The following is a 144,179-nucleotide window of genomic DNA, read 5'->3' as shown; positions in this document are numbered from 1 at the left end:
GTCTAGTCATCAGCGCCGTCAGGTTTGCAAAGCGTTCTAGTAGCCATTTGCCTAACGCGTTCATCCGCGCAGCCGAGTTGATTAATTTGCCAGCCGTCAGGTTGCCGTTATCAGCGTAATCTTAATTACACAGAATTACTGCTCGCACGGACTTTTATATTAAATGCTTAATTGTAGATTGTATTTAGCTAGGCACATACATATGTACATATGCACAGATACACATGCAGTCAAAGTACATGGAAGAAGAGATTTTCCTTATTTTCGAGATTTAATAATTCTTCAAAAGGTTAAATAGCTGCATGCGATGCATGGAGACATGGATACAAGTACATCGACAAGAAAACAATTATAGATAGAATCAATAAGAACTGAATCGTTTTTGTTTCTGGCTCATTATTGCAAGCCAGTTGTTTACTCAGGCGTTGACTGATTAAACTGGATTTCAGACTGACATTGACATTACTCAGCGTACTATTTTTAATGACTCATAAAATAATTATTGCTTGCAAACTTTTTCAATTCAATTGTAGGCATATTTGAAGTTTGATTTGGGTAAAAACGAAATCTGCGCACTTTTTTACATAAATATTGTACTATTTAAACTGCTTCCTGCAACCGCCTTGAAAATCTTCAAAAGAAATATCAGCTAGGCTTTCAACACTTGCGCCGCCATATCAGCTCTATTATTTATAAATACATACTTACCTTGTCATTTCACTTGTCTGAAGGGCATCCGCCATTCACATTCAGTAATCCTCGGCATACCGCCTTAGCTCATCGTTCGGCGCTTAAGCGTTTTGAATGCGTTGACCTCGTGCGCGCATCTGTCCCTAATCTGCAGGCAATAAATTTGATTTTTTCTCGTTTTCTAGTTCTTTTTTTTATTTATTTAAGTTTGATGGTTTTCCTCTCAACCTTCAATTGAACTTTCACTGCCTAGTGATTTGTGAATCAGAGGTGCTTTGGCTTAGGTGTCTGTTTGTGTGCCATGCATGCTCTATTTACGTTTGAAAATATTAGAGAACAAAATTGAAAGTTCATATTTAACATATTCCAGTAGCATCAAATATTCATCAAGAAGTCGTAAAGTTGTTTGATAGAAATGATGCTGGAGTGCAGCTTGAGCGCTTGAACTAACTGCCTTGGAAAGAAATTGAAGAGTCGATTAAAATAACAGCACTAGATAATAAGGTGACGTCGCAAGCTTCTCAGAAATTATAGAAAAATGCATTAAAATTTCTTCAAAAGTAAAACCATTTTCAATTTTTTGCGCTATGAAGTTGCCTGCTACAGACGCCAGGACATTTTGTATAACCATCACGTCATGTTAACTGTCACTTATGCCAGAGCGTCAGCCCAGTGCTTCCGATCATCAAAGGTCGCTCAGTAAATACGATTTTTCTAAATATCTCGATTCAAGCGTCGCCTAACGTGAAATGCTTAGAAGAAATTTGCTTTTCTATGTAAGTAAAATATGTGTACGTATGCATTTTGAATATAAAATAAATCGGGCCAGACATACGGTTTTGATAAATATTTCGATCCGAGCACCATCTAATAGGCCAACTTTAGTTTTTGGGTTTGAATATGGATCTAGTCCGACCATAAGTAGGATATTCGACGCCAGCGCATTTGGTCGAGGAAATTCCCCTATCAGTAAAAGTCTCTTTGAATTTGGCTGATCTGTTCCTTATTTTTTGCACCGAGTATGCCAATGACATACTCAGCTAAATTGTTAGCGCTTCTAAGGGAATCCACGTATTTTTATGAGCCTTTTTTTATGTGCCTATATCAGTTCCTTCTATCTTTGGGACCATTCACCGCTCGAAAAACATGTCCTTTAATGATGTCATCAGTGAATACTTTTAGGAGTTCACAGTTATTGTCTTCGAATGGTGAGGAAAAATCAACACCATAATTTCCTCGAGTTCCAGTGTGGAACATAGGGCCACAACGAATTTCTTCCATTCGGGTCTGTTTTGCGCCAATCTCTTAACTTCATTCCAGCTAAACTGCATGGCGCGGGTTTCTGACTCCAGCAATCGTCTCCAGGTATTCGCTGGTCTTCCAACATCTGCGGCTTCCTTGGGGGTTCCAGTCAATGGCCATTTTCTCTTTCGGATTTCTAATAGTATTGGCTTCTGCTGGGTTCTGGCCCATTAGCATCACACCTATTCAATACCAGTAGCTTGAGAGTGACCGTAAGGGCAGAGCGCCTTTGTTGATTCTTACGCCTCGAGGCGTTTTCGTTCTAAGTTGGGGTAATCAAGCTGGTTGAGAGCCACTGGCCGTCGGGTCGGGTGTAAAATACCGAAAGGCATCGACTTTACTCAGTGAAGGTCTCTCAATTCAGTAGCATTCCCCAAAAGTTCATGTGAGGACTTCCCAACAATTGTTGTTACAAAAACATTAACACAGATGAAAATGTATTTGTGCTGAAACTGGTTTTCACTTTTAAGGTACTTGACCACCTTGGAAAGCTAAAAAGTACAACATATTCAATAATTTTTTTTCATGTTCTGTATAATAATTATATTAAAATAAATTTTTTTTTTAATTTTTATTTAGAGCTTATATAATACAAAAAAAAATTGATTTATTAAAATTTCTTTTTTTAACATATATCCAGGAGGCGCCAAAGTCGAGGCCTGAAGAAAATCATGTCTTGCGGCGGACAGTTAATCTTAAAAATGGTAATTCTAAAACAAAAGAGAGAAACAAAATTTTCAAAAGGAAGGTTTCTTGCGTGAGAATTTACCACAAACTGACAAAAAAAAAAATAATAAAAAAATGGCGGATGTTTGAAAAAAAGTTAAGAAAACACCCCTGTTTTTCACAATGTTATGCTTAAAAAGCAATACTTTATTAACTTTTTTTTTCCAAAATGTGGTAAATTGGCATACAAAACATCTTAACAAATAAAACAAGACCAAAATCATTAAAATCGGCTAAGCAGTTTCGGAGATAAAGTGTCCGCCATTCGAAAAAAAGTAATTTCTGGAAAAACGCGTTTAAAGTTAAAACTTGCTATTTTCTTTCAGCTGAGTCAGCAAGTAATGAGTGCAGGATGCGCCTGCACATTTTCACTGATTTCACTTTGTTAGAATTCGAATTTAAAAAAACAGTTTCAGGTGATGATTTTTAAAAGCATAAGGATTGAAAAAATGTAAAAAAAAAAAATTTAATTTTTTGAAACTTATAAGGTGGTCAAGTACCTTAATGCGTGAGCATGCGAGTATTTATTCAAAAATGTATTCAAGTCTTTTTGCACAAAATTTTAATTAAATTAATTTCGTTTTGAATCCAATTTATTTTGTTATAAGCATCCATGGCTGCACAGAAATTCACGTAATATTTGGCAAAAGGTTTTTCACATTTCTAATTCTATCTAACATGAATATTTACTTACCATCCTCTTTGGCTTCCGTTGCCTCAGCTCCCCGCGCCATGCGCTGCCCAACCACTTAACCTTTTGCACTGCCTTTTGCATATTCATTCAAATAGAAGCTATCACTCAAATTCACTCAGCTTGCGACTGTGGAAAAAAATGTCCTTTGCCTCTTTAAACATTCATTAGCTCACAAAAGTAAAATGTAAATTCTTTGCACTCCAAACCAACGCAAATACATATGCACGGGGCATCACTGGCATGTCTATTTATTTATAATCTGCATAATTGGAAACGGAATGGAAAAAAGAGGCCAGCCATCAACGGTGACACAGAAAATCCTTTGCGGCAGCAAGAATAATAAAGAAATTGCAATAATGTGGAAGAGGCCAGATAAAAAGTGGACTAAGAGTGATGCATTATGTGCACAAGTAGATCCATATGTGCACAAGGATGGGTGTGTGTGTGTGTTTCGATATGCCTACATCAGTATGTGCGGCCGAATTATGCCACATGTCACATACGTCCATATGCCCATATGTCTGTGGCTGCCACAGAGGCGCATCTTCAATTCGAGGCTCATCATCGCCACTGCGACCAGCTGAGATGACGGCCAAAGGCGTATGTGTTCGTGTGTATTATCTTGCTGCCACCGAGTGTCGGATATCAGTCTGATGGCAGTGGTGCAAATTCTATACTACTGGTTTTCAACACTGTCGCAACAACTGCCATGCAATAACAACAACAACAAGAACTATAACACCTTACACATCACTGCCATAGCCGAGCTTGCACAGCCAAGTGCATCAGGCAATTGTGCTCGTCCGACCAAACTCAATGCAACACATCTTTATGACACTGCAACTGCAACAACAAGTACCGCATGCAGATTGACGTTGACGTCAGTGCATTGCAGCTATGGATTTGTGCAATTGCAAATGGGAACTTGCAAATTGAAAATGAAATAAGATGGAAGTGCTGAATAAGCAGCTGCTTAGTTACTTTGTTGTTTATTTAGCTGGGGCTTTGTCGCAGGCGCAACGTGAGTGGGAGGTGTGAAACCTTGAGAAAACATTAAACAAACTTTAATTAAATTAGACGACAGCAGCGTGGCAACAAAGAAAATATTGCGGTCCGGAGGTTCTACACTGGAGCCATCCACACACATACACCAGATATGTAGTGGTGAAAAGGCCTAGCATGTTGCCCAATGAAAAGAGCCTAGGAAATCACTTTCGCTTGCGTACGAGATTGATTTTCTCACAACAAAACATTAGTACTAGCAATAACAATAACAAATCTGGCAATGTAGCCGGTAGGCGAAACAATGCGGCGCGTCGGAATTCAATTTATTTTCATTTTTAAATGAAGGTCCAAGCGACTGCCTCCCCACCACGCAGCCAGATTGCAAGTTTTTGTAGGTGTTGCTTTTTAGTCACATGCGTGCAACTGCAACTGCCCCAACTTGTGGTGGTTCGAGATATTTTATTGTTGTGTTTTTTGTTTCTGTTGTTGTTCGCCATTAAAATGCGCTTTTGTCTGACTTTCGACCACGGCCACCGGAGATTGGGCCGAACGATTGACCAGTAGTTCCAAGTACCGTGTGTTGTTACCATTAAGTAAACTTACATATTTTTTAACTTTCTTAATTTATATTTTAGTTGATTTTATTTTTTTTATATTTTTTTCAGTTGATTTTTTTTAGTTGTTTTTTAGTTGATTTTATTTATTTTTATTTCGGTGAAAATTTATTTTTCTATTTTTTTATTTACAATATATAAAAATGTAAAAAAAAAAAATAAATTGTTTAGTGTTTAATTTATATCACACGACATGTGTGTCATAAAAAAGTGTCTCATAAAAAACAGTTCTAATTCGGAGTCGGCTTAAAAGGATAGGCCCTGCGGAATGACTTGTCCATCCCTCCATTTATAAGACAACATTAAGACGCACACCACAAATTGGAGTAGGAACATGACCAAACACATAAAAGATGCATGCGCAATGTTGCAAAAAATAATGTCTTCTGCCTCTTTTTTATGTTAGGTACCTACATATTTTACTTCATGTGTTTTATATTTTTTGATTTGATGATTTTTAATTATAATATTATATTTTATAATAATTATAATTTAATAAATATTTCAATTTAATTCAATTAGAGTTTTATTATGATTTTGTTAGTTAATTCAATGACATGAATGTTTTTCTGCTATTTGGTTTAGTTCAAAATAATATTTTTTTCTGTTATTTTATTTAATATGTTTGGTTCGAATTTTTTCAATTAAGTTGGCTTGTTTTCGCCCTTAAAAAGGAAAATGAATTTTGTTTTTTATTTCTCACATTTTTTTTCACACATTTTTTTTATTTATCATTACAATTTTTTACTTTTCATAAATTAAATTTTTTATTATTTTTTATAATTTTTTCTTATTTTTTGTGAATTTGTTATTTATTTCTCATAATTTTTTGTTTTTATTTTTTCATACAGTTTGTTTGTTATTTTTCATACATTTTTTGGTCATAATTTTGCTTTTTCAAAGTTTTGTTTTTTCTATAATTTATTTTTTATTTTGCATTATTTCGTTTCATAATTTTATTTTTTTTTTCACACACTTTTTTTATTATTTTTCAAAAATTTTTTATATAGTTTTTTTTATATTTCATACATTTTTTTATATATTTTTTATATTTTATACTTTTTTTTTACATAAATTTTTTTTTGTTTTTCATACATTTTGTTTCTTCATAAATTTTTTTTTCCAAAATTTTTTTTATCTCTTAATTTTTTTTTTATTTTTATAAATTTTTTTTTTTCATTAATATTTTTTTAATATTCATAATTTTCATGCATTAATATATTATTTATTATTATTATTATATGTCATACTTTTTTTTCATACATTTTTCTGTTTTTATTATTATTTTTTTTTTAATATTTTATTAATTTTTTGTAACAATTTTTATTCATTTTATTTTCATACATTTTTTTATTTTTCCTTGAATATACCGAAATAGATCACTGTGCCTGCAGCCAATTTTTCTTCCGGTTGTGCTCTATTTTTTCCGATTATTTTACTTTATTTTTATTTTGTTAGGCGTCATTTTTGCCAACATCAATTGCCACTAATATTTTGCACTTTCCACTCGTCTACCAACTGGTGGCTGGCTGACTGACTGAGCAGCTGGTATTGTGCATGCGACGACGGGTTTTAAGGTTCAGTTGTATTTGGCAATTTCGTGCGGTTTGTTGGTTCTGCATGTTGCCGCCACCAGCAACACGACACGGCTACCAAATTTTTCCACTGCAACTGCCGCCAGTTTTTGTGACTACAGCAGTGTAATTCATTTTGCATCAAAATTCGCACTTTATTCAGTTCCTCGGTTTGCACAGTACGCGTCGCGTCGCGCCACATCCTTTTATGTGTTTTTTTATTGTTTTTTGCTTTTTATTTGAACCATGAATTGGGCTATTTCCAATTTGACGGGTGGTAATCGTGTAAGCCGCGCCATACTCGTACGCTATTCAGCTGTGCCTTTAGCCTCGGACGCAGGCGATTCAGTGCCGCAGACACCATCCTCATCTGGTACGGCAACCGCGAATTCGTCAACCTCAATATTTCCGGGTTCCTCGTTCCTGCATGCGTCGTCCTCGGCGTCGCGTCATCATGTTCCTGGACGTGCTGTGCCACAGCGGGGTGGGGGCGCAGCCACAACGCAGATCTCACTGCCATTGGACGTGGAGGAGACGGTTACCTGTTTTTGTAGGTAAATTAAATAGGGTGGAATAGAAAAGGAGAGAAATTATAAAAAAAAAAAATTAACAAAAGCCAATTAAATGCCTCTGAAAAAATGAAAAATTATGTACAATTTACAAAAAAATTGTTTTATAAATAATATAATTTAAGTTATCTGATATAAATATAACTCCAGTAGCGCAGCCTTGGTAAATTTTTGCGAATATTTTTTCAAGCTTTCTAAGCTTATTCACGTCATAGCGTAGTCAATTTTAAATACAAAGAGTTCACGTTAAGCTGAGTGCACTGTAACGAAGTTTCTTAAATTTAATCCTTAACCCTTTCTAGTTATAGCCTTTGTTTACTGCGTCCTTTTGAGAAGTAATACTAATTTGTGCGCATGTTGCGTTTAACAAGTCCTACCTTCCCAACCCCAATTTCCCCATTTTCTTAGCTGGCGGTATATTTCATTTCAACCGTAAAGGTGTGAAACTGCACCGAACTTAAAGGTCTTCTCTTCCATTCTTAAGCCTCTTCAATTTCTAGTGCAATCGATATTTGTTGCCAATTTTGTGGAATTTTGTTGGTAGTTTGCACGCATTGTTTCAACCCCCCCAAGTTGTCTAAATATAAAAATAGCCTCCAGCTGCTGGCCAATTGTCTCATCGTGTGTAGCGAAGCCAAGTGCACACTCACATACATACATATGTACAAATAAATATTGGAAAATACATTTCGGCTCGCAATTTGACTCTGTAATGTTTGAATCTTTTTGTTTTCTAGGCGGCTTTAATTTTTGTGAGTCGATTTAAGGAACATAAATAGTTCAAAATTTGGAAATGAAACGACAAGCAAACGCACCCAAAAAGAAAAAATGAAAAGTATCCATTTATTAGCAAGTCATCATTTGTGCTAATACCAGCGAATAGCCGCATCACTTTTAGTCTTCAAATTAATTATAAGATTTAATAATAATAACAAAAGTAATAATACGTTTGCTTATAATTGTTTCGTCTGTCGGAAATTTTATAAATGAGTGACCTTACACATTCTATTAAAGTGTGTTTTCTGTTTTTTACAAAACCTACAGAGCATCCACTAACTCACTATCACTCGACCTGTTTGCGCATTGGCCGACCCATCGCCCTAATTACTGTTTTGCATGTAAAATTGTTTCCACATCGCTGCATTTTTTTCGCGCAGTGTACATAAAACCGTTAAACAAATGTAAGCGAGTAAATGGGCATGCATATGTACAAACAATTATATCTCTGCGTTTATGAACCACTCACCATAATTCTCATTAAGCTCAATTTAGGTAAAAATATAGTGCATTATGATGGGTTAAACCGACCAGCTAAGCTACACCGGACGTGGTTTGTTGTGTGATTGTAATAGATTTAATTTTGAAATGAAGAGAATGCATTGTGTGCAATAGGAACACAGTTCCGGTTTAATATTTGTGAAAAAAAGAGTTTACTAGGTCAATATAATATTAGATGGCTGTCCTTGAAAAAGAGTTCACTTGTTTGGCACATATATCCATTTCGAGTTCTTAAAATATTTAATTTTCTTGGTGTTTCTAATAAACTTTGAAGGGAGATTCTCCAACTCCTCTTCAAAATGGTTTCCCAGAAATCTGAAAGGCATTACCCGAATTGCTAGGAATTCGCACAGGAAAAGCTGGTTCACAGAGATTTTTAAGGAAGGCTGTGGTAGTAGTTCAGTTCAGTAACCGCATGCTGGTTTTCGAAAGTCGCAGTAAGGATTGTGTTCTTTGCTTAACGAGTGTTGGCCAAAATGTTGTTGTTGTTGTTGTTAAGGTGGTTGAACATTTCCACTGAAATACTCGTAATTAGTTTACACCGTTTTACTACCACTATCTCGTGTGATGATGTATTTGTTTTTTTTTTGTTTCCAAGTCAGATCCATTTAGTGAGGTCCAAGTATAACAGCAAATCCTTTATCTCGATGTCTGAGATTTCCTTAATTTGCTGTAGGAAAGGCTTACCGAAGGAGCGGAGTCGTGCCCTGGCTAGTCCCGGACATTCACATAAATATTGGAAAAGACTTTCCTTCGCCCCTTCCGCTTGACAGCTCCTGCAGCTCCTACTTTCCAATGACCTGTAAGGGTTGCAGTGATGCGTGAAATGTTTGGCCATGTAGGTATTTGCTTCCATCTTCTTTCGGCTAAAGCATGATAGTGTGAAGCAATGGATGCTTTTAATGTGTTCAGTGGGGTGGAGACTGTCCCCGCCTCTGCTATGTCTAGTGTCGAACCTTTCCTTGCTAGCTCGTCCGCTATCTCATTGCCCCGTATGTTCCTATGACCGGGAACCCATATCAGAGTAATTTCAAGCCAATGGCTGAGCAGTTCCAGCAGTAAGACCTGTTTGGATGAAATGTAGTTGGAGTCTAAGGCCTTAATAGCTGCTTGACTGTCTGAGAAGATAGCTACTCTTGCACCAACTTCCTTATAGAGCTCTAGGGATTCGCATGCTTCTCTGATCGCTAAAAGTTCTGCCTGGAACACGGTGGCATAATCAGGAAGACGAATTGACTGAGATAGGTTGAGTGGCTCCGAATGGAAGCCAGCTCCAACACCACAGTTCATCTTAGAACCATCAGTATAAATTTCGATATCGTGTCTACCAATCACCTCTCCTTTGCTCCAATCGGCTCTCGGTGGAAAACGTACCGTAAAGCCTTTCTTGAAGTTGAGGTCGGGGACTGTGTAGTCTGATCCGTTTTTGAGCAGCGAGGGTCCCTGTAGGAGGATCATACTGTGACCGTACGACCTTGTTGCCCAGCTTCCTATGTCTCTGATAGATGTGTTAGTACATTGAGTTAGTACATTGAGCGCTTCAGTAGGACTGGTGCTAAGCGCTCCTGTAGTTAAGTATCTTGTATCTTTGTATCTTGTTCAGCTTAGTTTTGTTGTATTTCTTTTCTGTTGCAGGCCACCAAACTAGTGCCGCATATGCTAGTATTGGCCTTACAATGGCTGTATAGGACCAATTGGATAGTTTTGGTTGGATACCCCATTTTTTTCCCAACATTCTCTTACACGTGTAATGTGCTATATTCGCTTTCTTTACCCTGTACTCTACGTTGGACTTCCAGCTGAGTTTGGGGTCCAGGATAATACCTAGGTATTTTGCCTGTTTGGTTAGCGTGAGGCTGACGCCGTTTAGTTTTGGAAGATTAAAGTTTGGCACCTTGGTTTACGCGTTACACATTTTTTACCCTTTTTCTCCTATTCTCCGTATTAACTCTAGATCAGAATAAGCTATTTGAAAATTGTATGCCTAATCCGAACCTTTTAAATCTTTGTATACCAAAAATTGCACACTTTTGCGGTGTAGGTAGGTAGGTAGGTAAGATGGCAAGAGTACCCCAGGTACACTACAAGTAGCACTTACGTGCCGTTTTGATACCATAATGTGGACCACTACCTGTGATAGGATTTAGGGAGGAGATAAACCGTCTACAGCCATCCAGTGCTGTTGATGTAGCGGAGGAGAGAAAAGGGATCTAGGCTGGAGAATTTCATCAAGTCATCCCCAAAGGGGACGCTGAGGAATCTCAAGCGCCTAGCCGCCAGAGCCGGTCATTTGCAGAGAAATGCGGTGTACAGTATGAAAATTACAAACTCATTTGGCTAGAAGATTCACATAGTCTTATAAAGTTACAAGTCAGACAGCAAAGTTTTGAAAAATTAGCGCAGTTGTGAACAACCTTTACATTTTGTTGTGATAAGTCAGATCCTAAAACGAAATATGCGCAGGAAATTTTTGCATTACGCAGCACAGCAGAACAAAAACGAAGTAAACAGAAATCAGCTGAGCAGTTTAGCGCCTCGTCCATATAGCACTCACAGTTGTATTTTTTAATTCAAGCCTGCGACAAATTTTTTAAATTATTATTCGTTAATTTTGTAGGAAAAAGTTAAAACGAACTCCCAAAAAAGTTAATGTCAGCACAAAAACTATTAGCTGTATTCGCTATTCGGATTCTTTGGCCCGCAGCGCAATTCACTTTAGATCTTAAATCAGACTCATTACAAACTGCTCCGAATTGTTATCATAATATATATAATAAATAAAAATAAAACAATAATAAAATAAATGATAATGGAATATATAATAATAAAATATATACATATATATAAACAATTAGATAAATAAAATCTTGCTAAAGTACTCAGATAGGTATTCGCATTGGCTCACGCACACACCCCCCAGTAACCCTTCTCAATTGGAGTCAAACATCTGTTCGATTGCTCTCTTTCGCTACGTGGAATAAAATTTAATTCCGCTTCGCTGCCTCACCGAGGTGATAATTACGCAGTTGATGTCGACTTCGCTGCCCACGACAAAGTCAACTTCGCTGCTATTGTTAAAGTATGTGTGACAGGTTTCCAGCTGTAGCTCTGCTGCAGTGTTTACCTCCTTTTTCTCTTGATTTGTTATGCACAGCACGTTCTCATAGAAACGCTTAGTTTACTGGTTATACATCTCTGACGTTTCCAACTGTAGCTGGTGGTTGAACTGTTGCCTCCGTTTTTTCTTATAACTACAACTATTCGCTCATGTGTTCGTTTGTGTCTGTTAGTTCGTAATATCTTTCGATGCTCACGAATTTCGCTGTGTCCATCAGTGACTGCTGCGTGATGTTAACGCTGCGTTTGGCGTCGGCTGTGACTGCGAGCTGTCGCCGCATTGAACAGCTGATTTTCGATTTTGCGCAGTGTCTTTGCTCTATTCATACGTATTCATTTGAGCTTGTGTGGGTTGTTGTGTGTATTTGGTTCGATTGCTGATGAACATCTGTTTTACGTGCCCCTACCGCTTTCCTGCTTTCCCTGCGCCTGATCCCTTGATCACAACAACCACTTCATGACCTGTTTGTATGCATCTAATCGGCAGAGTCCCTGCTGGGAATTTTTTACTAATCTACTGAATGAAATTATTCATTTAATTGGATTCTACGTTTCAAAACGGTAACCTCATATTACGTTATTTAACGATATTTGAAGTATTAAGAAATCTGTTTTCAAGCCAGAAAGTCATCGAGATGTTACCTAAGATGCGCATTTTTTCCCTCACTTCGAAATAACGTAACGCCCACCCTTAATATCGCTTACAAAAAAAAAAAACGAATTAGTTGATCTTTCTCTTCATTCGGAAGACGTTTTGGGGGACTTGGCTTCACTTGTAGTTTTTAAATTACACTGGTTAAACGAGGAAGAAATGACAAGTGTACTTTGTCGAGCTCGGCATTTTTTCTCTTTGTTCAGTGCCTTTGAAAAAGAAGGAGGTGAAGTTTAAGGAGCTACTCTATATCGACCGAATAAAGGCTACTGCAAAGAGTATCGAAGATCAGACCAAATATTCCAAGCCAGTGTTAAAGCGGAGTAAATATCCTACAGGGGTCTAATGAATGCTCCCGCTGCCGATATTTTCTTGTTATTTTATTCACATTTGTTGTTGATCGTTTTGTTGTTTTTGAAATTTTCGTTGATGTATGCTCTTGCGAATTTCGCACCTTAAAGAATTTTCCGTTGTAAACACGAGAAGAGGGTTGTCTTATTTTGCTACAAATAGCGGATAATTAAATACATAGACTCAATTAGGCACTTAACGCAATAAACAGTAAACAATATGTAAATTTGAAATTTTGAGAAAAGTTCATATACACATGTAAATATGCATACATTAAAATTTGTATAAGTAGATACGCATGTAGGTATATATATATGCATATACATATGTTAGCCCTACCATTGCTCCCCTTTCCATTACTTGAATGCATTCCCCTATTTTGATTGGTTAAATTTTCTTGGCGTTTATCAGCAGCAAATGGCATTGCACAATACACATAATTATTGCTACGCAATTATAGAACCTCCTAATGGATTGGAGAAATCACCAATATGAGGGGAGCTTTTCTGTAAGTGGATTTAGGCGCACGTGTCATTAGTTGTTGTTGTTGTAGCAGTATACTTAGTGTCATTAGTGGTTCGCTTTAGTGAATTTCAGGAGTTCAACAAGTTTTTTTTTTTGTTTATGCAGCTGGGCACTAAAAGTGATATGTAGGGACAGAAAAATATCAAAATGTGCAGAATGATGAAATGAAGTTGAATTTCGCCACGTCTTTCTATCCATTCAGATTACTCGCAACGACAACGCCGCAGTGAGTTTACTTGAGAGCATATGTTTTGGACTCAAAATCAGTGGCGGTGTATTTTATTCAGCGATGAAACGAAAGTAAATAGAGGTCGTCCAGATGGTAGGAAAGATACATATGCGGCGGCCGAAATGTGCAGCATTCGATCCCAAGTTCGTCTCACCAATCAAAAAGCACGGGGGGCTCAATCATGGCGTGGCGCTGCTTTTCTGGAAACGGTGTCGGACCAATTTAGGGTATTGAAGGTAATATGGATGCGGTCAAGTACGTTCAGATACTTCAAAGTGTAATTGTACTTTGGGCGAATAGAATTTACCGGCGATTTGGAAATTTCAACAAGTGCCGACTTAAATCCACTCAGTATCAGTACGTAAAAAATGCACTCAGTACGCAGAATATTACAAATTCGGATCAGTTATTTGAAAAGGCCAAGGCAGCACGGGAATCCATAACTATTGGACGTTGTAGAGGGTTAATAATGTCACTGCAAAGCCGCTGTGCAGCAGTAAGGAAGTAAAATGGACTTTCCACAAAATATTAATTTATACTTTTTTCTGCATTTTTTATGATTTGACTACTATTCTATGTCTTATATACCTGTGCCCAAGGCAGCTATTCTGTTTTTACATCGTTTTAATTGCACTTCACTTTACTTACCTTACAACCTAAAAACAAATTTTTAAGGACACATTAACTAACCTCTCATAGTGTATCGAGAGTTAGTCAAGCATTTGAGAGATCGAAAATGTGTTCATCGGCAGGATGTGAGTTGCAATATTAGAAGTTGGCTGAGAAAACGGCCGGATATCTTAAGTTCTTTATTGCAAAATCTATTTTTATTATTGATGATGCCATTTTGAGTAGTTCTCAGAATTTTTCAGACTTATTTTTTTATAATTTACTGCTTTTAATTAAAATCATTCACTATGCGGGCTGTCTTCCGTCGTTCCGTTGGTTTATTACTTATTCTTGCCATACTTTCTTTTCATTTTCCAACTTAGTCTTCAATATATTTGTTATTTTTCAACAAAATAAATTATTTGACTTCAGCAGCTTTTGTCTTGAGTTTAATAAATTCAGATTTTTCGTAAAAAATGTTGATATTTATAGTCATGTGAACAAATAATAGTTTTAAATTGCATTATTCTAAACCTTAACGGGCCTAAAGTGCTAAGTCGACTTACGTTGTTTTGCCAAAAGTCCACAGTGTAAGTATGTATTGTATTTCGCTAACTCGTTTTTTGTACTACTCCGTATTATTTTCATTAAGATTTGCTGTTGTTGTACTGCAGTGGTTTATTTTTTATTTTTTATCAGCCTTAATTTCCATATGCCTCGTGATGGTCTTTAAGCAGCCGCGGAAATCAGCAAACCATAGGTGTGCACATGTGTGTGCATGGAACACCCTTTCCCCAGCCCTGACACTTCAAGCACTCAGTTTGCTGCGCTTACCCACCCGTCCATTCATTCGCTTTCGCATTTCTTTATTTGCTCGTTTTGATGCTCCCATTCAGTGTCGTTGGATTAGCGTCGTAAATGGCGAAAACGCATAAATCACAATCACTCTAGATTTTATATATTTTTTTTTTATTTTAAATTGCGTTTTTGTCCGATTGACTGAAGTGGATTTCGATTTCATTTTACCTTTTTCGGGAAGTAGTCCCATTACACGCTATCTTCCGTTGATTTATTTTAATATTCCATTTCTGCCGAATTTCTATTTTCGGTCTACTGCAAAACTCGCGTTTTTTAAATGTATTTTGTTCTCCCCTTTTTCTATGGTCCGTTTTTTTAAATTGTTTTTTCTCCGTGCTTTTATTACTTAGTTATTTTTTTATTTATTTTATTAAGCGCGCTTTTTGTGTTTTTTTGCGCATTTCCATTTTGATTTCCATTTCATTTCATTACATATCCCCCTTCGGAGGCCCAACTCCTGTCTACTGGGCTTGGCGAATTTCGCCAGGCGAGTAAATGTATAACAGCAACGCAGTAGACTCATAAAGGGGACCAGTGAAGTAATTGTGACGTCATTGCCATTTGGCGCATGTACCCAAATACTTTGTTATTGCTGGGGCTGCCACCGGCTTATTGTTGACCCTCTCTGACTGCTGGCAACCCATTGCGTTTTCTGTCCCACTAAATCTCACTCATGCAGAATCGTGGTTATATGTGGGAGCCTGTGCGTGCCTTGTAGGTAAATTCTTAAGCAAAGGTAGAGAGTGAATTCTAATTCGAAAATATGCGCTTCACGCGTCTGTAATATTTTCTTAAAAATATGTTAACACTTAATATTTCTAAGAAGCTTTTAATATTGAAAATTTGAAATTGCATAATGCAAAACTTACATTCGAGCAGCGTTCACAAATTTTCTAAGAGTTGGCGCATGAAAATGACAGCTTTAGTCATAAGTACGTGTCAGTTCGCCGCTGTGTAAATATTTCAATTTTCGAGTTCAATCGTGGCAGCATCCGTGCCAGAATCGCATAGCAGGAAGTCTTGCATTTCTTCTTTAGTTCGAAAAAAGTGTTGCTGAAAGTCATCAAATACTGCCATACTGCCAATACAACCATGCGTGGTCTGGTCTCAGTACTATCCGCATTATATTTTTCCTCACTACTGACTTAGATTTTAGATTTAGATTTATTGGAGGTTTGCACTTCGACCTCATAGTATTTGATCGGTGCAGGTTTACAGCTGTCAAAAATATTCTGCTACCTTATTTTGAAGGCATTGACTCGTCGTAGCCGAATGGCGCGTGATTTCAGTGCAGTAGTGTCCGGGTTCGAAGCTCACTAATGGGAACGAAAGGGTTGGTGTCGAAATTCTGTATGTACAAAATTCTGCTTTTTTTTAAATTCTGCTTTCTAAAATTCTGCTTTCAAAATTCTGTATTACAAAATTCTGTATTAAAATATAATGTTAACAATGTTAAAGAGGGAATGTAAATTTTTAATTTATTATTATTCGAGATATTATATTAAATAAAAAAAAATTTTAATAATAATAATAGTTTTCTTTTCAGTTTCGATAGAATCCACAGTATTTTTGCGTAGAACTTCTTTTCGCTTCAAAAAAATAACCCTCATCAGTCCAACTCCGGCTACGCAATCCACCGTATTTTTGCGTAGAACTCTTCTAAAAAAAACGAACAGCTGCGAAGAATTATTAACAAAAGAAATGAATTAAGTCACACTACATATTTAAAAAGAATTCCAAATAATATTGTAATTGGCTAAACTAAAATATTGTTATCGCTTAAACATCATATGTATATTTATGGAATAAATGTTTATTTTGTTACTTCTTGTATGACGAAAATCACAAAACTTGAATAAAGCAGAATTTTTCGCATTAAACATGCAGAATTTTGAAAAAGCAGAATTTTAGAAAGCAGAATTTAAAAAAGCAGAATTTCAAAAAAGCAGAATTTTTTTGCAATTTACAGAATTTTGTCACCCAGAATTTTGTAATACAGAATAATGACACGCTCCCGGCACGAAATACCAAAATATGAGAGATAGTGAATATATTTTCTTATAGCGATTGCCCCTTGGCAGACAATGGCAAATGTCCGAGTGTATTTTTGCCATGAAATAGCTCTTCCTAAAACCCCAACTAGCATCCAGAGGCGTCGTAAAACTGTAGGTCCCCCCATTTGTCATAGGTTCCGATTCTTCAAATAATCGATACGAAGACACTCGATTCTCAAAATATGCTTTCCATCACTAATACCTTATATCGACTTTAAATGTAGGAAATAGTGTACATTTATTGAAGGTGCAAAACGAAATTAAGTTGGGATGTTTTTTTTTGTTTTATTTTTGAAAATTTTTCTTTTCATTTTTGAATTTTTTTTTTTTTTTGAAATTTTTTTATTAGTAGTTTTTTTGTATATGTATATATTTAAAAAAATGTTTTTTTTTTGTTTTTCATTATTTTTTGTGTGTCTGTAGTGTACACAATGGCTGATACTTCAAAAGATCTTTTGTGTTCTGTAGTATTTGTATTCATTGATAAACAGTAGAATTAAGTCCATATTTTTGAAATAGAAAAATTCTTACATAATGTGTGCTATTTGATGTTCTTGCTCTACAGGAAGAAGTCAAGAACTGTGCAATACTGCAAGCCGAAAACCTAAAAAAGAATTATTTCAAATAATAATCCTATCTTAGCTGTCTAGTTCTTATTGAATGTATGAAGTAGTGAACAATTGGAGACGATTTTGCTGTTTTGTCAGCATCCATAAGTTCGTGCGCTTTTAAAGGCAGTTTTAAAATTAATAAAAAAGATGTTTAAAGTATTTATTAATCAATAATATATTTTCCTTCATTATTTACAAAGTCTTCCCAACGTTTAGGCAAATTTTTAATTCCCTGCTCAAAAATTTGTTTGTCCTTGGAGCCAAAATACGCTTCGATATCCCTTTTTATAGCTTCTTTTGAGGAGTAGTTCTTGTTACTCATATGGGATTGAAGTCCACGGAAAAGGTGATAATCTCAAGGTGCTATATCCAGAGAGTATGGTGGATGCGGCGTTAGCTCCCATCCGAGCTCGTTCAGCTTGCCTAATGTTTGCTTTGCGGTATGAGGTCTTTCGTTGTCGTGGTGAAACAAAACTTTGCGTCTATTCACTAAAGACGGTCGATTTTTGTTAAGTGCTGGTTTGATAGCTGATGGGAATAATAATCAGCAGTTATCGTCTGGTTTTGTTCCAGAAGTTCATAATAAACAATACCGGTCATATCCCACCAAATAGACAGAAGAATCTTCTTGGGGTGAAGACCATCTCTAGGGGTCGGTTCTGGTGTTTCATCTTTATCTAACTATTGGCGTTTGCGAACAGGATTATTGTAAAGGACCCATTTATCATCACCAGTAACGATACGGTTCAAACAACTTTCATTTTCAAGCCGTTGCAGCAGCTGAGAACACACATTCACTCTCTGCTGAAGATTGGCGACGGAAAGTCTATGCGGAACCCATTTTCACAGCTTTGAAACATTTTCCAACTGAACCAGGTGCCTGTGAACTGTTTCATGCGATGAATTTAATCTCTGAGCTATCATATCGACTGTCAAATTTGGCTCAGCTTCCACGAGTTCGAGCAAGGCGTCGGAGTTAAAGACTTCAGGTCGACCAGCGCGCAGGGCATCCTCCATGTCGCAGTTACCACTTCGGAATTTTGAAAACCATTTTTGCGCAGTCCTTACACTCACGGTATTCGCTCCGTGAACAGTGTTTATTTCTGCAGCAGCAGTTGTTGCATATTTACCACTTTTATAAAAAAAATACAAAATATGCCTCTTATACGCGATCGAAGATTCCATTTTATTTTTTAACAACACGTGCTTCTATTCGCGATTAAAATCACTTGTTGAATGCACAATATATCAAAGAAAATATAAATAGTTCCGTTATATTCCGCCCCACTGTCGTGGGCACGATTTTCCTACAGGGTATCATAGTTTTGTGTAGTATGCGCGAATTGAGTTGGGCTGGTTTGAGTGCTCTGCTGTTTTGCGTTGTTACCGCAAACTTTATATTTATGTGTGTTTGTATGCGTGCAGCGCTAAATTACAATTACAACTTCTGCTCTCACCGGTGCTGTGACCAACCGATGCGAGGCCATCGATAAATAAAAACAGAAATATACACACACACATACATTCAAATAAATATATTCACGATGAAACTACGCCACAAGAAAATATTAAAACAGCCGGAAAAAATATGAAACAATAATGACAGATTGTCTGAATATATTTGTTACAGTATTTTTTTTTCTCTTTCTTGTTTTTTGTTATTGCCATAATTCTTATTGGCACTTGAGATGTAGTTGTTTTTTTGCTGTTTTTTCTTTTTATGATTTCATTTGCCGTTTGGTTGGCTGTTATAATTTTATTCTATTGATGCTTGCGTTGTGCGGCAATTGTCGTCGCATTCGAATGAACTAGCACGCAACTGCAATGCTTCTAACACCTCTGTGCGCACATATGTACATACACACATATTAATCATCTGTACATACAAATTTATTTGCTCACCTATTAAGTTGACATTCATTCAGTTTCACAGTAACTTGCAACCGATATACATATGTACATACACCAACAACAACAAGTGTATCTACAAACAATTTTATTTGCCTTAATTTGTGTTGTTGCATCGTGTGTATGTATGCAACAATTGCAGCAAATTGCGCATACAAGCATCTGGGTGACACACATCCGCACGCACACTTGAATCTACTTGCACGAGGTAGCGCCTCCCATGGTCCGCAAAAAACATGCATTCACATACATACGTACGTTTACATATATACATATTTACCTGCGAATGTTCGTGGCAATGTTGGCCAATGCAGTTGATTATTGCAGATACATGCCATATTACCACTCACACACATACATACAAACACAAAAGCGCATTTATTAGGGTTTGGCATGTAGCTGCATGCAAATCGCAAGTAACCAATTTGAATGGAACACGAATTTGTTAGGGCGTACAGTGTTATGTGTAGCCTCAATCGCAGAGTTCTAAAATTAGTAATTTAATGCTATTTCATCTCATATGTTTAATCTCCAATAGGTTGTGGGGAACCAAAGACGCTCATTCACATTTAAGTTATTTTCTTACTCATGTTACACTGTATAACCAAATCCAATGCTATTGTTTTTCAAAAGATTCTAAAAAATAGTTTCTGCCATACTACGTTTTGTAATTTTGCAACTGAGGTCGGTGAGAACAAAAGTTTATCCTTGCTTAGTATGAAACGACATTCGCTATCACAGTTTCCTTCAATCTGAGGTTTAAAATTTGTTTTTTCAGTGCAATTCTGCGAAAAACTATTTTTCCGAGCATATTAACTCCCTACTTGCATAACTTAGGGTGCGAGCAGAGTGAGCGCTGATGCCGAGCGGAGCCGAGCCGAGCTTATTGACGCTTATTTTCATGCGAGAAGAAAATTTGTATATAACACAGTGAATGCGAGAAACAGCGCTGAAATTCTGTTTATTCCATGTGTTTTGCTCTTATGTCATTTAGTTTTGTTGTTCATTTGTGTTTATAAAATTGCTGTACACGGTAATGGATTCATCTGATGAAGAGTATTTTGCTTCTCCTAGTGTGATTAATGCAATTATTAACGCAAAAGAGTTTGGAAAACATCCAATTACACTAAAAAGGAATGAATTTGGTGAATTTCATCATTTATATAATGATTTAAGAAAATATCCAGCTAAATTTCAACAATATACCCGAATGAAAATTGAAACATTTGATTACATTCTGGCCGGGAAAAATTTCACATATTATTTGATCGATATCCATTTATTTTTATTGTTAAACCATAAAAAAACACAACTGCACTCTAAAAAGTAAACATCAACAATGCAAAAAAGCGCGCAAAACGCTTTGAAACTGTTTTCTCGCACTCATCGGCTTTGTCGGCGTTCACTATGTTATACACAAGCTTATTTGTATTGACTTGTATGTAATCAGTTTTATCCCACTGTCAATCTTTATCGCACTGACAATCTCGGCTCGGCTTTCAGCGCTCACTCTATAGAGTGTACTCTCTCTTAAGCGAACACTTAAGGGACTGAAAATTTTTTCCGAATATGAGATTTGTCCGCTTATGAGAAAAGTGTAAAAAAGTTAATATTATAGGAGGGTTAAGGTGTTATGGGAGGGTTTGCCCGCTCAAGAGAAAAAAGTAAAAAAAAATTCTTAAAGATTTATGGTATGTACTGAAAGAAGTGTCCACTAAAGAATGTGCCCGTTGGGAGAAATGCTGAAAAATTGTATCATTTTCTATAAAACGCAATAATAGTAGTCACCCTTTTATGGGCGACTTACAATAGACATCCCTCGATAACGCTTTAAATTTGCCAAGAGAAAAAAAAAATACATGTCCTGCTAAACACCTCCATTTGTATTTGGTCTTAAATGCATAGTTATTTAGATTCATACGGAATTGCATATCTTTAATTAACCCTCGGCACTCCGGCACTCGAAGTGTAACCAACTTCAGATTGCTCGCGCAGCTGATGCCTGTTAGTTAGCTAAATGACAGTACAGAGTATTGTTTACAAGAGCGTGGAAGCATTTTTGCCGAGAGTAAACGCGAAAAAAAGAAAATCAGTAATGGATTTCAAACCTAATAGTGTGATTGCATTATATTTGGCTGGAAAATCACAAGCAGCAATTGCTCTTGAGCTCGAGTACCTTAAAGTAAATAAAGTTTTTGTTTGTTGTGAAGTGAAGTAGCGACTTGAGCGAAACCCCCAACGAAGTGCCAATCAAATGGCGAAAGAACTGAAAATATCTGACCGTAGCATCCGCCGCATACTGAAAAATGATCTCAAAGTCAAGCCTTGCAAGATTCAAAAGCCCATGATCTCACACTAAAGCAGCAACAGGTCAGACTTGAGAGAGCAAAGGAGTTGCGTCGCTTGGCGAAAGCCGCCAATTTCCGCACATTGTGTTTTCTGACAAGAAAATTTTTCAAATTGAGCAATTTATAAACTCCCAAAACGGTAGGATTTCTTTGACCGACCGTTCATACGAGAATTTGAGTCATCGATTGGCAGCACCCGCCACAGATAATTGTTTGGGCCGCTGTAACCGCAGATGGGCGCTCTACAATAGTTTTCATCGAGCCTGGGGTCAAGGAAATTGCGAAATATTATCGGGAAAGTATTCTGGAGGTTGCTTTGAAGCCGTGGGCAGACAAACATTTCGGTGGCAAACGATGGACGTTTCAAAAGGACTCGGCACCGTTTCGCAAAGCTCGAGTGAGCCTAGAATGGCTAAAAACAACATTCCGAACTTCATAACGCCCACACATTGGCTTTCAAATTCACTAGACGCGAATCCGGTGGATTATTCTCTTTGGACCATTTTGGAGAGCAAGATCCGAACTAAAAGATTCACCAGTCTCGAGGCGCTGAAAAAAGGCATTGTCCGCGAGTGGGCCAAAATACCTGCAACTCACATTCGGGCAGCTTGCGATTCGTTTCTGGACCGTCTCAAGGTCATAGTCAAAGGTGGTCGAGCAAAAGTAAATTGATTCTTAATTTTATATTATTTTCACACATTTTTAATTGGTTACACTTCGACTGCCGGAATCTGTATATCATACCTTGATTCCATGCAATATTTAGCGTAAGCCGTTGTCAGGAGCTGTCTTCTTTGAAGTGATCAACGCGCGAATTTGCCTAAATGGAGACCATCCGTATAGGTTTCGTAGTTCTATATGGTATTCATCACCGGAGTATTTCCGATCCTCATCACCAGCATCTTGGATCTTTTAAATCTATGACAAGCCAAGCCATTAGCCCTCGAGCTCCACTGTACGAGTATGCGCGGTCAAATCTAAATAAAATATGCGGAACATCCCATTCATTGATCGACTGCCGTCACATGCACCTTATTTTTTCTGGTTTTCAGCAGCGACAGCGAGAAATAAACAGGTTCATTAAATGCATTCGATGATGTTTATTATTTATGACAATCAACTGAGACTGAGCGCACAACACGGCAACGGCATGAGGCGCGTCGCTGGTGTATAGCCAACCTACGCCATTAGTAGATAGGTAACATTTTCAATAAAAACCAACAACAATAATATGGCGGGTACACGCTAATATGAGAAAAACCTTACAACTACAATATCTGAAATTACATATGTACATACATACGTACATACATCTGAACGTAACAGTCAATTGCAGTTCCTCAGTTCATTAGAAAAATATGCGGCGTAGCAAAGTAAAGAACAGAAATCAACCAATTGGCTAACTGCGTAAATGATATGGGCACAAATAAGTGACTCATAGCTGCTTGCATAATTAGTCTTGCTGGTGGGGCAGATAATAACGGACATCCCAGAGCGTAAAGAGCCGACGAACGCTGTGCTGTTGGTTCTAATCATTTCACAGGCGGCTTCTAATTTTCGTTGATGGTCGTGAAAGGTGTTAAAAGGAAAATGCAGCAAATAAAAGGCAGCGAGTGGGTAACACCAAGCAAGGATTAAGGAAAGGCTGGCTACAGTGCTGCTTGCAGAGTTACGTGACTGCTTGCACTCTCTCATAGCTCAACGAAAATTACGATGCGGCAAATGTGGTTTGAAACTCCTTCGATCGTTTGCTGTTGACTCGCTTTTAACGCGCATTGTGCAAAGTTTGTATAAAGTAGGATGTTTATAAGGAAGAGAAAGAGGCTGTAGGGAAAGGGAGGTGGCAAAAATTAACTGAAACAGCTGCTGGGGGGCTTAAATTTCTTTGCTGCTGCTGATGTTGCAACTCCTGCTGCAGTTTTCTTCGCCCAGGAGCTTACAGATAATTGTTGCTATTTTTGTTTTTGTATGTTATGTACCTATTTTTGGCATTTTAGCCTTGTTGATCGATCGCATTGTGCTGAATTGCTCACTGATGCTGTTGGTTATTTTTAATGGCAGGGCTACTTCGCCTTCGCTGGTGGCCAGCAGCAAAGGCACTTGGCAGCACTCAAATTGCTTTTTTTCTTTCTAATTTTGTTGTTGTTGCTTTGCACGCTGCTCCCATTAAATACATACAATATACTTACATATAGACGACTTTGTGAAAATGACATGAATTTAATGTTTTTGTTTTTCTTCCGGTATAACTTGTTGTATGTTTGTTGCTGTAATTATTATTTTTGTTGTTGTTATAGCAGTTACAGCTGCTGCTGCTGTTGCTAGCCACCTCCAGCTCGGTTACAGCTTCTACTCGTGCGCGCCTATTATCTATGCCTACACTTGCACTCACACACAACCAACTACCTATTTTGCTTCTCGCAAATCCATGTACTTGGTTATTGTTGATGGTGTGCGTGCGTTTGTTATTGTTGATATGCAGTATATTTTCTCGCTATTTCATTAAATAAAATTAAGGTGAAAGAAAATGTGTTATTGTTTTTCGTTCGAATAGTTCCTGTTGCCCCCATTGTGTGTCGTGCTGTTTTAGTATAGACCGACGTTGACATCGTTGAAGTTGTAATAGCAACAGTAACATGACTAACAACAATAGTAATAATACAAAATATTAAGATTAAAACAATAGCAAGTCAGCAACAGCGAGGGCGCGTTAGCTTGAGTGGGGCCCCCAATATATGCACGCATACACACATGCACGCACCCGTACTGGCACAGAGGCTTCCTAGGTTTGTACGCCGCCCCAGAAAACAGCTAAACCCTTCAAACAATACAATTCCATATCAAAGCTTCTTTAACTTTTCAGTGGTTCGCATTGTAATCGTTTCAATAGTTGATCGTCCGGCAAAAAATAAAGTGAAAATGAGGCGAAAATCACTTTTGTTTTAATATGCAACTTAATATTTACACCTCGTATCGCATTTTTGCGATTTGTAATTTATTGTATGTTTTTTGTTTTTCTGATAAATGTGCATTTCGTTTCACAACAAAGTTATTGTGCTTTCTAAAACCAAGTCAGAAAAATAAATTTTTCGGTGCCTTCACAGTCACGGACTAAAATCTGCATACAGCTCATACATTGCGTTAAATAATTATAGCACAGGGATTTATTGGCAAAAAATGTTGGTTTCTTATTTAATTTTAATAATATTTTCATGAAAATATATATTACTTCATGCTCCTAAAAAAACCAATTTTCCAATGTAATATTTATATATACATATATATTGGGTAGTCGAAAAAGACTTTTCGTATTTCTAATCAAACTTCAACTCATTTTTTTTATATTTATAATGAACTTTATTAAACCAAATATGTACCATTTTGGTCGACCACCTTTTGCCATTTTTCTTCTAGAGACATTGATCCGTCAGTGTAAAACTTTTGCGCTTTCTCGGCGAAAAACTGCGACAAGTAATTTTCGCAGGCTTCTCTTGAAGCCAACTTTACTCCATTAAGGGAGTTCTGCATTGACCGAAACAAATGGTAGTCCGATGGTGCAAGGTCAGGGCTATATGGTGGATGCATCAAAACTTCCCAGCCAAGCTCTCCCAGTTTTTGCCGAGTCATCAAAGATGTGTGTGGCCTAGCTTTGTCCTGATGGAAGACGACGCCCTTTCTGCTTATCAGTTCTGGCCGTTTTTTTTCGATTGCTTGCTTCAATCTCATCAGTTGTTGACAGTAAAGTGTAGAAACAATCGTTCGAGCAGGCTGGAGCAGCTCATAGTGGATGATTCCTTTCCAATCCCACCCTTGCACCATGATCTTTTTCGCACATTATTGTCGTATTTGATCCACTTTTCGTCTCCTGTTAGCATTCCTTCATAAATGGTTCGATTTCATTTCGTTTAGCAAAGAATCGCAGATGTTAATTCGGTCCATTAAATTTTTCACAGACAATTCATGTGGTACCCAAACATCGAGCTTCTTTTTGTAACCAGCCTTTTTTAAATGGTTCAAAACCGTTTGATGATGAATGTTTAGTGCCTTGGCGATGTCATGGCAGCTTATGTGACGGTCCTGGTCAATCTTGGTCAATCACTGATACAGCATCGTCTCCGTAAACTTCACAAATTTCATTGGTGGCTTGCGTGGCATTCTTCCCTTTTTTATACAAAAATTTCAAAATATAGCGAGTTTTCTTCATTATTTTCACTCGTTTTTGAACAGCTATAACTTTTTTTCAACTTCTCCGAATTAAATTTTGTTTTGGTTAAATGAAGCTTAAAATGTTACCTTTCTAACACCATATGATATGACACAATGTGATTGGTAGCACTGGAGATAGATGACTCCAACGACATCTATTGACAAAATACGAAAAGACTTTTTCGACTACCCAATATATACATACATATATATCTTTACCAAACTTTCAAACTTTTCAATCAGAAATTATTATAGAAAAATTAGAAAAATTTCGAGTATGCAGTTTTATGTTATAGCCCATTGAATTTCAGCAACCATCCAAAATTCAGCATAAGATTAAAATTACAAAATTCCATCCAGCAAAACTGCACACCGTTCGAACATCTTTAGTAGTAGGGGAAACAAAGTAATTGTAATCAGCAATGATTAGGTATAAAAAGGAAATTTAGGTATCTCAAAATTCGCGCCAATCTACCAATACTGACTTCTGTTTCAGGCTCAAGGGCAAAAAAATTCACTGGAATACATTCGAGTCGCGTTTCGCTCAAAATGTTTTTTTTGTGTGTCTGTGCAATTGAAGCACGCCTCTCGTCTTTGCATCTCTCACCATTTCTATTTATGGAACTCAAGCCTTTTGGTGTTAATTTTGTTTCCCATTTTACTTGTCTTTCACAGAGGTTGAGTCCGCAGGCTTTTTCACTTTCGTCGTAAATTCTCTAACTTCGGTTTTAGTTTGTCAGTTTTACTATTGTACATTTTTAGTTGAGCAAGTGTCAGCTGTCAACCGGTATCATTAATGTGTCTGTCCTTTTCTGCCTTGCTCAGCTTTTTCATCGTACCTAAGCAGATAGGTGAACACATTTGTACCCATGTACAAATGTAGACCAGTAAATAGTCATATGGTCATGTATTTATTATATGTGTATATGTATTTACATATATTTAGCACTATTGTATTAATGGTAATCTTGACTCTTTGGCTCGTTTGCCGTTAATCTCTTTCTTCATATGATTTTTCTTCTTATATAGCTTTTTTTATAGTTGTAACCATTTATATCATCTTTTTACGGGCACATAGTAAACGTTATTTTGATGGTTATCATAAAATGTGTGTTTCTTTTCATTGAGTAGTGAATATTAAAAAAAATTGTATGGGGAAGAAATATGAGAATTGATGATGCAAGAAATGTGTAACAGTTATTTGTATATACTTAAATGTGTATGCATATGTGCGACAAAGTTTTTATGTTCAATAATAAGAGCTTTAAGTTATCTATCTGAAGAATTTTATGTTTAATTTTTGTCATGTTCGTTTTGTAGCATTCCGGGTTTTAAAAGCTGTATTTTCGTTCAAAGTTCCTGCCCAAATTGCGCTCAGGTTTCAGTATTCTGTGGGTGGTTTTTCACTATATACTCGTTTGTATGGAGAGCAAAAATATGTCTGCAAAGAAAAAGTTCGCAATTCTGTAGCGTATTTTGAAATTTTGCTTTATTGCGCTATCACGTGCTTTACGAGTATTGATCGCGCGCTTAAGGCTTTTACAAATCCCCAAGAAAATCATTGCTTCTCAACAACACTGTTTTGCACACACATGTGTAGGTATGTACATATGTATATGTATGAAATCCCTACATAGCTCAGAGAGACAATGGTAAGCAGCAATGCAGTAAACGGTAAAGCTAAACACATCAGCAGCAAGGTAATAATGACTACAATGATACACAACTGCAGTGAAACCATATGACTAGGCCATTTGATGTGGCCAAAGCTGTAATAAAAACAAAACTAAACAAGTGGTCGCTGCCATTTACTGCCTCACAACAATGCATGCACAGCGCTCTTCTGTTCTCCCATAAGTTGATCCAACACAGTTACTTTCAATGCACTCTCTGACTCTCACTCTGTGTATGCGTGTAAGTAGAGTTTTGATTGCAATCAGCTAGCCAGTAAGTGGAGCTGGAATGGATTTCTACTTGTATGCAGAGTTTCTCTGTTTTTCGTTACTGTTTTTGTTTTTTGTGTTTTGTGCTTGTATTTAATATTCCAGTGGCGTTGATTCTCTAGTTGCTGCCCATGACTCGGTTCTTGGTCGCACAGTGGCACCACTTTTCTTCTCTATTTATTTATTCACACTACAACGGCAATGCGTTTTCATTTGTTTTTATAATTTTTATTTGGTTATTTCTGCCGTCTTTGTTAAGTTTTAGAATTCAATTGTTGGGTATTTGCGCTATAAAAGTTTTGCTGTTTATTGTTGCTGTTATGTCTGCAGTTTTCGCCAAGTGTAGTTTTGTAGAATTAGTATGTGAAACGCGTTGCGTTGATGGGTAAAGCTGATAGCGACTGGTAATCAGGAAAGAAGGAAGAGTCCATTGACAAGTTGCTCATACTGGTTTTCTTATTGCTTAGAAGTGGAGAAGCGGCGAATTGGATTTGTGTGAAAGCACACAAATATGGTGGTTTAAAGTACAAAATATTATTTTTTGGAAAACAGAGAGATACGATGGAATCACATACTTTTCGGCAGGGCTCGGAGAAATTTTGGTATTGTATTTTAAGTCAGCGGCCGCCGTATCCGAATGGGTTGGTGCGTGACTACCATTCGGAATTCACAGAGATAACGTAGGTTCGAATCTCGGTGAAACACCAAAATTAAGAAAAAAATTTTCCTAATAGCGGTCGCCCCTCGGCAGGCAATGGCAAACCTCAGAGTGTATTTCTGCCATGAAAAACCTCCTCATAAAAAATATCTGCCGTTCGGAGTCGGTTTGAAACTGTAGGTCCCTCCATTTGTGGAATCACATCAAGACGCGCACCACAAATAGGATGAGGAGCTCGACCAAACACCCAAAAAGGGTGTACGTATCAGTTATAAAGTTATATACATATATGTATAAGTCAGAAATGAAGTGTTTGAAAAACAAAAAGCTAAGCTTCTACAATAATTACGTCTATCTCTACTAGCTTTAACCCGCGGTCCCGCTCGCCTAGGAGTAGTTTTGAGGGATTTAGGATATGTATATAAAAGAATTACAAACAATAATTTTTTATTAATAACCATAATATTACAATACCCGGCATCCGTTGCTATGCCTCGTTCAATAAAATCAAAACAACCAATCAGAAAAATATTAAGCAAAATTAGTTTTATTAATTTTCTATCTCAAACCGTTTTTGAACTTTCCATCATAAAACATGTTTTTAACTTTCATTGGATGAAAATATGAATGTATAAAAATTTTTACGTGATTTGGTGTTGCCGTTTCGTAGTGATGCGCGGACAACGTACAGACATTCACCTTTATATTATAGTAGATTTCGCATACACGCCTTATTATGACTGGCCTATGTCGTGTAATTTTTAGCTGTTTTTAAATAATTTCGATGTATTAAAGTAATTGTATACATTTTGCTTCATTCACTTAGTTATTATTTTTTTGGCGCAATATTTATTAATAGCCATACAGTTATCCCGGTACAAAATATTGATCTAAACACCGAATAAAAATCTCAACTACACCTCGCGTTAAAACTATAGCATCAACATTTTACTAGTTTTATGTTTTTGTTTGTTTGAATGTTAATTTTAGTTTTTTTTTTAACTGTAGTCATAAAAATCCAGGTTTCTTTATCACAATGAACTTAAAACTACATACCAAAAATATTTATTGAAATTTTATTTAAAAACCGTGGAATTGATATTCAAAGTTTTTGAACATCCACAAAAATATGGAATAAAAACTATATCAATAAAAAAAGTAAAAATAGCCCAAACTTATCAAAATATTGATTTGCTATCATTTGTCGTGGGATGTATGTATCTGATAGTGACTATTTTTACGTCTCATCCTTTTAACAACATAATTTCCTCTCAGTATTTAAGTAATCACATTTTCTTTCTATTTTCAGGTACGTAAAGATTCCTTCTATTGATTTAAAAACCGAAGTGGGTAAGATCTAATTTTTGTGATGAAAAAGTCAATATTAAATAAAAGTTAGCCATTTTCCTGGTATTAAATTTATCAGCTCCTCTCCAATAATAAGGAATAAATTACAGCATACGATTACTTTAATAAAATAATAATATAGAAATAGAATATACACTTTGGATAATGGAAAGGGGTTGGGGATTTATACAGAGCTCCCCCTACTTTTCATGCCTGTTCAGCTTTTTAATTATAAGTACATAACATTTTTGCCGAATAAACGAATAAAGTATTCTGCTCACAGAATGAAATAATCTTAACAGAATGAAAATAATCGACTGGCCCTTAAGGGAAGTTGACAGCATAAAATGGAGGAGGAACTTCATAGCAAAAGAAAATCTGTAATAATGGAATAGTACTCGAAAGTGTCTGAAAAAATCATAAATTTTGTACAAAGTTAAACTTTGGGTTATATGGTTTTTGCTGTAGTAAAAAATTAGTAGTTTGTTTATAATTTTGCGGCATAGGTGCACAATTTAATACTTGTTAGGGCAAGTCTCCATTTTCGAGGTGGCATGTACCAAACGGGCATTTTGGTTTTTCGACAAAACTGTCGCCCTACAATCTGTGAGGATCTGAAAATATTTGCTGAAACAAGCATTTTTTGCAGATGAGGAAAGGTTTGTATGATTGGACTGCCCTTGGCTACACTGCTTTTTTGCAACCGAAAAAGGAAAAAAAACTAGGGAGGCATAAGACAAATATTTGAGTATTACTTGCGATATTTTGATTTACCAATCCGCTAAAATCTGGTTCAAGATTAGTCAATATGAAAAATCAAAAAATTATGACACGTTACAGAATAGACAAAATACGAGTTTTTTTTTTGTTTAAGAAGACGAAAACTCGATATTTTTATTTGACAACTCTCAAAGAAGTGGTTTTTAAATATATACTTACTATATACATAGGCAAATAGATTAATTTATAGAGTTCATTGGCAAGAGCGCTTTTTCCATAGTGGTTACCTTTTAAAGCAAATTACAGCCTTTTCCGAAAAATATCAAAAAAGCTTAAATTAATATTCGCTTCATTCAGGTGTACAAAACATAAAAGTTTTAGAAATCTCTAAAAGTTTGAAAATTGCAAAATTATCCACCAAAACATTTATAATTGTCTACCAATCTCTTTATTATTTTGCATCACTGTACGTCAGCGCCCCAACGTCATTAGCAGAGCAGCCGCAGAAGACGTTGCCATAAATAGTGGCGAGTGGCGTCGCCGTCGCCGTCTCAGTCACCGTCACTGCCTTTGTGTTTATGTTTAGACGATGACGGCCATAATGTTGCCGATACCGATGCTAAACCAACACCAACGCAGTACCGAGTGGCTGTCGGATGGTTATTGTGGCTGGCTAGCGGCTGGTTGTGATGATTCCCATAGTGGTTGCCATCGTTGTCGTCGTTGTCGTGGCCGTCGTCGTCAGCACAGTTCAGTTCAGTTGTTCACAGCCAAACAATTTTGTTTGTTTCAGTATGAAAATTTCTTTTGGACGGACTGGATGAATCCGGTAGTAGTGCGTTCGCTTTTTTCAGTTTGGTCGGTCGGTCGTTGAGTCGGTCGGACAGACAGTTGGACGTTCGAACATTACAGGCCTGACCTGTTTCACTGTTGTGGCTTTCGAACGCACAAACGACAATTTACGCTTTGAAAAGCGGTCTGCCGTGCAGAACGTCTATGTGACAAAACAACAGAGTGACGACTTAGTAAAGTGCAATTCGAACGCTTTTTTGTGAAAAGTTCTTCGTGTGATGTGAGAAAAGTGCAAACCAGATGTTGAGTAGTGTGCAAGAATTTGCTGAATCGGAAGAAAATTGTTAAACAGTCACAAAATTTGTGAAATTCGACGACATTTAAAAAGTGAGTGAGTCAACTTAGTGTGTTTTCCAAGGTGTGTTTGAGTATGCCAATATGCAAACAATCCTCGTCATCATCATCGCCATTATCGCCCTCATCTTTCAAGTCATTTGAGAACCTGACTGGAAACGCTGCTTCCTTCTTTGGACAAATATTTAGATTTTAATTTTATTGTCTAAAATTTGTTTGTGTGTATATGTATATATTTTTTTATTTAAATTGTGACCACTACAAGATCTCGAATTTCGAGCTTGCTCTTTGTACGTGTGTGCCTGTGTGTGGAACAGAAGTTGGCGTAATTGTGTCAGCCACAGGCGTTCAAGCGGTTCGCCTAGCTGGATAGCGGGCTGTCAACGGGCCAGTCAGGAAAGCAGGAGCCAGCCAACATACAAAGAAATGCACTTGAAAACTCTCATTCAATCAATAAATACATATGCACTTGTGCATACATTCAAATGCCTGCGTGCACACCCATACATACATACATACATACAAATGTTTAAACGATTGAGCGCCACTCTCGCAGTGGGCAACGGCAATTCAATCCAGTCTGGACTAGACTCGATTGCTGCTACCGCCACTGCCTCGTTGCATGCAATTGTAAGGCACTCGGTCACATACGCCATCCGTCACTCAGCAGCAACCCATTGGAGAAGGCAATGGCGTTGATGGCACAGCAATAATCGTATCCATTTTCGTTCTTGCTATCGTCGTTGTGGACGAGGAAGCTGGCTCTGTGTGGTGGTGTCTGTGGAGTTTACAGGAAATTAGATATTCACCAGTGCGCTAAGAAATGAAAGAAGCACAAATTTACGATTTACGATTTACGTAGCTTTCGTAGGATGCGGCTGGTTTCGGGCACACAGCCCCAGCGGGTGGAAGCGGTTTAAAGCGATAAAATCCAATGGGCTACTCAACTAAGAATCTGCATACAGCTGGTAATGCCGGGTAGTTTTAACAGCAAGTAACAACAGCTTTCCTTTACTTTACATCATTCTTTTGCTGCGGATAGGAAGTGAGGAATAAATATTCGTCGGAAACGCTATGAGTTGTAACTCAACGCCTAACACACACACCTTCAACCACTATTTTGTGTACTTGTGCCCACAATAAGGTTGGTTGCTAGGTTGTGGGTCTACCCACAGGTACATGCATACCGACTTGCCACTTAAAAATTGATTGAATTGCACAGATATTAAATAACGTCGCCTTTGACGTGTTTCCTTCAAATCACCATCCACTTGTTCAAGTCTCATGTACGGAAAGTTGGCGAACTGGCTGTCATTCATGGCAGTGCATGGGGATGGCGTACTGTACTATGTGTGTACGTGCGTCTGTGTGTGTATCGGATTGTTTGTCGAGGAAACGGATTTTTCATTCCTCTACGAAAATGGATTTTTCATTCAAATAAGAATTGTGTTATAGGCGGATGTATTGGCTGAGTTTGGCCGACTGCTGGGGGCGCAGGGGTGGCAAAAATTCGAATGCATGTCAATGGAGTGTCATAAAGTGTGATTGAAGTGAATATTTGAAGGATGAAAAATTGCTATAAAAAATTATGAAATGTGACGTAAAGTGTGGAATGAGAAATAAAGTGATTGGATAAGCATTAAATGGTATTTGTAATTAGGGTAACAGATTTGGGTAGATAAAGATTGGAAAACATTATAAGGTTTTCATGCATACAAGGACAGTTGAATTGGGGGTTGATTAGGGTTGATTAACTGAAACACAGGGACCTATTGACGAGCCGTGACAATTTATTTATTTTTTATTTATTTTAAGCATTTTTTCATGAAAATGTAGTTCGTTTTTCTACAAAATCCTACTTTTAAACTTTGAGCAAATTTAAAAAGACATATAAAAAAAAATGTCGGGCATTTGTTATAAATGTTGAAAAGTATGACTAAAAGTAAGAAAATTTGATGAAAAGTTATTAAATATAAATTAAATTAAGTTGTGTGAAATTAAAATTAATTTTTAAATGTTCACAAAATTTTCAACTTTGTAGGAGAGTGAACTGTATACATTTTGATAAAAAAATATTCAAATTAAATATGAAACAAATAAATTGCCAAAATTGTCAATAAGCCCTTGTAGAGTTTTTTAACGCAGTTGAGATGTTTCTGGCCTTCAAGCAACGTGCCTGCTCAAGACGGTAAAAAATGCTTACTTGTGCTTGCCACCTTTACACTAAACATTTGTCAGGCTTAACACACAGTGTAAAACATATATTCCACAACTGCCTATCGGCAATCAAAAGCAATTTTCTGCAAAAAGCTCCCTAAAATTTCTGTTTTTGACATGAAACTAAGAACGGCCCTGATTTGTGTGAAAACTTCGTTAATTGAAGTTAGATTGACTTTTGGTACCTTGCGAAGAAAAGCACCACGCAAATGTTTTCCATATTATTTTCGTTCTATGCCACCTCCGGGTCGGCAAGTGAACTGTACGAATGACATTCATTCGCATTGACAGCCACACAATCATTAAGGAATAAAAGTGTAGGACCAAAGAACGTTTGCTTTGCTTCGACAACTGTCAAAAACTAATAGAAATGTACTGCAATGAATGAAAGTTGTTCAAATAGCAGCTTTTCTGCACTCGCTTGAAGCCTTTGTCGGCCTTTGACATTCTACTACTAATAGAAATTAATATAATAGAAATACTATAGAAATTTTCAAAATAACGCAGAGTGGAAAAGAGCAAGCCTGTATTGGACCGGAACCTTTACATTACGATATATTTGACGTAGATGAAGTGTTAGAGTTGGCTCGCACACAACTGGCACAACTACGTTCTGAGTATTGCAGCAAATGAAATTCATGTCTATCTAAGGCAAACAGTGCATCACCAAATATGTGTCCAATATGCCAAAAAGTCGCTTCTTCACAAAAATTCGCTTCTTCCCAAAAATACACATCTTCAGATAGTGAACTCATCTATCGTTGCATTACCTCGAAGAAAACCTTTAGTGGAGCACCAATGTATGATAGGCAGGGTTTAGTGATGCTAGAAGAATAGCAACAAACTTGCGGAAACAGTCATGTCACTGTGTGCTGGAACACAAAAGCATAGAAAAGAATACACGCGCTTATGTGTTAGAGAAACCCCGTGCAACGCACTTTTAACTTTCATTGGAATTGGTCTTGGGCTGCTCGAAAGAGCATCCGCTCTTTATTTTTCTGTAATTTTCATTTGTGATCCCTGGTTCAGCTCGCTTTTCGGGATTTGTTATTCTTCACTCAAAAATTATGTCTCTTTTGCTTCTGTTTTTGTTGTTAAAAACTCGCAGTAGCATTCGCCTTGATTGGCGCGATTTTTCTGCATGTGTACCATATTTTCGCAATATATCATATCAATTTTTTGGGGGTATCCATTGAAGATTTCGAAATGATAGATGAAAAATTTCCTGACATTTCTATGAAAAATTACGGCTAAAGTGACTGTTGCCGAGTCATGACTGAAGAATTCGACTAAAAAACAAGCTTGTCTTGGTTTTAAATTAATTTCGAGAATGTGTTTAAGAACCTAATTGACACTAACTAATTAAAAAACTTAAAAGAAAAAACGTTTAGAATAACTTAAGAAAAAGAGCATTGATCTGAGTCTTGGGCTAATATTACCTTCGTGCCTATAATTTAACTATACCGTGGTTTTTATGTAATCATCTTATGTTAAGGGGGAGCACCACTGTGATTTTTCAAAAAAAATCAATTTTTTTTGCCTTTTTTTAAAGAAGATATATTCAAAAATATGCAAAAAAAATTTTAACTTAAAATCTTTTAAATTGACGAAGTTATACCCAATACAATAAGTGCAGGTAGGGAGTTACAACGGCCAATGAAAACTTTGAACTCCAAACGACTTTTCTGAACACGGTTTTTTTTATTTTTTGGTTTTTTTTTATTTTTTGGTTTTTTTTTTTATTTTGATGTACTTGTATTGGCTACAGTACATAGCCGTTTTTAAAAATTCCAAAAATTAATATTTTTTCAAGAAAAGGGTAAAAACACAAACTCATTTGTCAAACCTGCACCATTTCCTAAACAAAAAAAAAAAAAAAAAAAAAACCGCCACGTACGACGATAGCCATTGATGTATAGATTAAGAAGATTTTTGGTTTTTTGCTTTCAGATGATTTTTCGCCGCTGTATGGTGGCCACATTGCATTAATATTAATAACAATTCTAATTTTTAATATTTTTTAATAAAAATTTGTGTCAGTATAGTTGAATATATGTATGTTATATTAAATAAATTATAATTTGTCCGATCCTCAAATAATCATCCCTACTTATAAAAAAAGTTCATGAAAATCACTTAATTTTCACGCGTTCACAGTGCTGTTCCCCCTTAAGCTGCTTGCAACCTCAACCTAGAGGCTCCTTTTGTCAGTAAAGATCATCAACCCTGGGTCTATGTCACTATGTGAACTAACTCATCGATCTATAAAAAGTAGAAATTTGTAATGGTTCTAACAGCTTAGCTTAATAAATAGAATTTTAAGTTTTAACATTTGCGCTGAAAAATATAAAATTCCCACTCAGCATAGTTCATATTAAAGCGCTTTCCGAAAGCGCAGCCAAAAGAATTAAGAGTTCTCCAAAAATCATTTGGCTTTCCGCCTTTTACACCTTTGCGAGCGAGTAAATAAGTCTGAAATTAAAAAGTAGGTGACCCCAAAAACGAATTGTACCGAAAAACGTGCTGTGAATTGAAAAGTCTTGACAGTTGTATTTGGTTTACTGCTGCAGATAAACACTTTGCGTTTAAACAATTTTAAAGTGTAGTTGTGTGGCAACAATTTATCGAATGCAGCAGCGTAAGAAATACTTTATTTCGTATTTAATTTATATTTGGTTTACTGCAGCTCCGTTTTGTTATAATTAACTTGGGCGCTCGAAAGAAGATCTTTTTAATTTTAAAAATTACAAAGAAGCCACTAAAATGGCATAGTTTATATTTTTCATTTTGCCTGTCACATTTACTCAAACAGAAAATTAATTTATGTTTATTATCCACTTTCTTTAGACTCTCCGTAATTATTTTCGCAACTATCTTTTAAGGCACGCGTAAGTGCGTGTGTGTGTATGTACAAATGTTAAAATCGATTTAATTTTTCTCTCTTCAGCCGTCACAAAGAAATGTGTGTTTATTGGAAACTTTCTTTGGGCTCAAAAAAAAAAAAAAAAATTACACGCATAATCGAGATCGTTGGGCGTCTGGTATCGGCACAAAAATGCTATAATAATAATACCGAACAAATATTTAGATATTTACTATCTTTCCTATGCTTTGGTATTTATTGCATATTAAACCCCATTTTAGTTACAATCGCGCTGATTTTTTGCTAACTGATTCATCGCTTGGCTGGCTGGCTTCGCTGGCTGGCTGCATGCCTGCTTCACTGCCTTAATGACTGACTGTTGGCCGCAAGGCAGGGCTGAGATTTTACGCGCTGTGCTTGGCGTTTTCACTGCCTACTCAGCGATTTTCCTCTACCTTTTCGCATACCTACACACATACAAACATACATATTCAACATTTTCCCCATTCTCTTCATTTTGTGTGTGTTGCATTTTGAATTAGTTTTTCGGTTGCTAAGCGGTTTGATATTCAGTTAGTTAACATCGATTTTTTCTCCACAGCTTCTATGCAGTACTACTGCTAATATTACGACTATAATCGTTGTTTCTTGCTAATAATAATTTTCTTATTACTCGTATTAGTTTGCTGCAACTGTTGTTGCTGTGGATTCTGCCGCGCTTGGTTAGCGCTCGGTAGCGTTCCTGTTTCGCTTTTGCGCGACCAAGCAAAACGCTGCGGCCAACCAGCAATCAACCAACTGTTTGACTAACTGGCTCGTCTCGCTAACTGATTGACTGACTTGTTCGCTGGCTGGCTGCCTGCCTGACAATTAGAATTGGAATAATGGCACAACGCAGCTACAACTGCTAAGCTGACTGCCAGCAACGCGATAACAACTAAAGCAACCACAACAAAAGTATTGTTGTTGTAGCTAGCAACAGCAGCAGCAGCTAAAGCAGCAAAATTAGCGCTGCGAGCAACTGCAACAACACTTCGCCTATGAAAATAAACATTTCTGCTTATTTGGCGCTGTTATTTGCTGAGTTGTTCGTGATTTTCCAGTGCGCTTGCTGTAGCTGTTGTAGCGGTTATGCGTGTGTGTGTGGGAGTTTCGCGTTGCATGCTCTTTGATTTGCAGTCATTTACACACGCCAAGCAAACTCATTCTGTCGATCAGTCGATCGATGAGTAGGACAGAGGCGCGAACTGGCGTACTGGTGAACCAGCGCCAAGCAAAGGGCATTGCTTCGATCTTTGAACATTGCGAGTCGACAGCGGGTGGCTAATCGCACCCACCACTCATTCGTTGTTTACCACTATATAGTTTATAATGTCACCCCGTCACTCCGTCCGCCAGTTGTGCAGTCAATCGCTTGTTGCTCCAACCACTCAACTACATAGCCGATTTGTTGCTTTTCCATTACATTCACGCTGACAAGCATTCGATCGTTTACTTTTTATTATTTGTTTGTTTGTTTATTTCTATATCTGTCAGTGTGTTGATTCTTGCGCATACATGTCAGTCAGTTACTCAGTCACACGCTCCAAGCTTATTACGATTCGCTGCTCCTCACTCTGCGCTCGCCCTTGGATTATCGTCGTTCGCTTGCAATCACCGCCTCTATTCATGCGCCGACCGATCATCTGTGTGTTCCACTACCCAGGCCAGCACTACGAGCTGGCACATACCACCTGCCATGTTGCAAGTTTATTCGCTATGCACTCGTATCTCTTTGCTATATCTAACCGCTAGCAACACTCGTTTGCATTGCACTCTGTGTCATTCTACGTGCTCCGGCAACGATTCCGCAGCGCTTTTTTCTTTTGATCTTCCCGTCGGCTCTTTTTTGTAGTGTTTGCTCTCTTTCCATCGCTGTTTCCTTGTTTCTGTTACTTGCGGCACTGTTGTGTCATTAGCGTGATATCTTTTGTGCGAGTATTTTATCTTTCCGCTACCGGGCATAGAAAAGATCAATCAACACTGAAAGTAAATTAAAAGACTCGTTGTTATGTTTGTTTGCTGGATGCAAAGCATTTCTTAAAGCTTAGTTTTTGTTTGAATTCTGCTAGTCGAGATTTGCTGAACAGTCTGAGATTTTTCTGAACGTTTAGTTTTTCTATTCTATTCAAAGTAAATAAGACTTCAAAAGAGCTATTTTTCGTGAGGATGAGTTATTATATCTGACGTGACTGTTGTGGAGCCATGGAAGAAAAAATAATATTGATTTTAAACTAATTTCGAGAATGTGTTTACTAGCCACATTGGAACTAATTTTTTAAAATGCTTCAAATAAATGACTCCACTTATAGAATAGCTTGATAAAAAAACAAAAACAATTTCGTTCCAAATAGTATGGTGGTAAAAAGAAAAAAGTATAAACAACTTATACCAATTGACCTCCAGACAGTTGTTCGAGACTTTCGAAGAGTGGTTTGCCCAGGGTTTACATTTTCTCTTTCCATAAAGCAGGGCATTCACAGAGGAAATGGATAATCGTTTCCTTTTTCTCTGATTGTTTACAAATGTGTGTCTGATGCCCATTTTGGCTGCTTGTTTCCCGACAGACCGGAAGCCAGTTATGACTGCCGCGAGTCTCCAGGCGTCCCATCGTTTCATGTTGATCAATGTTGACGTTTGTATGAGATTGTAGGTGAGCCATAACGATTTGCTAATTTCGCATGTCGTCTCGCTCACCATCTCCGTCTCTCCATCCATCTAACTTGGGAGCTCTTTTTGATGCTTGTTAGTTTGTGTTTGTCTTCCATATTAATATCCACGGATTCGGCACGTGAAATAGCAACATTGCGCCGTGTTTCACTAAGAGGTCCGCCTTTTCGTTGACGCCGTGATCCCTAATGTGCAAGTACTCGGCGCAGGTCTTGGCTCATATAACGCGGAGGACAGTGCGACAATCATCAACCAGCCTTATTGCAATTGTGGATCCTTGGTAGAACTTATTTCGTGTGTCCTGGTCGAACGTCATATTCACAAAAATACTAAGTCTTAAAGTTTTTAATTTACTTTTCCTTCCCAAGTTGTTTGTTAAGATACTTCCACTGACCTCAACAGCAACGGCCTATCACTAGTCTACCTCTTCCACTGTACTAGTCTGCTGTTCGCATCGGTATCATTAATTATTATTATTTTCCACCAATCGTCAAGCAACCAGCTGGTTGGTCACATTTGTACAAAGTATTTCATGTTCTCAACTCAAGTTTGGTGTGTTGCGGTGATTTTCGAGCGGACCTCTGCAACAAACATTGTCGTTGTGTGTATTGTGTGAACAAAACACACACCGACCCATAGGCGCCTAGCAAGTCGAACCTGATCGTGTGATCATATGCACGCGCAACGACACACACACACAAATGCATACAAATGTATAGATATAGAATTAGTGACGTGAAGAGACGGCAATTTGAAGCGCATTGAAAGCAATTTGTGTGAGTGTGAATTTGTTGTTATTACTTTAGCCGCTCCTCAAGATTTGTTGTCTGACCTTTAACGGCCAATAGCAACAAAAACAAGTTTGGAACATACGATCGTGCAGGGAAGTTGTTAGCTGGTTCCTCTTTCTTTGTGCTTTATTTAATCTCAACTTAGTTATACGTTTGATTATTCTTATTAATATTTTATTAGTGCGTAAATGACTAACTAACTGGTTGAATGACGACTTGTTTTGAACATTTCAAGAATTGTTGTTAGTACAGCGAATATGTTAACAATAAATATTGTGTGCGTGTGTGCAAATGCGTTGATGCTGGCAAAAAGTGGCGCGATCGCACTTAGAGATAGGCGCTGTTGTTTTTCTTTTTTTACTTACAAACGTACATACATATTTACCGTAAATCGGTGTTTTTGTTTTTATTAGAGTCTGCGCGGCAATTCAGCTGGTTTTGCTAAAAATTAACAATAATGAAAAGTTAGAAAAACGAAAGAAAAAAAAATCATGCGCTTTAGCAGTTTTTAATTAAAAAATGTTTGAAATGCACGTTAATTTAATGCTTTTATTGAATTTCAATTTCTAAGTCTGTCTAAGTCTTTCCGAAAATCATTAGTTTTCGTGAGAAAGATCGTTAATCAATTTGAACTTTAATTTGATACATTAAAAGCAAACAAATCGCACAAAATTAAAACGAATTACAATTGAAATGCACAAGATTTGGTGGTCAAGAAACTCGGCAGGCCTGCGAATGGCTGATTAGTAGAGTGGATTGGCCTCCGCTTTAATGTTCCTTTCATATATTTTTGTTCATGCGATTTTAGTTTTGATTTTGTTTTCGTCTGCGGCCAATGTGCGCATTTTCGGCTCTTTCCGGCGCAAACGGTGGTTATTGAACTTGCTGAAGGTTACCGCGCAACAGCGCCGTTGGCAAATTACCGCTAAGGGACACGTCAGATTCGTCAATCAAACGGTTTGCCGTTTGACACTGCTCGTACTACCTCAGCTGTCACTCAAAAAGCAAGCAATTGCAAAATTACAAATTTTAATTTTACTTCATGAATTCGAAAATCAATTGATGGAAATGGCAGACATTTTAAATTATTTGAACTAGCGAGCGTACGACTGCAATTCTGGTAAAGTTGTAAAATAAATTGAGGCAAAGTGAATTTAAACGATTTAATTTTGCGCCGTTGGCTGCCCATTTACTCATTCACTCATTCACTCGTTTACTCAATCGACAGCTACTATTAAATAAACTAAAAGTTTCGCGCGAAAATAAATGCTATGCTGCTGCGCATCATAAAAATAGATGGGCTTAAAAGGGAATTATTGCGCATAAAAAAGCGAATAAAATTAGGAGCACGCAGCATTTGAAAAACATCGCAAATGTAATTTTTTATTTCTAATTTTATTTTTTGTCGATTACTTTATACAGTGCATCACAAAAGTTTTCGGATAAATAGTTTTTGGTACAGAAAATACCATCAACGTTTTCCAGTTTGCATTTTTTATTCAAAACCTTAGTCCATTACTTCGTTCTAACTTTTTATTGAAACGTATAAATTAGTTAAACTTTTAAATAAATATATAAGCAAATATCAAATACTTTAATTAATATTCAGAGGCACATGCTTTAAATTTATTAACTTCTCTTAGTACCTTTTACCGCTCTTAGTAGATATTTCTTTCCATTATTTTCCACTTTTCAAACGAATCAAAGTTTTTATATGGATGGAAAAAATGTTTTTGAACCCAAAATGGCAATAATAATTACGTTGTAAAACTCTCTTCTTTATTTGAAAACAAAATTTCTGATTACTTTTGAGGTGCACTGTAGTTATATTGTGTACTGCGTTCATTACAGGGTGGCGCATATGCAAATTTTGTGTTTCTCACTTTGTTTTTACAGTTTAAAGCGTAACTGCAAAAGATACAGACGCTTGTGCTCACAAAATTAAGTCACACAATAATTTTCATGCAACAAAAACTTTTGTAAAAATTTATAAAAATGAACCAAGTTTCTAAATTTAACAGTTTATAATTGGAATTAAACATTTTTTTTGTAATTTTTTTTTTAAATTTTTTTTTAAATTTTTTTTTTTAATTTTTTTTTGTATTTAATTCGTACAAATTTAACAATGTTCAAAATTTTCAACCTTTGAATCAAATTTCAAACGAAAAATTTTTCCTAAAAAAAAACAACAAAAACCATTTGTTTCCTAAAATTTTTTATCAGGATTTCTAAAAAATTTTCATTGTATCACGAAAACCTTATTATCAACCAAAGATTCAAATTTGTACAAAATTTCTAAAAATTTAACAATGTTTAAAATTTTCCACCTTTGAATCAGAATTTCAAAACAAAAATTTTTCCTAAATTTCCAAAAACACAAAACAATTTTTTTTTTTAATTTTTAATCAGGATTTCTAAAACATTTTCAAATTTTTAATTAGAATTTCAAAAAAAGAAAAAAATTCCAAATTTTTTTAAATATAGTTCATTGTATCACAAAAACCTTATAAATCGAAGCTTCAAATTTATACAAATTCAAAAAAATTAAATAATTTTTAAATTTTAACAATTGTAACCAGAATTTCAAAAAAAAAAATTCTAAAATTTTGTATTTCTAAAATTTTTTTTAATATATAGACAAGTATTACAAAAAGCTTATAAATCGAAGTTGCAAACTTTGTACAAAATTCACAAAAATTTCACAAATTTCACAATTTTAAATTTTTAATCAGGGTTTTTAGTAAAATTCTGGATATACAGTTTTATGGCCCAATAGTCTAGTAAAGTGTATGTAAGTGTGAAGTCCCTGGAAAATCGTGATGATTTGTTTTAAGTTTTTTGCGCACAAAGTACAGAATTTTCTTCCATAAAACCACTGGCATTCCGTTATGGAGAAAAAACGTAACACCGCTAGGAAAAATATGATCAAAAATCAACCAGAACTTTGAGGCACTTCAAACTTGTGTTTATTATGCTAAAATTTAATGGGCTATAAAACTGCGAAAAACATTTTTTTATTTTGATAAAAAAAAATTGAATTTTTTATGAAAATTTGTCGAAAGTTTGAAACTTTAGTTTATACGATAATTTAATATAGAATGAACTATATTTCTATTAAAACCGAATGAAAATTAAAAATACAAAAAAAAGTAATCAAAAATGTTGCAAAGTTCTTGTATTTTTCAGCAGTTCTCAAGCTAAACTAATAAAAAATCAATAACAATTTGTTTGTATCATTGTCATTCTGTAGGTGCATAAGTAAGAAATTTCTCTGCTTTACAGTGCTTAAAAATTGCTAAAAACGCAATTTTTAGCATTTCAAAAAAGAGACGTAAAAGTTCGTTTCGTCTAAAAATTCTTTTTTTCGTAAAATTGTCAGATGTCTAAAGCTGACGAACACAAATTTGGCTATCGTGCTGATCGACTGCGGTAAGAATTGTATACACAACAAACAAGAGTGTATAAGAAACAATAATGTATAAGAATAGAAAAGATACAGAATTCCCAACGCAGCTGATCTTTTCCACACATTTATCGCTCGTGTAATTGCTCGTGTCTTATACAGGTGAGGTTGTAAGCACTAAACAAAATTCTTCTTCGGAGGGAAAGAAAAACTTATGATCTACAGCGCCTTTTGAAGCCCTAATGCCACAGGAAGTTAAGATGATTTATAAAATGTGTGTCACAGTGGCCACTCGCTGCGGCTTCGTTCATGAGCTCTCATTCGTAAGAGCAGCCATTCGAAATTGTTTTTGAGAAAAACGATCTGCTAAGTGGAGTGATGTCAGACTTGTTTACCTTTTGAGGGTAATTTGTTTACAATTTGGCAGTGTTTTGTTTTTAGCGACTTCGACACGAATATTTACATATATCTATTGGGGTAAAGTAAGCAATTAATTGCAAAAACAATAATGAAAAAGATATTGGAACCATTTGTTTATAACGATTTGCTAAACCACAGGTTTCTCTTTAAGCTTTCTATTATTGTTTTTATCTTCTATTTGCTGTATTTTACAATTAAAACTTGGCTGCTAAGAAATTATTTCGTGCACGCCACATTTTATGGTCTTCTCAGTTCGTTTCTCGCTCCGCTGGCTAAATAATATGCAATTCAATTTAAGCATGGATTGAACTTCAGGTTGATCTATATTCTCAACAGTACTCTCGGGTGTGAAAGTGAATGCAAGGCTGTAGAGTTACATTAATCAAATCAAATGCTAATCCTTGTGCAGTAGGCTCACTAACCCGTCAACTCTTGTGAGGAGGAGATCAAATCTCTTGGGTGTGCAGGTAACATTTCTCTGTTCTGGGTTGTAGGACATAAAGAGAAATGAAATTGCTGATGAGCTTGCCAGGAAGAGGACTGAATTGGCCTCAGACACCTCCTACCAGGTCATCGGCATCCGCCTAAGAGTTGTTAAACGGGGAATTGTACAACTTATTTCTTAGGAAAGGTCAGAAAGGATGGAGCTCCATTCCTTCGTGTGCTATAGATGGAGCACTCAGAAAGTTCTGGGTACTCTACACCATTCAATGTCCAAACTCGTTGCTGTGCTTACCGGTCATTGGACTATCGGCACACACGCGGAAATGCTTGGTTTATCATTTAACTCTCATTGAAGAAGCTGTGAGGACCTTTCCGGGAAGAAGATTGTTGAACACTTTCTCTGTAAAAGTTCGGATTTGTCAGCAAGACGATTAAGGTTACTGGGTGCTCCTTTCTTCGGTGTGCCAACCTAAATCCCATCAATATTCTCCACCACATCAACAGCTCTGGCTTGCTGTAGATACCTGCCTGTTGGTCTCATAATGATATTGGAACAGCCAGCGAGGTACTTCAACCATTTCACCTACATATCTATCATACCTGGGCTAATATCCATGAAAAGCGAGTACTCAGGGCTTCTGTTGGATTTACGCGGCTTGCAGCGTAAGACAAATAACTGTAAGGACTATTCCAGCTCGCCAAACAGAACAGAAAATATTTTGTGTCTTAAATTCTGGCTAATGAAATCAACGTTCAACAGCCGTAAGTGCCTCTGGTAAAACTATAGATTATGTGAAAGCAACACTTGGACTATTAGCTCAACCTAAATTAATCCAGTCTCGTTCTTCTTATGCTCAATAAAAAAAAATGTGTGGTGCTATTTCTGAGTTTTTTTCTGTAATTCGTTCCAACATCATCAGTTGCGGCATCTCTTGTAGAACACCCTGTTTGCTTATAATCCACGTCTTATCGTGCAACACAAACTTCAGTTGATGGTCTTTAGTACTTTTTAGCCTTAATACACATTACAAGCGACAACCACATAAACCAGCAAAAGTTGGAAACTTGTCGCATGTTTCTGAAATGTTGGCTTTTCTTTGGTTTTTGTATATTTTTTGCTTGTGGGTAATTTGCGCTGCTGAATACTCAGCTGTTCAGCTGCCAAAGCCTAAACGTTGCCCGAGTGGTTGTCACTTATTTTTGTTGCGTTTTAAATATGCATTGTAGTGCTGGCATTTGGAACATTTTTTATGGCGATTTAATTTTTTCACATATTTTTGTTATTTTTCCTTGCGTGTATTTCTCGCGCTGTATGTTTTCTAAGTGTTAAAAATAGCATAAAAAAGCTAAAAGGTAGTGGAATATAATAAATGCAAAAAGCATTAACAGAAACCAAAACAAAAACAAAAGCAAAGGCAAAGGCAAAAGTTAATTCACCAAAACAATTAAAGCGAGAAAGAATAAAAATAAAACTTAAAATACAACAAAAAAGAAGAGAAAAAAACAACCATAAACGTCGACACAAAAAATGAAGCGAAAGTGTTTCTTTGGTGTCACCTGCCCGACTTATTTGTGTTTGTCTTCTTTTTTTGGTTTCGTGTGACAACAGCAAATATAGCAACAACATTGAAAACAGCGCAGAATAATAACACGATAGCACAGCGATGCCAACAACAACAGCAATGCTGTAACCGACATACGCGAAACAAATATCGCGGCGGGATAGCAAAAATGGTGGCAGTTCGCCCGTCCGTCCGTCACTTGCAGCTCTGGTAGAAAAGAATACAAAACTGCAGGAAAACGTAAATACATAGGAAAAACGCACGCGAATCGACTATTTTCTGCAGCTTTTAGCTTTTGTTGCTCTGTGTTTCGCTTGCTGCTGTTGCGATTTTGCTGCCGTCATCGGAAGTTCCGATATTGAATTGTTTGATGTGCTGCTGCTTGATTTCGTGCGCCTGTTTTTTTGGCAAGGAATTCTATAGTAGAGCGCTGACAAATTATAAAACAGCAACAACGCGAAGCGCATACCAGCAGCAGTTTTAGTGACTAATGGCATTGGCAGTGTCAGCCACAGCAGCAGCAGCATCAGCATGAGCAGCGGCAGCGGCAACTTACGCCGGAATGTCAGGAACGCAAATAAAAATGGACAGAGGGAAAATAGGCGAACTGCCAAAGTGATAAACAAATACAAACACACATAAGCGGACACTCACTCATACGCGTACCGAAAGTTGAGCGACAGATGAGTAGGCAAACAAACATGCGGGCCAAAAGAGGGCGGAAGCATGGACTCGAACTGGGTGCAGGGACTCTTGTGTTGTGCGAAAAGCGGATTGCCTGCTTGGGAAGCGCAAATATCGTAAAAAAGGTATGCTTGTGGAGGCATCTGCGGGCTGCAAACTGAGTGCATGCCACACATATTCTCACACATGCTGCCGCTGCTGACGCATATCACATTATAGTGCAAATTGCTGCGAGCAAACTGCTATTCAGCCAAGCAACCAGCTTGCCAACTAACTAAACAATCATCAGCAGCACACTTTAGTTGTTGGCCACACACATGCACTCCAATCCAGGGGCGAAAAAATGACATTAAACGAGTTGGCAAGCGAGTGATTGGGGGAGATAGGGGAGAGTGAGCGCGTGCACTCAAAACAGAGCGGAGAATGGGCTAATGTGCGAAGGGAAGTGCGGTTGCGCAAGAGTGGAACAGTGAGCCTTTGCCATAAAAAGTGTGAATGCATTTGAAATGGAATTACCAGATATGAAAGAGGATGGCAAATGACAAGGTTTGGGCATCTGAAGCAGAATTGTGAGAGTAATTTTGGCTGTTACGTTACAGGGGTCTCGGAAGCAGAACTGTACTGATACGTTTCACACGTATCCTTACGCTCTTTCAATTAGTTGTACTTCGGGCGGCAATGAAGTAATACGCAAAAGCTGCGTTGTTTTTTTCTTATATAACCAACACAATCCTAATTTTTTCGTAAGCAAACCGCTGTTACAACTACTGTTACTTCAGCAAATCAGCAAATTCCTTAAAAATTGCTGAGAGCTGGTTAACGGTCTGATGTTGGCCACAAATTCTGAACTCTCCAGCGTGGGTACGAAGAAATCAACGCTTTACTGAAAATAATTTCTAACTTTTTGAGTATGGTGAAAAGGTTTGTGGCGAGATGGTGGCCAAGATCATACCATTAACCGGCTCTGAGAGACTTAAAACTCTCTCATCAGCTAATTAGCTGACGTTTTCGGTGTCATGTCAGCGGCTTCCTTACGAAACAATTGAGGTTGTATTGCTACGAAAAACATCAATGCAGTCTCCGCTCATTTTACTTCGTTGCCGTCTGACCAACAGCTTATTGGACGAATGTTAAATGAGCGGCCAGAATTCTACTGTCAAGTCCTCGGTGACGTAGCAGCCAAAGTTACTCGCTCCGTTTTCCCATATCTTCCTTGCGTTTTGGGTGCTAGGAAACGGCTAGAGAGGTGTGGATGGAAGACGCTATTCTAATTCTAAAAACATGTAAATTGAGATAATTATTTCCAACTATAAGGTCAGCAAAAGCCCACAGATTGTATTATTTCCTTAGTGAAGAGCAAAGAAGATAAAAAATTCTTAAGCAATAAAAATTACTTTAAAATGACTTTACGAATGGAATGGTAGTCCAAATATCCAAACCATCATTCAAACGCCGAAAAACTCACGCAAAAGAAATTCATATTTTTCCCTAGTTCATATTTTCTTCAAATCTTCGCAGGTCATAGGTTGCTGGTCGCAGCATGCGTTACTTAAGTGATAGTTGGGTTTTTGAAACAGTCTTGATGAGTTGTAAATTTAGCTTAACAAGAATTCAAAAACCGACTTTGATGCACCGCAGAGCTGCTGTATACAGTCCCAGTGGCATGGAGCGGCACAGGAAGGCAATAAAATGCATAAAGGAAATTGGTAATGGGAAAGAAGAAGAAAAAGGCAGTAGTTATAGCGGCTGGTTAGTTGCTTGGCAACCTGACAAAGGCCTAACGATTTTTATCGTTGTTTTGTGTTTTTTGCCTTCACTTTTGGCTGGCTGACAGCTGCTGAGCGCTGGCTAAGTGCAAAGAAAGGTCAATGCAGGAAGTGTTGTGAGCGCACACCGCAGGAAGTTGCCACTTGCCACTTGCAACACCCAAGCGCAACACTGGGGAAAAACCATAATCGTATTATGAAAAAATCATGAGAAAATAAAAACCTGCGAAATTTTTTTATTGCGTTTTGCTTCCTTTTCATTTTATTATATTTATCATTATCTGCCTACCTGTTATGTGTGCCAAAAGGACACTTGCACACGTGTTTGCTTTAGCTTATACGCTTTGTTTGCTAGCTGTTGTTGTTATTGTTATGATTTTTTTTTCTTGTTGTTCATCCTGTTCTTGTGTATTTATGCAACATAAAGGCCGGAACTTACCGGATTATGTCCGCACTATTTAGCTCATTCGTTTGCGCACAAAGCAGCCGCCCCATAACGGCACTCAAAGTGTCTTCTTTTTCGCCGCTTTGCAGGAATTTTCCTTCCGCTTCTTTGTTCTTGTGCAAAAATGACGGAGCAAATAAAACATATAGTCAATATCTGAAGCGCCGCATTTAATGATGACAGCAATAATTACGAAAAAATGTGTCAATACTAATGTAATTACTGCCGTGAATGAGTTGGCAGGATAACGAGAAGATAAGGAGGGGGAATAACTGTGTATGTATGAAGGCACTCACGACAATTTAGATGATGAAATTGTGAGATAAGCTGTTGGCTACTGCGGGTGTGCGAGAGGTAGGGAGGCAAGTGATTTAACGATGATTCATAGATTCCAGAATGGCGAAGAGTGGAAGTAAGAGTAGCCGTATTTGCAAGTGATTTGGTTGTGAGTCAGCCACATTTCCATATGCGAAGAAAGTGAAATTTCGCTTAATGAGTTTTGAGGGTTGCTTACTGGGACAAGATTTTCGAACATAAATTAATTTTTTAAATGTTTCAAAGCCAAGACAGTGACGCTAATGATATGTGCGTATATGCAAATGTGCAGATTTTAGAAATTTAAATACGAAGAGTTAATGACACGGAGAGTTACACAGATGCCTTTATGGGTTTTGTATGTTTAGGTCAAACTGGCACTAGGCACATAAAAGTTGTTTCTAAAATATGATTAACTATGAAATTTGAATCTAATCTTCTAACCAGTGTTTGGAAAATGCTTAGAAGAGCAAATCTGCAGACCATGAGCTGGAAGTTCAAAAAAGGATTTTTATCGCAAGCGCCAGCATGTGAGCCAAAATATGCTGACCGCAAAACCGTGTGCTGATCTTTGCCTCGACTATAAATTACTGACGCTGTGCAAAACAGCGAGGATCGAATAAATAACTCTGTCGTTGTTCACTCTCTCTTCCATTCTATTTACTTTGATTGAAATTGGATAAAGTCTAAATAAAATGCCCATTTCAAAACTATTGATTGAAAAATCAAGTGTTTACCTATGTTCAAGGTGAACCTATTAAAGGTTGTGTCGGTAAATCAATTGATTTGGTTTTTTGCTATCGTAAACGTACAAATCATTGTAATATATAAGATATTTTTTTAATTTTTGAAATCGTAAAAGCGTCACATCCACAACTTTTCTGTTAATTTTCTGAATCAGTCATGGAGGTCCCATTTCGGTTCGTTTGTTAATTTTCTGTAGGACTCGCAGCGAGATAAGGTAATTGAACTTTGCCGATTGAGGTCTCTGCCGTGATCAGAATAAACACCCCTGTCTATCTATCTAAATATTTCTGCCGAAAGCTTAAAGAGTATCAGTAAAAAAAAAATTTTTTTTGGCGTCTACACTTTTGTTAGGTGTTTGGCCGCGCTCCTCCTCTTCATATTTGTAGTGTGCGTCTTGATGTTGTTCCACAAATGGAAAATTAGGTTTTAAAAGTAAAATAACGGAGTATAAATTTGGTGTTTTCAAATAATAGGTCTATTTATAAGTTCGTGCGGTTTTACAACAGATGGCGTAACTTGATTATTATTCCATCGATCCACATTTCCAAACATTCATTGGAGAGCTACTGTCGTAAGGCACAAACGTCAGTATAAGTTTTTTATTTGAAGCGTAAACAACAATATTTTTACCACACTTGAAAATGTCGAATTTCGTGCCAAATAATGTGTTTTTGCGGGGAATTCTTCTTCATTATTTTAATATGAAGAAAAAAGCAGCCGAAAGTCATCGTATCTTGGTGGAAGTTTATGGTGAGCATGCTCTATCTGAGCGAACGTGCCAGAAGTGGTTTGCACGCTTTAAAAGTGGTGATTTTGGCTTGGAAGACGAAGAACGCGAGGGTGCGCCGCCAAAGTTCATGGATACCGAATTGGAGGAATTGCTCGATCAAGATCCGGCTCAAACGCAAGAAGAGGTTGCAAAAACTTTGGGAGTTGATCAATCAACCATTTCCAAACGTTTAAAAGCCATGGGAATGATCCGAAAGGTAGGCCATTGGGTGCCGTATGAATTGAAGCCAAGAGACGTTGAACGCCGTTTTATGGCATGCGAACAACTGCTTCAACGGCACAAAAGAAAGGGTTTTTTGCATCGAATTGTGACTGGCGATGAAAAGTGGGTCCATTACGACAATCCAAAACGTCGGGCAACGTATGAATACCCTGGCCATGCTTCAACATCGACGTCGGCGCAGAATATTCATGGCCTGAAGGTTATGCTGTGTATCTGGTGGGACCAGCTGGGTGTTGTGTATTATGAGCTACTGAAACCGAATGAAACGATTACGGGGGATGTCTACCGACGACAATTGATGCGTTTGAGCCGAGCACTGCGAGAAAAACGGCCGCAATACGCCGATAGACACGACAAAGTTATTTTGCAACATGACAATGCTCGGCCACATGTTGCACAAGTGGTCAAAACATACTTAGAAACGCTCAAATGGGATGTCCTACCCCACCCGCCGTATAGTCCAGACCTTGCGCCATCCGATTACTATCTCTTCCGATCGATGCAACATGGCCTGGCTGACCAGCACTTCCGTAATTACGATGAAGTCAAAAAATGGATCGATTCGTGGATTGCGGCAAAACCGACCGAATTTTTCACAAAGGGAATCCGTGAATTGCCAGAAAGATGGGAAAAAGTAGTAGTAAGCGATGGACAATATTTTGAATATTAAATTTGTAACCATTTTACGTCAATAAAGTTTCAAATTTCGAAAAAAAACCGCACGAACTTATTCATAGTCCTATTATATATTCACAACCTCTTCGTTTTTGGTGATTCCATGTAAACTTTACTGTTAGTATTCTTCCTGGAGTAGATTAAATTGTTAACCCTGTGCTCAAGCAAATAAAAATTGTCTCAGGGGGACTCTCTAAGAGTACTCCAGTGGCCGAAATCTTATATATCTTCGATTATTTTAAATGGCTTAAACATTTTTTTAATTATTTTAAAAGGTTTTACCTATAAATCGATAGACAATTAAACTTTAGGAAGCTACCTGGAAGCTGAAGTCGTCAGCTATAATAGAAACGTTAAATTCACGTCCAAAGTCGATAAAGCTAGTTTGGCCAGACCCTGGTACCCAACGGTGGGTTAAAAGCCCACAAAGTTTTTAGTTCAGAACTAAAAAAATTTCAAACTCACCTTTACTACTTTACTTGTGCAATTTAGCATTAAAGTATCGCATTGAGTACTAGCTTTCATACCCTCATGCATTTTTACACTTTTTTACGGGCGCCCTGACCTATTTACTTTCCCACATTATATCATATGAATCGAACATACAAACAAGCATCTCATTGTTTCAGCAGCACCTTCAAGCATCGACTGTTTTTCGCAAGTTCGAAAATTCGCCTCTCTCCCCCGCCACCTCAGTGTTGTCATACGACATTTGCACTTCAATTAACGCCTTTGTAGAGATTTCTTTTCACTACTCTTTGTTTTTTTAGTTTTATTTTGTTCGCAAACGCCTCATTACGCTGAGCACTTTGCCTAACCTAAAGGCGAAATTACTGCAAATTAGTCGAAGCGCTAAAAAAAATTGCAAAAATACATCAAAGCGAAAGAGTGCGAGAAAATTGTTGCAAAAAGTAGTAGCTGCTTACAAGGAAAATAACTGATGACTAAATTTCAGTAGCAGCAAAGTAGTACAGCGTTTTTTTTCTTACAAAATTAATAAGTGTTTACTTGCATGTGTACTGACTTGTGTGTGTTCGTGCTGTGTGGCAATGTGTAGCGGCGTGTGAAAATTTCGCAAAGTTTCTCCACCAACCGCATACCGCCGCCTACCTTAACTAATCATTTATCCAGCCACAAAGTCGACACGTACACACACACGCGGCCATACAAACATCTACCCATACTGAGCTGTTTATTGTATAATTCATCTCTGTTTCTGCGAAATCTCTAATTTGCGCTGCTAAGCCCGTCCCCCCCACTCCCACACTCCCAACCCTCCTCCTGCTGCCATTCAACGCGCCCTGCGCTCGGCAGTTGTTAGTACTGGCAAATCTATTTTCGTTGCAACTGAATTTTTCGTCACTATTGTCTATTGTTTTATTGTTTTACAATTTTTCATAAAAATTTTCTCATTTTGAATTTTTAGCGATTTTCATTTTAATTTACGCATTGAGTTGCGCAGTTTTCTCTGTCAGTTCTTTGCTGGTTTTAAAGAAATTGCATATCCACCGCCCACCACCCAACGCCCAAATCGCCGCTGCTGCCTTTTGTGGTTTCTTCCGTTTGTGCGGCTGCGAAATTACCGTGGGCGGTAGCTTGGCCAGTTGGTCGCTGTTTTCTTACATTTTTCTAATTGTTTTTTGCACTTCATTCCACTTTGCGATCTGCGTGCTGTTTTCCGCTCGTTCTTCACATCTTTAATATTTCATGATCTACTCAACAGTCGTTTCGCATTCGCGTTCGCGTTCGCATTTTGCCTTTTGTCTAATTTTCCTTGCATTGCTTGTCAGCAAAGAAGAAGAAGAAGAGGTACAACAGTTTGCTTTGCGTTAGGCTTTTGAAACGTTTGATTTTTTCATTTTTTTTTATAATTTCTGGCGTTTTCCCCATTTGCTATTGTGTTAGCCCGACCGCCCACACACCTACACACACACACTCGCATACTCAGAGCCCACATAAATATTCGCTGAATCTGCTGCGGATTGTGCAAATATGCAATATAATATTTTTCCGCTGTTCGAGCTGATTTTTTTCTCTTTTTATTTCTTTCTATTTGTAGCACAAATTGTCGTTTTTGCTTGTGGTTGCCATTGTTGTTGCTTTGTGTAATTCCGCCACGGTTTTCACTTAGTTTGTTGCTTAATCGTCGGTATGGCGGTTGATAGTTGATGGCTTACAGTTGACGTTTTGGGTTGCTTGATTTGTTGGTCTTCTACCGGAAAGCTGCAAGACGTCACCACTACCAACAACACCAGCAACAGCGCTGCTGCTGCTGTTACACTAAAGAAATTATTGCTTCTAAGTTTTTGTTTTTATTGTTACTTCTGTTTCATTGTTGTGTTTTCGCTGAATTACTATTTCCCTGTAATTGGTTTAATTTGTGGGAAATTTAATAGGTCAATCTTTTGTCATTGCAAGCGTCGTGGTTAGACATTTCATGAAGCGCCGTTCCCGCTGATGCCGCCGTCATGGATCTGCCTCCATGAAATGGCTTTTGTCGCAAGCTTTTCACCTTTATTTGCCTACCCAGCAGGCTGGCATCTTTAGTTGCTCAGACAACGGTCGTTGAGCGACTCAGTTACGCTAATTTGCTTAATAAATTTGTTGTTACTTTATTGTCTGTTTCCTCTGGTGGAAAACAATTATCATTTTCCCTATCGTTACCGTTGCGGTTGCAACCTTGTCTTGACTGGGCCAATTTCAACCACTGCTGGGCATAATGTCTTTCAGCTTTTGCCTGTCATTCAACAGAGTACTTCGTCGCCTAACCGCTTGAGAGCTCAGTTAGTCATTTAACTCATCCGTTAGGTAGGTTCCCAGTCAATTTAGCGCATCTGTTGCACACGTTTACGGTGGGTAGTAAGGCATTTGTCTTGCGAACACCCGCAAATGGTCGCCACATTCAGTGTCTAACCGTTCAGGGAAGTTAATGAAAAGAGAAGAAAAATGCGAAAGAATGTAAGTATGCAGTTCAGTCTCATCAGCTTCCCAACTCCCGCGGCCATTGTCACACCAACTTTTACAGCACCAATGCACAGTTGTACCTTGGTTTCCATGTTCATTCACTGTGATCTTGTTTTTGCTTTTGCTTATGCAGTTGCTTCTTAGTTGTCACTGCTGTGCGTCCTTGCGTCCAATGGCAGTCATAAATCTCAAATGAAATTGCATGCAGACCAACTCTGGCCGACTGAGTGAGCGACCAAATGACTGCAGTGAAAAGATGATTTACTTGTGTATGTGTGAGTGCCTGTGCGCGGTCGTTTGCTGCAGCGTACACTTTAATTTACTTTGTGTTACCTTTGTACAAAGTTCCACTTATTAGCCGCATGGTGCATACACACATTCCTGCCCCATACTGTCATTCATTGGGCAGCGTTCTTGGAAAAAATCTGCTGTTCTACTTGTACATCGCCAGAAACACCACGTTGCCATGTTTCTTTTGTTATTTCGCCTCTCCATGTGTTTCATTGCCCAATAAAGGACTTTATGACTCATCACTGCGCTGGCTGTGGTGAACTATAAACTGCAGATTAATTAAAGTAATAAATTCCCGACGACGACACAGCTCAGCTCCACCACTGAGTTCTTTATAACACTTTCTTTGTTGTTAAATTTTTATATAGCGCAATACGAGCATGTCAACATAGCTGTTGGGCAGAAGTGGTTTGAAGCTTGAAGTGAAGAAGGATAAAGTTAACTGTTGGCGCCTGATCTAGTTGGCAATGGACGGTGGGGCATAGATTGTTTCAGCTCTTGGTGAATTTAATTAAATTTGGGTTAGCTGCTCTGGCCCGGTTGGTGAGTTCGCTGGTTGGTTTATGGATTTGCGGAATGACCAACAAATGGGTCAACAAAAGTGAAATGTTGTTTCGAGTTTTTGGTTTTAAATGGCTGTAAATCGAGTTGTAAAAGTGTTTTAGGGAGTAAAATGGCTGCCAGGTTAATTTAGGAAGTGACGAGTAAAGTATAAGTATATTCGAAAAAAGTATACGTATATACAGTGAATTCTCTTCTAACGGACAGCTCCATTAGTCGGTCATTTGTCTTGAGCGGACATTTTTTCCCTAACAATTTTAAGGTATCGGAAAAAATTACTATCTCGAGAACGAATAAAAGTTAATTGACGGTAAATGTCCGCCTAAGGGAGATTTCACTGTATATGTATATAGAATACTAGCAAACCCGGCCCCCTTCGCTGGGCACACTAAAATAGAATAGATATGGTTTAGAACAGAAAATATATGATTTTCATATTATTTATTTCTTTATTCTTTATTCAAGCGCTTTGGCATAAACAATATTTTTTGTTTTTCTATTTGTTTTTGAGTAAATATAAAATATAAATTGAAAAACAGGAAAAAAGAAGATTGTTTTTAAATTTCAAATCAACGCATATTTTTCCTGATCATCCATGAATTTTTCGTTTCAATTTATATGTTTTATTAAGCATTGGAGCTTTTTTAACCATTATCCATTTATATTTAAAAAAAAAAACGAAAAAAAATTTGTTTTCCACGAACACATAATTTCATTCGGATTTCACATTAAATTCTCAAATTTCGTAAGAAATTATTCACTGTTCCAAAATCCACTCCAAAAAAATTCACAAACAATTTTTACATGTTGCACTTACGTTTTTTCCTTATGGCATCCAAATCAGAAAGAAATATTGACACATTGTAACTCACACTGTCAATTTGACAGTTCAATTCCGCCCCAAGCGTTAAAAAAGTAAGCGACATTATGGCTGATTCAAAAGAACGCTGTACGCGTTGCCAGTGTTCCGAATTACAACCAAACTATACGAAACCCATTTTCAATACTTACTTAACAATGTGCGTAAGTTTGGTTTAATTCGGTGCAAAGACACGGCGGGTCCACGTTTTGGCATATATTTCGAGACCCTAGTCATCAATAGGTATGAAAATTACCCCGTATTAAAGCACTTATCAACAGCTTTCATTTGATACCCATATTGTACATACACATCCGAAGGTTACCCGGGTCCACGTTTTGACCTATATCTCGAGCCGTATTTCCAAAATAAAATATAATCCATGTTACTCGTGGATGATGTAGCTTTCGAATGGTGAAAGAATTTTTAAAATCGGTCCAGTAGTTTTTGAGCCTATTCATTACAACCAAACAAACAAAGTTTTCCTCTTTATAATATTAATTAGTATAGAAGTATAAAAAGCCATGAAATTGTAAAAAAAGAAAAAATATTTTTGTAATGACGGTCGCCCCTCGACAAGCAAAGGCAAACTTACAAATACATTAATGCCATAGAAAAACATTATCATTAAAACATTTGCGTTCCGGAGCTCACATAAAACTGCAGGTCCCGCAATTTGTAACAGGTCACTACGAAGACTCACGTCACAAATTGGAGGTGAAGCAGAAGACATAACAAAGGATGAACGCGCCTATTATAAGAAAGTTTTCTGAGTTTCCGAGCATGTTGAGAGGACCATCATAGTAGACGATCCATCAATAATGTTCGATATGTCGATTCCCGAACTTAAATCGTCGAATTGATGGAAAAAGTGTGTCTAACCAGCACCCTTCAAAACAATAGGAACCCTTGACTGAATTTTACTGAAAAGCTTTTCAAATACTTTCCTAGGTTTATTTGTTTAGATGTCGATACACTGCTCTGTCTTATCAGGAATTTAATTCTTTAAATAAATGATTTTCAAAGGGTCTTTTAGGATCATAAATGTAAAAAAAAGCAGAAGTTTTAAGGAAACTATAGTTTTTTCCAAATAATAGTTTTATAAAATTTCATATAGAAACTAGCTTCGATCACATGATTAATATGGACTTTTTTAAGCGTTTGAAGATATTTGTGATCTTCTTTTTGGTTTCGAAGGCTGTAATAGTTGTTAGCTGATTCGCGTTGTTGTTGTACCAGAATGAAAGATCTTCTTTCACTTTTTTTGTTTTTTGGGCACAATAAGTCGTTCATCAGGGCTCTACGTATACTCAAATGTGTACTTGTCAATGATAGCCCGATTTTCCACATCGGTTTTGAAGAAGCTTTCCTCAGGTCCACAAATCGTACCAATCATCGAATTTATAAGTCACCTTTAAATTAGGGCGACAAGTTTGCTTATTAATAAATATACAATTGGCGCTTACTCACTTTATTTGGTGTTTGGCCGAGCTCTTCCTCCTCCTCCTACAGTTTTAAGCTGACCCTAAACGGCAGACGGTTTTTTATGAGGAACTTTTTATGGTAGAAAGGCATTCGTAGGTTTGTCCTTGCCTGTCGAGAGGCGACCGCTATTAGAAAAAATATATACCATCATTTGATGCTTCATGCTCGAGGTTTCGAACTTGTGCACTTCCGAATGGCAGTCACACACCAATCCATTCGGGTACGGCGGCTGTATAAGATATATTAAACTTTAAACATTAGGTGAAGCGCTCTCTGAGCATTTTTTACTACACAATTAAGGGGAAATTGAAATATCAAATCCTACTGAGCAAAAATGCTTGCCAAATTTACTTCCATAATTTTAAAGTTTTTCCACGCGAATCCAATTGCCTTGGGTTGAAAAACTGTGTTCTGTTGCAACTAGAAATGCCACACAACTATTTTAAGAATGCTTTTGAGGGTTCTAAAAGGGTTTGAGGGTTTGAAGGGTCTAAAAAATATAATACCTGGTTTGTCCCTTGTCATGCACATACCCCTTCCAACACTAGCTATCCCTAATGTTAGGCGCACGTGTTGTACTTTTTTCCAGCATAAATTATTTGAAAAGCTCAATTTCTGTAACTTAGTAATCCGCCCCAAACTGAATTAATTTCAAATTTTCCATATGGCTGCTCCAACTTTTAGCATAATTTCTATACTTATTTTTGTACATCTCTCTCTCTCGCTTTTCTCCCATACAACCCGGTTCATTAAAATTCTACCGTGCAATGCCCTACTATAATCGATTTTCTTTTCATTATTGATGTCTCGTCAAATTAAGTTTGTGTAAAATTCATTAACCTAACAAACTTCGAATATATTAGTAACTACTTCTCACAGTTGTCTTCCGATTTCATCCACATACGTAGCCATAGACAACTTCTTGCCTCGCAATACCTTCGGCTGTTAACACTTTATTTGTGTAAATAGCTCATACTTATCGCAGCTTGTAGCACACACACATGCATACCCATATTTGTATACCGACATGGAAATTAGTTTCAAGCTTCATCACATGCACATTAGCATTAATCGAGTGCAGACGACAGTCTTGTAGGTAGCGCGAGGAGATGTACAACAACTTTCTGGCAACAGACAATCCAATCAGTCTTACTACCTACCTACCTACCTGGTTTTTGAGGCAGTCAGACCTTTAAGCAGCCAGTTGTTGAAATAATTTAATGACGGCAGGTCGCTGAGAAGGTAGGTGGCACGATAGAGGCGGGACAAGCAGACTACATTAACGTCAACAACAAATTTAGTTGTCACCACCTTCGTTGTTGGGGATATTTCGAATCCGTGGTTCTCTTCTCCTCGACTGTGCACATAAGCATAAGACAAGTCGATCGGCTCTGACAGTCGTTTATCAGCGAAGCGCAGTCTTCCTAATTTCATATGCATCACGCCTGCTTGACATTTAAAAATTGTATACAAACAAAAAACCAGCATAGCTGCGGCAGCAACAATTACTTATGCTTAAGCACTTAACTGTCTTTTAAATATTAATTTTGCTGAATTTCGAAAAGCGCGCTTTGCCCAGTAAGCAGTAGAATATTCAGATTAATCAATGCCTTTTCGGGTGTTTAGTGAAAATTGTGGGCTCAAAAAATAAAAAACAAAAAATTAGTAAATTAATTGAGAACTAAATGTTAGGGGCGTTGAGATTAATATAGTTAGCATTAATCGATTTAGATAAACAGATTTTTGACTAAAACTGAGTTCTTGGGCAATGGAAAAAGTGCGCATATCATGGTCCGTTTCGTTGATTTCCACGATTTAATACAACTTTTACGATTGGCCTACCAGAGCGTGCCTCATCTTCGTAGTCCTATTATTCGAATGGAATCGTACGTTATTCCTTTCGATTCTGCTTTGGATCATTAAACACGAGTTTTCATTTTCGCCGCAGTGGTATTGACTGGTGGCTAATGAATATATCGCATTTTTTACCTCCACTTTGAAATGCAATTAGAGTAGCGTAATGCCACCTTCGAAGAGCCTTAAAGGATAAGAGGTGATAACAATATTAGCCCACGCGACATTTTGTTATTGCGGCTTTTAACTACTTCTTTAATTTTTTTTTATAATTTTTATTTTAAATTTTTTTTATATATTTTTTTTTTTAAATGCCTAGTTGTTAAGATTCTGCGTAAGATTTTTGGACCTTTGCACGTTGGCAACGGCGAATATCGCAGGCGATGGAACGATGAGCTGTATGAGCTTTACGGTGACATAGACATAGCGCAGCGAATAAAGATCCAGCGGCTTCGTTGGCTGGGTCACGTCGTCCGAATGAATACAAACGCTCCGGCTTTGAAAGTATTCGATGCGGTACCAGCTGGTGGTAGCAGAGGAAGAGGGCGGCCTCCTCTGCGTTGGAAAAATCAGGTGGAGAAGGACTTGGCTTCACTTGGTGTGTCCAATTGGCGCCGGTTAGCACGAGAAAGAAACGACTGGCGCGCTTTGTTAAGCTCGGTCAAAATCGCGTAAGCGGTTATCGCGCCAATTAAGAAGAAGAAGTTGTTAAGCTGATGACATCATCCCGCAAAATAGAATTTTTTGCAAAATTATTTTTGCTTTTGGCTTCCATTCCTGCCTCCATACATAAATGGGCACAAAATTGTTACAGGACAAACGAAATGGAATGCAAGAGAGCGATAGATCCGTTGCTTGTATTTTGCTCTCTACGGTGTAATGCTGTGGTGGCTATTGACTCCAGCACACGTTAAATTCTATTTACCAAAAGGCAATCGCTACTGTATGTACTGAGCAGCAATCGCCTGCTCTCGCATAAGCACAGCGACATGTTTGCTGTAAATTTTGTAAACCAATTCAGAGCCGTACAACTAGGCAAGGCAGAGATAATAAAAGTAGGTTTAATTTAACTTATTTTACTATACGGCCTTGTCTTCGCTACAATGCTTTTCAAAACGATTTCAATGAAAGAAAATATGCATACTTCATTTGAGTGTAAGCCGCCGAACTAACGGTGTATTTTATTGTTTTTATTTCTTTTCTATGCTAACGAGTTCATGGGCATGTTTGATATTTTCCAGAAGCTATCTTCATATACTTTTGTTACTAATTAAAACGATTATGTTTTTGTTTTTTTTTTAATTGAGTTTTTATGCAAATAATTGTAGCTGTAAGCGAAAAAAACCAATCGTTCATTTCCGCCATAAATGCTAACTTGGACAAACCCGCGCTAATGGCGATTCACAAAAGCACAATGCATTGCATCCGCATAGAAAATAAAGCACGCTTCGAGAATTCTTAACGCGTTGGAGTATGAAAGACTAAAGTAGCTGTGTGAAAGTTCATACACATGCGAAATCCTATAGATGTGCTTTTGACTAATGAATGCCATTCTCTCCAAATTTTTACTTGTCGCTGCCATTTGCACTCTTAAGAAGTAAATAAATAATTCTGTTTAACTTTTTTTTCATTTGTACAATTTGGAACTTGCCACCATTGCCAATGATTTAATTGTACACACAAGCGAGTGTGGATAATTTTTTTTGGTTTTTTTTTGCTTTTCAAGCTATTTAGATAAAAATCACGAGCTGTCGAGCAGCAAAAGCTCAAGCGAATCGGTTAAGAATGCACAGAGAGTAATTAGACAAAGACGTTGCTTAGGTTTGTCGGGATCTGCAAAGTCATCCCGTGAAAACAAACAGTGTGGAGCGTTCATTGTACCCGCACGCAGCTGTGCTCAGCTGAGCTCCGCTCAGTTCATTTGTCACAGCTAATTAAACCTGCTCAGCATAGCATACAATCAGACGAATTCATCTACAAACATACATGCGTACATATGTTTTGCACAAATGGTTTTCTACTTCTTTACTTTGTAAGCTTGCACAAGCATTTGCCTTTCTATTTATCGAAATTAAAAAAAAAAAAGAGAAACTTTGTTTGTTCTATGCGGCTTGTGGGGTGATAGGAGATTTGGTGGTAGGAGATGTTTATAGGAGCGCATAAGTATACATAAGTTGAATGGTAAGTGTGAGTATGTGCAGATATGTTTGAAACATTAATTTAATTGCCTTTCGATTTGTATGCTTTCAATAACATTGCACTGTGGGTAAAATGCGTCGCTTTTCTGGCTAAAACTCAATTTTGGTGGGCTAACAGTTTTTCATCGATAATACTTTACTTCCAACGTACTTTGCGATGCCTACGAAACTTCGGTTAATAGATTGGGGTTGATCGAATTCGTCGGGGTTGGATACTTTGAGGCATGTAGCAGCAGGTGCCAGCATAAAAATATCCCTTAAGCTACGAAATGGTCTTTTGAAACCAAATCTAACCTTTTGTGTTGGACGGAATTTACGTATCTCCAGTTTTAGGAATACTTATGAATGATCCGAGAACCTGCGTAGCAAAAAATGTGCATTTAAACTCGATGTCGAAAAATTGCAATCGCAAGAGTCAACAAGCAAATTCGCCTCTTCACGCTCGCCTCCAGCTGTCAGTACTGCTCAACAAATTTATCTGCGTACATAACAGTAGCACATTTTTCGGTCCTTGTGTACCACTGTCGAAGAAGAGACGGGATTTTGACGAGAAATTTCACATTGCCGTAGAACGCAGAGATGATGATGTCTACAGAATCATGCTGCGCGCGGGCACCACACGCGCTATGGCATCGCGGGAGGCCGATATACGAGATGATATTAGGTAGAGTTTACGATGGTCACCGTCAGGAAAAACGGCTCAAAAAACTTATACAAAAAAAAAAAAGAAAAAGTAAAGGAAAAAAGAAAAAAAAAATGAAAAAGTGAAGAAAATAAAAAAAAGAAAAAATAGAGAAACAAAAAAAAAAAAAGAAAGAAAAAAATAGAAAAAAAGAAAAATAAGAAAGAAAAAAATATTTGTAGATTTTAAGACCGTGTCGATTTTCGATAACAACAAAGTAGTTGATGTAGTGACTGATGTACAGAATGTGCTACCTTGGAAAAATAAGTGATACTCTGCAACACCGAATGAGATTCAAAAAAGTTGGGTGTTTAGCACAGAGAAGAGCTCTTACAGTTTGCTGTAGGCTCTCATTAAAGCAGCTATCCGTTTCATTGGCATAAAAGGGTTGGTCAGATGAGGATAGGCCATTGCCATTAGGGCTTGAAAAAATTATAGCATTTAGACCAGTTTTGACGTTTTCTCTTTTTTTTCTAATGCTCATTACTTTAATTAATTTATCAGATCTAAAAAAATGGACGCGCAGTTTTATAGTCCATTAAATTTATATTTAAATTAGTGCAATAGAGTGCAAGTTTGAAGCTGCTAGAAAAGTCCGCTAATGTTTTATAATTGAATTAAAAAATATTCAAAATAGAAAAAATAATGAAATTAAAAAATTAAAATTAAAAAACTTAAAATTTTATAGATTTTTTATAAATCTTATACAAAGTCTGAAGTTTGGATTAATATGGCCTTTACGAGTATTACAGAACGAACTATATTTTATAAAAAAATATTAGATTTAAAAAATAAAAAAAATTAAAAAAAAAAAATTAATAGAAACAATTATTAAAAATGGGAAAACACTGAAATTAAAAAAAAATTAAATTAAAAATGTTGATGCCTTTTTTATAAATCTTGTACAAAATCTGAAGTTTGAATCTTTAGTATCGAGTAAACTATATTTTTATAACAAATAATTAAAAATAAAAAATAATTAAAATAAAAAATTTTTGAAATCAGCAGATAATTAAAATTAAAAAATATTTAAAATTAAAAAAATAATTACTATTTAAAAAACATAAAAAATTGAAAAACAATTAAAAAATATACAAAAGACTTGTTGAGATTCTATGTAAGTTCCAATTCGCGTACTGCCCCCTTTATGAATCCGGACTACTTGTTTTTGTAGAGAAAAGCATGAAGATGCTCCCGTTACTTGTTGAGCAATGTCCATGATCGTAGGAAGCAAACATTTCCAGTAGTCCTTTCCAAAAGTCTGTATAGAAGCATAGACTTGTGATTGGCGAATGAAATAATAAGTAAATGGTAATAATAATAGAAATAAATTTGGTAATTTTTTAAGTCGGTTACACTTAAAAATTCACAGTTGTATAGGGTTGAAAGAATATATTAATCAACAGCTGCGAACGATGAGCGTTTTCGAATTTTTTTTTAATATATATGAACTTGAGTATGGAAATGTGAAGCCAATATTATTTTTGTGTGAGCACATGTGAAATTTTCGGTTTATTTTATTAAATTACGTCTTTATTTTCACAAAACTTTTCAAGTTTTTCTAGGGAAGTTGGAATTCTACCCATAGTGCAATGGAAGAGAGCAATGAAAAAAGTGTTACTAAATAAATATTTATTCTTAGTTGCACAAATTGAACGAACCCGCGTAGTACGGCTATGAAGGAATGAACGAAAAAGAAACAACAACGCCTCAGGTGTGCGTTGTATTCAGGTGCGCGTGCGATTGTACGTGGAATTTCGAAACGGCGGCTATAATTAAGCAAAACACCGCAAACACTATCATTAAAAATAAAATATGAATAAAAATAATAAAAGCAAAACCTACATACGTAGTTACAATCGGTTTTCGGCCTTTCTATTTGATTCCTTAATTCAATTGCAACGCTAACATTTTTCGCATTAAAAGCACGCGCCAGCTTTCAAGAAGAGAGCGGAACATTTGCACATATGCATGCATATGTATTGGTGCATGTGTGTTTGATGATAGTTTACATTATAGCAAAATCGATCCGTACCTGTGCGCTGTAGTTGCAGCAGCTGCTATGGCGCAACACTTTCATGTTTTATTATATTAATTTTTTTCCTCCTTTTTCAAATTTTTTTCTTGAATCTTTGCCAAATTTGCGAGCCATGGAAACTTGAATGCCTAATAGAAAATTCCACTTGCACTTGAACTTTGCTGCTTTTACTAATAAAAATTTTGCTCACCAACTCTTTTTCCACAATTACACTCTTCTTATTTTACCCAAACTCTGACCTTCATTCTATTCTATTGCTTTTTATTTGATTGCTGTTTTTTTTGTTGGAATTCTCTGAAGGTTGCTCAAGTTTTCAAATCAAATTACTCTAAAATGCCCACGAAGAAACCTGCGCGATTTCCCTGTCTTCTTAGCTGCTGTAGCGCCTCAATGCATGCGATTCTCCGAAGTCAGAAGATTCGCTCTGCGCTTTGTATGTTTGGCATTAATGAGTTGGTAATGCAATGCAATGCGGTCGTTTCACTTGCATTGTTCGCAGCTGCTTTTTGGAAAGGGCAAAATGCCAACATGGATCATTATCGGCCGTAATCTTCTGACGCATTTTTGGAGTGAAATAATTACATTTATTGTATTTACAGTGTCTTGTGAAGTGAGCCACTGTTTGAGGGAGAAATGAATGGTGAGCAATCAGGGATTTATAATGGACGGTATTGATTAGAAAATAAATGTATGTAAAAAAAGGAAAATAGTAGTAATAGTAAAATATTGAAGCAGTTGAATGGTGCCGCAAAGTTTGCGAAAGTCGAACCAAAACTGAATCTCAAAAAAAAAACAAAAATATTCATTGAATCAGAGCAATCTTCTCTACTTACCAGCGCAGCGGAGAGGTGGGAAACTTCATCGCACACAGTCTTTTTTCAACTGTAAACCTAATGCAATAATAGTTTTTGCGCCATTTTGTTTATACAATGCCCAGCGTTGCTACCTTGAACAAAGCTCGCGTTTTCTGTAAGTTCATTTTCACGTCACTCTTTTCAATTTTCTTTTAGAGTTGGCTTATCAGCATAACTTTGTTAGTTTCGATATTGGAAAAGTTAAAAAAAATACTACTTGAATTGAGGAGGAATAATAAATATCTAACATTTTTTATTTCACAGTATTAGCTTACAAGCGTTACCTATGCCTCCTAAAGAAAATTTATGTGTAAGAAACCCTTTGAAGTGGCACGACGCACTATTGAAGCTTAGAAAAAAGAGCATTCTAAGAGTACCTCCTTTTCTTCGACGTTTTGATCTAAATGAAGTACTGAAATGAGTATGTAGAGGGCATAATAGTTATACCTTGGCGTACCAGCTAAACTTCCAGTATATCCATATAATTGGCGCTTATAATTCTTTTGGGTGTTCGGCCCAGCTCCTCCTTCTACTTGTGATGTACGACTTGATGTTGTTTCACAATTGGAGGGACCTACAGTTTTAAGCCGACTCCGAACGGCAGATATTTTTATGAGGACCTTTTCATGACACTCGAAGGTTTACCATTGTCTGCCGAGGGGCGGCCGTTATTATAAAAAACTTTTTCTTCTACGTTCTTCAAATGGTACTCACGCACCAACCCATTCGGCTACGGCGGCCGCCTTTCGTAACAAATAGAGGTTGTTTAGAGTGGCGCCGAATCTGGATATATCAATGTTTAATATCTATCCTACGTGAGAGGATAAAGACTTCTAAAACATCATATTATCACTTAATGTTTTAGGCATTACCAGGGATATGATTTATATTCGTTCACTAGCTATTGTTGCAGTTAGAGCTTGGGCTTCGGGCAAATCATATCGTGGGAATTTACTATTTATAAGCCTATTGAGTGAGGGGGTCCAGGAAGCTGAAAGCAAAGTGCGTGATTATATTTAACATTCCAAATGTCAAAAACGATCTTTGTTCCTTTCCATACTGTCTCCTCGTGGTGCCCCTGGATGACAACTGTATAAGGTGAATACAATAATTGCTTATCTAAAAATTATTTGCTATCCAAGCGAATTAGATACTTAGCGCCTGTCATGTCGAGTGTCATGTGGAAACTAATTGCATTTTTTCGTCAAGCCGGGTAAAGTGAAAAAATTCGAAGTACACTTAAAATCATTATTTTAAAAAACCTTCTAAAACGGTCGCTATACCCACCTGCGCCAACTCTGGTTTCATACATCTTTCTTTCGAGTAAGGCATTTCACATTACACTGCAATATCTTTGAGATGAGTCATGAAATTTACAAATCATACACAAGTAGCCATTAGTTGTACGTGTTGTCACTGATTGTTCTAATTTCGAGGCCTAATTTTTCCAAAGCAACTAAAGTGACCTCTAAATAAATAATAAAAGTATATACGTACAAACTTGCAAAGTACTGCTACTGGTTACTTCGCCTTGAAAGTTCAACTTACTTTATCTGGCTTAGTGGCTCATTGGGCTGGTCGGTGTGGCGACTTCAAGGCCCTTTATCAGCGTTATTCGGCCGTTCCGCACTGTGCCGCTCGGCTTGTTTCGCTTGTTTCGCACGCAAAGCCGATGCGTCAGTCGACGCAGAGCGGCTGGTCATTGGCGCACATGTGTACATACAAACATACACACACATACATACACGTATGTATGTAGTTAGTATGTAATCCTACACTAAATGTCTACATAATTTTCCATACAAAATGCAACAACTGAAGCGCATGAAATTCAGTTTTAAGATTATGAGCGAATACAATGTACTACGTACCACATACATATGCACTTACACACATCTCTATATGCGCATGCATGTGAATAGTTTATATGCAAGCGCACATTCTTATCAACAACTGAAACCGCAAATGTGACGCTGACGCACTGAGGCCATCGCGCAGATTGGTTGGTGGTCAGAGATCGAGCAACAGCTGTTCCACAAATGTTTTGCTTCAGTTACGTTGTTCGAATGCTGATTTATATGAGCGATATGCTGGCTTTTATTTTGCTGGTCTGTGCATATTTTATTTGTTTTTGTAATTTGTATTTTTATTTCATTTTTATATTTCATGCTTCAGTCCGTCCGTGTGCGATTTTTATTGGTTCTGTAATGCGCGAAATTTTCCATACCATAAGCGATCACAATTGACGCGACTGCTGTGAGAAATTACCCATTTTGAATACGAATAATAATCCGTTTCGACAATATGGTGCGATTTAGTGTGGCACTCATTTCGCGCAAATGTGTTTAAATGCATAAAAATGTGCGCACGTAAATTCAGGGGATCGAACGTGTACTTAGTAAGTCATGAGCAGTCAACCAATCAGTCGGTCAGTTAGTCAGTTGGTACGGTCATGCGCTCGTTTGTTGTTTAGTCACACAGTCCCTGGGATTTTAGTTCCGTTCCGTCCGTCGCTGGTACTGTTTGTTGTGATGTTTGTGTTGTTTGTTTAATCACCGAAATATTGAAGCAAAACTTGCGGTTGGCAAAGCAACTAATAACTAAAAGTAAACAGAAAAAGTAACGTACAATTATTTTACATTACTAAGTGGCTAATAAAACCCATTAGGAAATAAGCGGATTTTGGTTTCACGGTTTGGCCGACCGCGTGTGATTGCTGGTGTGGCTTTGTTGAATTAACGCAGTTTTTTCCATTGTTCTAATTTTTTATGTGCCTTAATAGTTTGTGGTTTACATGCTTTTTCCCAACAATTTTTACTTGATTTTCTATTCGTTTTATTGTTGTTCCATACTCGGCCGAAAAAAAGATAAGCTTATATGCATTCGGACCACTGTATATCCTCAAACACATTTCAGTATATTTGAAGTCCAAATTCTAACTCAAGCCTGCTCATATTACGCCCAATTGAGGGTCCTAACACAACCATGTCGAAAGTATCATTCTCACAAAAGCTTCTAAATTTTCGAAAATGTTGAGCTCTCTTGCTCTGAGTGCTTGAATTTCGATTGTAGAGTACAAAATTAGTTGCTCTGTTGACATTTTTGCAATTAAATTTCCTAACTGTTAAATAACCATCAATATACCCTTGGAATATTGTAAAATAAGTATTCAAATAAATATTCTGATATTTCCGACAGACTTGAGCATATTTGGTGATCTTTTTCAAATCATTTTGCAAAGGTCTTTTTGTTAACTGAATATTCTCTACTTCGATATGTCTGGACTGTCAAGCTCCGGAGACTTAGAAATTTGTCTACGACGAACGTTTTAGCATCCATTAGGGATGCTGAAGGGTTTTTTGGCCAACCTTTTTTTTTATGTGATACTAAAGAGCTTCCGGGCCGCAATATCCCTTTGTTTTTATTCACCTCATTTTTTATTGGTCTGGCTATTTATCTGTCTCCTCTGTGCCTTTCTTCTCTCGAATTTTCGAATTTTCGTCAAGCCATCGCCATGGTTATATTAGATAACTTTTTAGGGCACCCTTTATCGAAATGTTCAATATGTAGGTAGGTATATATTTTTCGAGTACATTTGCTTAGTTGGTGAACGACACTTCCACTTAGCTGGCTCATAAATTTCCCACTAGCGTCGTTCTGCTTTGACTTATCGGATTTCGTTTGCTGAATGCGCTTATTTGTTATTGTTTTTTTTTTGCGTGTGATTTTGTTATTGTACATGTGTGGGTTGCGTGAGACTGCTTAGCATAAATTTTCCAAAATTTTGTGCTAATGATATGCAGAAAAACAAAGATAAAACAAAAAAAATTAAACAAAGTATCACAAACTGCGGCCATACAGGGTGCTGTGACTCATAAAAAAATTAAAGATAAATGCATGTAAAAGAATTATATTTATTTGTTACTTACCTGACCTCCACTAATGGTGGTGGTCAATGGTTGGTTTGTGGAAGGAAGCGGCGAGGTCATTGCATTAATGGACGCATGAATGAATGATGGCATGAATGACCTATCAAACGACTGGCTCAAGAATTCAACAAAGTCAAAGCGTTGACTTTTTGAGCCAGACGTTGTTGTACCCAAAATAATTTTCTTTATACTTCTTTTCCTCTTTAGTTCTGTTTTTGGAAAATTTCTCAAAGATTTCTAAGAAACACGCACACAAAAACAAAAAAAGAAAGAACTAACAATTCTATGGGAAAAATAAATCCAACAAAAATAACAAAAAAGAAAACAAACCAACGATAAAGACGGCATCGCACAAGAAAAAGGTAAAGAAAAGTGTGATATGGAATAAAAAGTGCGCAACCAAGTAAACATTCGTTAGTAATTCAAAAAAATAAAAAAATAAAAATACAAACAAATAATAATAATAACAACAAAAGACTTCATAAAATAATAATAACAGCGCAAGTGGGACGACGGTTGCCCTTGCGTTTACCTGCGAATTAGCGTCTGAATCTTGTGGTCCTCTCACCAGCTTCATCTTCAATCCAATCCGACTTGATTTAACCTCTTTTCGAGGTGCACAAAAACCTTTGAAATTATGTTGAGAACGCCCACACACATCGTGGAACTGAGTACGAATTCGACGAGTCCATTGCTACAAAAGTTCCACGTCAATAACGGCCCCAACGGTGGTGGCTCTACGAGCGGCTCGAGCGCCGTCGGAGTGAAGGCGGGCAGCTGTTCGGCAGCAGCGGCGGCTGCGGCTGTGGCTGCAGTGCAATATCAACATCAACAACAACAAAAGCAAACATCTAACAAATTTTTCAATGATCGACAGCAGCAACAACAACAACAAAAACAAACTACTGGATATCGATTTCAAGCGAAGGGCATGAAAATCAACACATCATCCTCGGCCGCAAAAGAACACTTAGCAAGCACTACAACAACAACAACAACAACAAGTGTAGCAGCGTCCACACCAATATCAGCTGCAAGAAGCCTCTTGTCATCGACGCCATTCATTTCGTTTAAGCGTATCAAAAAATCGAAAACAACAACAACAAATTCATCATCAACAGGGCGTTCGAAAACGAATGGTTTAATCGCCGCTGCTGTGGTGGAACACGTTTATGTACCGGCGTCGGTTGCTGCAGCCACAGTGAACGGCCAACCGTCGCAGCAGCAGCAACAGCAGCACGAATCGCCAGCTGGCAACAACTATCAACTTTGCAGCAGCAACAGTAATCACAACAACAATAATAATAACTATTTAAAAGCTGAAATCGCTTCGCTTACTGGTAGCACAGCACCTCTGGTGAAATCATCTTCGTCATCGTCGACCGCCTCCTCGACGGCGTCATCGAATCAATCGGCGTTCTCTGTAGCGCCGCTCTCCGCTTCTGCCTCGGCCGCAAGTGTAGGTAACGCGAGCAATATTAGTTGCAGCACACAAAGCACCGCGACCTCCGGCACCAACTCGAACGCCTCCAGCGTTGCATCGGCCGCATCGGTCGTTACAATGTCGCCAACAACACAGGCACCAACCAGAACCTCGTTGTTCGATTCGTGTCATCGGAAGATACGCCTAATCGGTGGCGGACCAGTCGCTTTTCTAGGCGGACTTGTGGCGTAAGTTTTTATAATTAAATTCCATTTAATTAATTTTTCAAGTCTGTATATTTATGATTTCATTAATTTATGTTATTAATCACAGTGGAAAATTATCATTTTGCAAATCTATTGGACAGCATTAAGCCCTTACTTGGTTTGGTGTACACTTTTTGAAACGGATTTTTTTTCCCAATAAAAATTACCCTTTGTTCGGAAATGGTGGAAGATATGTGAGTCAAATACCTTCTTTCACATTATTTAAGAAGCGAAGTGCCTGCGCACCCAGTCGATGAAAACAAGCCAGAATTTTATAAAAAATATAATTGGTAGCGTCTTGCAAGAGGTAGTGCTTCTCTGCTAAGCACTTTCTACTATTTCTTTGGCACGTTTTGCTCGTAATGTTGGTGCATTGTCGTCAAGAAAATTTACTACCTGGAAAATATTTGGGGTTCAAATATTGAGGGTTAAAATGAAATAAAAAAACTAATGGTGCACTTTTGTCTGTTACGGCACACTGTTTTCGCCTGAGCAGGCCCCTGCCGAAATTTTCCGGGGAATATTTTAACCCTCCATCGTGTCTAAAAATTAAATATTTTTCCGATTTTTTTAAATGAAGGTCAAAATAAGCCACATTGGCGAACAATATTTGGTTAAAATGTTTTGCAAAAATATGCGCTAATAATTTTTATTTTAGACTCTTAAATGCAATATTGTTTGCCAGAGTAGTTCTATAAGAGGTTTCTCAATTCATTTAGATCAAAGTGAGACCAACTAGAAAGTACTATATTACTACAAAAAATTGGGACATTTAGGGACCAATATTCTACAGCATTTCCCCTCTCATAATTATGCTACCGGATTTTTGTCTTTTTTTCGTTTCTTCGCAGTGTAATTATTGCTCTTATGCGCCATGCATTTGGGAGAAACTTGTCGTCTTGAAAATTTATACATTGGCTGTTAGCGCTATCTATGCGTGAGTTTCAATTTCAAAAGCGTACATTTGGTAGTAGACGATTTTTATGGCAGAATATCAGCGGTTTACCATTGCCTATCGAGGAGGAATCGTTACGAGAAAAACTGTTATATAATCTATTTATTCTGCTGCTCTTATACCAGTGTACTCTAAGGGGAATCCGAATTAGAAAAGGTCTACTTTTGTATATGAAATGTGCGCCAACCTAAATCCCATCAATCTACTCCATTACAATAGCTCTGGTTTGCTGTAGATATCTGCTTGTTTGGAGGTCTCATAATGGCATTAAAACTGCGCTTTAGTGCTACTGGAGGAGCGCCGAGTGGTACTTCAACCATTTCCCCTACCTACCTAGCTACCTCGATGAAATGTAGTTCAGAGTAGATCCGAAAATGTGCAACTATTTTAGGCTCCGTTTCTCTTTTGGAGTTCCCCTTCCTGTCTTTTACTAATAAAATCCGCAACAGCAGATTTCCCAAGCTGCTTTATGCAAGGCTGTTGGAGTCTTGAACTTTCAGAAATGTCTTTTCTAAAATGTGAAATTTCTAAGTAGTGCCGTTATTTTCAAATCTAGAGCGTCTCATAAAATGAAGTGGAGAAAGCGCGCTGACGGCTGGCGGCTGGCTGCAGTGAAAAGCTTTTTCAAAGGATTGCATCACATTTCTGTAGAAGCTTCAAAACTTTTGACTTGAATTTTGACCTGCGCTCGTCGTTTTCATTTGTATTTTTTTGTTTTTTAACTTTTATTTTTTAAATTATAAATGTAGTGTCGTAAAATAAATTGTCAAACGGTTGCTGCAACAGAATTTGCCCACCTCAACCGGGCACAGAGGATAGTAATGGAGGTTCATTCATTCATTTAACGTTGCTTTGAACTTTTAACTGCCTTAAATTGCAAAGTCAAGGCATTGAACTACATACAGACAAAAGTAGCCGCAATGTATGCGCATAGATACAAACGTACTCGCATTTAAAGCGGTCAACGCAATGACTGACGCTAGGCAACTGTGGCAACCGCACCTCGCGGCTTGGTAATTCAATTAAAGTTGACTGCCCCCAAAGCGCCGCTGGCTGTCAAGCCGCCGCGCTGTTGCTGCTGATGCTGCTGCTGCTGGTGATTATTGTGCATCGTCGCATACAACTGGGTGAGCAGGCGTATGAAATAGCAAAAATAACAAAAACAACAAGCGCTATGAGTACTCATATTCAAGTGTGTCTACTATTTTTATTCTTTTACTTGCGGGTATTTGTGTATTTATTTTTTTGTGGGTCTAATTACAAGTGGCGCAGTGCTGTTGTGCGAACTTCTTTTAGAGCAACCGGGTATTTGAACTGCATCAAGGCCTGACTGCGCGGCTATCAGGTGCGTGGGTAACAACACATCGAGGTTTTTTTTGGTTTTTTTATATTATTTTCTTCTATATTTGCAGATTTTTATGCTTTTTCTCACATTATTTGTTTTGTATTTACAGCAACACTAAAAAAGCAGCAGTTGTCATTATTGTTGGAATTTCGCAGCACTTTTTTTAATTTTTTCCCATTTGGTTAGACGACGTTTTATGACTGGTACTTTTTGTGCCATTTTTTGCCTTCAGTTTAATTTTTTCACTTTTTCTCCACTCTGGCGAACCATTGTTGTTGGCTTCGAGGCTATCCGCATTGTTGTGGTTGCTGTTGCCATTTTATGCTCAGTCACATCTTTTGTGGTTGGTTACTCATTTGTTAACAATTTTGTTTGTTTGTCTGCCAGTGGTGGTGTTGGTGCCATTTGTTTTTTTGCGATTTTTTTTATAATTTTTCACCTCGGCAATGGAACTTGACTTGCGCTTTTGTGCGTCGCCACATAGTGGCTGCCGTGGCTGTGTTCCTCTTGTTGTTGCTAGCTTTCCGGCTTTCCTTGCCATCAGTTGGTGTGCCAAAGCGACTGTCAAGTGCAGTTGGTCAGCAGTGGTTGGTAGCTGATTGCTGATGCAGTTAGCCGCCAGTCAGTTACCCAGTCACCCAGTCAGCCAAGCATTTAGCCATTTATTGTTGGTGTCAGTTAGGCCATTTGCTTACGGTAGTTCATAATTTCAATTGTAATTGTTATTGCCTACTTTTATGACTGACTCTTCGCGGAAGATTTCGAAGACAGCAGCAGTCGTTAACGGCCACAGTAGCAGATGCTGTTGTTGCACGGCTAACTGCTGTTGCTTAATTTCTATTTATTTGTTTATTAGTGTTTACTATTAAAAGTTGCTATTTTTTCTTCATGGCTTCATTTTTTTCTTCATACATGAAAATTATTCAAATCTCAAGCCAATCTAGTAACCACAAGTTTTTTACTTTTAATTGTAGTTACTGCCCAGACGTGTTTTCTTGCCAATTAGCATTAAAAGGTAGCAAAGTATGAATAACCTTTTTATTTGCAATTCGCCTTGGCGAGGTTGTAATCAATATTTGTTTTCAGTGCTAATTTTTTGCACAAACTATTTGTATCTTCCACTCGTCTGCGCAAAGCTTTTTTATTTGTGTTAGTTGGCAGTTTTGAAAAGAAGTTTGTACATAAATGAAAAAAAATAAATAGAAATGTATGGGTGAATAATCTAAATTATTTGTAACAATAGTTCAGCTCCTGATAAATACCACTCTTTGTACCGCTTTTGTCAAAGTATATTTAGTTCTATTGATTGTTAGAAGAATCAGCCTAAAATCACTATCAGTACTACTTTTCTGAGCACACCAGTGGGTTTAAGGCGTTATACACTTGACCTATGTGAATGCAGGGCTTTTGCTTCGAGACAATTAGCAAACAGCTAACATTTTTTTCACCGGAGCTCAGTGTTCCAACGACTAACTTTCTCAATTTTCAATCAGAAATTTTTTAATTAGAGATAATAATATTTTATGCCATGAAATATTTGAGAAAAATACTGAAATTCCAAATTGTATTGTATATGACTCCATAACTTTTTCTTCCGTAATCGCTCTATATAAATTATTTTCTGACAACTCAAGCCTTCTAGAATAAAATAAAATAAAATTTGAAAAAAAAAACTGACAAAAATTGGTACTTTTATTCATTCATTGTGCCTGAAGTGAAAGAAAAAAATTATCAAACTTTCAATAATTAGTGCGAATAAAAAAAGAAATAATAATAATTGGCGCGTACACTTTTGTCCTTGTATCTGTTTGTGGTCTGCGTATTGATGTTGCTCGAGTTTTGTACCGACTCCGAATGGCAAATGGTTTTTTATGAGGAGTTTTTTCATGGCAGAAATACACTCGGAGGTTTGACATTGTCTGCTGAGGCGCGACTGCTATTAGAAAAAACCTGTTCTATCATTTTGGTGATCCATGCACGGAGATTAGAACCTGGGGGAAACAATCACGCAAAATTTTGCTTGCAGCGAAATCCGCCGCATCGGTACCGAATCGAATACATTTCCTTCCATTCGCCACGCGTTAGGGAATAGATGAACCAGCTGGCATAAGCAAACATATATTGGCAGCACTGGAAAAAAGTTGCCAAAAATGAAATTTGGAAGCATTTAATGAGTTTTAGTATTGAAGCTTGCCGAATATCAGAAAAGAAGTAGCCTTAGAGTTCGCGGTATTAGGTATAGTTGCTCTCACTGAAAATTGTTCGTCAATCGAGAAGAGCCCAAACGTAGCGAGCAGAGAAGTGGCAAATCGAAGAAGTCTAGACCATTTGTATACATCGATTAAGTGATTTGACACTGTTCCAAAAAATATGCCACATTAGTATTTCGGCTCGAACAAGCGATTGATACACGAGCCGGTTTTTTTTGCCACACTCTATGGTATATTCCATGGTGAAAAGATTTTTAGAGGTGTGCTCTTGAACGGACTGTTGTTCGACTCTGAGAGAATTTGACAGAATTAGCTGATGAACTGACGTCACTTGGGATGTGTTTACAAAAAAATTTTGACTGTGTTGGTGATATACGAAAAAAATCAACCAATGACACTGCCTTGCCGTCCGAACAACGACTGATTGGACGAGTGTGTGAATATGCGTTTGGATGAGTGCGCGACTTTGTGTGAAATGATCGTGCAGAATTCGGCTGCCGAATCTCCCAAATGACGTGGCAGCCGAAGTACCGCTCACAATTTTCCTTTTCACCATAGTTAAACCAAATTTATCGTCCTTGGATGTGTTCCACAGCGCTGAAAATATGCGCCAGAAAGTAGGTTACCCTGCAATATTTGATAATAAATTGCTTTTAGTAAAATATCCGGCAACTGTAAGCATCAACCTCAATATTTTTTACGTCCGTTCTCTTTTTAAAAAGTGTTTTTTTGTTTTTGATTAAAAAGGATGGAATTGTGCGCGGTACATTTTTTTCGAACTTAAAATATAAAAATAAATCTATTTCTCTATACAGCTTACCGAGATTTTGACCTCGCAAAACTCACTAAAGTAATACCCTTACACCAATAACAACACAATAAATAGCAAAAGTAATCGCGTTATAAATACGTATTAACGCAGTTGTTGTAGTTGTATACCATCGCCTCGAATGCCGTTCGAATCAATTCCATTGCTGGCATTTTACTGTTTATGGTCTCTTCCCGTCTCAAGACTCGCACAATCTTTATTACTGCTGTAGCACTTCCTCTTTCATTGGTAACTAGAGGCAACCTTTCAAGCCTTGGCGTTTGCCTCGACAGCCGAAGGTTGTGGGCGCTGGCTGCGGCTAAGGCTGGAGCTGAGGCGTTCGGTGGCGCTTGAGGTACAAACTTTGCTCATTTATTTGCGGTTATTAAATAAGTTAAGTTGCGCTGTACAACGGCAATCAAAAGCAAAAACTAATAAATAAACAGTAAAGCAACAGCAGCAGTAGCAGTAACAGTAACAACAGAAATGATAGAAAAAAGAAAACGCAAAAACAAATGTAAACAACAACATGGCAAAAACATTACTTATAACAATAGAAATAATGGCCTGCTTTTGCAATCTGCGCTGCTGCACACACTTAAGGGAGCACCAAGAGATCGACGTGCGGCAGCCTCACTCACTCACTCACTCACTCGCATACAAACATTATAACTTGCAACAGGAAGTTCAGCTATCAACCAACCAATAGCGAAATCAAAGCCACATATGTGCCTTATTGTTGTTGGTATTGCTGTTGCTGCTACCGCTGGCAGAGTGCCGCACTTTCCATTCATGCCACATGCGAGCAGAGCGAACAACTAACTCGTATATGAGTTGTGGCAAGCTAGCGAGCGGCAGCGATGACTTGTTTTTTGTTATTGCAGCAATCTGAATTATTATTGCTACTTTTCGCCATTGCATCAGCAACAGCCTTCACTCGCGCTGATTTTCTTGACTTGTTATTGCGTTCGTCGTCGCTTTTTTGTTTGCTTCTTCACTGCACGCGGCCTACCCTCCCCAGCTGCAATACAGTTTTGTGCCGTCACCATGCCACAACCACTTGGTGGCTTCGCTACGATGTAGTTGGTTGACTGGTGCTCGGTGTGGCGCAGCGCTTTGCAAAGGATTTATTGTAGGTCCCAACTTTTGCAGTCTTTGCTTGCTAACTTGGTTTTGGCTCTTAGCTGTGGCAATACGCCAATAACGTGACTTATTACTTTCGTAACTCATTTTGCCGGCTTGTTGTGCTACTGTTATTGTTTTTGTGACCATTGTTTTTTTCTCTTCAATTGTTGCTTGGCTTTTGGTTGTTACTTGCTGTTGTTGCAGCTCAGCACAGTTAGCAATAGTTGGTAATTACTTTTTCTTCGGCGGCATTCTCCCTTTGCCAGCAATGCCAACTATATTTTCTTTGATTCATATTCGTATGCTCTTCGTTGTTGTTGTTGCTGTTGCAAACTTACTGTTGCCACTCAAAGTTTTTCTCACACTTTTCTTGCGTGTTTACCAATAGTTTTTCTATATTCGGCTCTTGGTTTTTTGCCTTAGTTTTCTCTGCTCAGTTTTCCTGAGTTAAATATTCTATGGATTTATTTTCTTTTTGCACTTGAAGTTTTTTGATTTTGTTCCTCAAAAACTTTGTTGAACTTACCAACGCACTTACATCCTCGTTATGAAATCTGTTAGGTGTTATTAATTGTGTAATCAATATTTCTTTTCGCTACTTTCACACTTCGTAGCTGTTGAATAGAAGTGATGCAATAATCGTGATATTTTTTCTATTCAGTTGGTGTTACCTGAAGCTGTGTTTTTGTAGAAACAAATTGAGAATTACACGCTCGTTTACTATAAATTCTTTTTGTTTTTGTTTGCATAACTTTTTAATTGTGTTTATTTCTTGTGAAATTTACGATCTCTTCATCCCAGTTCTGTATCAATTGATATATTTACGATTTTTGCTTGTTTTTGGGTGAATCGAAGTCGACTGGTAATTCCAAGCGAATAAAAAAAGGGGAAAGGCATTTTCTTTGCACTTACTACAAAATTATGCGATTTTACTGTTTTTCCATCAGATTTAAAAAATTTTTTATATATGAACACTACCACCAAAATATTTTGGAAACATATTATTATTTATTTCATTTGATAAAATGTTTGAATGTTTTCATGCAGATTTTTTAAGCTCAAACTATTTTATTATCTGAACTAGTTTTCTCGAAAAAATATTTTCAGAAACTCATTTTATTTATAGAATCTCGCTCTCACGTTGTGTGGAAGAATATATACAGGGTGGGCCATATAGCGTTTGCTTTTTGAACCACCACAAATGACATGTCAAATGTGTTCATAATTTACTTAAAGGTTTCACATTTACGAAATGTGACGCTATACGCTTGAACAAAATTGGGAAATATTGAAAACCTATTTCCAAAGTGGTGAGTCTTCTTCTTCTTCATTCCAAAAATTGAAGACGATGACATGGACGACATTTGGTTTCAACAGGACGGTGCAACTTGTCACACTGCCAAAGTTACACTCGAACTTTTGGCTACCGTTTTTGAAAACCGAATAATCAGCCGAAATTCCGATATCAATTGGCCGCCTCGGAACTGTGATTTAAGCCCGTTGGACTGTTTTTTGTGGGGAGTCGTTAAGGACAAATGCTATGCGAACTAACCGGAGACGATTGATGCTTTAAGACACGAAATCGAAGTTGCCATTCATGAAATTGGAGCCCAAACAATGGAAAATTGTGCTTAAAAATTGGGTTGATTTAATGGCCTACTGTAAAGCCAGTCGTGGCAGTCATTTGAACGATATTATTTTTCATTCATAAATGACAATGTTCAATCTTCAAAATAAAAAAAAAAGTTTGAAAAAATATTGATTAGTTTTTTTGTTATAACCGATTTAAAAAGCAAATTTTTACGTGGCCCACCCTATACAACGCAGTCAGTAAAAAAAAAGATTATTAAAAATCAACGAGAATTTTCAACTTAGTTCATTGTTAAAAAAAAAAAAAAAATTTAAGAATAAAATTTTCGAAATTTTGTTGAGAATTTGATGAATGTTTTTTTAAAGACGTATCTTTATACAAAACTAACGAGAAAAATTGGTATATTAACATTGCAAGTATTGTAAGAAAAGCTCACTATGTAAAAACTTTTGTGACTCACTGTCATCATGACAAATCATGATGCCATGAATAAATAATTGGTGCGTGCACTTCTGTTAAGGGGTGTGCGTCTTGATCTTGTTCCACAAATGCAGGGCCCTACAGTTTTAAGTCTACTCTCAATGAAAAATGGTTTTTATTAAGAGTTTTTCATGGCAGAAGAAGGTTTGCCATTGCCTGCCGTGGAGCGACCGCTTTTAGAAAAAAACTAATCACTAATTTTGAAGACACCGTTACGAGAAGAGCGCATTTAAACTTTCAAAAATAAAGCTTAAGTCAAAGGCAGTTCTAAACATTTTTTCCGAATAATAATAAAAAAAATTTCATAGAAGTCTTACCTTTTAAGGTAGTGATGGGCAAACTCAGCACATTTGCACTGTGCAGCAGCGTGTGCTTCTGCGTGCGTAAAAGTGCTAGGTGAAGGGGTATAACAAAGCACAGGGAAGAAACAGAAAAATTGAGCGAGTTGTGTCTGTGTTTGTACCCTGAATGAGAGAGCAATTATTCTTGAATTCTTACCAGGGATGCCAACTTTTAACTTCATATCAACAAATTTCTAAAAAAATAGGTTTTTTTGGTACATTTTTCTTCAATAACTAAATTTAATACATATTACACTTTCTATTATAATAATGAATTAAGATAATGAGCAACAATAAACAAGCAATTAAACATTTCAAAAGTTCGCGTAATACTGTTTTTTAATTGCTAGATGTAAAGAAAATTAAGACCTCTGAAAATATTTAATTTGAGATTAAATTAAAATCTTACATATTGGAAAGCAATGTCAGTTAAATCTTCAATAATATTGATCACTGCATATACTGACGAATCTGTAAATTATTCACACTTATGTTATAATTACTTAAATGGTTTTTAAAATCGGATATATTTTTTTAAATTGAGCTAAGAAATCCAGAAAATCAATTTTTTTAGCAAATTAATAGGTCTATTTATAAGTTCGTGCGTTTTTTTTTCGAAATTTGAAACTTTATTGACGTAAAATGGTTACAAATTTAATATTCAAAATATTGTCCATCGCTTACTACTACTTTTTCCCATCTTTCTGGCAATTCACGGATTCCCTTTGTGAAAAATTCGGTCGGTTTTGCCGCAATCCACGAATCGATCCATTTTTTGACTTCATCGTAATTACGGAAGTGCTGGTCAGCCAGGCCATGTTGCATCGATCGGAAGAGATAGTAATCGGATGGCGCAAGGTCTGGACTATACGGCGGGTGGGGTAGGACATCCCATTTGAGCGTTTCTAAGTATGTTTTGACCACTTGTGCAACATGTGGCCGAGCATTGTCATGTTGCAAAATAACTTTGTCGTGTCTATCGGCGTATTGCGGCCGTTTTTCTCGCAGTGCTCGGCTCAAACGCATCAATTGTCGTCGGTAGACATCCCCCGTAATCGTTTCATTCGGTTTCAGTAGCTCATAATACACAACACCCAGCTGGTCCCACCAGATACACAGCATAACCTTCAGGCCATGAATATTCTGCGCCGACGTCGATGTTGAAGCATGGCCAGGGTATCCATACGTTGCCCGACGTTTTGGATTGTCGTAATGGACCCACTTTTCATCGCCAGTCACAATTCGATGCAAAAAACCCTTTCTTTTGTGCCGTTGAAGCAGTTGTTCGCATGCCATAAAACGGCGTTCAACGTCTCTTGGCTTCAATTCATACGGCACCCAATGGCCTACCTTTCGGATCATTCCCATGGCTTTTAAACGTTTGGAAATGGTTGATTGATCAACTCCCAAAGTTTTTGCAACCTCTTCTTGCGTTTGAGCCGGATCTTGATCGAGCAATTCCTCCAATTCGGTATCCATGAACTTTGGCGGCGCACCCTCGCGTTCTTCGTCTTCCAAGCCAAAATCACCACTTTTAAAGCGTGCAAACCACTTCTGGCACGTTCGCTCAGATAGAGCATGCTCACCATAAACTTCCACCAAGATACGATGACTTTCGGCTGCTTTTTTCTTCATATTAAAATAATGAAGAAGAATTCCCCGCAAAAACACATTATTTGGCACGAAATTCGACATTTTCAAGTGTGGTAAAAATATTGTTGTTTACGCTTCAAATAAAAAACTTATACTGACGTTTGTGCCTTACGACAGTAGCTCTCCAATGAATGTTTGGAAATGTGGATCGATGGAATAATAATCAAGTTACGCCATCTGTTGTAAAACCGCACGAACTTATAAATAGACCTATTACTTTATAAAACTGCTAACTCTCTTCAGCTACCGAAGTTTGTCGAATGTTTCAGAATTTTTAGCTACTGAATGATACCATTTTTTCTTTTATTTTTCACAAAAAGTGGACGTGATTGATAACTAATTTCGCTCATCTAAATCCAATACGCTTTGATATGCACAACTGCAAATAAAAATAAACAACTATGAGTATACACTTATGTATATAAATTATGAAATATATTAATAAAATCAACAATACCCAGAATTGATTCCCACATTTAACAACTGCGGCAACTCTTACTCATAAGTTTTGACATTTCATAAATAAAATCAGTTTTTTCGTGATTTCTTCATTTTTCGACGATATTTTTTGAGACCGTAAGTTACATATTATTGTCGCATAAAAAACCACTAATATTAAGTGTATTTGTATGGTGTGGATGCAGTGAAAGTGCTGAAAATTCTATTTAAAAATTTGAAACGGCGAACGTCAAAACAAAGTGCACAGTGTTCAACTGCCGACAAAAACCTAAACAAGATAAACAAACCTAGATAAACAAAGTTAAATAAAATATTAAATATAAAACATTAGGTTCAGCGAAGTGGAGTGTAACTTTTTTATGCAAATATGTAGACGGAGAATCACAATGCCTTGTATGTGAAAAACGTGTGGTGTGTAAGGTTTTTAACATAAAGAGACATTATGAGCTGCACAGGAGTGATTATGATGAATATGTAGGAAAAGAAAGGAAAAGTATATACAAATCCTTAAGTCTAAACGAAGAGCCCGATTCGATGTGCCAAATTACAGAAGGTCGGAAAAATTCAAATTATTCAAATTTTTTTTTTAATTTCTTAGGAAAGCGAAGATTACGTTGTAGATGCAAAGCGTGCAACTTATGAAATCGCGTTAAACCTTGTTCGTGAGAATCGTGCATTTCCGGATGGCGAATTGGTGAAGTTTTGTATATTAAAAGCAGTAGGAATTTTGTCCCCTTATCTCGTAGAACTATAAGCAGACGAGTAGATGAAATGGCGGAAATTACAGAATCGCAGTTAAAAGAGCGTATAAAATCATTCACAGCAATTTCATTGGCAATTGACAAAAGTACAGATATATCCGACATAGCCCAATTAGCGATTTTTATCCGAGGAGTTGATGCCCACCTAAATATATGTGAAGAACTTTTGGACATTATTCCAGTGTTAGGGACGACTAAAGGTGAAGATTTATTTCAATGTGTTAATGAATGTACTGAACGTATGGGTGTATCATGACGAAAAGTGGTTTGCGTTGCCACCAATGGTGCGAAATCCATGAGCGAATGCAAACAAATTTCTCTAATCATTTTTGTGTACTTTGTCATACTGTGCGCATTGTCATAAGCGTGTGATTTGAATTTGAGAGCAACTAAGTACTCACCAAGAATACCCACTCTGCTATGATAATTTCCTCAATGATTTTTGAAAAAAATCCTCTATTTCTTTTTAATGGAAACATGTATAAATTGTCCTTTTTAACAAAATAAAATGTATAACATCCATTGTTTAAATAAAACATGGCTGGTTGAGATTACTGCTCGCTGTTGTGACCAGCATTCTTTAAAAAAAATGCACTAATATAAAAACATACGATATACATACATACTTATATGTAAACGAAGACAATTTTTTCATTCAGAAAAATATACACCGATTTGTCAGTACAAGTTTATCTCCACATAGTTTAGCAACTATGAAACTTTGACATGCGAATGTTCAAACTTCTTGATTATAAAATCGCCTATGCTTCTTGGTTACAAAAATTATAAAAGTAAATAAAATAGAAATTTGCAAAGATGATGTTAATATTCAAAGAAGCGTTTCCAATAAAAAAAAAACCAAAAGCATTTTATTATTTTATATGAACGATCAACACTTCGAAATCCCTTAACATGGAATGAAGTCCCCTAATCTGGTAACTTTGCTATTCAAAGCTATTGCAAAGCTTCACTCTCTTTTTTACAAACACATATGCGTTGCGCAGAAGTGATTAATATACGTACTAAACACCTGCAACGGTTCACTCATTTGGCGTTCTAAGTCACTCGCATAAAACTCTGCTACTTGATCTACATAACGCTAACTCAACATCTGAACTAAAGAGTATGTTTACGAAGAGAGAGAGTGATCTCACTACACTGCAATAACGATAGATGTTTCATTTATTATTATTGTCCATTGTGTTCATAATTCGAAAAGCAATTGATTTGAGTGGCAAATGAATCGATTGGCAATATGGTCGACTTCAACAAATTACCGTTTGTAAATTAGTTTAAAAATATGTAAACATGTAATTGATTTCACTGTTGAGTACTTAGAATATATGTATACGAACATAAATGTAATTAGGTATGTATTAGAAAGAGGTGGAATTTTATGTACATACATATGTATCTAAAAGTACCAAATGCAGCGTTGGATACTTTTCACCTTCTAGTTCCTTTGATGCTTCTTCGAAAATCTCTAATACTTTTAATATTTCCTCTATATAGCTTAAGCTAATACTATTCAACTTAGACAGTTATTGTTTGGCTTGTAAAATATCAGTAATTTCTGCCCAGTTTTTTTTTATTGAGCTCAGCAAATAAAATATTGAGTTCCACCTGGAGAGTGAAAAGCTTTTTAAGGTCGTTTGTAAACCGGAATTCTCTCTAGATTTCTTAAAAAATTTAACAAGCTTGGTAGCTGCATCACATAGCTCATTGAGCTCAGGAATACTTGTTATTGCTTGTTCCAACACGTTATTCATTAAATGGTTTATGCATGAAATTCTTTTAAAAGGCTCAAAAGCCTTCTTCATATTGCTACCTCTATCAGTCACAAAAACGGATTTATCAATAAGTAGGTCATGAAATTTCAAAATGTTCAACACCTTTCGTTGGATATTTTCCCCTAAAGACAAAATCATAACATAACCGACTGACTATTAAAATAAACTTTACCTGTACATCTTTGTCCTTCAAAGGCGGACAATCCTAATAGCCGATTTATAAGTTCACCATCCTTTGTATAATGTATAGTCAGGGAAACATACGATGTTCTAATATAGTTATCTGTCCAAATATCGGATGTTAAGCCAAAACCTATCTTATTTCCAGTTACAAACTGTAAGTCATTTTTAACTTTTGCCAGAGTTTTGTCATATAAAGTAGATACATTTCTTGATATTGTTGTTGGGTGAGGTAGTAAGGCTTCAACATTGACGTGGAGTCCGTATTTTGCGCCGATTGATACAAGAAACTCTGAGAATTTAAGTAAACCCGAATCCTTTACTATTTGAAAGGGACGGCAATTTGCAATTACCCATTCTGTTAAAATATTTATTCCGACATGCTTCAAATCAGCACTAACTTCTATCTTCGATACAGAAACACTGTCTTTAAAATTTTTATAGCACTTATGTCTTACTAAATTAGAAGTGCTATTTTGATTGAACTTATATACATTGTGTAAAATAAGTACCCGGAATTTAAAAAAAAAAACACATTTTTTCATATTATTCATCATTATTTGTTGGATCGCCTTCAAAATAGGCTCCTTTTGAGCCGATACAAATATTCCAACGTACAACCCAGTCATCCATGGCCCGCTGGTAGGCCGGCGCCGGGATGGCCTTCAGCTCCTTTAGCGAATTTTTTTTAATGTCTTCAATCGACTCAAAACGCCTTCCCCGAAGACGATTGCTGACTGGTTTGCATATCGTACTCGTAGACCCATGTCTCATCACCAGTTATTATGCGTTTCATGAACGTAGGGTCCGTATTAGCTCGGGAAACCATGTCTTCAGAGACCTCCTTCCGATGCTCTTTTTGCAAAAAATTGAGCTCTTTCGGAACAAGCCGAGCGGCGACGCGGCGCATGCCCAACACACCAGTCAAAATGTTCTGAGCGGTCATGTGAGAGATGTTAAGCTCACGACCGATCTCTCTGGTACTCAAACGACGATTTTCAAATATAATTTTCTTAATTTCTTCGACGTTTTCGTCGGTCGTAACGATCGATGGTCGTCCGGAGCGAGGCAAATCTTCTACCACTTCACGGCCCTCTTTGAACGTCTTGTACCACTCGTAGGTTTGTGTTTTGGATAAACACGAGTCACCATAGGCTTCCCGCAACATATTTAATGTATTGGCACACGTAATTTTGTTCGCAACGCAAAATTTAATGCAAACCCTCTGCTCCACAAGTTTATCCATAGTAAAATTCGCCAAGTAAACAAAAGATCAACTCACTTTGACTGCAGAATAAAACACACTAAGTAATAGATCCCGTTCTAATAAGGCTTGTGCATTCAAGGACATGTGTACCAACATGAAAAAACCAAATTTGAAGTGTCAGGTATTCCCGGGAGAGTTTAAATTATAAATTCCGGGTACTTATTTTACACAATGTACGTTCCAACAGGTTCTGCACGCAACTATATTATTTAGTTCGTCACCAGTGCTAGTCTTCACCTTGCCAAAAATCTGCCAAACAGTGCTACGCCCTTTTTTATTGCATATTTCGTACTCTTTATTTAAAATTTTCAATTTTATTTCCGAAAAATTTACTTCTTCACTGTTTTCCACATTGCTTGATAATGTGAGGCTATTAGACGGTAACTATAACACATAATTTTAAATACTTAATACTAATATTTTACCAAAATTTGTTTTTTCATCAATAAAATATATGTATATACTTACATCTTCTTCCATTGTAGCGTCGTTATACTTTTTGTTTGAAAAGCAAACGCCAAAGGCATAACAATAGCAACTGTGCAATCGAATAATTCGCGAAGTTTATGATATTCTCTTCTGTTGCAGATGCTACCTCTGTCGTAACTCGAAAGGCAATGAAATTCAGTATAAGACTAAATGCTCACATTTAAAAGAGAAGAGCGCGCTACATTGCATAGCAACTCTTGCTAACACTTGTTGCTGAGTGAATACAGATCGCTGGCTAAACTAACTCAAACCTCACTTCGGCAATGACAACGAATCACAATGTGTTAAAAAAATACGAATTCGCTTATGCAGGAGTTTAATACGTACACGCCTATTGCTTACCCTTCTAATGTAAGTTTGTCGCCCCCCATCTAGCACTTTGCTAGCCCGCTCTGCTGCGAGCGTGCCACGCTGCTGCCCATCCCTATTTTAAGGTGTTAATCAATGTTTTGTACAGAAGGGTTAAACAAGTTTTATGTCACTAATATTTTTGTTTCTTGTTTTTGTATTATTCCATCATACTCAAAATGAAATCATTACCTTTAAAATGGTACAAAAGACTCAGTATGTACGCACAAAATTACATCGATATTTACAGCATTTTTAAATGCCAATTGTATTTATAATCGCAGCGGTAAACAATGTAACAAATTTCATTTTACGCTTTACATCTGAAATCGTTAGTCATTTTGTTGTCGCTGCTTCTATTTGACTTTTTATTTTTTAATATTTTTGCTGTGCGCCCCAACACTCTGCTTTGCCATAAAAAACGATTATCTCATAGATATTTGTGTGGCGATTTTTTGCGCTTTATTTCGTTCCGTTTTGATTTATGACCCAGATCGTAAAACTATTATGCTCATTTGTAGTTGCTTTGCCAGTGCCGCTGGTCATCAGCAGTCTGTTAATAGCAGCAACTACTAAATGTCTGGATTTGCTTATTAGGCCAAGTTTTACGAGGCAGGCGAGTGTAAAGTTCTCGGCGTGATGTCAGAGTGAAAGACAGTTAGGAGCTTGATTTTATTTTTATTTTTTAAACCATTTTTTTTTTAATATTTTGTGAATCTAAATGACTCCAATCCAATCAACTGCTGCAAATAATCGATACTTTGTTGGTTTTTACTTTTCAACACGCCAGATGGTATGGGAAATACTTACTCTGATACGTTGTTGGGGGAAAATTAGTCAGAATTTCGAATTAGGTATATTCCCGTTTTTTATTGCACTTCTGTCGTGAAAATGCGCAGCGCTTGATTACTCTTGCGTGTAAGGGTTTTATAGGGAGCGGTTGTGGATTTCAGTGGTGCGTTGCTCGACATAAACCGGTTTATAAATAATATAATGTCTAAGTGTCCAATTATTACAACTACAAAATTACCTTTGCACTAGGATCTGTAACGTGTTGAGTGTCGCGTGATTATTAACTCATCAGCACAAATTGCTTTATTTGGTATCCCCTTTTTTATATATTAGCGCATTACCTCACTGCAATCGACAAAAAAAAGAACCATAAAAAATAAATAAAAAAAAACAAGATTATATCACATCCACTATATTACAATAAAATCAGCTGATCTGTGTAATTTTTTCCCGACGTAGTAATCCGCTTCTAATCCAAATTGCCAGCCTACTCCAGATCGCCGTAATTTTATGCTTCCGCATTAGTCGCTAACACCCTAGACACCAGAATATATTGTTGGCCAGCTGTTGCAGTCAGACTATTTGAAAAACCCCATCCGTTTCGGTTTTTTGTTTCCACCTTTTCTTCTTTCGCGTATTTGTTAGCTGTTTTTTCTCAACGCGGAATTATTTTCTCCCCGCTACCTTTTGTTGTTTACCTTAAATTTGACTCGCTTACTCAATTCGAGCACGAAAGTCGTTGCGACTTCTGGTGTTTCTGTGTTCTAAATCAACCACTCCACTCCGTTGTGGTGAGACTGTTGCGCATGCGCTAACTGCTGCAAACGTCAACAAGCACAACAAAGTCAGCAAGATCTATTACCACGGTTACAACTACAATTACAACTCGCCAATTACCTTCATTAACAACGCCGTTGCAACGTCCACTTTTTGCCAGAAACCAGTACAACGCTAACTCACCTTTTTTTTTGTGCTGCAGCGCTTAGCCATATGGAGTACCTTCAGGCAAGCGGATATAATTGTAGAGGTGAAACACTTTGACATACATTTAAATTTTGCTTTATTTCGTTCTTCTATTCCACATTACAATTTCATCTTTTCTGTTGCTTATTTCATTTAATTTGCTTAGCTATTTTTGGTGGGATGCTGCGACAGCGTAAAGTAGCGCAGCACAGTTTCAAATTATATATTTACCTCCAGCTTGTGGATTTGACCGCATGGCCTAGTGATTCTTGCTTGAGTGGTTAATTTTCTAATTAGTTTCGTCATAGCTCTAAATGCCCAGCTCGATGGAAATTTACATACTTGTTTTTTCTTTTAGCCAAGCGTAAACTGTGAAGTTCTAATAAGGTGCGGTTCATACTAAATGAAACCGTAAGCTAGCACTACATACCAAGCTTTCTAAGCGCTAACGCTTATGAGAGACAAATATGTATTATATATTAAAATAAATAGTAGAATTATGTGCATTTCGCACACGCGATCTGCCCAAAGCTTTAAGGGGTTACATGGGTTTCGTTGGGTAAAAAAAGGCCTATTTTCAATATTTTTTTTCTATGTAAAAAATTATTTATTTAATTCAAACTTTTTTCTGTCTTATAGATACATATTTAAAGAATAAATTCTGAAATTTTCAAAAAAAAAAAAAAAAAGTTAACACTCTTCCATTGTGACGTCATTTCCGGAGACCCCTCGAAAAAAATGTGCTTCCGCGTTGTCAGCATAACTCCTGACAGGCTCATCAAAAATGTAAAAACTAAAATAAGTGCTTTAGTTAAGACCATAAACTCGTGCTTGAACGAAGGAAAGAAAAAAAGTAAAAATTGGCATTTTGGCAGACATTTTTGAATTGAAAAAAAAAAAAAAAAAAAAAAAAAAAAAAAAAAAAAAAAAAATCCTTCGTTCAAGCACGAGTAAATTGTATTTCGAGCACCTGTGTAAAATTTCATCAAGATCGGTTGAGTAGTTTTCGAGAACATTTGACAACCGACTTTGAAAACACGGCTCCGAGAAAAACGCGTTTAAAGTTTTGAGTAACAATAAAAGTGGCTTGGAGCGCACACATTCCAAAGGCTGTATCTCCGAATTCATTATTCGGATCTACTTGAAAATTTAGGATAACATTCCTGAGATGTTGTAGAAATTAATAAGCCAAAAAAAAAATAAATCGATTTTTTGAACCAACGAAACTCATGTAAGCCCTTAACAGAAATTATTCCAAGTAAAAGCTCATTTGGAATTTTTTTGCACGGGATAGTTACACGCTTTTGGAAATTAATTTATAGCGCAGAAAGTTAAATTATGATTCATTCCGAAAGCTTTCACTTACAAATTTGGAGTTAGAGTGAAAGCTTTCATTTAAAAAGCTTGCGTAGGACTTAAAGCTTCCACTTTACAAGTTTTGGCTGGAACGAAAATATTTATTTATATTATTTATAAATATTTCCGATTCATCTGTTTCCATTAAAAATTGTGTGACACTATTTTAAATGCGCAGCAAAATGATAGATTTTTTGTTTCTAAAATCGTTCGCCCTTGGCAGACAATGGAAAACCTTCGAGTGTATTTGTGCCATCAAAAAGCTCCTAATAAAAAATTATTTGCCGTTCGGAGTCGGTTTGAAACTGTAGGTCGCTCGGCCAAACATCTAACAGAAGTGTACGCACCAAATATTTATTTTTTATTTTAAATGCGCTGAAGGCAATTCAAATATAATTTTAGGAGCAATCATATCTAATAATATTTTATTTACTTTTTTTCTTTAATTAATTTTCGAATTGTTTGCCAATTTAATCTTCTAAGTCCTATTCAATATTCTAAGATGTCTCTTCGTATAAGATTTAAAACTTGATTGGGCCCTAAATGTGAAGGTTAAGTGCCCCTTCCCCTCCTATTATTTGCCGAAATTAGAAAGTTCCAATTTTGCTCTTTTTTTTCTATATCCCTCTTTATTTTTGCTGCCTTCGAACTCATTCTGTGTAATTTCTATTGCAAACTGATTTCAACTTAGTTTTCCTTCTCTATTTGAGCTGGTTTCTCAACATTTCACTTGCTCTCCTCTGGCACCATAGACTTGCGAATCCCTGCTTACGCTCAATTGAGGCTTCATCAGGAACGCTAAGCGGTTTTTATCGCCAATGAAATTGCTGATTGTTTGCGATGTGAGCGATTTTAAGACGAACCTGTTGACAGTTCTGCCAAGTCGACAATCTGTGCTGCTAAAAAATGTTGCGATTCCCTAACCAATTGCCATCCGCTAACACTGCTGTGATTCGGACACAAAAATCTTGATGAACACAAAACTACTATAGACGCATTTATCATAGAGATATGGAAATATCGCGGGCCTACAATTTCGAAGTGGCGGCCTACATATCGTTAGCAGTCAAACAAATTACTGAGACTTATATGAAATGTATCTTGTCGCTGTAGTCGAATCCAAAAGAATTAATTGCTTGGACTTGGTTTGAAATGGGAGGAAGAGTGACCATCCATTCATTATTGGATGCGATCATCGATGCAATGGAAAATAATAGAGTATATTAAAAATCACTTTGCCAAATCAAAATGGATGACTTAATTTTTTTCACAAATTTTTTTATTGCTTGTTTTTTGCGAGTAATTTCACAAATTAAGTTTTAATTGCCAAACCAGCTCAGCAGGATGAGCTAATACTTGTGGTATTATTTCTTTTAAACAAATATTCGCTTGTGTGCATGGGAAGGAGGGAGCTCGTTTGGCCACTTAAATGTTGAATAAGTTAACGGCATTTTTTTCCGTTTGCATACATACATGCACACGCATGTGTTTACCTGCTCTCTTTGGCTTACGGCATCGTGCATATAACTCGGTGTGTCCCCCCTTTCTACACAGCAGGGTGGGGTGCTGACGCTGACTCATCGCCACAGACAAACTAAGGCGCGCTTGACAAACACGTTTTAAGTCATGTGTGCCGTTTTATTTTGATTTTGTTCGGTGTTGTTGTTGCCTTTGGTACGTGCCACTCTGTGCATAATTTTATTAATTTTCCCTTTTTATAACAGATTTAATTTTATGTTTTGTCATAACGTCCCAACGGGATTTCGACGACGACGATAAATTTTGCCGTGCGAACGCTTTGTCAATTTACTGTAATGAAGCAGGCGTTTTTGTTATTGCATTTTTTGTTTACTTACTTATATGTTGTTTTTGCTTTTAGTACATGGGAATGTATGAGTGTGTATGTGAATGCATTGTTTTTTGGATGAGCCCCTATGATTCACAAGCGGCGATTTTTTTGTTTTTGCCCTGCGAATAAAATACGCGCAAGTAATATTTCATAATCACTCCTTTGGCAATTTGCGCTGTGTGTATTGGGGATCGAAAGAGGGAAAGCCTGTACATCAGTGAATAATTGGTTGCAATTTTTACACTTTCCGCAGAATAATTCAGTGAAATCCGTTAAAAGTCGTATGACTTTGACGTTGCTGATTTGCCTTAGTCAGCGTTTTTATTCTTAAGTGATTTCATCTTCCCTCTGTTGTTTCGAATATCACTTTTTCCATTTTTTCTTCTTATATTTATTTACTATTAAATGATTTTCACCAAATAACGATTTGCTACAAAATTCCATGAACTGCATCGCTTCTTTCAACGCCAACTTGTTTGTTTTGTCTTAGAATGATTTCTTAATTTATTTAATTTCCAAGAACTCGTTTTCTGCTTGATATTTGTTTATTTTTTGCACATGTACGAGCGAATTTCATTGCGCTAAATTTACAAATTTCAATTGTACGACGTGTTTGCTGACTCTGTTCTGTGCGGCATGGCTCGAAATTGGAAGTGAATTGTCTCGTTGTGTTGATGGTGCATAAAAACTAAAGAAAAATAAATAAAAAAGTAAAAATATAACAGAAAATTAAAATTGAAGCATTAATTGCCAAAAAAAAGTAAATTGGGTCAACTTGGACATGGGCGATTGGCTGATGTCCATTAAAAAAGCTACGCTGACACTCAATCAGCTGAAGTAAAATCAAGTCTTAGCAGATATTTTCTCTACATCAGTTAGCACATATGATACTACGATAAATAAATAAATAAATAAAATAAAAAAATACGCAGGCGGCAATTAGGAGCCTGCACGCGTTGTTTGTGCGTTCGAAATTAGACGAGGGATGCCTTATTTCTCTCTCGAATGCATCAGAATACTTCAATATTAGGGTAATTTGTCACGGTGGCATTGCAGGAAACTGCTGGCTGATGAGCTGATGAGCTGGCTAGACAGGAAACCCTGGTCAGAGGATTTAGAGGATTGGGGTTCCTTTAAAAACGTGTGGTCTACTCATGGAAAAATGCGTCTCGTGTCAAATCAGCAAGCGCTGTGTTAGTGCGCAAACATGCAAAGTCGCAGATTTTTCTAGCCACGGGTAGATCGGGGACGCTCGAGGGAAATTCCAAGGCTAACAAAGCCGCAGCTCTTCTCGAGTTTATCGGGAATTGCCCGTTAGGTGTTCATGCGGTGCATCTTGGAATTGCCCCAAGTCCTTTCAGCAGAAGCTGTCTGAAGGTGAAGGGACATCATCTCAGCACCTTCGTTTAAGCTGCCCTACTCTTGTGGGGCTAAGACTCAGACATCTGGGCTCCTACTTTTTGGCTACACCTGCGGATATTGTGGGTTTAAATATCATACACCTGGTAAATTTCATCAGTAGCTTTAACCGATTAATGGGAATGTAATAAACCACGGTTGGTCGTCTTACTACAATCCAAAACCCCTTCTTCCTTCTTTCTCCAGTTCGGTTTGCTCTGTCTTTTCTCTGTATGGCATAACAATGAACGAATTTTGATTCATTCCGCAAGTGGGCCCCTCACGTGTGCACCAATTTATCCTAACCTAACCTAATCTGGTACTTATGATGTTCACCAATTAGTTGGGAAAGTTCTGTAATTCATTTTGGAGTGCAATAGCCAGAAAATTTCCATGAAGTTCACTCGGAATTAAATTACAGAACCTGCCTTCCCGAGTGGGTCGTAGTTGGGTCAATTTTTTTTGCTTCAAAGTTGTTCACAATTTACATTTTTTTAATACATCGTTACTTTTTGATCCAATTTTAAAAATTTTCCGATACTTTTTACCAAAATTTCAGATCTCTTTGCTTCAATTAAATAACTTTATTAAAATTAATATAATATAATATAATATAATATAATAACTTTATTTAATAGTAAAATGTAATCCCGTTTTAAGAAACGTTTTGCTGGGCTCAGTAACCGCCTAAAGTATTTTGACTGGATTCAACGAAGTGCCTACCGGCTAAGCACTAAGTGAAGGCAAGTCTTTCTCTCGCCTTTCTAAATTTCTAGGACTCATATAATTTTTAATTAAAAATGTGCCAGTACTGCTCCTGCGTAATCTTTCTGTCTCATACCCACAACCAGGTCAGAACAGCGGCTTTTAGATTATTTGTATGCTAAACAATGTAATCGTTAAGTTATTTCCTTTTCATCTCTTCAATCTACAATGCAAATTCTAATTTCTCAAGTACAATACGCCATTACACAATTCCACTTTTCTAATTGCATTACAAGCAAGAAAAACCACTTACCTTTGCCAACTTAATATTCTTCATCCGTTTAATGACCGACAGCAAAAAGAAATTATAAAAAATTGAATTCTTCTGTGGACAATGACAAAGTCGTAAATCAAATAATTAATGGCGCTGGTATCCTTGACCCGTACATACCCATACACACCTATTCATAGTCGCCCACACACACACACACCTATTTGCATATCAATACTTGTAAAACACGACGAAATTACGAAAATGATTGAACCACAACGCGTTGAAACAATGAAGTGAAAGCTTGAAACAATGGAAGAGCTGAAGAAAAATATAGAAATATGACCAAGAGCGACGACAAGAAAGAAGAAAATTGAACAGAAAAACAGCAAAAACGAAAATTATGCAGCTCTCCTTTCACGTAAACGTGTAAGTGTATGGGTGCGCGTGTAGCTCACCATACTCGTATCACATTTCCGTCGCAGAGTGTACATAAATTGCTACGCAAGACGACATTTAAACAGGATATGCGATACCGTTAACAGCCAAAATGCCAGGACAGTACTGGAAATAAAAGGACAGAATATTAAGGATTGGCTTCAAAAAGCATAAACTGTAATGCGCATAAAAGGAGTGAAAGGTCATCTGGATTATAATGGCGCAAAGTATGAAATGACATGCAAACTGCTGGTGCTGCTCTTGCTGCTGCCATTGCCTTTGCTCCAGGACAACATGAAACGTAGTCGGGCAGGCTCTGGTAAATTGGATTATAGCTCTTGACAATAGAAAGATAGTGGTTTTGAGGTTGATTGCGTGGCAAAAAAATTGAAATATTGATCGCGTTTTACACTTTTGCTTCGTGAGTGTATCAAGGTCAATATTCAAATTGTAAGCTTGAGATGCGACGTATATTCATACAGACACACCCTTACGACTGTACATATGTACTCGTATACGTATACAATAATGGAAGTGTGTGAAACTGGGTAATAGATTCAAAAAAAATAGTTCCGAGTTATATTCCGATACGTACAGCAAATCAGTGGAAAATACTGCTGTAACGAAGCGCCTGCCCGTTTGTGAATTGATCGAAGCGCCGAAGATATAGGTACAGTTTTTTTCGCTGATTCGCAGTACGCATTTGAATATAACTCGGTAAGTTATGAGAATCCGATTATGAAAATTGTAGGGATTACTGATTGCAGTCGCAGCTATTAATAAAAAACATAAGAAAACAATTTCAGGGATGGTGCTTTTCTTAAAATTTTCCTCTTAAAATGTTTTTTAAACTTAAAAAAAAAAAAAAAAAATAAATAAATATCAAACAATAAAAAAAAAAAATTTTAAATATATAAAAAAGAAAAAAAACATAAATAAAAAAGTAAATGACAAAAAAAAGAAAAAAATATAAATGAAAAAAAACAAAAAAATATAAATAAATAAACAAAATAATAAATAAAAAAATTAATTAATTAAGAAAACCAATAAACTCTCGAGAAAAATAAATATTTTCGAATGAAAACTCGATTCTATACAAATCTTGTGCCGGGCATTTTCCTTGTCGACTTAGAAAAATGATATGCGTTTTCTGTAAAGCGAATGTAGGAGCTAACTATTTAAGGGGGGAGCCTGGTTTATAAGGTCAAAAAAATTAATTTATTTTTTCGTTTTAAGCGATTCCTAATATATTTCAGAATTTTCACACAAAGTTACAAAGCTTAATTCTCAATATTTCCGTAGATACAAAGCCAAAGGTAGGCGAGCGTTAGGTAGTTACTCTGTGATCGGACAGCTTTAGTACAAAATTTATCTTCTTTTCTCGACTTTTCATTTTTCTGATTTCTTTGAATTGGCGTACATGAATGAAAAACAAAACTAATGAACCTTTTGAAATGAATCATAGCTTGTTCCCTTCAGTATTAAATTCTCTTCTATTTGAACTAACAAAATACAATAGATAAAAAATTTTTTTCAAGATTTTTATAAGGGAGAATGGGGAGTTTTGAGACGGGTTTTGTTTTTGGACCCGTATTACTCAAAATCTTAATATTCTGCATATGTCAACGATGGAATCTTTAGTCAATGAATACTGGAAGCTATTGGTATGGCCTATTTAACAAAACTACAATTTTCCTTAAAATTAAAATTGTATAAAATCATATAAAATATAATACAAAATACAAAAATGTGGGGAGTTGTGAGACACCATGGCTTAAATCAATAAAAATGACTTATTTTAGTTGTTAGTTCTTTATTAAGATGAAAAATAAAAAAGAAAAGACAATTGTTATAAAAAAGTGTATAAAAAATGCAATGCCATCAATCTGATGATTCGCAGTGAGAACATGTATAATAACCAGTTCGTAAATTGGCGCACTTTAGGTGCACAGCTCGATCGCATACATTGCAATGAATGGAGTTGTTTCTGCTTAACTTAAAACAATAAAAACTCAAATTTAACCAAAAATTTCATGATATACATACAAACAATGCATGAATATTGCGAGGTACTTATGAAAGATGCGTTAAAGCGTCGAAAAAAACGGTGTCTCACAACTCCCCACATTTGTTGTCTTACAACTCCCCAAATCGTTTTTTTTTATAAATGGCCGCGTAGTCATAAACACATCGAACGTTCATGCCCAAGTGAATGTGTAAATTCAAAGCTAATAGGACAATTAATAATTTGTATATATTAACATTTGCAATTTGCTTCAACAACTGATCGAATGTATCGCAAAACAAATGATGAAAAAAACTTACCGAGACATTCCAAAACACAGTAACTGGAGAGACGCGTCGAATGCGTGTAAATATGACCAATGCTAGCTGAAAAGTGAGATCGCATCGAGAACACTTGTTGACACTTAAAATCGAATGTAAACAAATGAATAATGCCGAAAGGTAATAATGTCTCACAACTCCCTATGTCTCACAACTCCCCATTCTCCCCTACCAAATTGAAGTGAATTTTTTTTTTATAGAAAGGCATTTTTTTCTTTAAAACCTCCAAAAAGTTGAAATTTTGGAATTTCTCTCAGTTTTCTTAGTTCATCAGGAATAAAAAATCATGATAATTAGAAATCCATTTGAATTTTTTGCTTCAGATAATAATTACGAGCTGTATCTTGTACGCCAGTTGGGAACTCCAACGTTGCAGCGCTCTACTAATTTCTATGTTAAACATTTTTTTTTCAACTTATTTTAACCAGTACAAACATTTTTTATACTTTTTAAATGTTCATTAAAAGATAGAAAAAACTTTGCAGTGCTAAATTAATTTGTTCCTTAAAAAAACAAAAATCGCAAAGAGATGCAATTTTTAGACCTCATAAACCAGGCTCCCCCCTTAAATTAAGAATTATGTCTATAAATTTTGCTGCTTAGAACTAAATTTCCGGCAGGATTGTGAGAGAAAAATTGTGTTTTTTCTAATTTTTATTTTTTATTTTAAAACTTTCACTAACGTTGCCTCTCATAAATAAATCATACCATGTACTGTTGTACAATCTGAATCGTAGGGCCAATTATATATAAATATATATCATCTAAATTATCAGTAACTTACTCTGAGTTTTTAATATTAATTATTTACAAATAACAATTAAAAATAATAGGATGCATATAGGCTGCATAAATTACAATAAAGATGTAGTTTGAAGAAAAGGGCAATTAATTTCGTTTCCTTATAAATATTTGATTTGCAATTTTCTTTGAAAATTATACATTCTCTGTTTGCTTACACTGTAGAAAACGTATCGATTTCATGTAGATTGCTGAAGTGATTCATAAAAATACAAATGAAACATGTAAATCTATATATAAAAGAAAGTCATGTTAGGTACACTATTTATAAGTCGAGAACGGCTGAACCGATTTGGCTGAAATTTGGTGGAGAGGTAACTTAGAACCAGGAGACGGACATAGGATACTTTTTATCCCATTCGAACGCGTTTCCGTGTAGTCACTATAAAATGTGGTATAACAAAAACGCATCTGATATGAAATAACAAAACGCAAATGACAGCTAAACGTAATTTTGCCTATGGTTAAGTAGAAAATTTGATAATATAAATTTTGTCATAAATATATAATCACAGTAATTTGTATTCTCTTTGAATCATCATTATCGATGCCGCGACCAAGACGATCGAATCTTTCCCGACAAAGCCGTAATGCAAGAAGGATACGAAACATTGCGAATGAATGAAACGACTGAAGAAGCACAAGGAATTGCCCATGAAGAGCGCCGCGTTAGTATGGCCCGACTTCGTGCTTCTCAATCACAAGAAGCAAAGCGAGGCAGCCCGTGAAACGGCTCGGTTGGCAATGTGAAATCGTCGAGTGAATAACAGAGAGAATTATCAAGAGCTGATTTGAATCGAGCAGCGTTTCGATATGATTGCAACACTGATTACAGCTTGCATCCTCGCGTTTGCATTGGGGCAATGAACGTTGTTTGCGAGTATTTTGGCGCATTGAAGTTTTCCGGACTTTTTTGGAGGCGCAATGATTTTACTGTCTAGCGACTTCCGCCAAACACTGCCAGTAATTCCAAGATCAACGGCTGCTGACGAAATAAACGCTTGCCTCAAATCATCGAATCTATGGCGCTATGTGAAGAAACTTCAGCTGACAACAAACATGAGAGTTGCATTACTTAATGATACATCTACTGAAGATTTCTCTGAGCAATTACTGACTATCGGTAATAGTCGAGTACCAGTCGACGAATCGAGCAGATTGATTTCATTTCCTAAGAATTTCTGTAACTTTGTCTCATTGAAAGACGAACTTATCAATACAGTATTCCCAACCATCATTAATAACTACAAAAATAATGAATGGTTGAGTGAGCGAGCAATTTTAGCGGCTAAGAATAAAGATGTAAATGCCCTAAACTACATAATTCAAAATGATATCATTGGAACAATGCATTCATTCAAATCCATTGACTGTGTAACAAATGAAGATGAAGCCACCAACTATCCAATTGAATTTTTAAACTCCTTGGATGTGCCTGACTTACCACCGCACAATTTACGTCTAAAAGTTGGCTCCGTAGTAACCATGCTTCGAAACATAAGCCCACCAAAACTTTGCAACGGTACGCGTTTGGTGGTAAATAAATTGATGAAAAATGTGATTTACGCGACGATACTCAAAGGAAAATTCGAAGGTGAAAAAATTCTTATTCCGAGGATCCCGATGATCCCAACCAATCTTCCGTTGGAGTTTAAAATCCTTCAATTTCCGATGCGTTTTGCAATCGCCATGACCATTAACAAATCACAAGGCCAATCCTTGAAAGCTTGTGGTCTGAATTTAGAAAATCAATGTTTCTCACATGGTGAATTATATGTGGCATGTTCACGGGTCGGAAAACTATCTGCGTTGTTTGTTCTTGCACCTGATAATAAAACAAAAAATGTCGTGTATCACAAAGTGCTTAACTGAAGAGTGCAATCTATTAAAGCTTCATTGAAATACTTGATTAATAAAAAAATTAACTTAATAAAATCAAAAATCTGCTTTTTTATTGCCTCTAGGGTCAGCTAGCAAAAAATATTTTAAAAAATTTTGAGCTCAAATAAAGAAGAAAAAATACGAAAATGAAATCAATATTAAAATAAAGAAAAAGAAAAAAAATGAAAACAAGAGGGAAAAGATCAAAAAAGAAACGTAAGAATTAAAAAAAAAATAATAATAATAAATAAAAAGTATTAAAACACATAAATCTCAATAAAGATTTACATACATTTTCGTAAATTGAAATCTCCAACACACCGCGTCTTTACAACCTTTCTTCCGCATGTTTTCCTCCTGGTTTTTGTAACATCAAAATTTATGATTCGTAATTATTACTCGCAATCAACAGCAGCAGAAACAGTAGCAATAGAATCAGCTAAAATATGAAAAAATATCAACTTGAACAACTCAAGCAACGTGATCATCAATTGATGTCACTCAGCAGGCATTTAAAGCGCTCGATACCTAATATTATTTATTTTATAATTGTTGTTTTTACTGCTGTTTTTTCTTTTCTCTTGCCACGGCCTTCTCCTACTCCTCGCTTGTATAGGTTAATTAAATAAAATACATACATACAGACATGTACACATGTCCATTTTGCTGGTCACTTGCTTGCGCCTTGTGATTGTTGTTGCAGTGACGATCAGTTGCACGATCAGCTGTGGTCATCCACACAACAAATCATATAGTTACACAATGACAGGCAAAAATTAAATTTACAACAACAAAACTTGCAGCAGTATAAATCTAAAATTAATTGTTTCAACAAATTTGAACTTGCCTGTCAGTCAGTATGTGTACATATTTTCATACATATGTACGTACTCGCCTGCTCGCCCCATTGGTGGCGACTGCACGTTTGCCTCGATCGTTGCCAAACTCGTTCACACCAGCATTGCAGCGCTGCACTTGTCGACCAGTTATGGTGTGCTGTGTAATGACATTGTCGTTGCCGTCATAACGCGCGCGCGCGCTGAACGATATTTGTTGCAAATATCGGTGTTTCCCCTGCTAACGAGTACACTGCGGATGGCTGCTGTTTGTTGTTTTGGTGGTCACGTCGCTCAGAAGTTGCCGAACGCCGATCTACGTCATTCACTTAGCACGGCGTTCGTGTGTATCTAAGTGGTCGTGTATTTCACAGGCGCTCATAAATCGAACGGTAGCTGCCCATTACAATAGCAATAACGCAAAAACAAAAGTTATTAATTAAAGTTGCTTTAAATAATTGTGAGTGCAACAACAACCGTAAGTTAGCAAATGGTGAAGCTTAAAGCCCAAAAACTTGACAAAAGCAATGCAACGAAATTTAAGTGAAGGTAAGCGTAAAGGTGGAAAAGAATGCAAAGAAAGAGCATAATGAATAAATAAAAAGGAAATACAATGGGTAAAAATAACTTTTTTGTTTTGTTTATTTGCAAGCAGAAGCCACCCAATGTTCAATAGTCAAAGCTCTCTGCTTTTGAGCACACACACACACATATCAACAGCCAGCAAGATAACATATCAATTAAAGCACCTAACCACTCATTCGACAGAGGGCTCGCTTACCCAGCCAGCTTAGCTGTAAAAGAAAATTGATGGCGCTCAAAGAACTGCTGTTTGCGGCAAAGCTCAGCGATCTATGAACAAACATGTGTATGTATGTATGTAGGGCTGTATGTATGCATGTACTAGTATGTAGTCGCTAGTTTGACGCTAGTATTAATCGTGAGCGCAATCGCGATTGAATGACGCGCGTGTGTCACAGACACACACGCGATCAGAAGTTGTGCAAATATTGTGAGCTGTCAGGGCGGGGGCTGCAAAAATTCAACAATTGTTCAGTGCGGTGTTGCGCTCAACGTCCGTGCCAACGCGTCCAACACTAGTAGTGCTAGTTAGTCGGTCGGTCGAGCGGCTAGTTGCTTTATTGGTACATACGACCATGTAATAACTACGCGACAAAATCAGCGTGAGAACAAAAATAAGAGGAAGAATAAGTAAAAAAAAAACGAAAAAAAACATATAGAAGAAAAATATTAAACTAATCTACTAACAACGCAGTAACGACAGCTGGTGTGTAATGTACCGTACTACCTGTGCCGCTGCGCTTTTTGTTTAATTTCATAATTTTGCAAATATTTACAAAACTTCTGAAAGGCAACAAGCTGTGAAAATCAAATCCGCTTGATAAGTGTTGAATGTGCACGTTGCCTGTTTACCACAATGACTTTACTCAGCCAAGTGTGAAGTGTAGAGTGCTTCAAGCGCTCCGTCGATCGAATGCGGCCTGGACAATACGAGTATAAGTGCGCGTACAAGTAAATGAAATGAATCACTTGGTGTCATAAATTGACCTGCTGACATTTTTAAATATACTGAAATTTGTAACAATCGTGCTTTGCTTTAGAAACGTGTAAGACAAAATTAGATTTTATTATGCGCAAATCGCACAAGGAAATGTATGCAAGTAAATTTATACGCGAACACGGCGGAGCTACTTACACGCCTATGATAATGTGTCTTAAAATAAAAACAGTGATAACGAGAATTTAAGCGTAACAAATAAATCGCCTGCTTTGAGCACCGCCATTATCTACTTACAATAGCTTCAATGTTATATAAAAAAAATATATATTTTTAAATTGGATTGGCATAATTTTAAAAGGAATAGAAATACAGAAAAATCGAATACTAGTAAAAAACGAATGTAATTGTTTTAAAGCTCTACAGATGAAATTCCAACATTTTCAACAACAATTGTTTGCTTAGCAATTGTCAAAGTATTTGCTCCCCTAAAAAAAGTGTCTTCCTTTTGTCTCCGATGATAGTAAAGATCACTGATCGTTCAACAGAAAAAAGCCTATACACAGAAAATAGGAAATTAGCAGTAGTGGAGGAATGATATAGTGTTAGTGGGCGCATGCCCATATGCCATTGTTGTGGCGGAATCTTTGATAATGTTTCTGACATTTTGATTTCAACCTCCTTAACAAAATAGAAAGCTTATACATACCTATGTATGTCCGGGGCTTGTATTCTTTGGCTTAGTGAGTACTAACCTCAATAATGTAAATAATTCAACAATCGTCGGTCGCTTACTCTGTCATCCGTAGAAGGAGTTATAGCAAATATTAGTGATTTCAAGTGGGAAAAGCGTAAATATTACTGATCGTGAAAGTGTGAGTAGTGACCTCATGAAAGATTTGAATTTACTAATAATGCGGCTCATAATTTTTCCTGCGAAAGCTGATCACAGTAAAGAACAGTGATCGTTGAACCTAGGAATATTATGCATGAGTGTTTATGGGAATTTTCCAGTTCATTAATCATAAAAATTCAATGAAATAGACTCTCAAAAAAAGCTGCTGTCCAGACCTTTGATCGCGTGACTTAATAATTGTTGATTACTGCTCGTTGAACCGGGAAAACCACATTAAATCATTTGAGTTCTAAATCCATTTGGCTTACGGACCACATAGCGCTTCAAAATTATTTCAATTCACTAATCATAAATTATTAATGAAAAAATAGAAAAGTAAAAATTAGCAGCTGTCTAGACCTCGTGATCACGTGACTTAACAAGTGCGAATTCACGCTGGTAATGACAACAATAATGCTACTAATTGTTCTGTGATCTCTTTGCTCGATGAAGCCTGCTATAAAATTCCTATACTACATAATTCGTTGAATTAGTGAATGAAAACGCTTTAAGGTATGAAGAGTAAAAGTTATATACACAGCTGGAGAGCAAACGTGCGTTTAGCAAAAAGTGGTCTACAGTGCTAAAGTGGTGAAAATTGCTCGACAAAAAAAAAGTGTAGTAACTTAAGCGAGAAAGTGGATTGGAAGTTGTTTTAATTAAAAATATGTGCGATCAATGTCAAAGCGATCAATAATACAATAAAAGTGATATTCAGAAAAAGAATAATAATAAAAATATGTGATTAGCGTTTCGAATTGAAGCGAGTGGTGGTAGTTATTGCTGCTACTTCGAGGAGCTACATATCTCCCCTTCACATTTCATAAAAAATAGAAAATAATAATAATAATAAATGCAAAAAAATACTAATAAAAGTGACTAAAAAGTGTGCAGCCATTTCGGGCCATAATTTATTTCTGCTCACCAATACCAATATCGTGCACAGCTATCCATAAAAGTTGTAACCTATTAAAAGTCACCCGAATTTTTATTGCCAATATCCGTGTTGTAATAAAAGCGTCGCCGCATAGTGTGAATCGACAATTTTTATATTTATTTTTTCTTCTACTTACAATATTTGCTAATAATTATGAAACTTAACGTGTCTCTTCCGCATTCGTCGCTCGCACCTCATAGACGCAGACAAATTCAGGACGGATTTTGTAAGGTTCCCAAAGCGTGTGGGTTATTAAAAGTGGGGAGGCACATAGGGAATGCATTTACGGCATGTGACATTACTCGTTAAATGTCCGCTGTGTAAATTAAATGTTGTACAAATGCAGACAATTTTTGCTAAGCACTGTTTACTTTTCTTCTTGTTTTTTTATTTTTTCTTTTTCTTCGCTTTTGCCACTCTGACGCATAATTCTTCGGCAATAATTCGTTGGCCATTATTCTCTTGTCACGAATGTTACACGTCGCTCGTTTATTTTGTTTTAGCCCACACCTTCGGCATTCGGGTGCATGTGAAAAGGCCTAGGAGAGTGAAAAAAATAATAATAAACACAATATTTTCTACATTTGTTTCACGTCTCGTGCGCTAATCGCTCTTACACAGCTCTTCAGCGTTTACAAGTGTTTGTGCTTTCTTCTGACTTCTGTGCGTAGCTAATGCCACTTCTTCTTCGTACTTCTTTGTCTGCTTCCACTATTGTACTGCGTTGTTGTCTTTGCTTATACAACCACAAGACATTGTCGTATTTATTAATTAAACTTTCAACTGCCTGATTAGTTGAATTCGATTCGTTTAATTTACTTGGGCACTTGCTGCTCTGCGCGTCTCTTGGCGTCTCAGCTGTGCTCTTCCTAGTGCGCGCGCTCATTCAACTGCTTGCTGCTCACCGCTCTCTGGCAGTCCAATTTACCTTTATGACACCACGCAATTGCCATTAATTAAAACTCTCGTACGTCATGCGAACCACTACCGCTGCTCAGCTGTTTTTCAATTGAAATGTCAACAATTTTCTATTAAAATTTATTTTTTCCTGTATTCACTCGCTCTCCGCCCGTTCACTCTTCGCTGGTTGACCTTACCTGTGCTGCCGCCATGCAATGGCTGCTGCTTTCCGTAGTCCGTCAATGCATTGGGCTTGCAAATATTTTTCCTCGTTTGCTGTCTGTGTTTTCTATTTATCACTGCCGCATAGCGTTTTCATGTTTGTGTCAATCTAAAATATTAAAATTTTTATTTTGAATTCCTTGTGTGTGTAGGCATGGATCTGTCCACCTGAACGTTTGTTTGTTTCTTCATATATTTTTATATTGCATTTCTGCCATTTCTTTAATGCAAATGTTTACTGACGTTAGTCGCCAATGTCTGTTGTTATTGAATATAAAAAGAACTATACGGCGTATAAGAAATTAAATATATATCCGCACCGTTTTGCAAGTATGATAGAAGACTTTCTGTATCTTTTTTAGCTTTAATTCAATGTAAATCCTGAAGTCTAGACTGATTGACGAGGTTCTGTAGTGTGTTTCTTTCTGGTAAAGGTTTTAGTTTAGTCATTGCACCATAATTTAAATATTGTATACTATGTATTATGGAAATAAATCAAAATAATCTGTAGTTTCAAGCATCAAACTTCCTAAGAGCCGATATTTCAGTGCCAGTTCAACTGTGGTGAATTTCTCGAACTGAGTTTAAGCCAGGAAAATGGGCATTTAAACTTAGTTTAACTGACGAGAAAAACCGGGGTGAAGGTGATGGCCCATTTCTCATCTCCCGTGACGATTTAGTAAAAAAAGCGTTGCTTATGACTGTGTGTTGGTCGATGGCGGGCGAGATCCTGAGAAACAATTTGAAGGCGACTTTCTTTGTTTTTTTCGTTGAGCTTCTGAGGCACCCAGGCACAAAATTTTTCGATAAATCCAATTGAATGAAGGTAATTGAGAACCGTTTCACCACTGGTATGGCGGCCGTTTTCCTACAAAAGTGATTTGAGAGTTTCTTCTTCGAATTCAGAAGGCCTTCGCAAACCATTTCCGTGCTGTATACTCGCCTATAACACCTTCTCCATACACGTCGCAAAAGTCTCGGGCTGCTTTGGCATCTTTTTGAATGAAAATCAAAGAAAAGCAGGTGTCGAAAATGTTGATTTTTGCCTCCGGGGTATTCCATTTTTAAGTCTCAAAACTAATAAAAATTAAATAATTCGAAAATACTGTTAACATAGATTTGTAGGGCAGAAAGAGTTCTATCGAAGAAATACTCACCATTTACCAAACAGCAAACAAATCGTTGTAAAATAAAAGAAAATATAAAAACGCTATGAACTTATTCGCTAACCCCATGCTTTTTTCAGCAAAACAAGTCGTGCGAATGAAAATATTACCCGTGAGTTACTGCCATGACATTGGCGAAAGGCGTGACATTTAAAAACCGTAATTGAAAAATTCGTGTATTGGCATTTTAAATGTAATTAGTCTTAAAGTAATAGATGTAAAAGTCGGTGCCGCCAGTCTGGCGGCTGGATGTCATTAAGAGGAATTGAATTTTCGACATTTCGCACATTGAGTAATTTTCAAAAGTGTAAAAAAAAAAAATTATATATTAGTAAAAAAGCAAATATTCTTACATTTTCTATAACATACCATTTAAGTTCAAGAAATACGCTTATGGGGAGTACAGCGCCTACTTTCAAGTAAATATTATTTGAAGTTGAAGTGCGTTGGGTATCGTAAATTTGATTTCGCTCGAACTTAAACTCTGCGCTACTTGTTTCCATTACTTTTGCGTTAAAAGAATGTTTTGCACTGTAAGTCGGCGTCCGTGCCCCTTAAAAGACACAAGCATGACTGGTATCTTATCTCTTAATATTTTTTCAGACCTTCTAGTATTACTTACAAATAATGCTAAATAAATATTCCAATTGAGAACATGGCATTGTTTCACGCCAATACCCCTGTACAATTTTTTAAGTACTTCAGTTTTTTAGTTGGCTTCCTATCGCTCACGCGTTCGTGTGTAGTGCTTTTCGATATTTACATAGTCTGTATTTATTGCTCGCTATTTCCTTAAATCATTCCTACGCCATTTGTCATGTCTAACTGAACTGTCACTGCTTTCAGGGCAATGCCCTGCAGGAAAATCCATCGTAACTGTACTGGGTTGTTTCTAGTGAATTTAGAACCGCGACTAAATCGTTTAATTTTTCTTTTTCATGGAGTGATGCCCAAGGAAGAGTCAATTATGCCCGGTTGCATACATTTTTCCGTGCTTCGGAACTAGTCTTAAATTCGACAAATGTTAACTACTATCCTCGCAGACCTTTTTCATTAATTCCGAACCAGTTTAAATTTTTTTTTACGCGGAAAAATTTAAAAAAATTAACAAAAATTTAGAGCACTTTGCTATACTAAAGCTTATTAGGCTACCACATTTTTTTTTAAGAAATTCTGATTAAAAATTTTGAAATTTCTATGAATTTTTATAAATTTTTTACAAGATTTTAAACTTGGACTATTAAGGTCTTTATTATAGAATGAACTATGTATATATATAAAAAAAAATGTTAATATGTGGTGTCTTCTTATTTTCGGGGTGTGCCTGAACAGCGAAGTGGTGCCGAATTAGCGAAATCGTACTAGTGCTGTATACAAAATTTATTTCGCTACTTCAAGTTTTCCCTGCTGGGTCTTTACAAAGTGTTACTTTGTGTGTATTGCAGTTTGTAAGTGTATCTAGATTTTGTGCTCATTTTCTCAAAAATCATTTCGATAATTACTATTTTACAGCGCGTGTTTTCCGTTATGAATCTCTGATTTTTGTTTGTTTGTTTTTTGTTGTCAATTTCAAAGTAATTGGCAACATCTGTGCAGCTGCTTTCTTGTAGTCACCGCTTTCGTTAATGTTTTTAATTAGTATTTTTTTCGCGAAGGTCTTATTAAGCACTTTTCCTCAAACAAAACAATTTGTCATTCATTAACTTTTCAGTAAGATTTAGTTGCGAATATTTTATAAATCAACTAATACATCTATAGCCATATTGTCGTAAGCGATAATCGCGTAAGTCGAAAATAGTGTTTCGAGAATATTTGTTTTATATCTTAAATGCGCATTAATGATAAATGAAGGGAACACGTTAAGCATACAGAGGGGCTTACAACAATAGAAAGCGAGTTTTGACTATCTATTTTTTATTTTATTATATTTTTTTATATTTTCCTATACTTTTCTTTTTTATATTTTTTAAATAGTTTGTTTTTAATGCTTTTTTATATATTTTAAATATTTTTTAATGTTTTTTTTATATTTTTTAAATATTTTTTTTATGTTTTTTATATTTTTAAAATATTTTTTGTAATGTTTTTTTTTTTATTTTGTTTTTGTTTTAATGAAAATGTAGGTTATACCACAAACAAAATTATGTTACTCAAAACTTCGTATTTTTTGCAAAAAAAAAAATTACACCAATTTTCATCAAAATTTCGAGTTTTTAGGAAAATTCTGAGTAGGCAGAAGAGCCCGTTTATTTTCTTCCACAAAAAAATATCGAGCATTCGTCTTTGAAGAAAATGCATAACATCGTCAAGAAAAAAGGAAAAAAAAATATATCGAAAAACAATTCGAATTTTGGGTTACTTGAACAAAATTATACCAAAATTGAATTTTGTAAAATTGTGCACAACGTGTGCAACTGTGAGTTATATAGCTTTGTACACATAGTATTATATAGTTGTTGTACACATACCTATATACCTACATTTTTATCAAAGCAAAAAAAAACAATTAAATTTAAATAAATAGGCAGCTAAAACCTTGCAAAATGTCGCTGTGCTATTATTGGGTGCATCTGTGTGTGTTAACGTTTTGTAATAATGTGGACCAGAGAGATAGGAGTTTGAGTATTAGTAGTTATTGATTGTGACCACAGATGCGTATAACGTATGATTTGTTTGTTTATATTCTTTCCATCTAAGCAATATTATTTGAACAAATGTATACTAAGAACAAGTGAAAAAAAAAAAAGAAATAATAATAATTATTCAAAACTCACGTGCACGCCACAGTTTTAGAGAAACAGAAGTTGCCAGGCATAGAAAAAAAGTTTTAGGCCCTAACGCGTTTCGGCACAGTATTCGATAACCCCTCCCATATCCAGCAAATATTTCGCGTTACGATTACTTGCTTTTTCACGTCACTCAGCCAGCGTCACTCATACGCTTTGGCGTGCTAAATGCGACACAAATTTTCTTTTAGTATTTCCCTGTATTACCTCATCACAATAAGAAGTATGCATGAAATGAAGAATACATTAAATACTCGATTTTTACTACCTTCACTAATTTGCTCAAATTATTTGTTGTAAAATAAGATATAAGCGCTTGCAACTGGTTTGTGAGCTGCTGTCTTAAAGACTTCATGGAAATAAACCAAACTCCTCAACTTAATAATTGCATTTATTTATATACTTAACTGCAAAATATGAGCAAGTCTTTTGACAGTTGAGCCAACAGGTTTTTAGCGAAATTTCGTAGTGACGTTAAGACGCGACTCAAAGTGAAAATATGTTATGCATTTAATTTTATTTAATTAAATTTTCACTTTATTTTTAGGTTATGCAATTGCGTGTAGTTTAACTTTGCTCAGCACATACCAGCCATCCATACCCTTTCCCCACCCACACACGCTTGTACATTTGTTGCTGACATTATTTCGTTTCAAAAATGCATTTCACATTTTACACTTGTGCCTTGACGCATACCAAACATGCGATACATATCGATGAGCAGCTGCTTTCCCTATTAATTTTCATGTAAATCAGTTTATACGAATCTGTTACACACACATTCACGCTTGCATTTATATTGGTCATGTGTTATGTATTGCATGTGAACCACCGCCAGGACCTTGAGGTGCCAATCACTGTGCTGTCAAGCTGTTGCGTCTCTGGAGTAAAGCTGCAAACCACAGCCGTGTCCACTCCCGCCCACTCGTGCTCACTCCTTCGGTTAGTTGCAATTTACGAGCGCTTTGCATTTCATGCGTGCAGAGATAAGAATGGCCTGTAGTCATGCTCGTGTATTCTTATACATATTTACAGGTATGTAGGCATGCATTTGCTTCGCTTGTTTGAGAATTTTTTGTAGGCCTGTGTGCTTGTGCCTTGTTCTCATTTGTTGTGTGAGTTATTTACCTATTTTTTGTGTCACAGCAGTGCTGGCGGCAGTCATGTGGCAGCCAGACTACGGAGCGACCATATGCTCGCTGATAAGCTATGCTGTCGCAGTAGGAGTGGAAAGTGCGGAAAGCCGAGGAGGTGAGCGGGTATAGCCATAGAAAATAGGCCCATAGAAAATAGGCAGAAAAAAAATATTTTGTTAGCAGTTAAAAATAATTAGTTTCCATATGCTGAGCATTGCTACTGTTTTCCTTTCTGTTTCATTATGACAAACAAGTACGGGTGATAGCAGGATGACAATTGCTTGTGTGTCTTTATGTGGAGTAGCTATAAATTTAAGTGCCTATTGATAAATTTACGTACTTGATGGGTGAATTTGAATCTCTTTTTTGACGTTCATATCTTCAAAGTAGTAGCCTGCCGTTGGAGTACATTTTGGACAACATTTTTTCCTACTTTAGTTAAATTCGATTTTCCAAAGAGCTTTTAGTTCACGTAGTGACTTATGTCGATTATCTATTTTCTGTGACTACAAACGAAGCTGAATAAGGCGAATATGGTGGTTGTGAACCTCTGGCGCGAAATTAATCATTTAATTTTTTTTAATACTTTTAGACTATTATCAAATATTATTTCTTAGTAAACCTTAAGAAATGTTACATTGCCTATATTAAAACGAAATAAGTAAATTATATATTAAGTTTATTTTTTCAAGTTTTTATACGAGGGTGCCTTTTATATTTCGGAATTAGAGAACAAAAACAAATTTTAATCATCGAAAATCACTTTATTGTTTTTCAAAATATTCTCCATGAAGTTCTATACACTTTTGCATGCGTTTGAGCCAATTGTCGAACCACTTTTGCCACTCTGAATGAGGTACCTCCAAAACATGCATTCTGAATGCCGCAACCGCTTCTTCAGGTGTCGAAAAACGTTGACCTCTCAGTTTGTTTTTTACGTACGGGAATAAAAAGAAGTCATTCTGTGCCAAGTCAGGACTATACGGCGGATGACTCATTAATTCGATGTTTTGGGTGCTCAAAAATACAGTTGTTTGAGCCGATGTGTGAGAGCTCGCGTTGTCCTGGTGAAGCGTGATCCGTCTTTGGCGATTGGTTTTCCTAATTTCTTGGAAGACAAATTTTTTTGACAGTCAACTGTTTATGCAATATTGAATGTATGCTGGTCCCACTAATGCCTAAGATTGTCTCAATCTCACGAAGGTCACATGACGATCTTGCAATATCAGTTCGCGCACAGCATCAATGGTTTTCGGAACAACTGATTTTGGACGACCTTCACGAAATTCGTCTTGGAGTGAACTACGACCACAATTGAATTCACCATACCGTCGATAAACACTGGTCCTTGATGGAGCTTCGTCGCCAAAAAATGAATTAATGCAATGTTGCTGGGTTAATCCACGTCGAAAGTTGTAAAAAATAATCGCACGAAAATGTTCCCGATTTAATTCCATTTTTGGACCGAGATGAATCTTTTAAGTTACTGTAAACAACACAAATAGCGCTGGTATTTCAAAACGTTCTGAGTACGTAAAAGCCAAAAAATGTCAAACTTTGCGATACAGCTGTCAGTTGCCAGATTGCAACACCAGGGTTGCCAAATCCCGGCGCATAAAAGGCATCCCTCGTATCTTGTTAAGTTGTTTAGCTTTGATCTGTTTTTCACAGTTTGTAATTAATACTGCATTTTTTGATTATTGAAAAAAAAAAAAAAAAAAAAATAGACATTTGGAGTGATGGAAATATTTATTTTGACTTTTACGCGCTTGCTTTTCTGCTTTTATACTGCAACTATCTTGTTCACGAGTGTTAAATATGTTTGACGTACGACGTCATTTGCACAAATTAGAAAATCTTTCGATAGGGTGATTCATTTTGCGCCACCTTGTACATAGATAGGTATAATTTTTTTTGCTAATGAACTGTAATAGCCCAAAAATTCCAAATCTCGACTGTACTTCACTGAAATATCGATTTTTGCAATTTCTAATAGAAAATCTTTCTAGAATTACCAATTTTTTTTATCAAAATCGATTTGTGTCGTTCTTAATTATTCAGCCTTCCTTCCTGCGCACAATCTCCTGTTCAGCACTTTAGTTAACTCTATTCGTAAAAGTCAATTTGAAGTTCATGGTTTTTAATTAAATTTGGTTAACCTCAAAATATATTTCTTGGCCCTCTGGATTACTTTGGCGCTGGCAGTAAGTAATTAATATTTGTTTATTTATTTATTTGAAATATAATTATAAATGCGTATATTACACAATTAAGGCAACTAGCAGCATAGTCTGTCAGCCTTACTATTGCGGTAGCCTAATTTTTCCCAGTTTACTTTTGGGTATTTAAGTAAATTAGAATCCTATCACGAAAATTGTCTGCATTAAAGCAAATACGGCTTTCTAGACACCAGTGTAAATATCGTTTAAGTTGTGCACAGTCGCTCTATGTTGTATGTATAAGTACATATTGACTCATTACCTCACATACATTCATACATACATCCATACTTGCTGCGTGCATGCAGATAGGCAGGCTGTTGACTCCACCAGCTGCCAGACGTATTGCTATACAATTTATTTAGTAATAGTTGTGCTCTGTTCTGTTGTTGCTCTGCTTTCAGCTTCCTCGTGAGCAACTTATACTCCACTCGCCTGAAATCACCTCACCTTACGTCACTTCACCCAACTCAACTCAACACCTACAAACTACATTTCTGCTCTAGCTCTTATTATGTTGTAACTGCTATTGTTAAAGTTGCTATTGTTTTTGTTGTTGTTTTCATTGTGACACAATTGTATTTATTGTTTCGTTGCTGTTGCCTACGACCGTTAAGGGAATAAATTACAACAAATAATAAATATTCATGGCCCAGTTGGGCAAAAAGTACACACTGGCATGTGCAGACGATAACGGTGAAGAAAGAGAGGAAAGGAGTAGAAAAAAGCAACAATTTCGGAAAAATCATATCATCTGGGGTATTTATTACTTTTTTTTTGTTTTGTACATGGTTGTGTGGCTTTTGTTCAACTGCGCGTGGGCGTGTTAATAATGTCATCATCGGTACGAAACTCAAAGTAGCGCACCAAACTGGAGTGCACAGATAGGCGCATAAATTTTTTACCTTTAGCTTAGCCTAGCTTAACGGTATGATTGTTATGGTTTCTGCACTTTTTGGATTCAGTTCTATTGCATTGGTTTGTTGTTGCTGTGGTAGTTATTTCATATCAAGCTTTGACGTTGTTCAATAGCAGTAGCCTCATCAGAAGTGGGAAGGACTTCTCCGAGCCATTTGATACCAAAAAAGGTTTCAGACAGGGTGACTTGCTGTCGTGTGACTTCTTTAACCTGATGCTGGAACATATCGTGTGAACCGCAGAACTTAATCGCTCAGGCATAATTTTTTATAACAGCGTACAATAATTTCTGGCGTTAAGCTGCTATGCTTTTATAACAAAAGTGTATCAAAAGTGTTGGTGCTTATTTTCGGATTCCAAATAACAAGTGAGTACTGGTTGCCACCAGTAGGTATTACCGGCCGCTATAGTAGGAATTCTCTCTAAATCTGTCTGACTTTCGCTAGTTTTAGCTGGGACATCTTTGAGTCAGATGTAAAGTGTGGTACAAATGAGAGTTATTCTCTTAAAACAGGAAGTCAGTTTCTTCAGTATACTAAATTATACTTCATTAAAAAATCCAATCATTCCCTTTGTCTATGAAGTACGATTTAATTAATGCGCTGACTCGGTTGGCGACGAAAAAATTTTGGGAGTTGAGTTGGGTTGAAAGACATTTTTACTATTTTCCCTCAGCAGAATTCTTAGTTTTATTAAGAAGTCTGAATAGTATTGAGAGGCACTATAATGCTAACAATCCTTGATGCCATGAAGTACCGTAGCCAAATAAGTATTTAAGTATGCCTGATTATTTGTAGTGTCTTCCGTATTTTTTGCGGTCGCACCCCAAATCCAATTCTTCAAAATACCCCTCATTTATTAACACATTTTTTGTCCTCAATTGCCAGTATTGATTGTATAAATATCGATTTAAATACAATTTCGCATGAATTCATTACTTTCATTCTCGTTTTTATGTTTTTTTTTTTTAGTTATTTACCTGCGAAAATGTATAAATTAAATTTGTATAAAATTTCATCTACGCAATTTACACGCTCGATTTAAAAAGGTCTTTTCTTCTTCAGATTTCCTTCTTCGTATAAGCAAACACATTTTATGTTTTCTTTTTTTTTTGCCGGTTTGCAATCACTTTATTGTTATTGGTATAAATGGAGAAATTGTCTGGTTATTTCGCACAACTCTGTTGATTTCGGCAATATGTTGTTGATTCCATGCCGATTGACATTTTGCCATATTTTATTCCAAATGCAAAAGTAATGTAAACATTTATGCTTAAAACGCTTTTTATTTCCTTTCTTGGGTCAATAAAGATTTGCATTTTGTGCTTGTTCGCTCACATTGCCGATGTTTATTTACATTTTTGCTGACAGCTGGATTTGATTTGAACAATAAATTTGCGTGCAACTCGTCTGTGGCTCGCTAATTCTAAAGACATATTTCTTCCAAATAATCTCACATGTTTATCTATAAACGTACGTATGTATGTACGTAACGTTGTGTTTATTTGATTTTGAATAAAATTTTTGCTGAACTAAGAAAAGTACCATAAAACAAGGGAATCCTACTTTTGCTGGAATAATTACCTTTGACAAGTTGACACAGTTTCGTAGTTTAAATAAAGCAATTGTTCTGGTATAGGAGTGGTATGGGTTACAAGGGTGGTTCAACTTATTCTTTAAATATATAAAATGATATGTAAAAGAGTAAATTTCTCTAGTAAATTAAGACTATTAAGTGGAAACATAAGTTATGCTCTTTATCTATGAAGCGCGATTTGGTTTGATTATCTGGTTCGATCCCACGAACGACGGGGGCGATATTACCTTCAAAGGTTCGATCATTGCTGGATTCTGCATAACATTGACTTTAGTCAGGTTTCCATCAAAAATATGTTGAACTAACCTCGCCAAGATGGCTGAAATCACGTTTACTGAACTTAGAGTGCGATATTTTATCGATTGAGTGAGGGTCTGTGAGTCATCGGCTACCTTTATGCTGAAACCAAATATCGCTTAAATCCATACCCTTTAGTTCAGTCATATTAAAAAGTGCAGTCAAATCCTCCTTACGAAGCGACGGCTAGAAAGCTTCTTCTCTATTGGCGCTTAAGCGATTCTGGCCGAGTTTAAGGAGGCCTTCTTCTTCCTCTGCTACGACCAGCTGAGACCGCATCCAATACTTTCAGACCCGGAGAATTTGTATCCATTCGGGCAACATGACGCAGGCAACGAAATCGGTGGAACCTTATTCTTTAACGCTACACAATTTTTGCACGTGTTTTGCTTGTACGCGTTCACCTTTTTTTGGGCCCAATCCCAAACATGGAACGGCGTAGTTTTTCAAAGTACAGTTCCATAGTACCTCTGGAAAAATATTTCGTCGTATTTTATCCGCCAACTTTCAAAAGCTGAAGTGCATTGCATTAAAAAAAACTTATTTCGAAAATTTTAAAAGCTTCATTAATTGACTTTTCGAAGCCCTTTTGATAAATCCAGAAGTATTTAACTCTACAATACCTCCCTCGGCTCCCCTGCTAAGCCAGTGGTCGCAAAAGTGATATTTCTTGAAAGAAAAGATGGTTGTCAAGAGAAACTTTGCCAGATTTCACTATGAGGCTTGCTTGGCATTCCCGGTCGGGGGTCAACTGCTCTTGGAAAAACCTGTTTAAATCATTTCACGTTTTATCTTCGCAGTGGGCGTCGAATCCGCAATCGACCAAATGGTGGTCATGCACCAACCCTTACAGTTACGACTGTACCTTTTTATTTTATCCACTACACATTGCCTACTCCATATTTTTGATAAACAAAAGTGTTTTTGTGTCGTTACTACACCGAAATTGGCTGCAAATGACAGACGATTTATTGGCAGTTTATCAGAACAAAAGGCAGATATAATCATGACAATTACAAAGAATGGCAAAAATATCGGCAAAACCACGAAGGCAAATAATTGCGCTGATATGATAAACAAGCAGCAAAAAACAAAAAAGAAACAAAAAGTAATACCGAAACCGCCGCTGCCTCTTCGCTGTGCCATTAAAATTTGCGATTGCTCGAGTCACAGCTACATAAATATATGTACGTATGTCTCTATGTTTATTTGAATGTATCTACGAGTGCGTTTTGTTTGCTAGTTGGCTTTTGTTGTTTTCCTCCTTTTTCGCTTTGTTTTTTGGGTAATTGTAGCACTTATGGTTGCCTACTATTCACTTATATATTAAAGTTGACGGTGTGTCAATATCACTCATTGGCATGGCCACACAAACACTCCATCGTACATTCAGGGTCAGACGTGGAGGAACTTTGTGCGCTGTCAGCGCAGATTGGCGATGACCGACCACGCTACATTCGACTCAAACCGTAAAAATATTACACATACGCCATGTAGTACAACGCACGTAGTTGTTGTGTATCGTAGCTACCGTTTAGTAACTAGCAATGCGACTATGTCACTGCGTGTGCGTGTTATGTTGTATGAGTTATTGATGGGAATGATTGTGCGCTTTCCCACATTCGGCACCGATTCTCTGCCTTCCTTCCCCTCTTATCCTGTTAGGGGCATAATGGTCGCTGATAGTGTAGTGTATGCGAAATGCTCCACCCATCACCACAACTTTTATTATCAATGGGGAAGGCTGGAGTAGACCTCAATGAGCGCTCGAATTGCGCCTCTCATTCAGTGCGCGACGAACCTGCTAACTAACCTGTACATAATAGTTCGTTTAAAGTAATCACCCCCTGAGGAAAACAGCGGCCCTCGGCCCATGACGCTCGTTACTCATTACTTGCGACAACTCGCGGTGCTTTTTTATGGCTTTGATTCAGATAAGAAATGCTCGTTCTTCGTTTTTTCTCCAACTTTACTGCTTTTGTATTTGAATTTTATTTGAGCGTTTTAGTTAATAGCGTAAGTGCAAAGAGGCATGATTAAATAAAATTTGCGTCTAAAGTCTACCGAAAAAAAGAAGCGAAAATTTGGTGTTTAAATTTGGACTTATACGTATATGTGTGTGGATTTGTACAACCCATGGGAGCGCGCGTGTGAAATTTTAGTGAATGGAGAGGAAGTTGTTTTCAAGGCAATGCTTCCACAAACAATGAACTGAAATTATGACGAATATGTTTTTTTTAAATAAAAATTTTATTGCAGCACAGCTGGCGATAACACGCACCAAAGATTTTTGCACATTTTAAGCAAATAAAAATGTTGAAATGCGTTGTAAAATATTTAGTACATAATATAATTTAAAAAAGTGCCCCAAGAAATTAAAAATAAAACTTTAAAATGTAAGAAACACCAAAAAGTATTAAAAAAAAATTATTTACAAGCGTAAATAAATAGTTACAAGCTGCGAAATATAAAATAAAAGAAAATCACCACCTTGAGTGCCAAATAAAAAAAAGCTTACTTTTTCAATAAACTTAAATTCGCATCAATGAGTTTCGCCTCGGCCAACAGTAAGACCTCCGATGAAACCGCCACTTCACTTCACCGGGCTATTACTGCATCTACAAGCACAATACCGACAGATTTCGCTGAAAATTCGGCGGCACACACAACACTTTCAACACCGTCACTATCATCACCACCATCAGTGGTGTCAAGTGCCACCAGCGCACAAACAACACCGATCGGCACTTCAACTTTTGCTCCCACTCACTCTTACGCCGCCTCTGTGCCAACCACTAGCTGTGGCGCCACGTCAACGGTAACATTCAATCCAGCTGTCACCACTTTCACCGCGCATTGGACACATAACTCCAGCAGTGAAAGCAGCGGCAGTAGTGCCAAATCATCCTTTTCCTCATCAACTTACTCCTCAGCTCTCTCGGAGACATCGGCAGCAGTTGCTGCAGCAACAAAGGCAGCAGCACCAAGACCGTCGTCTTCATCGAGCACAGCGCGAAAAGGTGTTGCTCAACATAAAAGTCCTGCCAACGCAGCCAGTTCGTTTGTGGTTAAATGTCTGTGGAAGACGGTGCGTTTTATGTGGCAGGTTACGGAGATACCGATGAAAATCGGTGAGACCATCGGCAGCATTTATAGATATGCACATGATTCAGTCGAAACAATACTCTGCGTAGCTGGGTGAGTTTAGCGATTTAATGAAGTGGTAGGAATATTAGAAAAATAAAAGTTTATGGGCGCATCTCCCATTTCCTGGTGATTGAAGCTGGCCAGACCTTCGTGTTTTAAATTGTAAATACAATTTATTTTTTTTTTTTTGAAATTAGGACATTTTTCTAAAAGCGTAAAATATTTCGCACTCTACGCGCGCGAAAATATTTGTGACTGGGCCCATCTGCCAAAAGGTGGGTAATAGAACGCTTATCTAAAAGAATTTACTTTTATGAAGCTTTAAGGAGCAGCATACAAAATTCCGTTTTTCCGTTTTCATACTTTTATTATTGAAATATTCCACCTACTTTAAGCATTTCGAGGTGCATCTGTGCACCATTTCAGTGCCTTTTGATTATAGTGGAAAAAGGACAGGTACAAAAGGGAGTGGCTGTTAGATTCCAATATAAATTATTCGAGAGTAGGATGGCTAAAGAGGGGAAGTGGGGACGTAATATGCATAATATATGTCTAAGTTTTTTTTTGCTATGTGTACTAATCTTTATTTATTGAGTGCAGAGACTGCCAAATGTATTTATTTGAGTTTGATTGCGAAGGGGCATTTGCTTTCGTGGCGTAGTTAGCTTAGTTTCTGGAGAGGCTATTGAAGGTTATCTCACTTAAAGGCCATATGGTTTATAAACACACATAAAACCTATTATTCGTTTCATAAACTTGATGAAAATTGAAGAAAATCGTGTAGGTGAATGAAATTAAAACACCTGAGGTGGCTCGGATACGATTTGTTTTCTGGGTGAGAGGACTGAATTATTTGGCACGAAGCTGGTTGTTTTCATATATTTCATACATATTTTCTTTTGCGTGTAAAAGCCGTCCTCTCCCTTTAGGGTACCCTGCTTGCCTCGATCTGTAACTTTTTCAAGTACCTAATATACAAATTAACCTGCTTCTTCTGGCTTATGGAGTAGGAATTTCGAAACAAGCCAATTGCTTAGCCCTACTATTTTGTCGGAATTGCTGCGATCCATTTATAATATGGCATTGCTATTATTGCAAAGGCTTTTAAAAGCTGCCTTCAACTGTTCAGTGCAATGGTGCTTGAAGTGACTTCATGTGTTGCTCTACAGCCGTTTATCATTTTTGATGAAGGAGGAAAATACTTCCTTCTGAATTTGGTATTTTCATTTGGTATTGGCATCATAGTTTTCTTCGTGCATCTTTGAATCCTTTTAGCAGAACATCGTTTTTCGTAGTCTGCTGTTGAAAAACAAAATCTGATTGAGCCTTTAAAAACCAGTTGGATAACATTTTCGGTCGCTGTTCTCCATTATTTACCTGCTTAGTTTTTGATAGATCGATGTCTGGGCAAAATTTATCAAAAACACAAAAAAATTATAGAACATAAATCAAAGAACTGGATTTAGTTAATTTATTGATAAAAAATCGTTTCCAATTTATGTTTCGCAATAATCGCGATTTAGCGCACTTCTAATTTGATACGTTGTCAAATACTTGATTCCACAAAAAATTTTCCAAAACAAGTGACCACTTCTTTTCTTATATACTCACAAAATGAAGAAGTTTTGTTTACTTATCAGCTTATAAAAAACTAAAAAAATTATAAACCTGTCTGATATTTGTTCACCTCAAATTGTGTTTGCCTAAGTGGTTGGCAGAAAAGTAAATGGACTTCATTCATACGTTTTTTCTTGCTGTGAAATGTTCGATTTGAATAAAAGTACTCCACTTTTAGCAACCGCAATCACCTGCGCCTATAGGCGTTTGTTAATGAAAAAATAATATACTTTAGCAAAATTGATGACTGCGAAAATGTCGCGCATAGATAATTGCTTATCGCTATGTTATGCGTTTGGAAAGCTAACAAGTGCCAGGTGTGATGGGTTTAAAGTTTTAATAATAAATGTATATATTTTCATTAGAATCAATAAAATGATGGTGTAAATTAGATTAAACTTTAGTTTCTACAAAGTAATTATTGCACTTTACTTTCAATCCCCCATCACGCCTCTACTCAATCGGTTCCATACCGATTAGCCTGCCATGATAATGTAAAAAAAAAATTATGTTCGTACTTGATTTATTGGCTTAAATGTTAATACTAGTTAACAGAAGAATTATATTTCGGAAAAACCCTGGATTTTTCAGCCTATTTTGAGGTTACTCACATTTCATTATTTCTAAAGGAACGTCATCAAAATATTGGCACAAAATGCTATTTTTGAAATAATTGTCGCAAATAAAATAATAATTAATAAAGACATAAAATATAAAAAAACTAGAAAAAGAAAAAAAATTCGAAAATAAATAAAAAAAGGAAAAATAATAAAAAAAGTAAAAAAAAAAAATTAAATTAAATTAAAAAAAATTAAATTAAATTAAGTAAAAAATGCATAAAAAAATTCAAAAATAAAAATATTAAAAAAAAAAATAAACAAAATTAGAAAAATAAAAAATTAAATAAAGGAATTAAAAAAAAACAATAAAAAAATTAAATAAAAAGAAACTAAAAAAATTAGTAAAATAAATAAAAAGTAAATAAATAAAAACAATTTAAAAGAATTATAAAAATTAAAAAATAAACGAAATTAAAAAAAATTTAAAAAAAATTTAAAAAATTTAAAAATTAAATAAAATAACGACCATACAAATCTGGCCATCCTACAATCTGAAACAGACAAAAACCCTTATAAGTCTATCCAAACACTCCTGGCATATAATATCTCTTATCACCGGCCACTGCCTTTTGGGCACTCACGCACGTCGGCTCGGGGTTCCTCAAAACGACCTGTGCAGATACTGCGAGGACGAAGATGAGGAAGTATCGAGCAGGCATTTGCTGTGCAGTTGTCCCGTCCTAGCCAGAAGTCGACTCGCTCTTCTAGGCTCTCCAACAATTGACAATCTTTCAGTACTCTCGAACCTGAAAATCGAATCTCTCATTAAATTCTCGAAACGAATCAATATTTTGTAAATCTATTATTTTTTGAAATCTATAATAAAAATCTCGGTTGGGTGGGAGAATCATGTAATATAATAAGCTCCAGGGCAACACAACGGACCCAACTTGCGGTCTATGTGGCACTCCGATGCGGGATCACCCTTAAACCAACCAACCAACCAACCAACCAACCAACCAAATAAAATAAATAAAAATTATAAAAATAAAATGAAACATTAAAAAATGTGCAAAATAAACTATTAAATAATAAGTAAATAAATAGTAAAATGAATAACTAAAAAAATAATTAACGAAAATTAAGAAAAAAAGTTATTAAAAAATTAAATAAATAAAACAATTTAAAAAGTAAATAAATTAAACTAACAAAAAAAAAAAACAACATAAATAAAATCAATAAAAACATTTTTAAAATTTTCTAAAATAAATAAAATAGAAAAAATTAAAAAACAAAAATTGCAAACTAGTGTAATCTGTTGGCGTGCTTACATTTGTGTTCACTTATCAAATTTGTTCTTGTATTTACTTAAGTGGGTACTTCCTGCCGCTTGAGTGCAGGTGTTCTCAGATTAAATTGCGCAAGACTTTTTTTTAAACCCTTTTTATCGCTATTTTCAACCTCCCTTTCTCAACTTTTTACTAATTAGATGCCTTTCGTTTTATTTGTTTATTACAGAAAAGCGCGTCGTAAGGAGCGCGATGGTGATCAAAATTCAACAGATACCAAATTATATTTGGAGGAAAGCGTTTTAGAACGTAAGCTACCTGAAGCCGATCTCAAAGCCTTAGTGGATCTTCCAGCTGGCTTGGACTATAACGAATGGCTGGCGTCACATAGTAAGTGCTCAAGTAGAAATTTGAAATAAGTAGTTAAGAAATAAACAAATTACGAAATCTTTTCAAAGGTTAAAACATCGCTAGTCACAAGCAATAACCGCTTAAGTTGAATATCAAACATTCGATTAGGCAATAAAAATCTTTAATAAATAAGTGACGCATTTACTTGGTCACTTGAGGTGGTAAAAATAGTTTTATAATCCAGTTTTTGTGGCCAAAGTGCTACTATTGTTAATTGGAAATCTGAACAAACATCGCAAGAGTATAAAAAATTTGCTTAACAGTCTTTCTCGGTATCGAAATTTGGCTTTAAAATATTTTCCCAAAGGCAACCGTCACGCCTCTACTTCAGGTAGGTAAAGATTGCTCGGTCTTTGATAGAATTTATACGCCTATTTCTACGATTAGATATCCAAATACGATTAGTGTCATGAAGCAACAACAAATATAAACGCCCTACTTCTGATTCTACTTATATATCGATGGCATCGGACTGATTGCAATGGACAAGTACTTGTAGGCTCGCCGTGTACTTGAATATTTTGGGAGTAGCTAGTAACAGGAACTTGATTTAATTATTGTAATAATTCAGCAAGTTTCACCGATATGAACTTGATAATGCCAAGTAGCGTCAATTAGCTGGATGGAAAATTTAGTGATATCCAGGCAAGAATTCTCACATTTTTATATGTGCAAGCCAACTATAACGAAAGGGGGCTTTCAAGCAAATTAATGATGTGAATGTGTTCGAGCCGGTAACCTCAGTTTGATGTTCGGTTGTAGACAAATCTATGATCAATAACTAATTTATTAGTCTTGTGTGTTAACAACTTGGACGTTACCCTTTATTATAATATGATAAAAGCATTATATTCGATAACGGTCGGACTTGATCCATGTGACTGGCTAGGCCGAAAGATTTAGAATTTCCAGTGAGCTTAAATAGTAAAAAACTATATTTATGAAATACCACCTTAATCAAAAAGTTCCCTGAATATATTCCGAGAATTCCAAAACTACAAGTTTATTCCTCAAAAGTGATATTATCGCCTTCAAAGTGCAGTGCACTTATGTCAGCGTTTGATCCAGCTCTCGAAACATTTCTGGAACTCTATCTTCGGTATAGCCAACAGAGCCGTCTTCGATTTTTCCATTACTGGCACTGTGCGATGGTGTCATGGTGCAAAATCCATGAGTTGTTTTCCCGTAAATCCTTTTTTTTTTACGGATTGCTTCACGTCAACGTCTCATAATGCCCAAATAATAGTCTTTGTTAAATGTCTGATCTTCTGGCAAAAATTCGTGGTGCATAATAGCGTTGTAATCCTTAAAAACCCTTAGCATCGATTTCTTTTTTGACTGAAAATGACGTATTTTGGTATTCGTTCATTCGGAGCTCTCCACTCACTCGCCTAATATCTGGATTTCGTGTCGTAATCGTAAACCCTCTTTCGTCTCGAGTAATGCTGCGTTTGACGAAGGTTGAGTCGGATTCAGCCTTGGAAATCATGTCTTTGGCGATATCAACGTAGTTACTTTCTTGCATGAAAGAATATGTCCTTTGAGACCAACTTGACAAATCATTGTCTACAATGACCTGAACTAATCCATAAGCAATGTTCAAGTCCCCTGTCAGTTTTCTGATTGTTAATTTGCGTAAATTTCTTGTTAACTTCTTTCACTTTAGGATTTAAATTTGAGAAAAACAGAACTCAAATCAATTGACTTAGAGCGTCACCTGGCGGTAGTTGCGGGAACTTTTTGATCAAGGTGGTATGATGATCTATTAGGTCATGTGGTAACAATAAGATAGTACTGCTTTTGTTGGAAGCAAATATTTTTAGCATTTATATTTTATCTGCCTGTTGTGAATATTAGTTCCACCTCACTATTTGTGGTTACATCACCCGATAGCAAGCAATCACAGCATTTAGTGTTTAACCATCCGTCATTATCGGCGGTTGCCATCCCAGCGCATACATCATTCGTGCTGATGGCGGCCCATTATTGTTATTAAATGAGTTAGAGGAATTGCGTTTTTAATTTACATATTACAAGCAGATGCTCAATTTACACGCATGATGTCACGATCACTTCTCGATCTTGAACAAAGACTTACACAGTTTGCGTGACATAGACGCGCAACTATTTAGCTGGCGAATTTAATTTAAAATTCAAATACGCCGAAAATTTTACTTTGCGGGGAGGCACCTTGTCACCTTTATATCGAAATAAAATTCAATGTTTGAAATATTCGCAAAATCAACGATTTCTGAAGCGCATTGGGGTGCAGTTTTACTGTTTTAGGGCACATAACAATCGTTATCTTCATTTGATTTTTGCCATAAAATCGGTTTTGATGTGCAAATGTCATTTTACTGTTGTAAAATGCATGCACAAAGAATAGTCCAAGCACCAGCTCTTTTTTTTCAAATACAATAAAATGTGCAAAAATAATTTTTATTTGCTATATTATATATTAATATATATTATTAAAATTTTTTTAATTTTTAATTTTTATTTTATTTATTATTTATTATATTTATTATTATATCGCTCATTTGCTGCAACGTCGTCATAACTCAAAAATTGTGATTTTCCAGGAGACGCATTTTTCAGTTTTTAAATGGTTTTATATATATTAAAATTGTATATGAAAAGAAGATTATGGTCAAATTTGCTGAAATAGCATCTGGTTAAGACGTATATGTAAATTAAAGGTTGAAATGTATTGTATAGTGGACTTTTTTCTGTAGCTTCAAAAGTACTCCGAGTTTTTCTTATGACGTTGTTGCTGCAAAAATAGGTTTTATGGTCTGACATAATTAAAATTGTGACGTTACTGCAAATAACAAAAAGTTTTATAGCTGAAAACCTATTGCAAATTCTGACTTGTGACTGTATTATATTTGCACCTTACTAAACATTATAAGAGTAAAAAATATGGATATTACTGGTGTTTGCGCGAGTGTAATGACTTTCGATTTTAGGGACTTTATCGATAAAGCTTTTAACACCTTCCCTTACAGTTTCACCAATTTTTCTCTTCTTTCCATGTTTTCCTCGACAATCCTCCATCAGTAAAACATTTGCCATCTTATTTCGTTTCTCCTGCACAGTTCTTATTGGGCGATCATTAATATTCAAAGTATTTTTAAAAAACAGTTTGCATACTCGAACTTTCTGCCCATTGAGATGGAAATAGAAGCCATTATTATTTTCCCTTTTCTTTCTCGTACCACCTTCACGCACATAACGATATTTAGACTGAATGAGCTCCATACTATTCTGAATAAATAGTCGCTGTTTTTACGTACATAGCCAAATCCTAGTATGATCTAAAAATTACCATCCGTTCTTGTTCTGTAAATTTTTCAAAACATTTTCGCTTACACTTCTCTGTACATGGAGGTTCAATTTTTCTCTCTTTTCGAACTTTTTGGCACGTAGACCTCATTTTGTATTCTTTTCCAATATTTCTCAACTTTTTGTTTACATTTCTTACCCAATTACTCTCATTTCGTTTACGCTTTACTCCTTTTTTTAGTGGACTCGTTAAAATCATCGGAGTTTCGACACCGGTTGTGTTAGCCTCAGAACTGTCTGATGTTGAATTTGGTTCGCAGTGACTGTTACTCTTACTGACAATATCGGGTAGAACGTATGTGGTATCACGTACGGAATCGTCATCATCCTCAGAAAATGAGTTCGAGCTTAATGAGTCCGATTTCATTTCATCAAAATTCACTGTTGATGTACTTGGTTTTTTAAAACCATTCCCACCATTTTGGCGGATCGAGAATTATTGTAGTTTCCATTATTTTTTTAAAAACAATACTGATATAAATGGAAATGATTCATAGCAAATAATTTATACTTAAAAAATATTTAGTGCAAGAATGTCATAACAGTGAATAGTTCTTTAATACACTATTGCTTCAGTAATACATCTTATTTGTAATAGTGTTTCAAGGCAAAATAGTACTGAAATAAAAATTATTATTTTTTGCAAAAACGTCATAACACTCAAAAACACTACAGGAATTCACTCAAATTTTTACATGCACAACGTCATATCTTAAAATAAGGCAATATACACGATAGAGAATGAGATATAAAAGTGAACTTGCCTTTTATTAATATTGTCACAAAACGAAATATGACACTTTTCTAGAGAACTTCACGATGTTAACCACACAAAAGCCGACGCACAACTGAGATAATACGTTGTTGCAAATACGACGCATATAGGATATGTAATTAGAGCGAAAGGCATCTATCGCGATATTGCGTGAAATGTTAAAACTTCGGATATAACACTTTGTCAGTTGATCAAACATATTATTTCCGATATATCGTCCCCTTAGTATAACAATAGCCTATGTGCTCATAGGCTATTATTTTTTTATTGAATTTTTGGATTCTCCATCGTCGATTTTATATGTGGTTAAAATTTTGTCAAATTCTAGTTCCACAAAGTGGGTCAAAACGTCAGTCAAAAAATAATAAATATTTACAGACATAACGAAATTTGAGTGAGAGCTACTTTCGACAAAAAGTTTGAAATTCATTTTCTCAAAACATCATAAAATTTATAGGCTATTTTAATACTAAGGGGACGATATTAGTGATGTTAACTAAAATTTTGCGATTTTTGAGTTATGACGATTGATTGATAATTGATAATTGATTTCTTGCCGCAAAATTTGTTGTAACAATCAATCGTCCAACAGCGCTCAGAACCATTGTACAGATCCGTAAGTAAAAACACTCAGCTGGTCGTCTTAAAAAAATGCCAACCGCTCAAATCACCTGATTCCAGAACACTCTATTCTGTTGCACTGAAGTTGCATAAAAAATTATTAAATTTCATAGAAAATCGTCTAAAAAATGTCGTACAAATTTGGATATTTCTCAATAAAAAAACATTGTTATAGCTAAAAAATCGATTAAAAATATTTGTATTGTAAATTTTCTAAGTCAAAGATATTATTTTGTAGTTTTTTGTCGATATTCTATCGTTAACAATAAGGCTAAGATTCTAATTTGGAGAGGTTGCTCTCCAATACGCTCAAGCACAAATACCAGGTACTCACATCATGTACCTCGGTGTCTGTTAAAAAAAGAAGAGGAAGAGTGTTTTGCTTGTAAATTTGTGCAATGCTCAGAACTGCGCCACTGACCGTCGAGCACTGTGAATAGTGCAAAACTCGCATTGGAATTTTACATTTATTTCCGTTTCACGCTTTACGGAATAGCAAAAATATTACACAGTTATAATAATTTTTACTAAATTTTCAATGTTTGTAACTATTCTACACGCCATCTCAAACTAAAATATATTTTCTCTTTATTATCATTGCAGCTCTGGCTCTATTTGAGCATGTAAATTTGGTATATGGAACTATTAGTGAATTTTGTACGCCATCTGGTTGTCCGGATATGACCGGACCAGGCAACAGGTATGCATAGAATTCGCACTGCTTTCTATCAGACAGACATTTTTCGTCTGAATATTTATTTAATTTTATTTTCTCTTTTTTCTCCCACCCGCAGAACGTACTTATGGTTCGATGAGAAAGGCAAGAAGACGCGCGTCGCCGCTCCCCAATACATCGACTATGTGATGACCTTCACGCAAAAGACAGTCAGCGACGAGTCGATATTCCCAACCAAATATGCCAACGAATTTCCAAGTTCGTTTGAATCGATTGCCCGCAAAATACTACGCTTGCAATTTCATGTGATAGCTCATCTCTATGCGGCGCATTTCCGAGAAATTGCGCTTCTGGGATTGCACACCCACTTAAATTTGACATTTGCGCACCTAACCGCACTGCATCGACGTTTCACACTGATCGATGAGAAGGAGACGGACGTATTGCGCGATCTGGAGGTGGCGTTACGCCTCACTGACGATGGCCAGAGCTCGCTTGCTTCGTCCACAATTACAGCCACGACGGATGGTGGCAGCAGTAGTGGCGGCGGCGGTGGTGGTGGCGGCAGTAGTTCCACAACTGATAGTGGTATAGCGAATAGCAGCAGCAGCAGCAGCGGTGTCGGCGGCGGTAGCGGCGCGACTGCGGCAACAACATACGCCCACTCGCAGCAGCAGCATTCGGGAGTAGAGGATGTCAATTTAATGCAACAGCAGCAGCAGCAGTCAGCAACGTTAACGACGGGCACAACGCTCATCGATGGCGATGCGGGAGCGCCGCCCATTTGCACACAACCGGAGGCGCACGTGAAGCAAACGAACAATGCGCATGCGTCAGCAGCAGCGGCAGTCTTTGGCGGCGGTGGTGGCCTTATTGGTGGCATATTGGGCGACTTGAGCAGCGGCGAATTCGGCGAAACGGCGACACGCTACTGCACCTCGGCGCTGCCACAACAAAATGCTGAGGCTGGTGGTGCAGGTGCGGGCCCGGGGGCGGCAGTATTAGCAATGAACTGCAATAATGGCGGCGCGGGAGCTTTGCACTTGAATTTCAATAATAATCACCATCATCACCACCATCACCATCACCAGCACCCACATGCACATCATCACGCGGCGCAGCAGCAGGCGGCGCATCATTTTACGCAGCAGCAACAACAGCATCAACAGCACAGTGGCCTCATACAGTGCAATGCGAGCAATGCACCGCATGCGAACACCGTCAATGCCTCAGTTGCTGCTGCTGCGGCATCAGCAACGAATGCCAGCGCAGCAACAACAACAACAACGGCATAGTTGCCAAAAGCAAATGCAACAAAAACAACAATAGCAATAACAAATTCGAATGCAATTGATGTCGTTGATAAGACCATCGAAATAGTTGATGTGAATGCTGTTGGTTATCCTAAACCGGCGACAGAAGCTACTGCCTCTGCAGCCGTTAAAGCTAAAGCAAGCGCTACTGTTATTGCCGCCGCCACCGCTGCCGCCGTTGCTCTCAACTACACCGCCGATGTTGCCGCACCCATTGCCGCTGCTGTTGCCCTTAGCGTAGGACTTGGACGAAACGACGATGTGCACGAGAATTACGTCGCTAATGTTGACGTCGAAGCTGAAGCCGAAGATGAGGACGAAGACGAAGAGGGAGATGTTGAGGTAGAAGTTGAAATTGAAGACAAAGCTAAATATAATGAAAACAAAGATGATAAAGATAACGATGTTAAAAGTGTTGCCGTTGCGGCCGCAAAGGATGTATGACGCTTATTGCTTTATATTTACAATATATAGAGTAGTGTTAATTAAAAAGTAAGAATACAAAAGAAGCAAAGAAAAATTAAAACCTAAAATTTAAAATCTAAAATGTTAAAAGAAAAGAAAAGAAAAGATGAAAAACATAATAATAAATATTAAACGTATAAAATGCAAAAATAACAAAATTATATTGATGATTGTAATTGTGTCTGTATCTGGTGTCACACCAACAAACAAAACACAAATAAAACTTAGAACAAAGCAAACACTAAATGGAACTCACAAACATATTGAAACAAACCCAAAAGAAAATAAATAAAGTATAGTAAAAATGTGCTAAGAAGTAGGCAAAGATTATTAGCATTATTATGCACTGTACAAGCAAAAAGCAAAAAACAAAATCACTTACTTGACAAAAAGAAATACAAATCACGAACATTTTAGAAAACTGAAGATAAGAATCTTTCACCAGCCAACCACTTATTGACACACCCAATCACTTTTAACCTAGCACACCCCTCTTTGACGTTCTGATGCATCACTTGAAGCTAACTGTAATATTTTTGAACCGCAACGCTTTAGGGTTGGGACGAAGCTGAGCCGGCCTGGCTGTTTTTATTTTGTTTTGTTTTGAAATGAAAAGTGAAGACGGTGAAGTGGGACTGAGAAAACACAACTTGCGGTTAGCCATTTAAAGCTTTGTTTATGTCATTAGACCAATTCACGCTTACTTATGCATGCGCAGGCGTTGGCGGTTTTTGTTTTACATAAAAATACGTTAAAATTTGTGATAAAAATAAACTTGAGACATTTGAAAAATATTTAAAAACTTAAAAATGTCTAAAAAAGTATCTACAAGATAAAAAAAATGTTTGAAGCTTTTTAAATAGTTAAAGGTTAAAAGTTTCCATGCCCTGGTGCAGGAGCAGGCGTGAATTTGTCGCTATTTTTGGTTTGTTCTGATAAAAAAAAAAATAATAAAAATTAAAAAAAAAAACGGACTCTTTTTAAATCTTTAACCCGTTCGGACCTCATGTGAAGAATTATGCACATAATGATTTTTATTTTACTTTGTTGACAACACTTGGGACCTAATGTGCATAATTGTGCACTTTTCGGAAATTTCGGAAAACTTAATAAATATGTATGTATATAATAAATATATATGATTTTTCACACATTTGTTTCGATGATGTCCTTCTTACTAATAATTAGTAAAAAAATAATTTTATTATCCATTAACAATAATTCAGGTCTGAAGTGGTTAAACCAATTCAGGTTCACCTGTGGCATTGACTTGGTAGAGCGAAAATTTTACGAAAACTAAATGCGCGCCGGGGAAAACTATTAAGTAACGGGTAGCAAAGCAAAGAATTCGGTGTGAATACCGCTAGTTTTAGACAGACAGAAATGGTACACGAACAAAAGCAAATTTACGTGCTGTAATTTCGAAAAGGCAATGTTAACTGTATCTTACAGAAATTTAAAGTATTTACAATTTATTATGAAACGAAAGCTTTTGAAATATAATTTTTATTTGTTTTGGAAAATTTGAATATTTAAAATTTCTTTTGTGTCTAATTATTCTTCATACGAGTATATTCACCAACCTCAACTCAATTCTCAAGTTCAATGGTTCTAAAATGAAAAATATTTCAAACAATTTTAAGCTATCGATATACTGAGACCCAACAAGAACAACAAAATTCACAAATACTTCAAAACACGATAATTAATTTTTGTAAATTTTTTTAATTGGTTTGTTGGTTCAGCTTACGTTGTTATTACTGGTAGTAATGATTTAAATTCGGCTTTGTCAAAGTGTAGTGATGTGTTTGAAACAAAAACAAAAAAAAGCTAAAGCAAAAACTAAAAAATTTGAATGTAGCAGTGTTGTGCTCAACTCAGTAGAATGCAGTTATCTGCCACTTATTTACTTACCTGACTGTTGCAATTTTTTCTCACACAAAAAAAAAACTGAAATTAATTCAAATTTTACCTATTTCACAGCAGCTTCTACACATTGTTAACATTTTTTTTTAATTAATTACTCTACTCTGCTAAGCCCAACGAACAAACCAAAGCAAAGTTAATAAGCATCCGACTATGATTAATATGTGCGTATGTATGTATGTTTCAAGTAGTATTGCGACATTTTATCCACAAATTGTGCAAACTTTTCTTAAATATCAAACATTGTAATTGTAGTGAACACCGTTTCAAGTCTACTACAGTGAGGTGATAAATCTCAGCATCTAAATAAGATGTGTTGTTTGAAAATCGCTGTTTTTGAAAATCATTCAATTTTAGCTTCCACGTCAGTGTGAATCTGGTGTATTTTTCTAAGCGAAATAGCGCTGTGAATTTTTAATAAGTTTATGTTTTATTTAATTGGCAAACGCATTTTGGGTGCAATTTTCCACCTTCATTGAGTCGGCAGATTTACCCAAAAAGTAGAAAAAAAATCATGTTACATTACCGTTCTATGTTTATGCATCATCACAAGGCGCTACTACAATGTTTATTACTATTCGTTTATGTTTTATCAGCACTTCCTTGTGTGACTTGGTGGGCTTTTGTGCCCTGAACGTTGTGGCAGACTCAGGTTTCACATGGCTTCAACGCGTTCAGCTCACTCAAAGCAGCTCAAGCAGACACACTACCACAAGTAGTTCATAGTTCTATAAACACATGTGTATGTATGTATGTGTGAGGTATTCTCTTTTTTTTAATATTTAGAATTTCAAATGAAAAAATTTTAAAATGCTGAAAAAAATTATTTATAATTTCCTGCTCTCACAAACTATGCTATTATTTACGTAGTTATTCTCTTTAATTTTTACACTTAAATTAGTTTAGCTTTAAAACATGGAAGAAAAGAAGAAAAGAAAAGTTCCTTATTTTTCGAGTTTTTGTAAATTTCATTAAATAATTATTTTACAATATTTTACTTTGCCTTACCCACAAAAAAAAAGGAAATAAAATTAAAAAAATCGAAACGCACTGCACTCAACCAAATGCAGTTTATTATGCGCGCTCTGTACTTTTTGTGTAAATTAGAAAAACAAAATTTATTTAAGTGTTTGAAAAAAGGAAAACAAAAAACAAGAATTAAATTTAAATAATGCAAACTGCGTTAAGCAAAAATCATGTGTATAAAAAAAGCAAAAACAAAAACAAACAACCTATTATGTTCTATTGAAATGTTGATAAATATGTATCTATGCAATTATACAAATTATACATTACCCATCCCCTCACCCCCATCTAACTAGCACTTTGATGAAATTCTACTAATAATTTAATTTTATGGAATTTATTCGTTAGTTAGTAGTGATAATATGCAAGCAAAGCAAAAATTAAAACTTTATGCGTAAAAGAGCAAATATATTTAATTTTTATTAGTATTAAATGAAAAGTGAATATTTGATTTAACTTAGTAAAAAATGATAAATAAACAATGAAAAGCGTGTACGAGATTAGTTTTGTGTGTAAATAAAAACTCTAACGTTTCACTATTTCCTTTAAAGAGAAAATAAAAAAAGCAAATTGTGTTTTGTTTCTTATTTTTTGGTTATTGCAGGCCTATTCGAGCGAGTCGCATTTGTGTGGGAGGGTATTATTGGCAAAATGTTGTTAGGACCATAAATTTAATTGTGATTTTTTTTAACTAAACCATTTGAGACTAAAGATTTGCCGTTTATGCTCAAAGGTTCTATATAGTTTCTCTTAAGGGGTTATACGCAGTTATGAAGCAAATAAAAGACGGGTTGTCAAGGATTTATCCTGAAGAAACTTCAGAATATTTTAATTTGAAAATTTTTGGCGGTTATAAAAGCATCCTTCAAGAACGTGACAAAATTTTTTATTTATGAAAATGTTGATTATAGAGCGCGCTGCAGGCGATTTCTGGAACCTCCTTTAAAAAAAGACGATTTACGGTGTACATCGTAACTCAGGATTGGATTATCTGAAATGAAAAAACCAAGCAAATTTTGTAAATATATTAGATTATCTAGTAATTAATCGTTCGGCTAATCAAAATAGTGAATTTTCACAAAATGGCAGCTTTTAAAAGAAATGATTTCGATTTTTACGTTAAAATTTGGCCGTAAATTGATTATAAAATGGAAAATAAGTATCAGATTTACAAAAGGAACGATTAATTACTAGAAAATGTATCTTTATAGATTGAGTTAAAACGGTTGACCGATCAAACAAGCCGTTTTCGAGATATCGTGTACACCGACTTGAAAAATGCCGTTTTGAAAAAAACACGTTTAAAGTTTCAATACCTACCTTAAAACGTGCCGAGGCATCTCTACATATTTAGGTATAACTCCGAAAGTATTGCTTAGATCTACTTCAAATTTCGTGCGTATACTTTTGAATATATGTACATTACAAAAATGCAATAAAAAAATCGACTTTTTTTGAAAGTCATAACTGCGTATAACCCCTTAAGGGGTAACACCACTCTAGAAATTTCAAAAAATTGATTTTTTTTTTATAAGCTTAAAAAATTCTTTGAACCCTTTAAAATACAGAACAAAAAGTTGTATACGTTACCGAAGTTTATTTCATAAATATTTTAAGCTTTTAATCAAGCGTTAGTGACTACTACCTAACGATTTCTCCAAATTTCCAAACTTTAAACGCGTTTTTCTCAAAACACGTTTTCTGAAATTGGCACGCAGCATAACTCAAACAATTTTAATATTTTTAATCAGGTTTTTCACTACGTCTGTATAATAACCTTCTTAAGAGAAGAGCGTAGGGGATTTTCGATAGATTAATTTAAACGGTTGTTATAATTATTTAAGTGCCGTTTTTTTAGTCCAAAATAGAGTCAAATGCTTGCTAATTCCACAAAAATAAATATTTTTTAAATCCCCTACGTGTTTCTCTAGCTATTCTTATCTAGATTAAGAAAAAAAAAATTCCTTGTTCCAGATTAAAATTTGCACCCTCTGTGCTGCGTGCCGCGGAGCTCCTTCAAGAGAAACCACATTACAAAAATGTCTCCAATGCCGCCATTTTGTAAAATTTTTCGATCAAACTTTGTTGTTTTGTATTTTAGTATATAAGTGATAACTTCCCAAATCAGAGTGATTGTTTTCCCTTTCTTTCTACACAAAAAAATTCTTTAAAAATCGTGTTTATTTTACGCGTGTAGAGTGGTGTTACCCCTTAAGGAAGTAGGTTTGCAGTGCTTAGAGGTAGGAAATTATTAATTGTGTTAAATGTTCGTATTACGTGGAAATATTAGCCTTTTTCGAGTTACATGCTGCTTTAGCTAATAGAAAAAAAGAAATTTATTAAGGATTATTTCGTTGTTGGTGATAGTTGGTAATTTTTGTTCGCACGGACAATTTCGTTTTTTGTGATCAGGACAGTTTTTGTTCGCGAATTATTCCATCGCATGATGCAAAAATGGTTAAGGGACTGTATTTGACCAGATATACCAAAGTGACTGTACTTCACCAGACATAAGACTGTGTCGATTCGCTAACGTATAAACGACTATAGAGGGATCGATAGCAAAGGTCAGCCACTCCCAAAAATACGATTCATAGAATTTTTTAGACTCCCACTCAAGCTGATCAGTTCACTTTGCCTCGACGAATTGGAGGAACGTTTTTTGTGAACAATTTAAGTCCAATTGCAATTAAGAAAAATGCAATTCTTTTATTTTTTTATACTTATCCACTTGTCGGGCAGGGCAGATGTAAAATAAATGATTAAGGAGGAAATACCTTAATCGTAAAAAGACCCTTTTGATTAATTTACCCTTTTTCATAAAAAAATTCAATGAAAATAGCCTTTCATTTGCAGTATTTTCATATAATCTAATAATTAATTAAATATTTAAACAATTAATTATTAGGCTTTTTAATTATTACTTTTAAAATAACTAAATTTAGTTAAACCTGTTAATACAACCCTTTCCTCAACTACATCAATTGTTCAGTTCTCGAAGCTTTCTACAACTTTTTCATGGCTTGTTTGTTCCGCCTTTTAATTTGTTGGCTAAAATATACAACATTTTTTCAAAACCAATTCTCGTATTCAAAAACTACCTGGCAACCGTATTTTTAATACAAAGTGCAATTGTTATATTTTATTGGCAGCATTGCATTTTAATTTTTCACGTAATAAAAATGATACACAACAAAGCTATGAGGCAACTGCTCTCAAAAATACTTTTGCAATCTTAAATACATTTCGTTCGATGGCCATATTGCAAAACTTTTAAACTTTTTAGTTCCTTTTGTTTTTGTATTATCAATTTGTGTCAACCCTACTCAAATTTCTTGACTATAATGAAAGCTTAAACATGATATATTTCCACTGAATTCTAACTATTCCTCTAATCATAAAATTATTGTATTTTCTTATATTTTTTATTAAAAATGTGATGGTAACTCTATTCAACAACATACCCACTTCAAAGCTGTCTAAAAAACTTTCAATTGCACTGCAATGCCTGAACCTCAGTCCGTCATAAGGCGCACCATTTTGCTTTTTCCGAGCCTGAAAGGTTCTGTACTTTATCCCCGAAATCTGTTTAGATATCAAAATACGGTTGGAGCTTCTTCAATATGTTCTTCTTAGCGACACTCATTCTAGTTAAATTTGAGTAAAATTTATAAACATCTTAGCTTCTTAGCCTCTTAGCAATGAGAAATACAGGCAAGAGTCAGTTCACCAAATATTTATTTTAACATCAGCGGCTCAAATAGGGCACATTGCTGCAGTTGAACAGGGGCCCTTAGTTTGTTGCTGCCTCAGTAAATTGTTTCATAAACCCATTCAAGGTTTAAGAGGTGCTTAAACATCCAATTTAAAAGTTAATTACTATAGAAGTTTAATGACTATGATTGCAGCGAATTTTCGATGCACGCCTAAATGCAGGCAACAAAATTTACTTCTGTACTATAAACATGCCAAGTCTGCTTTAAGAAGCACTTTCTTTACTTTGTACCGTTATTTTAATAAAAACGCTTCGTTTTCAAGAAACCAAATCCCTAGCACAACCATTTGCTAATTTTTCACACTTCCTAGCATCTCATAAGATTTCTCTGAACTACAAATAACCACTTAAGTAGCTAACAAAAATCACAACACTAATGAAATTCAAAACTTTATAACAACAAAAAATAAAAATTGTGTGTAGTAGAAAGTTTGATGAACTAAAGAATATTTTTCTAATAAAAACAAATCAAGTAAAAAAATTAGAAATAAAACACCTGTACTTGTAGACTTATGTATACTGGCCGCATACAAATTAAATGAAAGAAGAAATCGAATACAATAAGTAGTGAGCATAAATTTAATAACGAACATGCGTTTTAAGGTTTTAAGCTGCGGCCTCAAAATCCAAGAAAATCACCCAATCAATTTAGCTACATAAAATTTACAAAGCAAAAAGTATATACATACATACATACTTGTATCTTATTACGTACTAAAATGTTAATGTGTAGAAAATGAGAAACCTAACAGCTATTTGATAATAACAGAAAATTAATTAAAGAAATAAAGAATAAAACTCTTAAAACCTACCACTAAAGCAGGCATAACTCTAATAATAAAAACTCTGTATTCACCACTTTTCACATCCTACCAATTCAATGAGCTAAAATGCACCGAAAATCCACACACAAATTATTAAAATTCCACTAAAATCTCACACTCCACTTTTTATCAAAATTTTAGTCATTTCATTCTACATACTATAAATCGAACAATGGAAAAGAGTACTGAATTTGTCTCTTTATTAAAAACAAATTAAAGTCCTACTTCGTAAACAATTAGTCTGAATGACTAACTTTTACGAAAAATTTGGAACTAATTTTAAAGTTCGCACGCCTAGATCAACCGGGCCTTTTTAGCCAATATCAAGTAATCTTTGCTAAGGCCTCTCACACATTGAAAGTTTGCTAAGCTTTAGGTAGATGTCGCAAGCTGGCACAGGCCCCTTAGATTGTTCTTAGACTCAATCTCCCTTGCTAGTAGGTGCTTTCCATTTCTATTCAACCGGGCTATTCGGGTCAGGTTCTTCGATTTCGGTGTAACTCAAATATGTTGCTCTTTGGTCAAAATAATGAGACACGTATTTTTTTGTTCGCCCGAAAAAATTTTTTTTCAAGATTTATCGGTAATTTTGTTTTTCGGCTCAAAATCGATTTTTTTTATTATATAAGAAATTTGTTTTTAAATGCTCATAACTATTCTGGGTTCAAAATGATCATCATTACTTGCACGAGCAATTTCATGTAGAAACAATTGCAAAAAAGTAGTTGAAGATTTTTTATTTTGCAAAAAACAAAAAGTGCGAAACAGGTTTTTTACTCAAAAATACATTACTCAAAAACAACTCATTTTAGCTACTGGGCATTCAGCTCAATTGAAGTTTGAGATGTCCTCTTGATTTGGAAAAAGTTACAAAAAAAAAAAAAATAGACTTTTTGAAATATTGAATTTCGAAAAAATTTCGAATTTTTGTTTGTTTTGCCAGATAAAAAATTTTCGACTACTTTTTTGCAATTGTTCCTACATGAAGTAGCTCGTGCAAGTAATGACGATCATTTTGAATCTAAAATTATTAAAATCGCTTCATTTTTGACTAAGTTATGAGAGCTAAAAAAAAAATTTCTTATATAATTAAAAAAAATCGACTTTGAGCCAAAAAACAAAATTGCCGATAAATCTAGAAAAAAAATTTTTTCGGGCGAACAAAAAAATACTTGTCTCATTATTTTGACCAGAGAGCAACATATTTGAGTTACATCGAAATCGAAGAACATGGCCCGAATAGCCCGGTTGAATTGAAATGGAAAGCATCAGTATTATCAGGAATGATGCGATGATAAACGACCGCACCCTCTGACGAGAGTTTTTTTAAAACAACTAAAAATGTGAGGTACATTTTCAAAGCCTATTTATAATTGAAAACAATCTGCTAAGGCTCTGCGCGTACGACGGAATTGTTTTGCCCCAAATTTGTTAAGCGGGATCATTTACAGTCAGCTCTCAATCAGAATGGAACTTTTGAACTTTTTGAATTCGCAGACAAGGCTGATTCTTTTATGTCGAAATCAGTTTCTACTTAAATATATAGGTAAATGGCATAAGTTACCGAACTTTTCATTCCAGCCATATTCACTTGATCAATTTGCCAAGTATCTGCAGTAATTTCTTTTATTAAATGATTAGGAACGCATTGACTCCATTAGCCGGTTAAAGGCAGATAAAAAGTTTTTCATAGGCAGAATTATCGACAGCCAATTCAATCTAACCTAACCTAAGAGTTTTATACTTCACTTGTCGTTTCTTAAAATGTTTGCTTACAAGTATGCCACTGGTGTACGTAAGTGTACTCTATAAAAAATAATAAATAAATAATAATAAGTTGAAAGCTCAGTTTAGTACAGAAACTACAATGCAACCTAAACCGTTTGAAATTGTTTACAAACTGGTTTCATGGCCAATGGTGAGTTTGTGGATACCCGCATAACAATCGTCTCGTCTGCTCTGAGCCTTACATTTGTGCTGAGCGAAAAGCTTTTTATTCACTGACTAAGCAAAAATTGAGAGAGAGAGTTGAAATAATTAATTTGCTCGTAGATATCGAAGTAGCAGCGAGTGATTATTTCAAGCAGATGGTCTCAAGGGAGTGTAGAATATGTGACAGGATTCGAGTATAGAAAAGGATCTCTGACAAGATTAAAAGATCTTCGAAAAATGTCTGAATTCCTTTCTAAAATAAATGTTTCATTTTCATAAAAATCGTTGTTTAAATTTCACTTATAAGCAAACAGCTAATTCAGAAAAATTTAGTTATATAAAATGTTTCTATGCAAAATGTCTCAGCCGCAAAGTTACGGAGCCAAGTAGACAAAAATAACAATAAGCCCCATAGTAAATCACTACACAAAAAGATAATATAAATATTATTTTTAAAATGCGTTTAAAAAGAAATCAACAACAACAACACATGCTTAAAAATTACTTTCTAAAAGTAAAAAAAAAAAACAAAAATGATAATAACAAATACAAAATTCACAACCGAATAAAAAGTTTATACACCTATTCACAAAAAACAAAAAAGAAAAGAAAGACAAAATGTTATGCATTGAAAAATATAAACGAAAAATACTTAAATAACTAACAACAAAAGTGAAGATCCAAATTATTTAGTTGTCACTCTTAAGGAAAATGAACTCGTTACTAGAAATATAATATTTTAAATTATTATTGATAAAAAGAATTGTATTTAGTGTTACAGCTGCAGAACAACAACTACCCAGTAAAGTTAAAAATCCCCGGTAAAATTTAAAAAAGACCAACAAATTAATTTAGCTATTAAAAATAAATAGTTGAACCAAATGCAATTAATTGCTAGAGCGATAAAAACCGAAAAAGTAAAACTTACTTAAAAAAACTTACAAAAAATTATAAAAAAGTCACTTACATATGTATCGACGAATGCGCTTTTGTGTACCGTATGCATACACACACACACACACCATATACACACCCACATGTTTTAGAATGGTATTGAATACATGAAAACGGACAGAAGATAAATAAAACACATAACAAACCACAATTAAAAGAAAAATAAATAAATACACGATTATAAGTTAAATAATGTGAAAAAATGTTATTAATCAAGAAATTCGATGAATTATTAAAACACAGAGGCATAAAATATATAACTGCATTTTTATTACGCTCAGTATGGTAATAGGGGAATGAGTCACGGACGATAGATTATCAGTTGTGGCCTTCAGCTATGGTAAAACACGAAATTGAGAGAGTCACCACGTCACCGAGTCCTCGGCAGCAGAATTCTGCTCGCTCACACACACGTATTCTCACTCTCGTCCATTCAGACGTTGTTCAGACGGCATTGAAGTAAAATGAGCGTGAACTGCGTTGATTTTTTCCGTATATCACTAACACAATCTCAGCTTTTTCGTAAACAAACTACGTCGACCAATCAGCTGCTTCTTTGAAGTTCGCTGAAAGCCGGTTAGCGGTCTGTTAGTGGCTGCACCTTATAAATTTGTTTCACTATGGAAATGAGCGCCTAATGGTGCAATATTAGAAAAAAATCGAAAACATAAAAGCTGTTTTAGTAGGTGTGTGTAGAGCTGTTCTTGAAGTTGCTGATTGTCTTGCTCTATAAAGGGTGTTTTTTTTAGAGGTTAGGTTTTCAAGTTGGCACTACTTTTTTCGTAGATGGTCTTTTTGACAGCTGTCACTTGATTTATGCTCAGTTTGGTTTGCCATTTCATAATGAATATACTTACACCTGAACAACGTTTGCAAATCGTGCAAATTTATTACGAAAATAATGGTTCGGTTCGCGCAACGCATCGCGCGCTGCGTCCAATATTCGGTCGACATAATCGTCCAAAGAGTCACTAATTCGATTAACCATGGATCGGTTTCACACCACGTTTGCTCTAGTGGATAATACGCATCCTCAGAGACGTCGTACAGTGCGCAGAGTATCGAAGAAGACCCGAATGAGTCCATCCGCCATCGCGCGCAGCAATTGGAGATGTGCCCATCCACTTTATGGAAGATTTTGCGGAAGGATCTTGGTTTGCGGACTTACAAAATTCAACTCGTGCAAGAATTGAAGCCGAACGACCATCAAGCGCGTCGCACGTTCGGTGAATGGGCCCAAAACGAGATGGCCACCGATCCCGATTTTCACAAGAAAATTTTGTTCAGCGATGAAGCTCACTTTTGGTTGAATGGGTATGTCAATAAGCAAAATTGTTGCATTTGGAGTGAACATAATCCACAAGCCATTGCTGAGACGCCGCTACATCCTCAAAAAGTCACTGTTTGGTGTGCTCTATGGGCAGAGGGAATCATTGGTCCATATTTCTTTAAAAATGAAGCCGGCCATAATGTTACAGTCAATGGAGAGCGCTATAGGGCCATGTTTAATGGCTTTTTCGTGCCTGAATTGGACGATGTTGATGTGGGCGACCTTTGGTTCCAACAAGACGGCGCTACATGCCATACAGCCAACGCAGCAATCGATTTATTGAAGGAAACTTTTGGTGAGCGCATTATCTCGCGCCGTGGACCTGTGGCGTGGCCTCCAAGATCGTGCGATATAACACCGCTGGACTATTTCTTGTGGGGCTATGTGAAGTCGCTTGTCTACGCAGATAAGCCCGAGACGATTGACGTCTTGGAAGAGAATATTCGGCGCGTTATTGCTGACATACGGCCCCAATTGCTGCAAAAAGTGGTCGAAAATTGGGCCTCTCGGCTGGAATTTATTCGAGCCAGCCGCGGCGGTCACTTGCCCGAAATCATTTTTAAAACATAATGGCAAACCCTTATCTTTATAATAAAGCTAAATTCTTGGCCATAACATTAAATTATATACGTTTTATTTCATCTTGAAAACCTAACCTCTATAAAAACACCCTTTATAAAGTTTCGAAATCCACATTGGAGGTTGGTGTCAAACCTGAGAAATGGTGTCAAACCTGAGAAAAGCTTTGCAGTCTTTTTGAAACTCGGTAAATTGACTATTCGAATGTCGCTCGTTAGGATAGTGAGCTGAAGTTTTCAAAACACAGAATACAAAACTCGAAATTTGTCAATTTTCACAATTCAAAATGGTGAGTCTGAAATGTAGATATATCAAAATTTGAAAATATTGAAATTTTTGTTATTTTTGAATCTAACAAGGTTATGGATTTTCGGTACTCAAGGTGGTTTATTGTATATGTCGTTCAAATCTCGAGAACATTTTTTTATATTTTTTTACATCATTTTTTTAAAACTTATATATATAAATATATATATTTTTTCCCGTGGTTGCTGGTTGGAACATAGGGCCTCAACAAACATATTATAATTAGATTTTTTGGAAGTTAGAAACTTTTTTTCTCTCCACGAATAGCTTGCTCTCTCCGATTCTGCATCCATCGGTCGCCTCCAAGTCTAAAGCTGGTCTGCGACTCGCTTAGGGGTTCTAATACAACACAGCTCTTGTGACGTCGTCCAGCGATTTACGCAGTGTACGGCCGATCTATGCTGCCGAGATAGCAGAATTCATTTACTACTTCTAAAGAGGTGCCGCCGATTTTGGTATTTTGGAATACTCAAAAGTCAAATTGATGAATTCGAAATAAATAAAATTCGAAAAGGATACTGAAGTTTTAATGTTTCTATAATCTGGCATTAGTTTAGATTTACATTTCACAATTCAACATATGAGCCCTTGATTTTGAAAGCCGACTAAGTCAAAATTTTTAAAAATCGAGTTTATCAGCTACTTGTTATCTAATCCTAATGAACTAACATAATCTGAAGAGATTAGCAGTATGCCATGAAAATTAACTCGTAAAATTGAGTGTATTTTTTGGTTGTTAAACAAAATACGGAAACTGTTCATTTTGATAGTCGACTAAGTCTGTTCGTTGAGAAATTTTGGAAAATAAATAATAATTTTGTAATGCCTTCAGATAACGATTCAGGTATGATCAAGTAATCATTTAAATGTAAAAACGTACTATTTATAGTTAATTGTAGACATTGTACTGCGAAGAAGTTTAAGTAATGCTCCCAAGAAATGGAAACGAATAAGAGCAATATCGTCTTCAGATGAATCAACTGATACTGTGAAAGTGAATTCGGAACCCCTACAAATGGAAGAATCAACATGAAATCAAGAAAGAGGAGCCGAAATCAACTTAATTATGCACAAAATATAAGAAAAATGAAGAGAAATAGTGGAGAGGAATATGAAACAAAAAAGTCTAAGCTTGTGAGTGGTAAACTTTTCGAACATAAAGTTTGCCGTTGTTCCAAACAATGTATAAATGCAATTGGATATGAAGATAGGAAATTAGCAAGTTTTGAAAAACAGAATTTGTTTCTGCACGGTTTGGTTCGAAAACTATCAATAAAGCAAAGACGACCCAGAAATGAAGAAGGATATATGAGAAAATGTAGTTATAAGTATCATATAAATTTACGGAATTCAGAAGTTTCCATTTGTAGAACTTTTTTTTTGGATACTTTTAAAATATCTTACGGAAGATTAAACGGTGCCTTAAATGCCAAATCACCTGGAATGGATTTACGTGGCAAAATGCTTGGTTCATCTAGAAAAACAGACGAAGATAAAATTAAAGTGGTACGAGAACATATTCTGAGTTTTCCAGCGTGTGAGAGCCATTACACGAGATCACATCACACTTCAGGTCGAAAGTATTTAAGTGCTGACTTAGATATCCGAAAAATGTATGAGCTGTATGTGAAAAAATGTGATGAAAATAATATATCACGTGTGAAGGAGTGAACTTACAGGAAAATTTTCAATACGGAGTTCAACTTAAATTTTCATACTCCTCGTAAAGACACTTGCCAAAAGTGTGATTCACTAAAACTAAAAATAGAAGCATCCAGTAACGAAGACGAGAAGTTGCATCTTATGGAAATTCGTGATTCACATCTTATCAGTGCCGAACAGGCCAGAAAAAGTTTAACAGGTGACATACAAAAAGCAAAAGATAACCCGAGTGAATATTACGGTTTCACATTTGATCTACAGAAAGCACTTGCGTATCCAAAACTTTCTGTTTCGGTAGCTTATTATAAGCGCAAGATGTATGTATACAATTTGGGGTTTCATAATTTCCACAATGAAAATGCTAAAATGTATGTATGGGATGAAACAATCGCTTCAAGAGGATCACAGGAAGTTGCGTCCTGCATC

At 36.3% G+C, this 144,179-nt stretch overlaps 1 protein-coding gene and 1 long non-coding RNA gene across 6 annotated transcripts; both read left to right on the top strand.

Moving 5' to 3' along the window:
- The first annotated feature begins 857 nt into the window (after nt 1-857).
- LOC128860654 (uncharacterized) lies at nt 858-16,618 on the top strand. The gene is made up of 3 exons (XR_008454283.1): nt 858-1,194; nt 1,284-1,466; nt 16,340-16,618. It is a non-coding gene; the product is annotated as an uncharacterized LOC128860654 (long non-coding RNA).
- A 14,686-nt stretch (nt 16,619-31,304) lies between these two features.
- On the top strand, nt 31,305-131,302 carry LOC128860653 (MOB kinase activator-like 2). 5 transcript variants are annotated; one of them, XM_054098299.1, is made up of 5 exons: nt 31,305-31,767; nt 69,710-71,173; nt 122,063-122,223; nt 127,589-127,685; nt 127,780-131,302. In XM_054098299.1, the coding sequence occupies exons 2-5, from the start codon at nt 70,140-70,142 to the stop codon at nt 128,954-128,956; spliced, it is 2,469 nt and encodes an 822-aa protein (XP_053954274.1). In that variant the 5' UTR covers nt 31,305-31,767; nt 69,710-70,139; the 3' UTR covers nt 128,957-131,302. The 5 variants fall into 5 exon arrangements, with proteins under 5 accessions (XP_053954274.1, XP_053954275.1, XP_053954278.1 ...); XM_054098300.1 differs by having other exon boundaries at nt 31,305-31,798; XM_054098303.1 differs by lacking the exons at nt 31,305-31,767; nt 69,710-71,173 and adding exons at nt 98,097-101,841; nt 117,480-118,418.
- Nucleotides 131,303-144,179: the final 12,877 nt, after the last annotated feature.

Source organism: Anastrepha ludens, chromosome 4 (genome assembly GCF_028408465.1).
Source record: "Anastrepha ludens isolate Willacy chromosome 4, idAnaLude1.1, whole genome shotgun sequence".
Taxonomy (NCBI): domain Eukaryota; kingdom Metazoa; phylum Arthropoda; class Insecta; order Diptera; family Tephritidae; genus Anastrepha; species Anastrepha ludens.
Note: the sequence above shows the minus strand (reverse complement) of the source record. Positions and strands in the feature narration are given on the sequence as shown.

What these genes read in the sequence shown, in the direction of transcription:
- LOC128860653 (XM_054098299.1), top strand. Translation starts at nt 70,140, where the DNA reads ATGTTGAGAACGCCCACACACATCGTGGAACTGAGTACGAATTCGACG. An exon ending in CGAATGGCTGGCGTCACATA is followed by an intron (nt 122,224 to 127,588) that starts GTAAGTGCTCAA and finishes TTATCATTGCAG; the next exon opens with CTCTGGCTCTATTTGAGCAT. An exon ending in ATGACCGGACCAGGCAACAG is followed by an intron (nt 127,686 to 127,779) that starts GTATGCATAGAA and finishes TCCCACCCGCAG; the next exon opens with AACGTACTTATGGTTCGATG.